Below are 124,476 nucleotides of genomic sequence, written 5' to 3' on the forward strand. Positions count from 1 at the left end.
AGCTTATCTTACAGTTCTCCATTGCTTCTGATAGCACTTGTTGGCTACATTAGAAAGACTTTGGCGTAAAATACACTGCTCTAAAGTGTTAAAATGAAATGCCTAAAATATTAGTCTAGAAAGAGGGTATTAGACAAATGGATGAGGCATTTTCAAGATGAAAATTACACTATTAAAAAAGCATTGTGCTACATCATTATTTAAACAAAGCTGCTTTGCTCCCCACAAGACCTTGAAACGGAACGCATATACCTTCTCAAAATTCTGCCAAGCTTTAATATGGTGGGTTCTTTAATATTAAAAACTTTATATTATACTAATAAAAACATTTATAAAGAAACATTTTTGAAGGACAATTGTTCTATGCTAGAAACAATCCTGCCCATTCTGTTAGCCAGACAAACGTGCCCATTTACATGGCGGCAGATACGCCATTCCCTCCGAGTTCCGCCCGCCCAACCTCCCCTGTGCTCTAATCAGAAAGGCAAACGGAGTCGTTTGAGTGCCTTTGCCCTGTGCGGTCATATCCGTTTAGTGAGCAGATGTTCCTCTTGCCTAGGTACTAAGTGCCTACCCATGAAAATACTGGGGGAGAATATTTAAAACCCGGCCACTCAAATTTGTTCCTAAAATAAAGCTACTTTTACAAACCAGTAACCAGATAATGATCCAGTGCTTTTTAAAATCATTGCTTCTTGTCTCTTCCTGCTCTGGTTCTTACCCAACAACTAAACCAACAAAAACTGTCTTTAGTTCGGTCTCCCTTTCGAGCTATCGGAAGCCAAATACCCATTTTATGTTTTCTTTTTCCTTTTTTTCTTTTTGAAGCATTTATTGTTTAGTATGTGCTAGGCACCGTGCTAGTGCTCAGTCCTGGGCCCTGCCCCTTGGGTCTCCGGTTCTATCACCGGGGAAAAGACAGACTGTGGAGCAAGAGAGCCGTGATCTTTTCAGACCAACACTAGGGCTTGCAGCTGGTCACGGCTCCAGCCAATGGGCTGTGGTGGGAGAGAATCAGAAACAATCCCTGCAAGATCTGGTCTTGGCGAGACACGAAAGGGGGCCCCCTAGGTATTGAGCCGGGCTGTTTCTCCCAGGACACAGCTCACCACGAGTGCGGTAGGATCTGGGTGTGCCCCTTTCGTACTAGGGTTAAATCCGTCTGGTACAGCCAAGTCGTCCACACCCATTTGTAAATGGAGGGCCTGAAGCGTTTTGTTCTGAAATCCTATGGCTAAAGCCTGTGTTACAATGAAAAATTCCTAGTTGAATCTTTACTCTTAAAAATTATTGTTCTTTTAGCAGAGGGGAAAGGAAAGGATGAATAACTCAAAATAATTGCAGGCGAGAGCCCTTGCTACTCAAGAGACTATTAGTACTAGAAATATCTTGTGAAAAAGAAATCGCTTGGGTCCAAGCATGCTCAAGTTGAAAGAACTGTTTTATTAGTAAACTATATTACCTACTGTCAACTTCTGGCTTGGTGGCTTTGTGATAGTTTCAAAGTCTTAGAAACGCTTGATAAAAGAAAAAATGGCTATTCCCATTGAATTTGTGGATAACAATGAATAGCCCCAGGAATATCCCGGAAATTTGAAAGGCAAACAAGTAACATTAGCATGGTAATAATACTCGGGGTGAGGTGGGGGGTAGCAAATGATCCTTTCCACCTATCAGGGCATTCTGTTGCTTCCATAACACTTATGACAATATCATCATTAGGTATTTGTGTGATTCCTTGTTCAGTCTGTACACCTCGTGACACTTTTAGCTTTATGTCAGGGGACATAATTAATTTTTTCACCTTTTCATATTTTCTGCCTAGCGCAGTAGCTGACATATTGCATGGAGTTCCAAGATATTTTTTAACATGTTAGTGTACTGTACTCCTATCCATGTATATACACAGACGATGAACACAGCAAAAAGCTTGTCAGGATTTGAAGAGATTTATGGGAAATAATTTAAGTTGTCCTAGTTGCAGTCAGTGAGTTGATGCTCCACAGCAGTGTAGGCTGCTTATGCCATCTCATCCCACTCCCTCAGTTATAGAGACGCTGGCATATCCCGACCTGCGACGGAGAGTGAAGACAGATAGGAAAACACTCAGGCAATAATCCTGTGTAACTCCACTGTCATTTGAAAAGTGAGAATGCATTTTAATTACATAGGCACACAGAAACATAAATGCCAATCATATGCACAAACGGTGAGGACATAGGTTCGGTTCTCCAAATTACCTGCGCAAGGAGCTAGAATGCATACACACGCACAATGCTACAATGCCACGGCATCCCGAGGACATGCTGCGTGTGTCACTTTGGGCGAGTTATATAAAGGTCCCTGAGTTTTAGTTCCCTTATCTGTGAAATGATATCTACCTCTTTGAGTTAAAATAAGAATTAAAGCTGACATCTTATTTATGTTTTGTCTCTTCTTTGTTCCTTGTTTACAGCCTTGTTTGGATTATTACCCTATTTTATCTTCACTGTTGGCTCACTAGCTGCGCCTCTTGGTGTGTGCACACGTGTGTTTTACTGGTTGCTCTGTGATTTACGACACACATCTTCGACTTATCACGCTCTGCCTTAAAATAAAGTCATACCACTTGGTGAATCGTGTAAGGATCATACAACAGTACCCCTCCATTTCTCTCTTCCTGTCCTTGTTGCTACTGCTGTCATATATTTTAATTCTACATTTTATGAGTTTTTAATTTGATCCCATTTTGGCCAAAGAACATATTTTGTAAGATATAAATTCTTATTGACATGTGTTTTATGGCCAAGCATATGATCTTTATTGGTAAATATCCCAAGTGCCCTTCCAAAGAAGAATGTGCATTTCTGTTTTAGGGTGGAATGTTCTATAAATGTTGAATAGGTCAAGTTAGTTGATAGTGTTGTTCACATCTTCTATATACTTACTAGCTTTTTGGCCTCCTTCTATTGATTACTGTGAGAAGGGTGCTATGTGGGTTTATCTGTTTCTCCTTTCAGTTCTATCAATTTTTGCTTCATGTATTTTGAAACTCTGTTTTTAGATACATAAATGCTTGGATTATTTTGACCTCTTGAAGAATTAACCACTTTATCATTATGAAATAACTTCCATTATAACTGGTAATACTTTTTATCCTAATATCTACTTTGTCTGATATTAATATGCCTATTCCAACTTTCTTTTGATTGGTGTTAATGTGTATAACTCATTCCATCCTATTACGCGTATAGGTGTATATGAATCTTGATAATTACAGTGGATTTCTTATAGGCATCATAGCGTTGGGTCTTACTTTTTTCTCTTATCACACAATCTCTGCCTTTAACTGAAGTGTTTAGTTCATTTTATACTTACTGTGATTATTGATACAGTTCTGTTTAAATCTACCATTTTCTATTGATTTTTCTGTCTCATCCCTTGGTTTTTTGTTCCTTTTTTCTGCCCTGTTTTGTGTATCTTTCATGATTCCATTTTATGTCTTTTGTAAGCTCATATTAGCTGTACCTCTTTGTTTTCTTTTTTAAAGTTTGCTTTACAGATTAGAGTGTATATCTTCAATTTATCACAATCTGCCTTCAAGTACTGTAACACCTCTGCAGGTATAAGAACCTCCTAACAGTACACTATTTCTTCTCTGCTAGTATCTATGCTATTGCTGTGATATATCTTAGTTCTACATTTGACATATATATGCCCTATAATACAATATATACTTATTTTTGCTTTAAACCATCAACTATCCATTCATTTTAAAAATAAGAAAACATTTTTACTATTTACTCACTTATTTCAGTGTTTTTCATTCTATCCAGATTTCCATCTGTTTTCATTTTCCTTCTGCCTGTAGGATTTGCTTTAACTTTTCTTGTAGTGGAGGCCTGCTGTTTGAAGAATTCTTACAGCTTTGTGTGTCTGAAAAGTTCTTTATTTCACCTCCACTTCTGTAAGAGATCTTCCCCGAGTACAGAATTCTAGATTGAGAGGTTTTGTTTCTGTTAGCATTTTAAAGATGTCCATCTGTTTTCTTCTGGCTTGCAAAAAAGTTCCTTTTTTTTTTTCTTGTCTTTTCTTTCTCTTTCTCTCTTTCTCTCTTTCTTTCTTTCTTTCTTTCTTTCTTTCTTTCTTTCTTTCTTTCTTTCTTTCTTTCTTTCTTTCTTTCTTTCTTTCTTTGTTTTTGAAAGAGAGCACCTGAGCAAGGGGGAGGAGCAGAGGGAGATTGAGAGTGACAGCATGTAGCCGGATGTGCAGCTCAATCCCATGACACTGGGATCATGAACTGAGCTGAAATCAAGAGTCCCAGCACTCAACCAAGTGAGCACCCAGGGGCCTCTGATGTGAATTTTCCTATATTTCTAATCTAAGAATCTTTGGACATATGTGTCCTCTGCTTTTAAGATTTTTACCAATGTTTTTTCAAGTTTGATGATGATATGCCTTGGTCTGGTTTTCTTTATATTTATTCTACTTGGGGTTTGTTCAATTTCTTGAACCTATGGGTTTATATTTTTCATCATATTTGGAAAATTTTTCTGTAATTTCTTCAAACATATTTTCTGTCCTCCCTTCTTTCTCCTCTCCTTCTGGCACTCCAATTACAAGTTGTAGAAGGCAAAATAATGGCTCCCTAAAGAGGCCTACATCCCAGCCCCCAGCATCTGCGAATGTGTTAGGTTACATGGCAAAGGAGACCTTAAAAAGGGAGATGATCCTGTCTTATCTTGGCGGGCCCACTGTAATCACAAAGGTCCTTAAAAGTGGAAAAGGGAGCATGAGAGAAAGAGCAGTGCGATGTGAGGCTCTGACTCACTGTTGCTGGTTTGGGGATGGAGGAAGGAGACCATGAGCCAGCAACTAGAAGCTGGGAAAGGCCAAGAAAAGGATTCTTCTCCAGAGCCTCCAAAAAGAAATGCAGCTCTGTCAACACCAGTGAGACCCTCATTGGACCTCTAACCTACAGGACTGTAAAATAATAAATTTGTGTTGCTTTAAGCTACTGAGTTTGTGGTGGTTTGTTACAGCAGCCATAGCAAACTAATACAAACATATAGCAGACTGATATTGTCCCACAGGGACCATGCACTCTATTTTCTTCAGTATGTGCTGTATCTGGGATAGCGCATATTACTTCAAATTCACTCGTCTTTTGCAGTGCCAAATGTTATGAATTCCATCCAGTGTATTTTTCTTTTCAGATACAGTATTTTTTTATTTCTTGAAGAATATATATATACACACACACACACATAGTTTATTTCTTGGATATATCTATTCATTCGCATCTGCCCTCGTATGTTCACGTTTTCATTTATACTCTTCAGCAAGTCTGTATTTACATAATTGTCCTTAGGTCCTTGTCTGCCAATTTCTTCATCTCTGTCATTTCCAGGGCTATTTCTATTGATTGATTTTTTTCCTTAGTTATGGGTCATCTCCTCCTACTAGGAATTATTGATTGGACGCCAACCATTGTGAATTTTATGTTTACTGCTGGATCTTGTATTCTTTTATAAAGTGTTGAATTCTGTTCTAGCATGCAATTCAGTTATTTGCAGATCAGTTTGATTCTTCTGAGGCTTTTTTGGGCTTTGCTAGGGTAGGTCCAGAGAAGCCTTTACTCTAGGGTTAATTTAACCTCATAAAGATGTGACCCTTCCAAGGCCTCTGTGAAATATCCTGTATATGATAAGGTTTCTCCCTCCTGACTGACAGAAGAATGAACTATTCTAGCTTTGTGCAAACCCTGGGAATTGTAGGTCTACTGATTTCCGATTATTGTTTCCCTTGTTTTAAGGAGTTTTACCACATGCATGCAGAGGTAATTACTAAACCAAAGACTTGAAAGAATCTCATTACAGATGTGCCTAGCTTTCTCTCTGTACCTCCATCCTCTATTATAATATGCATGACAGACTCTCTCTTCTTTGAACTCCAGTTTTATCTCAACTCCCCAAGATCTTCGGGCTCTGTTTGGCCTATCCATTTCTGCGCTGCAGCCTAGAAAGTGCCTGAGGCAGTAAGCTGGGGCAGTAGTCAAGACCATGTCTTTCTTTCTCTTTTCTAAGGAATCCTGCTCGGCCTCCTGTCCCGTGTCTTCAAACAGTGCTTGCCCCACATATTGTGTCTGGTTTTCTAGTCGTTTTCAGCAGAAGAGAATTTCCATAGCAGTTAATGCTTCGGGGAGAGAAATGAACGTGTATTAAAAGAATTAAATAATACAGAAAAATGCCTAGCGAGAAGGCGTTCAATGAGTGATTATATTAATCAATGAATTATTTGAAATATTTTCAATAATAATAGTAATAATATCAGCTAAGTTTAATTATACTCTTGCCAGGCATGAAACAATATAGCATTTTACATCTGATATCTTATTTAATCCCTATGCAGTTGGATAATGCTGTTGGCACCATTTAATAGGTAAGAAAACCGAAGCAAAGGGAGTGAAGCAACTTGCCTGAGGCCACACAGTGAGTAGCAGAGTCAGAATCTGAACCGTAATATACCTCCAAAGCATCAGCTCGATGACCTCAAGTATAGTGCCTGTTAGCTTGCGGAAGAATACGTAGAGTGAGTCAAGCTGGTAAAATAACACGACTGACTTCTGGAACCAACAAACCAGAATTTATATCTTCAGGTGAGGATTATTTTCCAAATTATTATCTTGAAAGGACACAAACTTATATTAACAATGTTCATAACACAGGGCCTCCCACTCAAAATGAACTAATAAGCCACAAACACAACATAAATTTTTAACCCAAATAGTGTTCCTTGCTCTTAACGGAAAATAATAACCAGCTTATCCATCCACCCATATATATACCCATATATTCACCAGTCTTGTATCCAACTAGTTTTGACTGCTTCCAAAATAATCAAAGTTATCCTCAAAAGGTGAAGATATCCATCATTTCATCAACCCTATTTTTAAAAATGGGTCACAAATTCTCTAGTTAACTCCAAGCCAAGTGTTGCAAACATGTCCTAAAGATGGCAGCATTGTTAGAATAATAATATAGCCTCACAAGGAATTTTTTTCAAGGAACACTTAGTTGATCTTTAATATTTATTTAAACTACTATTGACATTATTTTATGATCATACTTTTTTTATTTGTTTAATATTTTTAAATTCTAGTTAATTAATATATAGCGTTATATTTGTTTCAGGAGTAGAATTTAGTGATTCATCACTTACATTTAACACCCAGTGCTCATCACAAGTGCCCTCCTTAATGCCCATCACCCACTTAGCCCGTCTCTCCACCCACCTTCCAATGGCCATACTTTGGATACAATTCCAGATTTACTCCAAGAAATCAACTAGGTAGGAAATGCATTCCTTTATAAGAGAATTCATAATGATTTTTCTTTAAAAATCATTTCAATTTTACAACCACAATAACTACCTGTATTTATTTCTCTGGAGATACATCTATTATAAAAGATCAGATATTCCTGTGCCAGTAGGCTGCATATCCAAATATTGGAAAATAATCTTAGTCCTTGATATTCAAAGTGTGGTCCACGAGCCAGCACCTTTAGAATTACAGTAAAACCTTGGTTTGTGAGCATAATTCATTCCGGAAACATTCTAGTAATCCAAAGCATTCGTATATCAAAGCAAATTTCAAGGACCATTGGCTCAGTTGTGATCACGTAACATTCGGTATCACATACTACTCATACTGCAACACATCGCTCATTTATCAAGTTAAAATTTATTAGAAATGTTTGCTTATCTTGTGGAAGACTCGCAGAATAAGTTACTCGCAGTCTAAGGTTTTACTGTAATTACCTATAAGTTCCCTAGGAACAGAGAATCTCAGCCCCACTCCAAACCTCCTGAATTAGAAAATCTGCATTAACAAGATTTCCAGGTGATTTGTATGCAGGCTAAAATTTAAGAAACAGCTCCAGCTGATCCTGTGAAGGGACAACATAAGTTATAATGCCAGTGAAACACTAATGAAGATAAGGAAATGTTTATCGGATGGAATAGTCAGTGATGACTATCTTTATTAAGGAGAAAGTTAATTCTACAGTTAAGTTTTAGGAATGTAAATCTTCAAGAGAACTTCAGCCAAATTCAGTTAGCCAGAGATGATGTCAAAAAATTAAACCATAAAACTCCTAGAAGAAAACATGAGTACTAAGCTCCTTGACTTCAAATGTGGTGATAAGTTTTTGGATCAAACTCCAAAAGCAGAGGCACCAAAGCAAAAATGAACAAGCGAGATGACAAACCTTCTGCACATCAGCGGAAACCATCAACGAAATGAAAAGGCAACCTACTGAATAGAAGAAAATATTTGCAAATCACATATCTAAAGGGCTAATATCCAAAATATATGAAGAAGTCATAAAAATAGCAAAAACAAAAAACAAAAAACCACCCACAGTTAAAAATGAACAGGGGATCTGAACAGACATTTTTCCAAAGAAGACATATAAATTGCCAACAGGGACATAAAAAGGTGCTCAACATCACTCCTTGTTGGGGAAATGGAATCAGAATCACGAGATGCCACCTCACACCTGTTAGAATGGCTATTATAATCCAATTAAAAAATTGGATTATATTAAACATGAATATTAATTAAAACATGAATAGACATTTTTCCTAAAAAAGACGTACAGAAGGGGCCAACAGGCACGTGAAAAGGCGCTCATCATCATTTATCATCTGGGAGATGCAAATCAAAACTACAATGAGATACCTCACTTGTCAGAATGGCTAAAATCAACACAGGAAACAACAGATGTTGGCAAGGATGTGGAGAAAGGGGAACCCTCATGCACTGTGGGAATGCAAACTGGTGCAGCCACTATGGAAGACAGTATAACTGCTTTTTGAGGTTCCTCAAAAAGTTAAAAATAGAACTACCCTATGATCCAGCAATTGCACTACTAGGTATTTACCCAAAAAAAATACAAAAATACTGATTCAAAGGAATACGCGCAATCCAATGTTTATAGCAGCATTATTTGTAATAAGTTATGGAGACAGCCCAAGTATCCATTGAATGATGAATGGATAAAGAAGATGTGGTATGTATGTATACACACACACACACACACACACACACACAATGGAATATTATTTATCCATAAGAAGAATGAAATCTTGTCACTTGCAATGACATGGATAGAGCTAGAGAGTATTATGCTAAGCGAATTAAGTCAGAGAAAGACAAATATCATGATTTCATTCATATGTGGAATTTAAGGAGGGAAAATGAGCAAAGGGAAGAGAGAGAGAGAGAGGAGCAAACCAAGGAACAGACTCTTAATTGTTATGATGATTACCAGAAGGGAGATGGGGGGAGGGAGGGGCAATGGATTAAACAGGTGATGGGAATTGAGAAGTGTGTTGTGGTAAGTACCGGGTGCTGTATGGAAGTGTTGAATCACTATATTCTACACCTGAAACTAATATTACACAGTATGTTAACTAACTTTAAGGAATTTAAATTAAAAAAAAAAAAAAAAGAGATTATGTAAGGGGCACCTGGGTGGATCAGTTAAGCATCTGACTTCAGCTCAGGTCATGATCTCATGGTTCATGGGTTCTAGCCCTGAGTTGGGCTCTGTGCTGACAGCTCGGAGCCTGGAGCCTACTTCAGATTCTGTGTATCCCACTCTCTCTGCCCCTTCCTCTCTTGCATTGTCTCTCTCTCAAAAAAAATAAACATTAAAAAAAAATTTTTTAAGATTATATGAGAAATGTCTATCAAAAAGACAAGAAATAGTAAGTGTTGTTGGATGTGAAGAGAAGGGAACTCTTGTGCACTGTTAGTGGGAATGCAAACTGGTGCAGCCAGTATGGAAAACAGTATGGAGGTTCCTCAAAAAATTAAAAATAGAACTTCCCTACGACCCAGCAATTGCACTTCCAGGTATTTGTTCAAAGAAAACAGAAATATTAACTCAAAAAGATATCTGCATCCCCATGTTCATTGAAGCATTATTTATAATGAAGATAACAACCTAAATGTCTACTGATGGATGAATGGATAAAGAAAATGTGGTATATATATACAAATGGAATATTGTTCAGCCATAAAAAGAAGGAAATCTTACCATTTGTGACAACGTGGATGGACCTTGAGGGCATTATGTGATGTGAAATAAGTCAGAGAAAGACAAATACCATTATGATTTCACTTATATCTCAAATCTTAAAACACAAAAGAAAACTGGGGTGCCTGGGTGGCTCAGTCGGTTAAGCAGCCAACTTCAGCTCACGTCATGATCTCATGGTTTGTTGGTTCACGAGCCCCGTGTTGGGCTCTCTGCTCTCAGTGAAGAGCCCACTTCAGATCCTCTGTCCCCCACTCTCTCTGCCCTTCCCTTGCGTGTGCTCTCTCTCTCTCAAAAATGAACATTAAAACAAAAGAAAACAAAACAAAACAAGAAAACAAAAGAGCTCATAGATGGAACAGATTGGTGATGGCCAGAGGCAGGAGTAGGCGTAGGAGAAATGAGTGAAGTAGGTCGAAAGGTACAGACTTCCAATTATGAAATAAGTTATGGGGAAGTAATGTATAGCATAGTGACTATAGTTAATAATACTGTATTGCATATTTGCAAGTTGCTAAGAGATCAGATCTCAAAAGTTCTCATCACAAGAAAAAAATTTCGTCTGTAAGTATGTAAGGTGATGAATATTAAGTAGACATTATGGTGATCATTTTGCAATGTATACAAACATCAGGTCCTTATCCTATACACCTGAAACTAATATAATGTTATATACCAATTATACCTCAGTAAAGTAAAAATATTAAGTAACTTGTAAAACAAATTGAATCCTTCTCGTCTGAAAACACTGCTAAGTTTTAAGGGGTAGTCCTATTGCAAAACCAGGCCTGTCTTCGGGACACAGAAAGGCCCTGGGCCTCAGGGAAGTGAAAACAGCCCAGAGACCCCAGGAGAAACCTTACAGAATAGGAGGCCATGGAGCAAATGAGGTGGAAAACAGCTGTGACATCTATTTCTTTCCTTCTAGAGTTCCCAACTTTCCCATTTGGAATAAACTGAGAAATTCTGCGTCAGATAGAACTTCCTGTAAAAATTTTAAATTGCTTCAATCTGAGTTTAACAGCCACCCCGCTTTCATGTCTTACTAAATCATCTTAAGGTTACATCTGGAGTTCACTAAGAAAAAGTACAATAAAAATGGGTTTTAGAGGTTTCTCAGATTTATTTAATATTTCGACCGAGAGCAGATAAATCACAACTCAGAACTCCAGCAAGAAACAATACCTTGAAGCTACACTCACGAGGAAGCAAGTTAAATATACTGAACGACCAGAGACATGACACATACCATTTCAAAACAGGCATGAGACTCTTACCTATTACGATTCTCCAGATCCAGCAGAAATGCAGCCAAGTAGTATTCACTCAACATTGAAGGCTGGAGACCATCCGCACTAGCATTCGAGAAAAGGGTTCTCAGGAATGAAAATGCACTCTGTTACTGTTTGAGTAAGATGTGTTAGCCTAATTAGACACAGCTATCAACTGAAGACAACAGCCATGTTTTTGTACCCATTCTAGCCCTCTTACTTAGAACATTCTGCAGTGGGCTCTTTCGGTGCCTGGCCTTAAAGGGCACTGCCTCAAGGAGGCTTTCCTATCCCCACGACCTGGGTAGTTATGAGGTAGTACGGTGCCTACTGACACAGGGCACCCAAAAAATATTTGTTGAAACACACACACACACACACACACACACACACACACACACACAAAACAAGCCAAGCTCATAAATACAGAATTTATGGTGGTTGCCAGCAGTGGGGATGGGGTGGGGGGTGGGAGAAATGAGTGAAGGGGTCAAAAGGTACAAACTTTCAGTTATAAAATTGATAAGTTATGGTGAAGTAATTACAGCATGGAGACTACAGTTGACAATATTTGCAAGTTGCTCAGAGAACAGCTCTTAAAAGTTACCACAGGAAAAAACTTTCTTTGGCAACTATGTAACGTGATAGGCTTGTGCAAGGTATACAAATGTCAAATCATCATGTACACTCGAAACTATTATACAGTCGACCCTCCAACAACAGGAGTTTGAACTGTGCAGGTCCACTTAAAATGCAGATTTTTTTAGACCACAGTACTGTAAACGTATTCTCTCTTCTTTGTGATTTTCTCAGTGCTTTTTTTTTTTCCTCTAGCTTACATTGCGAGAATACAGTACGTAATACATATAAGATACAAAATTTGTGTCAATCAACTGTTCATGTTCTCAGTAAGGTTTCCAGTCAACAGTAGGCTATTGGTAGTTAAGTTCTGGGGAGTCAAAAGATACAATTATATGAGTTTTCGACTGTGTGGGGATTGGTGCTCCCAATCCCTGCGTTGGGCAAGGGTCAACTGTTATACCCCCAAGGAAAAAAGTATTTGTTGAGTGTATACAGTAATCGAAAACTCAGTTTTTAGCATTTCTTTTTCAGGTTTCCAACAGAACAATTGCCCTCGTCTTCTCTGACAAACACACCATTTCCACCGTTACCCACAGTGAGATCTGAGAGTATTTCAGGTACATAAACCGAGAGTTCAGCACACCACCATACTGATTTACAACAGTATACGCCCCTATTACTGGAGGTGGAAATCCCAGTGGGAAACTTCTGAAGTCTAATGGTATTAAACCCAAGTTCAAACATAGAAATGAGCCTAAGACTTTTCCCTTTAAAACTGTGGGTTCTCACCTCTTTTTAAAAGGAAATATTAAAATTAAAATTCTTTTTAAATTTTTAAATGTTTAGTTTTGAGAGAGAGCAGGGGAGGGGCAGAGAGAGAGGGGGCAGAGGATCTGAGGCAGACTCCGGGCTGACAGCAGAGAACTCAATGCGGGGCTGGAACCCAGGAACCACGAGATCATGAGCTGAGCTGAAGTCAGACGCTTAACTGACTGAGCCACCCAGGCGCCCCTAAAATTAAAATTCTAACTCAAGGATTCTCACATCTTAGTTTTTTAAATTGTTATTATTAAGGTATAATAAACATACAGTGTTTTATTAGTTTCAGGTGTACAATATGATTCAACCATTCTAGCTATACATTACTCAGTGCTCATCAAGATAAGTGTACCCTTAATCCTTTTCACAGATTTCACCCCTTCCCCCACCAACCTCCCCTCTGGCAACCACCAGTTTGTTCTCTGTATATAACAGTATGTTTTTGGCCTCTTGTTTATTAATTTGTTTTGTTTCTTAAATTTCACAGATGAGTGAAATCGTATGGTGTTTGTCTTTCTCTGACTTATTTCACTTATCATAATACCCTCTAGGTCCATCCATGTGGTTGCAAAGGGCAAGATTTCATTCTTTTTCTATTTTATATATATATATATATATATATATATATATATATATATATATGAGAGACTTGAACATCCGTTATCTCAAGAAGATTAAAAAATTGTGCTTTTAGGGGCACCTGGGTGGCGCAGTCGGTTAAGCGTCCGACTTCAGCCAGGTCACGATCTCGCGGTCCGTGAGTTGGAGCCCCGCGTCGGGCTCTGGGCTGATGGCTCGGAGCCTGGAGCCTGTTTCCGATTCTGTGTCTCCCTCTCTCTCTGCCCCTCCCCCGTTCATGCTCTGTCTCTCTCTGTCCCAAAAATAAATAAAAAACGTTGAAAAAAAAATTAAAAAAAAATTGTGCTTTTAAATTATCTTTTTATTATAAAAGACAGGCTCCTTGTAGGAAATCTGTAAATGACAAAAACAGAAAAGGAAAAATCACCTATGTATGAACACTGTTAGTATTTAGTGTATTTCCTTTCAGTCCTTTTTCTATGTACCCAAAATTGGAACTGTCCTAAATATAGTCATGTATCCTGTTTTTATTTTTTCACTAAAAAATGAGTCCTTAGCACTTCCTAAAATTTACAAAATACTTGCTCATAAAAATATTTTTAGTGTGCACAATAAAAAGTAAAGAACTCCCACCCCATCCCAAACCTTAGCTGTAACAACTTGGAAGTGCTAGGTGCGTGTGTCCTTACGTTTTTCTCTATAGTAAGCATTTTGCCATATTATTAAATGTTCTGCAAAAAATGCTCCCAAAGATTGCATTATATTCTACCTTATAAATATGCAATATTTGAACCATTTTCCTAAATTAAACAATTTTTGTATGAAAGCAACTGCATTTCCTTAGATTGTATTTCTAGAAGTGGAATGACAAGGTCAGAACGTACGAACATTTTCCAGACTCTTGGTCCTACAAACAGGTGGTCCCAGTTCACACTCCCCTCAGCAGCATATCAGCGTGCCTACCTTACAAACGTAGTTTTGATGAAGATTAGTATCAATCCACTTAAATGATGTTTGACAGACACATTATGACACTGTATTACAATCATTTGTAAGGGCTGCTTGTCAGTGTAACTAGACCGTGAGCCAGAAGACCAAGTTTATGTCTTTTTTACTTTTATACTTCTACAGAACAGCATCATACACAAAACCACCTGAATGTCTGCTATGTGTCAGATCTCATTCTATACCTGGAGATACAGCTCTAATGGATGTTACATTCTAGTGGAGATACACAAGAAAATAAACAGGGATAACTTATAGTACGCCAGGGAACAAATACTTTGGTCAAAACCAAATCGGGGTTGGGGCACTTGAGTGGCTCAGTTGGTTAAGCGTCTGACTCCTGATTTCGGCTCAGGTCACCATCCCACGTTTCGTGAGTTCAAGCCCCACACAGAGCTCTGTGCTGGCAGTGCAGAGCCTTCTTGGGATTCTCTCTCTCTTTCGCCCTCCCTGCCCCTCTCCCGCTCACACTGTCTCTGTCTCTCTGAAACTAAACAAATAAACTTTAAAAAAAAATCGGAGAAAAATTAGGAAACTGGAGGCAAAAATGGAGAGAGGATTTGCCCTATTTTATTATATAGGGCAGTGAGAAAAGGCCTCATTTGAGAAGGTGGCATTTAAGCACATATTTGAAGAAAGAAGCATGCTGTGTGGGTATGTGGTGGGAAGAGTATTTCAGGCAGTGCAAAGGCCCAGAGAGCATCCTTAGGATGTATGAAAAGCAGAAAGGCCAGTCTGGCTGGAACAGTGACGGAGAGAATAGTAGAAAATGGGGTCAGAGAGATAGTGCGGAAATGCATCATGGAGAATTTGTAAGCCTTGTCAGATTTTGTCTGTTACTCTATATGAGATGGGAAGCTATTAGGAAGGCTTTGAGAAATTACATGATTGGATATATTTTCAAAAAAATCACAAGCTACTGTGTTGAAATAGACTGTGGACTAGGATTATGGGGGAAACCAGTTAAGAAGCTACTTTGGAAAAGCAATTGATATAATGATGGCTGACATTAAAATAATAGTTGAGTTGAATGGATTCTAAATATATTTTGAAAGTAGAGTCAGAGGATCTTGCTAAGGTATTGAATTGTCCATTGTATGAGAAATGCAGAGGAACCAGATTTGAGCCAACTGAAAAAATGAAGGTGCCACTTACTGAAAATATTACAAGAGACTTTCTGAAGGCAAGGTGAAGAAATTGGGAATTTTGATTCTAAGTTCTCTTCTCTAAGGCCTTTAGATGATGCAAGTTTCATACCAATTTAGCCATTTGCATGGCCACCATGTTAAACTAAAATTAATCCTCAGAATCACATAATTTATCAACCTGGGTAAGACTTTTTGATGACTCAAGAACATTTTTAAGGGTTGACTTGTTCTCTAATGTTCAGAATGTTGATTGTAGATTTGAGAGATGAAGTCCAGTTCAAATTATTTTTAAAATGAGAAATTTACATATTCAAGGTAACACTAACTAGTTATAGCCTCAAGTTATAGCTCAAGACCTAATTATACATGAATGCATTTTTTTAAGAACTAAGCTAGAATTTCTTTCCCTCTCCTCCAACAACAAAAACCAGGCACCATAGATGCTCCCTGACTTATGACGGTTCAACTTACAATGTTTGGACTTTACGATGGTGCAAAAGAAATACACATTCAGTAGAAACCATACTTCAAAATTTGAACTTTGGTATTTTCTCCAAGCTAGCGATCTGTGGTAGGCAACACTCTTGTACTGCTTAGGCAGTAGCAGTGAGCAGCAGCTCCTATTAGATGCAAACACAAAAGTAAACGAATATACTTAAACCACTCTGTACCCGATAAAACCATTCTGTTTTTCACTCTCGGTACAGCAGTCGATAACATACATGGGACATTCAACACTTATTATAAATCGTCTTTGTATTAAATGATTTTGCCCAACCGTAGGATAATGTAAGTGTTCTGAGCATGTTAAAGGTAGATCAGGCTAAGCTGTGATGTTCGGTAGGTTAGGTATAGTACATGTGTTTTCAACTTATGTATTTTCAACTCACAATGGGTTTACTGGGACATAAATCATCACAAGTTGAGGAAGATCTTATTTTGTTGTACATTACAAAGATACTTTGAAATATTAAAGAAATTAGAATTACTTTATCATGTTAGCACTGTCCAAAAAGAACTGTGAAATGGAAATGTTTTATATCTACACTGTATTACATGATAGCCACTAGCCACATGTTAGCTACTGAGCACACGAAAAGGTGGCTAATGCAACTGAGGAACTGAGTTTTCAATTTAATTAACTTACGTGTAAATAGCCCCATGTCACAAGTGGCTACCATATGGTAAAGCACAGCACTATACTGTTATATCCTCTTGATGTAATTTTTAGTGAACACAAAACTCTGGAAATTGGCTGTGTACTTTTTAAATTATAAGAAGATTCCTTAACGTAGGAGTATTCTCCCATCTGTGTAGAACAGAGGAAATATATGCTATAAACTTGTATGTATATATGTATGTTTGTGTCCATATACACACCAAATATCTGTAAGAATACATCATAAGTTTGTAGTATTAGTTGCCTCTGGGAAAGGAAAATGGGTAAGTAGGGGTCACAGTTGGAAGCGAGAATGTTCCCTGTATATGTTTGAACATCCTTAATTTTAAACACTTTTAAAGTTTAAGAGAGAAAGAGAGCGCACAGGCATGTGAGTGGGCGAGGGGTACAGAGAGGGAGAGAATCCCAAGCAGTGCAGAGCCCATGCAGGGCTCCATCTCACAAACCGGGAGATCATGACTTGAAATCAAGAGTTGGACACTTAACTGATTGAGCCACCCAGGTGCCCCTGAACCTTCTTAAATTTTGTATCATATAAATGGTTTATCTATTCAAATACAATTTTAGGGTATTTTTAAAATTTTTGATTAATGCTAATCTACATACCTTTCCCTAAATATCTTTCCTGTATGGTTCCAATCGATGACTGACAGTTGAACTAAATATTATTACCTTCTGGGTAGGTCTCTAAGATGGCCTATAAGTAATATTTGAAAATATATCCCCTTAAGGGGCTTAAGATTGTCTCTCTCTCTCTCTCTCTCCCTCTGTCCCTTTCCCCCCTCCTCTCCCATGTGCACTCTCTCTAAAAAATAAAATTAATTTTTTAAATATTTTTGAGAGAGAGAGAGAGGCAGAGAGAGAGGGACACACAGAAGCAGGCTCCAGGCTCCGAGCTGTCAGCACAGAGACCTACGTGGGGCTCGAACCCACAGACAGTGAGATCATGACCTGAGCCGAAGTCGGACGCCTAACCAACCAAGACATCCAGATGCCCCTCTAAGAAATAAAATAAAGGGGCGCCTGGGTGGCTCAGTCAGTGAGGCGTCCAACTTTGGCTCCATGATCTTGTGGTTTGTGAGTTCAAGCCCCGTGTCAGCTCTGTGCTGACAGGTCAGAGCCTGGAGCCTGCTTCGGATTCTGTCTCCTCTTTCTGCCCCTCCCATGCTCATGCTCTGTCTCTCAATAATAAATAAACGTTAAATAAAAAAATAAGTAAGTAATCTCAGCAGTGACAGCCAATTCTTCAGCTTCTGTAAAATGTCAATGTTCCACCCCAATCCCACCTCACTGATCCCCCTGTTCCAAGCAGTCCAAATTAGATGTGGCTTGTTCTGACTCCTATTACCTCATTGGCTTATTTTATAATAAAATGATTGTTTTGCTTCTGCTTTCTATACAGTGCTACTCCTCTTGGGCTCATCTGCTCACCAGTGACTTGTAGAGAGCCAAATTTTGAGTTCAAATTCGACCTCTGACCTTTACCAGCTGCATACCCTCAGACATTACAGATCTAACTGGATCTCAGTTTCCTCATCTGCAGCTCTACTTCACTGGCTCTTTGTAACGATTAGATGGCTTAATACATGTATAATGGTACCTGATATTAAAGAACTCAAAGTGTCCTTTGATAGCTATCATAATACCAACAGACATGTTTTAAGTCTATTTTAAAGCCTCTACAAGCCCTTAAAGATACAGATACAATTCTTCATTTTGCTATGCAAATTCTGAATTATTGTGTTTCTATTTTTAATAAATTTTGATTTTGGGGAGGGACATATGCCCTTCAAAATACATTACTTTCAGTATTACTTTGGTTTAGTTTCTTGTGAAAAAGAAAATAGTCCGAATTCCTACATTAGGATTAGCATAGAATTCAACATGGACCCCAGTGCGGGCTGGCTCTAGGCTGCAGCTTTTGGTGTTTTTGTGTTTTGTATTTTTTCCTCTATATGTTATATAGACACTTCTCAAAAGAAAGAACCTATGGGGCACCTGGGTGGCGCAGTCAGTTAAGCGTCCGACTTCAGCCAGGTCACGATCTCGCGGTCCGTGAGTTCGAGCCCCGCATCAGGCTCTGGGCTGATGGCTCGGAGCCTGGAGCCTGTTTCCGATTCTGTGTCTCCCTCTCTCTCTGCCCCTCCCCCGTTCATGCTCTGTCTCTCTCTGTCCCAAAAATAAATAAAAAACGTTGAAAAAAAAAAAATTAAAAAAAAAAAAGAAAGAACCTAGTTAACATGTTTCCATAATCTAGTTTTGTCAAAATGGAATGATACTATGTACCAATAAGGGATAGAACTTTTTGGGTTTGTGCTTTATCAAACACATAATATCCTAACAGTATATTAACAGCAGTTCTCTTCGAGGCACCTGGGGGGTTCCATTGGTTAAGCATCTGACTTCAGCTCAGGTTATGATCTCACGGTTTGTGAGTTTGAATCCCGCATCAGTCTCTGCACAAGTGCAGAGCCTGCTTGGGATTCTCTCTCCCCAGCCCCCCTCTTTTTCTGCTCTTCCCCCACTTATGCACGCTCTCTTTCTAAATAAATAAACTTATAAAACTAAGTTTTCTTCACACTGAAAAATGATTATAAAATGATTTAAGAGTTGTTACACTTTAGTTTTGTAAAACCAGGAAATTTACAAACTAACAAGCATACTCAATGATTAATAAATTGTTCAAAAATGCAGGCATTTAAAAAATTTATTTTTGAGAGAGAGTCACCCAGGCACCAATATGCAGGCATTTTTAAGGTAAAATATATCAGTCTACACTTTACAATTTAGTTCTTACTACATGAGGTAAAAAAGGATTTATGTTGACAAAAACATTTATTTATCAGGAGAAAAAAATCCCAAACTAGTAAGTGAACTGCTCTTACTTGCCATGTGACATTTGTTAAGGAAAAAGCATCCTGAGGGACCAGGACCATCTTAATCTGCCAGCAAAATCAGACAGATGAAATACAATAGAAACAAAAATTTTCTTTTCCATAAAACCAAGTCTAGGGATGCTAGTAAACTTAGTGCAAATATAAAGGCTGCCAGAACCATCTTCCATATAAATGCCTTCCAAATTTCCATTTCAGACACAGGGATGAGGGATTTAGGGGAGACAATCTTTGAATCAACATTTTACCTTCAATTCTTTGCTTCACTGACTTCTGACAGTTTGGCAAATTAGGGGTCATCACATTTAGAAGAGATGCCAAAGCCTGACAAATGCAATCTAAGAAAGACAGTATAAATTCTAAATGCCTGTGTAATTTTCTGTAGTTCCCAGCATTCTACCTCAAAAAGTCATCAGATTTAAAACTTAAGTCATTTCCTTTAGATGGTACAATTTTAGCAAAAAGCTTTTTTCAAATTATGGGATAATTAAGGTAACACTAAAATTCATATACCCAAAATTCAAGTCTTACGCCATTTTGTTATTCTGGGTTACTTGGTGTGTGAGTAGGAAGATGTATGGCAGAGATTAACTTTGTTTTTGAAAAAAATTTGAAAAATTTCCAATCTAATCCTATCTCAGTTTCTTCAGTACATGTTCAGAAATCTCCGTCCTTGGAATTAGGTATTATTATTGGCCACCAAGATGGCCACTTAAAAATAAGTTTCCATCCCTCATGCTCCCACTGCCCTGGTCTAAAAAATGTGCCCTGGTCTAAAAAACCTTACCTAGTTTGGTGCCTGCTATTTACAGGTGATTAGAGATCCACTCTCAGCCGGAGCTGAAAACAAGCAATCTTCACCTTTGAGTTCCTAAATGCAGCTTAATACAAGTAGGAGTCCCAGGTCCATGACTGCCCTCTTCACTGTCCAATGTTACTTTTGCAATTATTCTACCACAGAAGCTATTTCCCTTGCATATACTGAGATTTACATGCTTAAATATTCAAATGGTATGCATCAGGTCAGGACTCAAAAGTATTAATTTGGAAAACACAGAAACAAGAAACCTGAACTTGATATTCTATTTATTTATTTAATTTATTTATGAGAGGAAGAGAAACAGAGCACGAACAGGGGAGGGGCAGAGAGAGTAGGAGACGCAGAAACCGAAGCAGGCTCCAGGCTCTGAGCTGTCAGCACAGAGCCAGACGCAGGGCTCGAACTCAGAACTGCGAGATCATGACCTGAACTGAAGTCAGACGCTTAACTGAGCCACCCAGGCGCCCCTATTTATAAGTTTGTTTTTATTTATTTTGAGAGGAGATACAGAGCAAGTGGGGGAGGGGCAGGGGGAGAGGGAGACAGAATCTCAAGCAGGCTCTGCACCATCACGCAGAGCCCAAGGGGGTCAAGCTCAGGAACCAGGAGATATGACCTGAGCCGAGGTCAAGAGTCCATGCTTAACCGACTGAGCCACCCAGGTGCCCCTTCTCTTATTTTTAAAGGCCCAGGGGCTCCTAGCTGGCTCAGTTAAGTGTCTGACTTTGGCTTAGGTCATGAGCTCACAGTTTGTGAGTTTGAGTCCCACACTGGGCTCACTGCTGTCAGTACAGAGCCCACTTCAGATCCTCAGTCTCCCTATCTCTCTGCCCTTCCCCACTCTCTCTCATGCACTCCCTTTCAAAAAAAATAGAAAAGAAAAAGAAAAAGGTCCAAATTCCCTGGTTTTAAAATTCAAATTTGACTCTAGTTTAAAAGGAAAAAAAAAAAAAAAAGCAGTGATAGCATACATTTCCTGATTCCATAGAAATACTCAAATTCATAGATAATGCTGTACTTCTTTATGTCAAATTTTGTTAAACAAACTTTACAAGATCAGTGCAGAACAGAGCTGGAAAGAAATGACAGAAACAGAAGCCTTCAATTATTATTTAAGAATAGGTATGATCTCAGTCAAAATCAGATTAGAAAACTCAAGGAAATATCCGGCATTGGCTTCTTTTAGGGAATCCTTAAAAAACCTACCATTTGGAATAACTTCTGTATCCCAACTTTGACATTCTTTCCTAAATGAATTCATTATTCCTATTTTTGCTATGTGGAATTTTTCAGAGTAATTTTCCTAGGAGGAAATTGGATATAATCACGTACCTTCCCATATGGCAGTGACATGGGACTAACAAATGGCAAGTGGGAAGGGGAGAGAAGATATAAACAGTATAGAGTGAAGTATAAGGAGTAAAACACAGTTAAAAAAAAAAAAGTGAAGAATTTGCGACCATAAGAACCAGAATCAAATTGTGTGTGTGTGTATAACAATTTTATATCTTCAAAAATAAAACTGGAATGTTATTTCACTTAAAATGTACAATACGCAAAATGCTCTGCAAAGGTAAAAAAAAATGTACACCAACATAAATTTTCATGATTTTCTAATACATGACACTTTTGGATCAAAAAACTACCATTACAAACCCTTTAATCAAATGTTTATTTTTTGTTTCCAGCATTACAATCTGCTGTGATTCATAAACTTCCATCTAAGTTAAGTTTTTAGCCACTGACCTCATACAAGTAGTTAGGTTCTTACATCAACCACCCACTTATCCAGCAAAGAATCACCCAGCTACAACTCTTGCATGGACAATGCTCACTACCACTCTGAACAACTTAAAGTGCATGAGTTATTCTGATGAATGGAGACACAGCTGTAGTTTTGCACTAAATTTTTCATTACTGAATTGTATGTTTTTTCACCTTGGTACCTTATCACTAGAAAGCTACTTACTTACATAATGTTTTAACCATATATTATGATAAATGCCCATTTATAACTGTAAGAAACTCATGTTACAGACACACTATTGACTATGATATTATACAAAATCATGGCCACAAGTTTCCGCATAAGAGATTTACTTCTCTTTCTCTTAAAGCAAGAAATATCTCACAGTTCAGATTTACATGAGTAGTGCCTTTTAAAATAAATTAAAAATAAAATGCTGTCCCGTCTGTAAAATTATAAATATTTCTAGTCCATTTTACAGAATTTTAAAATGCTTATAAATGCATTACCGCCTAGTAAATACACATTATGGCACTGAAGCCAGTTAAAAAACAAAAAAAAAACCCCAGCCATCAAACTGGCCTATGAAAACATCCCGGGTTATTCTGTATCTCCTACACTGGAAAAATTAAACTAAATAAAGAAAAAAGTAAAGGAGAGATAAGAAATTTACAAAATGGCAACTACTACAACCTAAAAGGTGGACTGAAATGTCCTCCTTCGATTCAGTAACTAAGCCGTTTCTGGAATGAACATTATGGACAACTAGGATAGGAGAGGGTTCCTCTTAATGCTCAGGGCAGAATCATGTAGAAATAATTTCCACATTCTGTAAGGAAAAAACAGAGTGACTATTTAAAAACTAAATTTAACCAGAACGTTCAAGATTGGCAGGTTCTGATGGAGTGACATCTTCAAAGGTAACAAAATTAAAACTCATAATCCTATGGATGATGCTTATTTTTACAAATGTGAAGAAAGGAAACATGATCGCAAGATACAATATACCCTGACAGAGTAAAATGAAAAATTATGAACAATTTAAGTAACTAAAATGTTCTCTATTGAAACATAAAAACATGATTTCCAAATTGATTCAACTTGTAATAGGTCCCTTACAAGGATGAAGTAGTCATTCTGTAGATGCTGAACTGCCCTTCACATTAAATACTTCCTCCATCTTCAAAAAAACAGCTTCTGAATGGCCCTGACGCCTTCAGTACAGGAGAGCAGGCTTGCGGACTTGTTTCCAAGGCTTTCCTCCAAAGAGATTCATTCAATAAAATCTATAATATCTCCAAATCTACATGTCGAACTTCAGGATTTCGTTTCTGGAAGGAAAAATCACCACCACATTATTCATAGCAAAACTGAATTTTGTTTCCTTTTATTCCATTAGATCACTAAAGCCACTGACAACATTTGGTCAAAGGACTTCAGTGTAGCATATTAGCAAGATAAAAATCAATAGATGAATACTACACACTATAAACAATATGGTAAGTAGCCCCATCTCCCTGAGTTTGTCCAAATGTTCGTTAATACATTAATGGATGAAGAACCTAGTATGTGCCAAGCATTGCAAAGCACTGTAAATACACTCGTTTGTGGTGAAAAGAAAATCACTGTAAAACAGTAACAATCCGAAGAAATAAACTGACATTCACTTATTTTATATATTTTAGCAACACCCCATATAGTCTTGTGGCAGACACTGTGCTAAATAGTGGAGCTGGAACTATGATTATTAGTAAGTCTGTTCTTGACCTTGAGGGACTCAGTTTAGCCAGCAAGACCAGTGTATCAGTAACCATCTACAAGTGAAAGCATTGCGGCTAATAAAAATAGCAGTTAACATTTAATAAGCAGTCACCCTTATGTCAAGTACCATGCTAAGTAAGGGGCTTCACGTGCATGTGTGTTTTAAAATCCTCATAACTCAATTATTTCCATTTTATATATGGGAAAATTGAAGTTTGAAGAAATTAACTAACCTACCTACGTTATGAGCTACTAAGTGACGAAGCCAGGATACATTCTGGACCTCAAGCTCCTAACTATTACAATGAATGCACTGAAACGCTAGCTAACTCAGGGAACAAAACCGCCAGATCTATTACTTTAACTCACGAGATTAAGACTTCACTGAGAGTATCTAAACAAGGCCTGAAAGTAGTGAGTTTTCCAGATAGATGATGACAAGGATCATCATCTAGACAGAGGAAACAATACAAGCAAAGTCAGCCGGAGAAGGGTGTACTGGCCATATGGTATAGTTAGCCACAGGGGTTGCAAAAAGGGCAGGATCAGTAATGAGGCTGGAAAGGCAGGCAGAAACCAGGTTGTGAAAAATTTTAAATGCCGGCTTAAGGAACTTCAGCAACAGAAAGTATCTTTATTACATTCCTATTCTATGCCAGGCACTGAAGTATACAACAATGAACAGGAAACAAAACAGTACTTGTCTTCAACGAACGTCTGTCCAGTGAGGAAATACAGGTTAAGTAAGCAGCACTTAGAGTAGTCTGCTACTTAAAGAGCAAGGTAAAGGTCTTGGGGTTGTATCTTTATGGGTACAAAAAGGAAGGACACCTAAATCTGGGAGTGGGGGGAGGGATTAAAAGTGTAATAAAATGTAATATAATGACATTATGAGAATGGAGGACAGAGAGAACATATAAAACTATATAACTAACTTACATCTATCAAAGAGGAGATAAATAACGTGGAAGCAGTTTAAGATCTTCCTATAGAAATATGGCAGTAAATCTAAAAGAAATACTAAAAATGGTTGCTTCTAAGCATGACTGAGGATGGTGAGGAAGGTGACACTTCTGTTTATAAGCTTTTCAGTTCTGTTTGACTTTATAAATTCTGTATATTATTTTTTTGATATTATTTGATAAAAATTATAAAAATAGGGGCGCCTGACTGGCTCAGTTGGAAGAGCATGCGACTCTTGATCTTGGGGTCATGAGTTCGGGCCGATGCTGGGTGTAGAGATTATTAAGTAAATATTAAACCAATCAACCAACATGGGGAAAAGCTCTTCTAAGTGATTCTGATAATCAGTCAGGATTAGGAACATTTGCATATTACTCAAAGGAATTCAATTATAAAGGCAAGAATCTGATATAACACTAGAGTTTAGCTCCAACTAGAACATTTTTTTAAATTTTTATTTATTTATTTATTTAAAAAAAAATTTTTTTTTCCAACGTTTTTTTTTTTTTTTTTTTTCAACGTTTATTTATTTTTGGGACAGAGAGAGACAGAGCATGAACGGGGGAGGGACAGAGAGAGAGGGAGACACAGAATCGGAAACAGGCTCCAGGCTCTGAGCCATCAGCCCAGAGCCTGACGCGGGGCTCGAACTCACGGACCGTGAGATCGTGACCTGGCTGAAGTCGGACGCTTAACCGACTGCGCCACCCAGGCGCCCCTTTTCCAACGTTTTTTAATTTATTTTTGGGACAGAGAGAGACAGAGCATGAACGGGGGAGGGGCAGAGAGAGAGGGAGACACAGAATCGGAAACAGGCTCCAGGCTCCGAGCCATCAGCCCAGAGCCTGACGCGGGGCTCGAACTCACGGACCGCGAGATCGTGACCTGGCTGAAGTCGGACGCTTAACCGACTGCGCCACCCAGGCGCCCCCCAACTAGAGCATTTTATTGAGTGTGCACTGGCATTCTTCTTACGACTAGTTTTGTTCCGGTATACCTGGGGGTACTCTCCTCTTGGATACTAATATGAGAGTGGCCAGGGGCCCCCCAAACATGGGGGTACACTTTTGTTCTCAATTTTCTCTTTACCTTAAACTATTTGCTCTTTTCTAGAATTCCTTAAATTCAATACAGAATAAAAAAATATTTCCTCTAACAGAAACGAAACTGAATTTTATTTTCTCTTTCCAATCCACCCTAACCCATCCCAATATGACTTTAAAAAGTTTAGGTATTAATGGAAAATTTGAAATTATTCTGCCTAAAAAAAACCACTATATGTAAAATGTGTACCAAAAAAAAAAAATCTCATCTCAAGAAAAAGAAACTGAGGCACCTGGGTGGCTCAGTCAGTTAAGTGACCGACTTCAGCTCATGATCTCATGGTTTGTGAGTTCGAGCCCTACATCAGCTGTCAGCTCAGAGCCTAGAGACTGTGTCTACCTTTCTCTCTATGCCTCCCCAGCTTGTGCCCTGTCTTTCAAAAATAAATAAACTTTAAGAAAAAAGAAAAAGAAAGTAAAAATTTGATGTACTCTGTTTTAAAATCAAGTTTTTTGAGAGAAAATTATCAAATTCCTAACATGAAATGTGCCAAATACGAAGACAGGCACAATATGAATAAAAAAAATAGGATTAATATCCTTAGATTTTAATGTTTAGTGCCTAATAAGATATCATGTGTATATAGCAGAAACTGAATAAACAGAGCTGAAAATCAATAATTGGTGCTCAATTTGTAATTTTCATTCATTTGTTCTACAGATACTTATTGATTTATTATGTTCCAGGCACTATTCAACTTGAATTAGAACATTTTACATGGCACAAATTTATTTCAACACTCATACTTTAGAGAGATAAGAAGCAACTAGTGTAATTTTATAATGTTGCAGACTGAAAAAAATGCTACAGGAGGATGCAATTCAAGAAGCAAAAGACAGAGTAAAGGGCACAGCATTTAACCGGAATACTACTTATTAGGAATTTGCAAATACTATGGCATCATCCCACTGAATTAATTTCCCATAGAATTACTGCTTCCCAAACATAAAAAACTTCATAGAAGAAGACTGAAATATAGAGGTAAAGCAAAAAAATTTTACTTAACAGTTCAAAGAACTTCATATATATTTCACATTTATACTACGTGATTAGCTTCTATAATATACATTAGCTTCTATTATTTTTAATGTTTTTACATAGAACTATGCAAAGTTGTAAGGGCGCCTGGGTGGCTTAATCAGCTGAGAATCTGACTCTTGATTTTGACTCAGGTCATGATCCCAGTGTCATAGGATTGAACCCCGTGTCATTCTCCACACTGAATGTAGAGCCTGCTTAGGATTTTTTTCTCTCTCTTTCCCTCTGCCCCTCTCCCCTGCTGTGCACTCTCTCTCATTAAAATTTGAAGAAGAAAAAAAAAAAGGAACTATGCAGGTTATAGATTTTAGCCAAAAATAGTATCTATTCTAATAATTATCAGATAAATGGCATCACTCAATAGAGATGGCTAGACCGAATTTTATTATTGAGTGTGACTTTCCAAAGTGATTCAATAATTATTCAAATTTAAATTGAGAAGACAACCATGCTTACATACTAAAAAAGGGAATATGCCAAAGTTTTAGTTTTCAAAAGATGACCAGCTTATTTTCAAAACAAGATAAAAGAATTACATTTATGCCCTCTCCTGGTTTAGTTCCTCAATTATGAAGAACTTTTCTTTAACATTAATTATGCCTTATTACCTTAGAGAGGATTCTAACCTGAAAGTATGGGTTAAACTTTGCTTCCTGGTTTGAAAGTCTTATATAATTCAGAAACACATGAGTTAGTTCAGTGCGTTAAAGATTTAATAGCTTCTAATTAAAGCACAAAGCTAAACAAAACCAATAAATTTATCTGATTGTGATAAGAGTAAATATAGTTAAGAATGACCAATTTGTTAATTATTCTCATATCTGGCTTCTGACTTATTGTTTCTATTATAGAGTAAAGCTAAAATAAAGATTTAGTCTAAAAGCTCATTATTTTATCCTTTCCAGGGAAATTTTTTAAAAAAGATAGAATGGAAAAGCAAAGTTTATTCATTCTTGTGTCACCCTGCACAAAAAGAATCGTCTTGCGTTATATTTGGAAAAGTGACTTTCAAAGTGTGGTCCAAAGGTTCTGACACCTTTTCAAGGGAGACTCCAAGGTCAAAGCTATTTTCATAACGCTGATGTTATTTGCCTTTACTATGCTGGTATTTCCTCTGACGACATAAAAGCAATGGTAGATAAAATTGATGGCATCTTTGCACAATTCAAGGCAACTGCCACCCAACTCATATTATATGGAGTCATTGTGTTCCTTTACTGGCAGACACATTAAAAAAAAAAAAAGCCAGTTTCACTTTAAAAAGTCCTTCATGAAGTAGTAAAAACATTGGTTTATTAAGCCTCAACGCCTGAGTACACTTTTTAAAATATTCTGTGATGAAATGGGGAGTATTCTTAGACCTTCCTGCTTCACACTGAGGTCTGAGGTCACAAAGAGAAGCACTCTGGGACGAGCTGGAGTTATGAGCTAAATCAGACGCTTGTTTACATAACACCATGTAGGAGCGCCTGGCTGGCTCCGTTGGTAGAGCATGCAAGTCTTGAGCTCAGGGTTGTGGGTCGTGAGTTCAAGCCCTACCTTGAGGGTGGAGCCTTCTTAACAACAACAACAAAAAAAAGTGAGCTTATCTAAGTAAACCCCATTTTTACTTGAAAGAAAAATGAACAAACTACGGTTATTCAAATTGGGTATTTGGCAGGGATCTTCTTAAAAAATGAACAAAATGAAAAAAAAATGAACAAAATGAATCTGTTACTTCAAGGAAAACAACAGTATTTGTTGCTAATGGTAAAATGCAAGCTTTCAAATGAATATTAGAATGCTGAAAAACTTGTATCTACCACCATGACCCTGACAGCTTCCAAATACTTAGAAATGTGTCACCATTTGAAAGATGTACATAAATTCAGTGAGTTAGTATTTCCCAAATGGCCAATTCATAACATTCTGGAATCATGCATGGGTTAAGAGATCCATCCAGAGTACAAAGACAGACCAACAAATTTTAATAGTGTATAGTAGATAATTAACCATACCCCAAGAGAGGTCTGGCCTTTGCCCTTGGCTACTGGGAGGTGATTGTTAGGCCCTTGGAATGTCCTGGCTGAAAATTTTGTCTTTGTTTATCTTTGGCCACACAATATCCGCTATATATCCAAATGGGACTAGAGACTAAAAGTGTCAGCTATTCCTTGGAGTGGCTAGAGATGAAAGGTTGACCACTTAGCAGTCAACTGTGGAGCCCCAGTAAGATCTCTGGACACCAACGCTCAGTTAAGGTTCCCTGATTAATACTCTGCAAACTGCCACACATCATTGTCAGGAAAGTAACAGTGTCCATGACTCCACAGCGGAGAGGACAACTGAAACTGTGTTTAGAACTCTCTCCTGTGCACTTCTTCCCTTGGCTAGTTTTAAGCCTTCCTTTCACTGTAATAAACCATAACCAGGAGTATAAAAGCAACCAGTGAGTTCTGTGAGTCCTTTTTGTGAATTATCAAACCTAGGATGATAGGAGGAATCCCTTGAACTTTGTAACTGGTGCCAGAAAGGAGGGTGATCTTGTGAACTGCGTCCCTTAACTTCACAAACAGTTATGTGGAAAGTTCTTTGATATGGTTTCAGATTCCACACTGCAACTAAGCTTTAAGAGGCTACCAGGTGTCAGGTATGGGTTTAACATCACATAAGAATACCACAATTATCTGAAAAGGCTTTAAGAATACTTACAAAGACTACTCCCTTTTCTTTATATCCTTCAACTGAAACAATGTATGTCAACAGAATAAATGCAGAAGCAGATATGGGAATCCAGCGGTCTTAGATTTTTGCAAAAATGTGAAACAATATCACTCTTCTATTTTTTTCATTTTAGAAACTATAGTTATTTTTCATTAAAATATTACTTATATTAACATGAAATGAATAAATATTTTTCAAATTCTCAGTTTTAATTTATGATTTGGTAAATATCAATAAAGTATTATAATTTGAATAAATAAAAGCTGTTTGGGTCCTCAATGATTTTTAAGAATGTAAAGAATCTGAAGACCAAAATAATTGAGAATTGCTCCTCTAAAACTTGAAAATCATGTTGTAAACTATAATATTAACATAAACAAAATTGTATTATTTAATGTCCTATTAATCTGATCAGATATCTAGAGTCTAAAAGAAAAGATAGTAAGTAGTGATAGAAATTCTTCCCTTCAATATTTTTCTTTTTAAGACAGAGAGAGAGAGAGAGAGAGAGAGCGAGCAAGCGAGAGCACATGTACATACTTAAGCAGGCGCCATGCCCAGTGAAATGCCACACATGGGGCTCTATCTCATGACCCTAGATCATGACTTGAGCCAAAATCAAGAGTCGGATGCTTAACTGACTGAGCCGCCCATGCACCCCTATTTCCCTTCAGTTTTTAACAAAAGAACGGTCAACATCAAGAAAGATGTGTTCCCTTCAACAAGCTATGTATGTCAAAGATCTTTTATAAGTTTTATTTATTGCAAAAACTTGAACTCAAGAGCCAATGAAAGACAATCTGAAAACACTGAGACATGTTTAAAGATAGTCTAATCAGGGGGGTGCCTCGGTGCCTCAGTCGGTTAAGTGTCTGACTTCGGCTCAGGTCATGATCTCACAGTTCGTGGGTTCAAGCCCCACACCGGGTTCTGTGCTGACAACTCAGAGCCTGGAGCCTGCTTCAGATTCTGTCTCCCTCTCTCTGCCCTCCCTCCCTTGCTCGTGCTGTCTCTCAAAAATAAACATTTAAAAAAAAAAAAAAAGATACTCTTATCAGGTAATACTTCAGTAAAAAACCAATAGATTGTAATGATCTCCAACTGAACAGAAGCAAAAAGGAAATATAAAATGACAGATGGAGTAAAAGGAAGATTGATGCGTATGCTTAAGGACACATTCTATTTTTTCAAACTTTTGAACAAAATCTGGAGTTTCCCTTTTATCTTTCTCTAGAAACTTACAAAATACTTTTTATTTCAAAACAAAAAATCTTTGACTATTTCGGAAAACTAAGCAAGCAGTATAGAATAGTGGTTGAAGGTACAGATTTTGGAATTGAACGACAAAGGTTCAAATCCCAATTCCTTACCTTCCTTGAGTAAATTACCCAACTTCTCTAACCCAGTAATTTTTCTGGTTCACAACTACCAGTCATACACCATGGGGTTACTAAGAAGGTAAATGCATACACGGGATGCAATCAGCAGTGTCTGACACAGCATATGTACTCAAAAACAGGTGGCATTATTACTATTACGAAGACATCTTACTTTCAGTTCCTTCTCAAGTCTGTCTACTTCAGCTCCTAAAGTATCAATAATATTTTCTCCATGTTTAAGCATAAAGGTTTCTAGTTCTTCAGGAGTTTTCACTTCTTGAATTTCCTATAAAGAAAATGAAAGCAGAAAAACAAAATAACTTAAAAAAAATCATAGTAGTACACTGATGATTTCTTTAAAAAATTGTAACGCCATTAAGTTTGATGAAAATGAAAAACTTTCACACAATAGGCGATGGATGACCTAGTTCTGAAACAATTTAATTCAACAAAAAATTGAGTATAATACTTCACAGAGGTAGCTTACCAAAATCAGTGGGAACAGAACAGACTATTCAATAAATAGTGCCGGGGCAATTATTTTTCTATAGGAAAAAAGTATTAAATCCCTACCACAAATCATTAAAAAAACAATAATTCTAAGTGAATTAAAAAACTATGAGTAGAAAACAAACCACAATATTTTTAGAGAAAAAGGAGAATATTTTTATGATACTGGGAAAAGGAAGGATTTCTTGAACAAGATAATAAAAAGCCTAGAGAAAAAGATTACAAATTTAACATAAAGTTTAAAAATGCATTAAGCCTTCTGTACAACAAAGTGAAACAGTAAATCACAAACTAGTATACACAACTGAGGAAGGATTCGTGTCGAGCGTATTACAAATAAAATGTTTATAAATCTGTCAGAAGAACAGAAATTAACTAAATAAACAAGCAAGTAGAGGAAATCCCAATGGTTAATAAATTTCAGTGCTTACTAACCTCGTTACTACTACCAGGGGGAATATAAATTATAATTAAATATAAATTGTAATTCTCATATTTATCATAATGACAACAATTTAAAAACTGTCAATATAATACCACCTACTAAGAATGTAAAACAACAGAAACTCTGATACACTAATGATGGAAGTTAAACTGACACACTTTACACAATTTGCCAAGACCTAGGGAAGCTGAGGGTAAGTTTACTCAATAGCCCATCTATTTTAAATCTAGCTGTGCACTACTCTAAAGAAATTCTTGCATAGGTGAACAAGGGAATGTATGAGAATGACACTGTGGACAGAAATGCCCAAGTGGAGACTGGATAAATAAATTACAACAGATTCATTAGAGAATACTAGATAGCAATTAAAATAAATTAACTAGAGGTATACGTATATATTAATATGGGAGAATCTCACAACCATGCTGTTAAACAAACTGTAGAGGAAATCAGACAGTATACCATTTATATCAATTTTTAAATATCCAACATGCTGCCATATACTACTATGTTAAGAAAAATATGCTGAAAAGTATAAAAACTGAATGGAAATGACAGTACTAAATTCAAAACAATTTTTAGTTCTAGGGATGGAGGAAGGAGAATGGGATCTAAAAGGAGAAAACCAAAGCTTCACCCATTTTTATAACAATTCCTTGTTTTTAATTCTAAGTAAATACAGTACAATAAGATGTTAGGATTTGACAAAGGCAAGTGGTAACCTGTGCACTGTTCATTATATTATCCTCTGTAAATTCTCTTTTAAATTTAATTCTAATTTTAAAAAGCATGGGTTTTGGAGTCAGAGATCTAAATTCATATCTGACTCCATACTGTGGCTCTGCAATTTTAGGCAAGTTAATTAATCTTTCTGTGTCTCAATGTGCCTATGTATAAAATTGAAAATATTATTTCTTTACATCACAGCGCTGTTGAGAGTAAATCAGACAACATACATAAAATGCCTGGCATGTAACAAGCACTGGAATAGTAGGTTTGCTCTTCTGCTGTCTCTGACCCAATGTACAGTAAATAAAAGGGTTTTGTCTGATTTTGGAACCCTAAGAAGTTGAAGGCTGAAGTGATTTTAAGACCTGTAACGGTTTTATTTTATTTACTTAAAAATCTAATTTTTGTAACCCTTGGCTATATAAGAAAACAATAAATACATAAACTTACCTGCATCATTTGGTCAAAATCTTGTTTTTCTAAATATGATCTTGTAACAACTCGTCCATCAAAATCTACTTCTGCCTTAAATCTTACTTTCCCTAATCCCAGATCTGTGGCTTTAACATCATGAATTGCCCTGTAATCAATAACAACGCATACAAATTTATATACACGCACATATATATTTTAATAGCGCAAAGTGCAGATTTCTTGTTTTTTCCCATCAGTGATAAAAATGGACCAAGATGGCTTTCAGAGTGTTCACCATCAAGTGCCATATATCAATATCCAAAAAAATGAGCATTTAGCTATTTTTTCATAATGCATACAAAGATGCAAACTTTATAAATATTATAGTTTTATAAATGTTGTGAATTATATAGTTGGTGGATTAAAAACAATCAACTCTAAATTGCTTTTCTACCATGTTATTTCATCTCATAATCCTTTTTTCTTTTTCCCAAAAGCTTCTTTACAAGTCTTGATACCACTGTAAAAGTACTATCAGAATGAGGTTAATAATAACTACCTCATGGGATTGATATGGGGAGTAATGAACCAACACATACATAAAATTTTAATACTGTAGCAACTACATGTAAGGCATTTAATGAATGAAATTTAGTTTACAGACTATACAACACTCCCAGAGGGACCTAAGTGACTTGCCTAAGGTAATTCAGCTAGTCAACAGCAGAGGCAGGATTTCCCCTCCAGATCTTCAGAAAGAGAAACAGATGTTCAAGTGTCATAACTGCTTTTCATCCCTTCTGCCTGCCCTAACCCTAATCAATCTTCCTTAGGAAACTAATGAGAAAGTCTTTTCTTTCTATGGTAACCACTATTAACATCTTTTCTTTACAGGGTATATAAAACAATAGAAAACAGTTAATCCTGGGGATAGACAGAGCTACTGGGAAAACAAATTTAAATGAGACTCCAAATACTCTTAAAACATTTGACTCTAATTTCTGAGTGATCCTGAGCAAGTTACTAAATATTGAGTCTAAAATTCTTTAGCCATAGAAATAAAGAAGTATATTTATCAACTAGGATGAAAATAACATTTAATATTTATAAAATTATATATGCCCAAAATGAAACAAAACTTGTCCAGAAAGGCAAGAAACTATATAATTTACTCTTTTTAAAAAAGTATGCCTACCTCAGTCTTAACAACACGTTTAAAAATTTCATTATTTGACTAATACTAAATTGCAGCTAATGAAAATATGCAGCTATACCTTTTCCTTATGTACTTGTACAGAACTAACTGGATAGAAAAGTGTTTGTGATCAGCAGTGTGTCTACTATGGCTCCCGATAAGCCCCACCTCCTGTACTCAAGTCCTTGTGCAATCCTCTCTCCTTCAATGTGGGCTAGACTTGTCCTAAACAAGGGAACATGGCAAAGTGAGGAGCTATCATTTCCAAGATTAGATGACGATCTGTGACTTCATCTTGTCCACACTCAGTATCTATTGCCTTCTCATCTTGCATACTATGATGAAGCAAGAGGCCAGGTGGGAGACACCCATGTAGTAAGGAACTAAATTCTCTCAACAATTACATGAGCGGGCTTAGAAGAAGATCCTTCCCCAGGAGATGACTCCAGTCCCAGCCAACGCCTTTTGACTGCATTGTTTTTTGTTTTTTTTTTTTAAATATGAAATTTACTGTCAAATCGGTTTCCATACAACACCCAGTCCTCATCCCAACAGGTGCCCTCCTCAATACTCATCACCCACCCTCCCCTCCCTCCCATCCCTCATCAACCCTCAGATTGTTCTCAGTTTTTAAGAGTTTCCTATGGTTTGGCTCCCTCCCTAATTTTTTTTTCCTTCCCCTCCCCCATGGTCTTCTGTTAAGTTTCTCAGGATTCACATAAGAGTTAAAACATATGGTTATCTGTCTTTCTCTGTGTGACTTATTTCACTTAGCATCACATTCTCCAGTTCCATCCACGTTGCTATGAAAGGCCATATTTCATTCTTTCTCATTGCCATGTAGTATTCCATTGTGTATATAAACCACAATTTTGACTGCAGTTTATAAGAAACCTAAGTTCAGGACCCACGTAAACCATACCTGACCCACACCAACTGTGAGGTAACAAATGTTGTTTTAAACCACTAAGTTTTGAAGTAATTTGCACACAGTGATAGATAACTGAAAAAACTGCATGAACTTTCTGGATTACTAACATTTATTTTTTCTACCAATTTAATCTACAGATTTCACTCTTCCAGAAAATTTCAAATCTGCCACAGTGCATCTTTTTTACTTATAGCTCTTTTTTAGGTTTTATAAACATATGCAAAATTATAAATACACATGTACCTGACAACAGGACACTGAAATATGTGAAGCAAAAACTGACAAATTTCATAACGCGTTTTTGTAAACCTTATTAGCAGCATCACTGGAATAAGCTGACCTTACTGATGGGTCGTTCTCCAGGAGTTCAGTCAGCCGCTGTACTTGCTCTGGCTGGATGGATCGCCCTAAGAGGGCTTCTGTGTTAGTGTAGATGAGGAATGCAGAGACTATGCCTAGTAACGTGCCCACACCCAAAGAACCTAGGCTGTCATACAGGGGATTACCTAAATAAAGTACATAAGAAGTCAGTAAATTAACATTTTCTTTTTTTCTTTTTATTTTTTTCAACATATGAAATTTATTGTCAAATTGGTTTCCATACAACACCCAGTGCTCATCCCAAAAGGTGCCCTCCTCAATACCCATCACCACCCTCACCTCCCTCCCACCCCCCATCAACCCTCAAGTAAATTAACATTTTCTATTATTTCAATCAGCTTTAGTGAGTAAAGAACCAGAATTAGTAAATCAAGGGACCCAAAATTCATTCTGAATTCCTTTAATGACTGTCCCAACAGGTTTACTATACTACAAAATGGGGATGCTACAATGTGCTTCACACTACATATAGGAGTATCAGGCTGTTTAATTATTTAAGATCTGTTTTCTTGCATCTGGTCATTACATGAGTGAGGGTCCAGAGCATTTTAGAGATATCATATACATATTAATAATATACTAGAGCCCATTTCTTTTTGATATATGAATAGCACTTTTCCTGTCCCATGTTGACAAAATAATTGGGAGATCAAAAGCTGAAAAACAAAACAAAACAAAACATTTTTTGTCTCTTTTTCTTATCAAGGTTCTGTGAGAAAATTAAGCCATACAAAAAATGATATGGATCACTCTTCTCATTCACTCAAGGATGATGCATAGCTAGTATCATTCTAGATACAAAGGAGAAAAGTTAACTCACTGCATGCTATAGGTACCTTAGAGCAGTGGTTCTCAAAGTACGGTTCCTTAATCAGCAGCAGCAGCATCACTTGAGAACTTGGTAAAAATGCAAGTCCTTAGGCCTCACCTAAGACTCTGAATTGGAAACTCTGGAGTTGGGACCGGCATTCATTGTCTTCTCAAGCCCTCCAGGTGATTCTGATTCTAAAGTTTGCCTTAGTTTGTTAGGACTTAATTCTCTCCCAGAACCAATGAGAAGAGCTGATTATCAGACATCAATAAATATATTTAAAATTTTCCTAATAAACTTAACATACAAGGCTTTTATGATTAAACATTTTTTATTCCAAAGATCAAATATCAATATTAAATTTAATATTGAATTAATATGCTTGGTAAACATTCATTTTACTAAAAAAAATGTCAATTTACACACTAGCTTTACTAACATTTAGTCAAAATATAACACTAAAAAGTAAAATGACTAATCTGTACTACAGTGCTGGAAATGACCCACTTGTAAAACATAATCCACTAGGAAGCTTGTAATTACAGAGTTCAAAATCAAACACTGCTCTTTAAAAATACAAATTTACATCATTATTTTTATTTAAAAATATACCTATATAAATAATCCTTCAGAAAACACAGAAATATTAGTTGGAAAATGTTTTATTGATTTCTTGGCATGTTATTTAATTTAAATGAATTAACCTAGCTAATTAAAACAACGTGAAACTCTAAAAACTAAAATTTGTATAAGTTTGATCCGACTGGTTTTTATTATTTGTAAAAGAAAATCTATTAACAGTTGACTTATTCATCAAGTCTCACTTTCCTTAAGCCTAAAATTTTGCTAAGTAATAATTTGTCTAAGAAATGTCTAAAATGGGAAGGTCAATTGGAAGAACAATGCAAATATTCTGGATCACAGTGAACATTAGAGAATGCTGGTCTAGTCTTAAAATGTACATTCAAAGTAAGAAAGATCCATTCATATTTCCGACTATTTTAAGAAACACTGCAGAAGCATGGAAGCTTACCACCTACAATTATTTCAAGTATGCAAGGGCAAATGGGTAAAAATGGAAGCAGTTCCATTCTGAGAGAACTGTAACCTCAGAAATTTAGTTTTTTTATACTAAATGGTTGTTTTAGAAGTTAAAAATGATTTTTCTGTCTTCTTATTTATCTGTACTGGTCTTCCAAACACTTAACTAGTTACCAAAATGAGGATAAATGCAACTAGAGAGTCCAGGAAACAGGAAAGCAACAGCAGTTGTTATTGGCACTAACAATGGAAGACAAATGAACAAGAGCCACGATACATATTTATTTGAACTTTAGGGTTTATTAAAGTTCTCTCCCATATATCATCTTAATAAACCTACAAGGTCACTAGGCCAAATATCAATAGGAAGCTCAGAGTACTTGCATAATTTATTAAGGCACATCTAGGAAGGTTAAGCACATTATAGAAATGCTCTATTAACAGCCTTTCTGTATTTCAAACAAAGAAAATTTCTAGAGAGACATCTGAAGACTTTTGCTATCTTAATTGTCTTATACAAATAAATGGTTAGTATGGAATTAGTATTTAACAATCTCTATTGGTTTAAATTATTCAGTGATATAAAAGAAAATACCCACATATTAGACAATTACTTAAGTACTACAAATAAATCACCTGTAATTTATGAAATACTTACCTGTTATAGAAGTAAGGCCCATACACGTGGCTGCTATTATTACTCCCAAGACTGCTGCGGTATCCTCCAGTAATATAACATTTGTACTAGGATCACGACTTTCCATTACTTAATCGGTTGGGGTACAGACAAGAAAAGAAATTTTCTGAAATCCTAATTTGATACTATCAGGTAACATTTTAATAAGTATCCATTCAAAATTAAGATATAAATTAAGACAAAAATGTATGAGATCCTGATTTTAAACATCCTGTTCAATGTAAACATGACTTCATGGTTTAAATGTTGACAGTAACAAATTTAAAGTCAAATTACTTTCTTTTTTTTTTACTTTCTCTAATAATATAAGTACATACAGAAATATCATAGTTCACTTAAGTTAAAATACAAAGTATTCACGTTCATATCACACTACATTTCTCTTTTTAAAAGAGACCGTATATATTGTAAGAGTCACACAGGAAGACACTGAGATATATTTTATACACATCTATAAGGAAAAAAGAAACAGCACTAGGCAATTTTAAAAAATAAAGGAGGTGAATGAAATAGGACACCTAAAATACATACCATATTTATAAAATGGCATTCCTTTGGCCCGAGCACTCCTACGAAGTTCATTTACAGCAACGAGAAGTGTTGCTGAAAGAAAAGCATTCATATCAGCAAGGAAAAAGCTTCATGCCTCCCAGCTTTAAAGATGGCATCTCAAACTAAAGAGGCACAACACTTTTAATGCCAGGGTTGTCAATAAAGAAAAGTCCTCTATTAACTAGTCATTATCAAGACTCCGAAAATCATCACATCACAATGAATTTCTAGTATTCCCCATATTTCTAAACCGTAATAATTTTAATTTCCTGACTACAACCTAATGACAATTTATTGGACAGCAACTGGTTGGCAGGCAGCATGCTAAGCACATTTACGTTTGACCCTCCCAACCTTTTGAGGCAGGTAGTGTTATCATCATTTTACAGACTGTGAAGGGAACACTATGCATAGCAAATGACAACGTTTTGGAAGTAAGCACACTATGAATTCAGCAATGAGTCAGGCAGTTTCCCACATGATGTCAGTACTTCTCTGTCATAGAACTGCTACAGATGAAATTTGCAGAAACTTTGAAATATTTTATTGCAAAGAGTGACCTTTCTGTGACTAACACTACTAAAACCCGACTTTTAAAAACTCAATATGTAGTTATGTTTTTATACTTCGCTCCAAATGTTCTGAGTATTACGATAAAATACTCAAAAACAAAAAAGGTTTTCCCTTGCCCCCACCCATTATAGGAATAACCATATTATACAAAGAATTTACTTCCTCAAAGTAGATTCCTATTTCTAGTTTTTCTTTAATCAATGGAATTTAGCAATTTATAAGAGTGGACTGCTGAATATATATTACTAAATTAAGAATAAAGAGATACTGTGACAGTACATACCTCCTTCAGATACTAATGATCCTGCTAAAATACAATATGCCTAGAAAACAAGTATTAAAGCATAAGTTAATATTTCATTAAAGAATCACAATGATTCAGGGGCGCCTGGGTGGCGCAGTCGGTTAAGCGTCCGACTTCAGCCAGGTCACGATCTCGCGGTCCGTGAGTTCGAGCCCCGCGTCAGGCTCTGGGCTGATGGCTCGGAGCCTGGAGCCTGTTTCCGATTCTGTGTCTCCCTCTCTCTCTGCCCCTCCCCCGTTCATGCTCTGTCTCTCTCTGTCCCAAAAATAAATAAAAAATGTTGAAAAAAAAATTTAAAAAAAAAGAATCACAATGATTCATGCATAAAATTTATAATGTTTAAAACGGAAACATAAATTGAAATCCTAGCCAGATCAGGATCTTGATGGGAAACAGCTCAAACGAGGACAATGAGATAGATGGTGTATCTTCATAAAAGGAAAAAAAAGTTAAAAATCTGATGGCCATCTCATTTTTTAAACTTATCTTCTCTGTAGAATGTGATACCGTGACCTAAGTTAAATTCTTGATATAAAATATGAAAAAATTACTTAATTGGTATGAAAATTTTTCTGAAGTTGAAAATGAACACAAACATTTGAAATCTGGGGTGTGGATATCAGGATACAGTAAGATCCACATCCATACCCATGTAACTTCTGGATTTTGTTTGGATACCTCGTACCAATCCTGATTCAGAAAGATAACCAGTTATAAACAGTAATCAATTTGGGGGAGGCAGGTAACACCATCTACCTTGCAGTTCCAGGATACTCTTGGATTAATGAAAGATTTCAAAAAACTTTAATCCAAGGTGTATATAAACAGTTAACCTAGCAACACAAATTTAAACAATTTTAAATGTACTCCAAACCAAACACATGTAGAATTTTCAACATTTCCTTCTTGGAACCCTAGGCTTCCCTGAAACAGAAGTTTGGAAAATTCTGATTCCAGTCCAACACTCTCATAATTCTACTAAGGAAACTGAGATGTCCCAAGGCTATGTGATTTGCCTGAGTACACAAAAATGATACCAGGGTAAAAACTTAAATATGGGTTTTCCAGTTTTAATTCTAGGCTATTCCCACTGAATCCTACTGCCAACCTAAAACATAATTAAAAGAGTAGCTAAATGTCTAAGTAATTTTTTTAATCCTTCTATCTCTTTCCTGAAAGGATTTAAGATACACTTGTCACCCAAAAAAGGGAAACAGTATGTATCAGCCAGTGATTCCAAAATCTAATAAACATAAACTGGTCTATGGTATGTTAACCATTATATATTAACCAAGAGTCATAGTATGAAGGAACCTCATTTAGTTACAATAAGACAGAAAGAAGAGCTTCTAGAAACTTTAAAACTTATACACAATCAAAAATTTAACTAATTTTCACTGACCACTTAGCCTCTATGAAGTAATACTGTATAAATCAGACAAACGAGGTTATCTATAAAGTGGCCAAACTTTTCAGAATGGAGAAAATATACCTGCTCATTTCAATCATATGCTAAGAAATCAGTCAATAAAAATGGTAGGAAAAGCCTAGTTTAATAGGCTTGTTATTGTGTCGGTACATAGGTGTAATAAGATGTTAAATGAAACTCACTGCAGTTGAGAACAAATTAGGTTATAAGTTCTCCCACATTCCAAAATGAGGTGCTGTTCCGTCTCTTCAGGCCAGGACAGAGGATGCCCTAGGCTGGTTCTGCAACTCCTAGCTCCACACCCACTAGCCCATGAAGAAAAGCTAAGGTTATGAGCAAAAGTGAAGATTTCTTTGGAGAAAGCTGTTAACTGTTAAGATTGCTCAGAAAGCTGGACGTGCACCCTTACTGTTTAGAGTTTACAGTGAACTATGTCTAATGCACATATAAAAATAAATTTATTGGCAAGTCTACTGATATTGTGTCAACAGAGTAAATAATTATGTTTGAAAAAAAAAAATACACCCTCACTGAGAGGGTATTAAAGATGTCTGTTTTAACACACAGAGTCCAAACACGGAATTCTAAGTACGAGTCTTTTGAAAAGAGATCAGCTGCCCAAAGAGCCTTCTTGAAAATGCAAGGCAACCTCAGCAGAAACAATCTGGAACTACACAAGATGCAGAAGCTGACAGCGGCTGGCACGTGACCAATCTGTTTATCAAGAGAGCTAGAGTCAGAGTGGCCACGCAGGGTAATCTCCAAGAAGTTTCCATGAGAGAAAAAGGCAGCTTTAAGAATCTACAAAGACCAGAGGAAACCACTGCAAAATGATGCTGCTGTCAGTAAAGTCTTACTTTTCTGTCCCCTATCCCTACCTTTGATGCTGCCAGAGCAATCTAGGGAGTAGAAGAGAAGGGTAGAAGTCCTAAGTAGGATTATACAGAAGGTGACCATGCTCCCATCCTACCATTAACCCAGTATAGGCTTCCTATCTACACACGTGAAAGAAAAAGATCTTTAAATAAAATTCCAACTTACAACTGTGTGGGACTGTCTATTTTAATTACTGATAGATTATTCTTGGGACTAAAAATGAATAGAGATGTTCTTGTTCTTTAACAGTAACTGGAGAAATGAATGGAACTACCCAAGATTTTAACCAAGGAGTCAGTGCTTAATGATTGTACCTACAGAGATACTCTTGGTTCAACATCACTGAATCATATGGACTTAGAGGTCATGTCTAGTCATGTTTGAAAAAACACAACTACAGATACATAACCAAGTATTATAGTCAAAAAGGTATGTGTTAGTCCCTTTAACAATGTGACAAAGCATTCTACTGTACTTAATCACTATTTCATATTACTTGAAAACTGAGGGGGGAAAAAAAAAAGATTACCCATAGAAGGGATTCCATTGGCTGTGGATTAAGCAATCCCATGATTCCATGATACCAAGATAATCCGGCACCCATCATGAAAATACCAACTCCACTAATGAGTGAAGCAATATAGCGCATATTCGAAAATCCATACCTGAAAAATAAAAAAGATAATACGGTTTACAAGAAATACAAATTGTTTTAAAACATGTTTCATGAGTCAGTGAAAAAGAAAACCAAAACTCACAATATCGAGATGTCATGGCTTTATGTTTAAGTAAAATGTAAGTACCAAACTTAAGTCAGAAAATCAATATATGAAACGAAAAAAACTGGAAGGTCTTTGAAAAAATATAAAAACAGAGTTAATATGGTTAAATTCAGGTATTTTCTAATCCCTTTTCCATATAGTCTGTTTTGATCAAGTAGAGGCACTTTTACTATTATGTATCCCAAATACTGATTAAACTAATCTATTTAAAAATGCATTAAGATATTTAATTAAAAGGGTAACATTTAAATTTCCTGGTAATGCAGCCTCTAACTAAATATTATGGTCTTCTGGCACAGCCAATCACTGATTTATACTACCTATAATTTGATGCTGGACACTTGTTGCTGGTTCTGAAGTTCAGTACACAGCAACTAACTACTATTAGCAGGACTATGAGCTTCAGTTTCTGGGTGTGTTCATGATGTTTAAAAATTTTTTTTTCATTTGTTTTCTAAGAATCTTTGGTCTGTATGTGCATTATTTTGTATTACTGTATGTGTTAATAAAATACGGAGTATTAAAAAGTTCAAAAACATATGAGGTAAAGAACCACTCATTAACAAAAATATTTCCTGGGAAATTTACTTCCAAAGTCAAACTCTATGGCACCCTTCTGGCAGATGCAAATTTAAACAATAGGTCTCAATTAAAATTGCTTTTTAATTATTTTTGTAAATATGTAGTAATCTTGCCACAGGGAATTCTCAGTTTATAGATGTGACAATGTTCTACCAGCATGATTTAGAAAAACTTACTTTCTCTGAAATTTACCCCCCAAATTAGGGATACACATATTTATTTAAGTTAATTAAGATCTAAATTAAATGCTATTATTTTCATTTTATGTGTTTTCAAAAATCTTGTAGTTTCTTACTGAAATTTTTAACTATGTAGATCTGCACTGTCCAATATTAGTCATCAGCCACATAAAGCTATTTAAATTTAAATTAATTAAAACTAAATAAAAATTTAAATGTAGTTCTTCAGTTGCACTAGCCACATTTCAAATGCTCAACAGCCACATGTAGCTACAGCTAGGGACTATCATACCGGACAGATACAAAATATTTCTACTACTTAGAATACTCAATACTCTATTGGGCAGTAGATTGTTGAAAAATACCTTAAGAAGAAATCTTCACAACCCAAAATTTTAAAATTTTATCCTGTTTTAAAATTTTTGGTACATAAAACTGGTCAGGAAAATAATTTTTTGACATAGTAAAATATTGTAATAATGTGTAATTAGCAGATTAGAAAGCTAGTTGTTCTTTGTAATAGCTTTATTGACAGTTTTAGGATATTCAAAATATGTCATTATTTATAAGAAAACAGTAGCATCTTGCTTTTGAGTAAAAAAGGGCACTTATATAAAGCATATATGTAGACTCCTTTACAGAAATAAAATAGCTTTTTTTTTTTGCCTTTAAGATAGATCAAATTCTATTACTGAAGCTTGTTAAATGATACATGTGGAATTCAAAGTATTATGTTAGTTGTGTTAGTAAAAAGAATATCAAATAACTGATGTGACTCAAAATAATATATTCTAAAAAGAATACTCATTTTACAAATAAATTTTGAAATGTTAGCAGAAATACAATTTCAAAATCAAAATGTAAGTATTAAAATACATTAAATAGAGATTTAATAAAAGTTATTGGGGTCCCTGGGTGGCTCAGTCAGTTAATTGTCTGACTTGATTTTAGCCCAGGTCATGATCTCACGGTTCATGAGACTGGGTCCCATGTTGGGCTTTCTACCCCTCCCCTCACACCCAAGAACATACATGTGGCTCTCTCTCTCAAAATAAATAAACTTAAAAAAAATTACCACCAAAATTTTAGATTGAGTGCCTATTAGTCTAAATGTGGAATGTTTCCTTTAACCAAATAAAATAGAACTCTAAGATCAAAATATGTGCTTTGTTATTATCAAATACAAAGAGAACAAGATCTCTATGCTGTTACAAAGCATAAAGGTAATTTAAACTTCATTTTCAAATTAGATCTTGAATTTATTTTGACACAGCAGTGAGTCATGCATTCAGTTGTTTTTATTTCAATGACTTGCTGCCCCCCAAAAAACCAAAATAAAGACAATGTCCTTACGGATGAGTAGGATCTGGTGTTTGAACAGACTTACTGATGCCCACTGCTAGCAAACCCTACGGAGAAGTAAAAAGGGTAAATAATTGTTAGCAAGATGGAGAGAATAGTGTGGAAAAACCAATCTGGAGTGTACAATATGACAGTGGCAAAGAAACACTTAACATGGACATACACAACAGCCTATCAGTTCTGGTTCCCAGTACTTACCTTACAGAAATAAAGATGACCCCAATGGGGTTCAAAACACCATTGCTTATAAGGACGAAAAATGTGAAAGCCAACCTAAAAATCCATCAATAAGGAATGGCAAAATAAATGATGGTATTGCCAAACTGTAAATTACTTCTACAACAGTTTAAAAAATGGAGTGGAGAGACAGCTTTCTGTACTGACATACCATTAGACATACCATTAAAGTGGAAGAAAAAAAACAAGTTTAGGAATAGCGTATTAAGTACAAAAAAAACTGTGTAATTTTTCTAGACTATATATAATGTAAAGCATGGGAAAAGGTCTAGAAGAACACACATTTAACTGTTGACACCTCGGAGATAGAAGAAGGATTAGGGTAGTCTGTCACATCTGATTTTTCACAGGAAAAGTAACTTGTATAGCCGTACAAATATAAACATTTTAAACAGTACGCATTGCATATTGACACATACATTTCTTTTAAAACTTCAAAACCATGTACCAGGAGTTACGTATCAATATACACAGAGCAGTGATTTCTGGGGTGTGGAAGAAGGGAATAAAGATGGAGGACTAGTTACAACTAAGATTTAATTTCTTTAAAAAAACAAAAATGTAAAACACATATGGCAAAAATATGACATGTCTTTAATCCTGGTTATCACCTTTCTCTTTTCCTTCCTTTCTCCCCTGACCTTATCTTTTCTTGCTTTCATTTCTATTTATTTGTTTTTTTTTCTTACATCTTTTGTTAAAAAGAATTATCCACTGGAAACTCCTGATATTAGTATGTTTGCCCTCAGTAAGTCCTTTCTATTCTAATTTGATGTGAATTTAGAAATCTAAAAAAGATTACCTCATTAAAATTATTTACTTAATAACAATACAAAGCCTCTGAGTGAATACCCTATGTGGTATTATCTGCATAATCTGGGGTTTTTCCTTTTATTTTTTTTTCAGCACAGTATCCAATATCAGATAGATAAAGCTTCAAGATAGCCAAATTCTTCATGGATGAGGTTTCCCTGTCAGTTACAAGATACCTAATACAAACATTCTCTCTAGTAAAATATATAGAGATTACACCACCTTGAAAATGGCTAAAACAAATATATACTGAACTTTTAAGTTTTAATACTGGAAATCCTACCCTAAATACACAGAATATTACCAATTTTTTTTCTACTGGATTCCAAAGAAAAAGAGGGTTAAAACTACCTAACACATAGAAGATGACTTTTCAGTGAACCAAACCAAGAAAATGAGAGTAAATTAAGATAGAACATATACTTCTTTAAAACCTATACATTAAAATTAAAATATGAATTCATGTTGTGTGTGTGTGTGTGTGTGTGTGTGTATACACACACATGATTTATAATGTTTACAAAACAGCCATTGGGTATTCAATTATTTTTAAAATCCTTACTATTCAGGTTGGCCATGCAATGAAATGTGGAATATCAAGTTTTTTATAAATTGAATATAGATTATTACTTACCATTATTTATTAGTTTTTTCTACAAAAATAAGATATCATAGATCATCCCTAATCCTGTCCATCCCCACTCCCAGAAGCAGGGAAGCATGAGTTAGGTTTGATATGTGTCCTTTCAGACCTTTTTCTGCACAATTGTATGCGTGTATAACACACAAATAAATATACACAAATATATCAGTTTTGTAAATATGACCTACATCTGTTTGGTTTGCAACATAATGAAGTATTAACAGCTAGTGGCTAAGAAGCAATGCTTCCCCTTCCATGATCATCCTTCCCTTTTTGGTTTTCCTTCAGCATCATACTATCATTCAAGTGCTTAAATGTCATCTTGGAATATCTTTCTAGTTGTCTGAAGTGTATGACCTCCTTACAAAAGACAGAGCAAGGACTGTCTTCTTCTAAACACTACATTGTAAACTAGATGCTCAATAAATTCATACAAATTAATATTAATGATGCATTATATATTATTTAGGAGAAAAGTTTTAAAAAATGAACTGTCAGAGAAATTGTAAACCTAGATACCACCAGAGGTACAGATCTAATTTAAAAGTTAAGGTGTTTTAGTCTCCCAAGGGGTAAAGAAAAAAATATTATAGTTATAAAAATACTATAAAAATTTACTCTTTAATAACTGGAATTTTTATCTTTTGACCACCTTCATCCATTTTTGCCCACTGCCGCCCCCCCCCCGCCCCGCCACTCCCCTTACTCCATCTTGGCAACCACCAATTTTTTGGTATCTAGGAGTTTGGGATATTTTTGTTTTACTCCATGTATAAGTGAGATTACACAGTATCTACCTCCAACTTTATTTCCCTTAGCATAATGACCTCAAGGTCCATCCATGTTGCCATAAATGGCAGGATTTTTCTTTTTTCTTTTTTTATGGCTGAATATTTGTGTGCATGCATGTGTGGGTGCATGCACAACACATTCACACACACCCACACATCTTCTTTATCTTTTCATCTAGTGACGGTGTGGACCCAGGTTGTTTCCATGTCTTGGTTATCGTAAATAATGCTGCACTGAACACCAGGGTGCAGATATCTTTTCCATAGTATTTTGTTTCCTTGAGATAAGAATTCCAGAAGTGTGAGGTGATAGCTCACTGTGATCTTGACAGCATTTCCTTGATTAGTAACGTTGAGTACTTGAGTACCCTTCATGTACTTGTTGGCCATTTGTATGTCTTCTTTGGAAAAATATCTATTCAGATTTTTCCCCATTTTTTGATTGGATAGGTTTTTTTTTTTCCCCATTGAGTTGTAGGAGTTCCTTAGAATTTTTAAAAATATTATTATGTCTATGGGGCGCCTGGGTGGCTCAGTCGGTTGAGCGCTGACTTCGGCTCAGGTCACGATCTCACGATCCGTGAGTTCGAGCCCCGCATCGGGTCCCTGTGCTGACAGCTCAGAGCAAGGAGCCTGTTTCAATTCTGTGTCTCCCTCTCTCTGACCCTCCCCCATTCATGCTCTGTCTCTCTCTGTCTCAAAAATAAATAAACGTTAAAAAAAAAAAAATTAAAAAAAAATATTATTATGTCTAAAAAGCTTTCAAAAGAGATACATTGAGTTGTATCAGTTCTTTATATATTTTGGATACTAATCCTTTATCAAATATGTCATTTGCAAATATCTTCTCCCATTTAGCTGGTTGCCTTTTAGTTGACTGTTTCCTTCACTGTGCAGAAGCTATTTATTTTGATATAGTCCCAGTACTTAATTTTTGCTTTTATTTCCCTTGCCTTAGGAGACGTACCTAGAAAAATGTTGGTACGGTTGATGTCAAAGAAATTATTGCCTATACTCTCTTCTTGATTTTTATGATTTCAGGTCTCACATTTAGGTCTTTAATGCATTTTGAGTTTATTTTTCCATACAGTGTAAAAAAGTACTCCAGTTTCATTCTTTTACATGTAGCTGTCCAGTTTTCCCAGCACCATTTATTGAAGAGACTATCTTTTTCTCTTTGGACATTCTTTCCTACTTTGTCAAAGACTGACTGACTATATATAATTGTGGGTTTATTGCCAGGTTTTCTATTCTATTCCATTGATCAATGCATCTAGTTTTCTGCCAGTTCCATACTGTTTTGATTACTACAGGTTTGTAACACAACTTGAAGTCCAGAATTGCGATACTTCCAGCTTTGCTTTTCTTTTTTAAGACTGCTTTGGCTATTTTTGCAGGGGTCTTTTGTGGGTCCATAAAAATTTTAGGTTTGTTCTAATTCTGTGAAAAATATTGTTGGTACTTTGATAGGGATTGTGTTAAATCTGTAGATTGCTTTGGGTAATATAGACATTTTAACAATATTTGTTCTTCCAATCCATGAGCATGGAATGTCTTTCCATTTCTCTGTGCTATTTTCAATTTCCTTCATCAACATTTTATAGTTTTCAGAATACAGGTCTTTTACGTCTTTGGTTGTTTATTCCTAGGTACTTTATTATTTTTAGTACAACTGTAAATGGGATTATTAATTTCTCTTTCTGTTGCTTATTAGTATATAACAGTGTAACAGATTCCTGTACACTGATTTTGTGTCCTGAGACTTTACTGAATTCACTTATCAGCTTTACTAGTTTTTTTGGTGTAATCTTCAGGGTTCTTTATAGTATCATGTCATCTGCAAAGAGTGGAACTTTTACTTCTTCCTTATTGTTGTCTGACTGCTCTGGATACAACTTCCAATACTATGTTGAATAAAAGTAGTAAGAGTGGACATGCTTATCTTGTTCCTGACCTTAGGGTCAGTTTTCAGTTTTTCCCCATTGAGTGTGATGTCCACTGTGGGTTTTTCATATAACACCTTTATTATGTTGAAGTATGTTTCCTCTAAACCTACTTTGTTGAGGATTTTTATTATGAATGGATGTTGTACTTTGTCAAATGCTTTTTCTGCATCTATTAAAATGATCATATGTTTTTATCCTTTCTCTTATTGATAGACCACATTGATTGATTTCGGAATATTGAACCACCCTGGCAACTCAGGAATAAACCCTACTTAATTGTGGTGAATGATTTTTTTAATGTATTGTTGGACTCAGTATGCTAGTATTCTGTCAACGATTTTTGCATCTATGTTCATCAGAGATTTGGCCCAGAGTTCTCTTTTTTGGTGGTGTCCTTACCTGGTTTTGGTATCAGGGTAATGCTGGCCTCATCAATTGGATTTGGAACTTTTCCCTCCTTTTCCATTTTTTGGAGAAATATTTAAGAAGAATAAATGTTTGGTAGAATTCACCTGTGAAGCCATCTGGTCCTGCACTTTTGTTTGCTGGAAGTTTGTTTCTTTGTTTTACTGACTCAATTTCCTTGCTAGGAATAAGTCTGTTCAAATTTTCTATTTATTCCTGCTTGTTTTAGTAGGTTAATTTATACATGTCTTCTAGGTTGTCCATTTTGTTGGCATATAGTTTTTGAAAATATTCTTATAATTTTTTGTATTTCTGTGGTGTTGTTTATCCTCTCTCATTTGTATTGAGTCCTCCTTTTTTCTTGATAAGTCTAAACTAGAGGTTTATCAATTTTGATTTTTTCAAGTAATTAAATCCTGGTTTCATTGATCTGTTTTTTTCAGTTTCTATATCATTTATTTCTACTCTAATCTTTAATACTTCCTTCCTTCTCTGTTGATTTGGGGTTTTGTTTTGTTTTTTTTCTAGCTCTTTCGGTATAAGTTAGGCTGTTCATCTGAGGTTTTTCTTGCTTTTTAAGGTAGGCTTATATTACTACAAACTCCTTTCACAACAGCTTTTGCGGCATCCCAAAGATTTTGTTTTCTATTTTTCTTAAATGTTTATTTATTTTTGAGACAGACAAGTACAAGCAAGGAGGGGCAGAGAGATGGGGAGACACAGAATCTGAAGCAGGTTCCAGACTCTGAGCTGTCAGCACAGAGCCCAACACGGGGCTCAAACTCATGAACTACGAAATCATGACCTGAGCTGAAGTCGGACATTTAACCGACTGAGCCACCCAGGCGCCCCTGTTGTGTTTTCATTTTCATTTGTTTCCATGTAATTTTTAATTTCATCTTTGATTTCTTGGTTGACTCATTCATTGTCTAGTAGCCTGTTATTTAACCTCCATGTATAAGTGAACGTGTTTGCAGGTTTTTTCTTGTGGTTGATTTCTAATTTCATAGCATCGTGGTCAAAAAAGATACATATGACTTTCATCTTTCTGACTTCGTTGAAACTTGTCCTGTGGCCTGATATGTGATCTATTCTAGAGAATGTTCCATGTTTACATGAAAAGAGTATGTATTCTGCTGTTTGAGGATGGAATGTTCTGAATATAGCTGTTAAATCCACCCAGCCCAGTGTGTCATTCAAAGCCATTATTTCCTTATTGATTTTCTGTTTGGATGATCTGTCCATTGATGTGAGTGGGGTGTTAAAGCCCCTTACTATTAATATATTAATACCAATTAATTCTTTCAAGTTTGTTATTAACCTTTTTAGGTGTTTGAGTTCTCTCATATGGATGCATAAATATTTATAATTGTTGTATCTTCTTGTTGGATTGTCCCCTTTATTATTATACAGTGTCCTTATCTCTTGTTACATACACTCTTTAAAAAAAAAATTTTTTTTTTAATGTTTATTTATTTTTGAGAGAGAGAGAGAGAGAGAGAGAGAGAGAGAGATTGAGAGAGAGGGAGAACATTAGCAGGGGAAGGCAGAGAGAGGGAGAGAAAGAATCCAAAGCAGGCTCCAGGCTCTGAGCTGTCAGCACAGAGCCCAACGCGGGGCTCAAACCTACAAACTGCGAGATCACGTCCTGAGCTGAAATCGGATGCTTAACGACTGAGCCATCTAGGTGCTCTTCTTGTTATACTGTTTAAGTCTATTTTGTCCAATAGAAGAATTGCTATGCTGGATTTCTTTTGACATTCATATGCATGACACATCTTTCTTCACCCCCTCACTTTCAATCTGCAAGTGTCTTTCAGTCTGAAATGATTTTCTTGTAGGCAGCAGATAGACTGGTCTTGATTTTTAATCCCCTTGTCACCCTCTGTCTTTTGATTGGAGTGTTTAGTCCATTTATATTCAAAGTAATTATTGATAGATATGCATTTATTTGTCATTTTGTTACTGGTTTTGTACTTGTTTCTATAATTTTTCTCTGGTCCTCTCCTCTCTTGCTGTCTTTCACAGTTTGCAGCAGTTAGACTGGGTCTGAGTCAAATTTCTGATTCTTGGTTGTCTGATAATTTTATTAGATGGAACATTATGAATGTTAGATTAAGTGTCTGGATTTTGTTGTCTTCTTACAGAGTGTGGGGCTTTGTTGTAGCATGTCATTAAGTTACCTGCAAATCAGCTTGAGCCTTCAGAACTTTTTTAGGGAGGTTCTAAAATAGCTTTTATACCAAAGATCACTTAGCCTTACTAGTAAGATATGACCCTTCTATTTGCCTGGGTAATCAATGAGGACTGTATTCAGATGGTCAGAACTTGAATGTATCTGATCGCTGTGTAAGCTCTACTCTAGGAATTAGCCTAATGTTCCCTGGTGTTTCTTTGCCCAGACTCATGTAAAGATTTACCCTACACCCTTTGCTTAAAATTCAGCAAAGACACAACGAAAGAAAGAAAGAAAGAAAGAAGGAAGGAAGGAAGGAAGGAAGGAAGGAAGGAAGGAAGGAAGGAAGGAAGGAAAGAAAGAAAGAAAGAAAGAAAGAAAGAAAGAAAGAAAGAAAGAAAGAAAGAAAGAAAGAAAGAAGAAAGAAAAGAAAGAAAGAAAGAAAGGAAAGAAAGAAAGAAAGGAAAGAAAGAAAGAAAGGAAAGAAAGAAAGAAAGAAAGAAAGAAAGAAAGAAAGAAAGAAAGAAAGAAAGAAAGAAAGAAAGAAAAGCAAGCAAGCCCGTATATAGACTTCTGCTACTTTTTATCTGCAGTTCCCTCCTCTGTGGAACTCTGCCTTGTAATTTCTAGCTACCTCAGCCTCAGTGAACTCTAGTTTCTGCCTTCTCAACCCAATGAGACTATTATCTCCCACCTTCCTCCCACTATTCCAAATGTGTCTTCAAGCAAAAAAATGAGAGAGATCATACAGCTCAACTCATTTGCTTCCCTTCTCTCAGGGATCATCCTATTGCAGTCCTTTGTCCAAAGTTTGAAAACACTGTTTCATAAATTTGGTCCAGAGTTTTAGTTGTTTACAGCAAAAGACTAAGTACAGTCCCCATTAGTCCCTCATGACTGGAACCTGAAGTTCCTTATGAAATGTTTTACAACTGGAATTTTTTACTCAAATTATACTAGCTATTATTCCAGGTCTATCCACAGATAATCTACCAGTCTTTTAAACCCCTGAATATACTGCAGACTAGGGACACTTCAGGGGCAGCCGGGTGGCTCAGCTGGTTAAGCATCCGAGTTTGGCTCAGGTCATCATCTCACACAGTTCATGGGTTTGAGCCCCGCGTCGGGCTCTGTGCTGACAGCTTGGAGCCTGGAGCCTGCTTCAGATTGTGTCTCCCTCTCTCTCTGCCCCTCCCCTGTTTGTACTGTCTCTCTCTCAAAAAAATAAATAACAATTTAAAAATAAAAAAAAATATTTTTTGAATCCTAGATAAAAAAAAAATGATCTTCAATTTTTTAAATAACAACTAATACTGAAACTAATACTCTGTACATACCCTCTTGCCCTATGTACCAATATTTTTATATTTCATTATTTTTATGTTCAGATAGGCGTTCAACATTAGATACTGTGTTATGTATCTCTCCCCATTCTCTCCCCCAACTCCATACCACAACTGAGTGGAAAAATATTTTAAAGATAGTAGCTATTAAGTGTCTCATGAGACTGAAATTTAATTCAAGGGAAAGACTGCTAGTACTAATAGTAAATGTCTTCTTTCCTTGCTTTTACAAAGGGTGTTAATTCACTTGACAGTGATGAGTTCTCAGGTTCAATTTTTAACTCAGATCGCTCTCCCTGCTCTCTACCATTTTATTATTACTTTTAACTTTGTCTAAAATATTGTTATTATACCTGTGTCTCTTACCATAAATTCTCCCAAATCTGTTCCTACAAAACAGGAGTATAAACGAATAAATGCTAACAAGGTATTCTCTTAATACACCACATTCTTTAAAATGTGAAAAGCAACATAAGTAGAAATGTTTACGATGTTCTTAAAAAAGACTTAGGTTTGTAGTAGTCAAAATCCTGAAAGTCGAAGGGGATTTAAAAAGGTATTCTAATTTTATAAAAATCTTTCTTCATTTACAAATTCAAAGAAAGGAATTTAAAATACCAGTCTAATGTAAAATGGTTTTAATTCATCAATCACATGTGAATCTTTTATATCTTTATTCAAAAAACGTAAATTGGCTCTTATCATCATAAGAACTCATATTCAGAGACCAAATTTCTACCTAATGGTAAGAAGCTCTTGTACAAAAGCCTCTGCTCAAACACTTAGTGACCGATAATCTTATACGTCATATTCCATTGTTGTAAGTTCTTAAAGCAGAACAACCTGCTTTAAAATACCGTGACCATTTTTCTATGTATTTCATCGTTCCAAAGTAAAAAAATTTTCATTTTATTCCTCATGCCAACTATAGGAATCATTCTATCTTTAAATAAGTCAGCTTTTAGACAAAAGGCTTAAAAATTACTTTAAAACTAGTAAGGAAAAAGCTTTTACCCCTCACCTGATTACAAGTATCAGATAAAGAATGTATAGCTTCAGAGAACATACTTGCGGAACCCGTATAAATCCAGGCAAGAAATTTAAAGAAGCAATTTAATCCATTGCTAGAAGAGAAAGACAAAACAATTTAGCATAGGTTTTGATACAAATTTCCACCAAAAATTTATGTAATTGACTATACATACCTCTATACTAGATTCTGTTCAAAGTAAATTAAAAAGAATCTCTAGTCTTCAAAGAACTTCTTATATTTTAGGTAACAAGAGTGCAAATTTGAAAAACACAGGTTACGGTATTACTCAAATGAAGAAACAGGATACGTGTAAAACAAATTACTTAAGTGTATTTTGAGAACTGATGAGAGTGTTTTATATTTTGACAAAATAAAGTTACAAAGGAAATTAAGTGTCTTCGGCGGGTTAAAGAAGATATGCACTTGATATTGTCTGGCAGACCAGTGTCAAAACCAAGACTTTGATGAAAGTCTGTTTTATCAAGCAGGCAGATAACAGAGACGAAGACGAATCTAAACCAAGCAGTCTCAAGGTCATACCAGAAGATAACAGATGCTAAAAATAATCATGGTTAGCTCTGAGGAAGCTGGCTGGTCAGATTCCAACAATAATGACTGGGACGGCTTATCTCGGGCACTATACTAGTCACTATGTTTCATTATAACGCTATTATTATATAAATATTAACATCTTCATTCTATAAATAACAAACTATAGGTCCCCTTCCAGCTACCCTTTCCCCTCTTCCACTTCAGATAATTTCTTAAAAGAGTTATATGTGCTACTGCTGTCTCAGTTTTCTATACTTTGCATTAAATCTTCAAGCCATTTAAAGATGGCTTATGTCTCGGATACCTCATTAGATTATTCTTATCAACACCACAACTGTTTCTTATTATTAAATCTCTGAAAACATTTTAGTATTTTCCTTAATCTCACAGAAGCGTATGGCACTACTTTCTTAAAATGCTGTCTTCCCTTGGCTTCCATGGTATGCTGGTTTCTTCCTAGTTCCTGGTTTGCTTTCCTTTCTCTTCCTCAGACTCCTCTGCAGGCTCTTTTCCTCCACCCATTTCACAGATGTTAGCATTCTTCAAGGTTTCCTCCTAAGAGGTTTTTCTTCCACATTCTCCAAGTGATCTTAACTACTCCTATGGCATTAATTATTATTTCTATATTACTAACTCTCTAAATCCCTAATCCAGCTCTCCTCTGTGACCTTCAGGCCAATATATATTAACAATAATTATTAAATACCTATTAGGTACCAGGTATTATGCTAAGCAGTTTATATACATTACATACATTCTTCTGAGGAAGAAAGACTTCATTGCTAACCCTGCTTTACTAATGAAAAGAATTAATGCTACTGCACTTAGTGCATCACCATCTCTTCTCTATATGATTGTAAATGACTTCCTCCAGTCCAGCTCCTCTCCAATCCTTAAAGATGAGAATTATGTATTGTATCTTTGAATTTCAAGACCCTACCACAATTCCTGAGATCACATATATATATATATATATATATATATATATATATATATATGTGTGTGTGTGTGTGTATATATGTGTGTATATATATGTATATATATTAGAAATAAAATAACAAATGAAGTATGGAATTAAACTTTTTAAACATCCTAAGATTAATCAGCAAAAGAAAAAAAAATAACAATAGGAATCAATTAGAAAGAAAAAGAAGAGGCACAAATATCAATTATGTTCTTCTGAGGTAAGTGAAAAAACAAGAGTGCAGATATTCTTCTGTAGTTACAACCCATGCTGGTTTAGTTATTCAAAAAATGATCTTGGCCAATTCACCATTTTTTCTTCCAGAGACACAGAGAGCGAGCGAGCGAGCACGAGAAGGGGAGAGGCGCAGGAGAAAGAGAATCTCAAGCAGGCTCCAAGCTCAGTACAGAGCTGACTCAGGGTTGATCTCACAACCCCGAGATCATGACCTGAGCTGAAATCAAAAGTCCCATGTTCAACTAACTGAGCCACCCCAGGTGCACATAATTCACCTTAAAAAAAAAAAAAATTCTATCAACCCCAATGAAAATAAGAGAATTTTCAATGTTTTTATTTATTTTTGAGAGACAGAGAAAACATGCAGAAGCAGAAAAGGGGCAGAGAGAGAGGGAGACAAAGGATCCAAAGTGGGCTCTGCTCTGACATTAGACAGCCCGATGCAGAACTCAAACTCATAAACCGTGAGATCATGACCCGAGCTAAAGTTGGAGGATTAACCGACTGAGCCACCCAGGAGCCCCCAAAATAAGAGGATTTTCAGAGAGCAACTGTTCTTAGATCTTAATCACATCAAAAATAGACACAGTACAAGCACAGGTATCTATGTGGACTCTTCCTTCATCACTTTACTGACAATAATTAACAAAGACTCATTCAACTTCCTTCTAGAACAATATAAACTTTTGGGATGCTTGGGTGGCTCAGTCGGTTAAGCATCGGACTCTTGGTTTTGGCTCAGGTCATGATCTCACGGTTTGTGAATTCGAGCCCCACATCGGGCTCTGAGCTGATAGCACGGAGCCTGCTTGGGATTCTGTCTCCCTCTCTCTCGGCCCCTCTCCAGCTCTCTCTCTGTCTCTCTCAAAATAAATAAACTTAAAAAACAAAAGTATTAAAATGATATAAACTTCTAACTACCTAGATATTAAGTAATAAATGTTTATATTCATGGGTATACACATTAAAAATAACATGTTTCTATTTCAAATGGCTTATTTTTCAGTACTTACATGCAAATGGCAACCATCACCACTTTTCCTGGCCCTTTAAAAAAAACTGATGTCGTTCTGGACCGTGGCTATAAAAAAGAACCAAACAAATAAATCTCTAAAATTTCCCAGGGAAGCAGTTTAATGCTTATAAGTGACTCTGACACACCAGAAAAACATCTGTTCTTTCAAAACCTCTAAACAACTAGATTGATTGATTGATTGATCTCCAGAATTTCCTCTTCGAAAAGTAAGAAGATGGAAATTGAGAATGCCTATGGTCTTTTTCCAAAACCGTAAATGTTTATTTTGCTTCCTTGTAAGTAATTTCCTATCGCCAGAAAAGATCTGAGTTGGTTACACAGAAACTAGGGATAAAGTGATAAAAATGTACTGAACTAAAACTGATACACTCTAAAATTTTCCCATTTCCCAATTTCCCATTTTCCATTTTCCCATTTCTTAACTTTTAAACAAGGAACAGCCAAAGCCAAGTTTCCTTCTCTAATTTAACTCCTTACTGCTCTCTAAACACCAAAGACCTCGAGTGATAATAAGTTTAATTCCTAAACAGACCAAAACAAAAGAAATAAACCAAGTAAAGAAAAATATTTTTCTTGAGTTAAATGTAGTTTTACTCTTCCTTCAATGTATACTTTCTGTGTTTTTTCTCTTGCTCTTTCCTCTCCCTGGAATGTTATCATCATCTTCCAACACAATCTGTCCAGGTTTTACTCATCCTCTTCCATGTTACGCCAGGTGGCACTTTTCTACGTAAAGCCTTCCTTGGGTCAGTCACAGAGAATAAATATTCATTCTGCTGCACATTTATTATTAAAATTCAATTCAATTTAATTTCTATTAAAGTACTGCATATATTCCGCCTTATGGCATTTATTCAAGAAATTTTTATCGTGCAACTACTACATGCCTGGCACAATTCTGATGCTGGGACCTGACAGTAAACAAAACAAGAGTCCCTGCTTTCACTGATCTCCCAGTCTAGTCCAGAAAGATAGAGAATAAATCCATAAACAAATATATACCAGAAAATAATGAATAAAATAAGGAAGATAAAACAGAATGGAGAGGAACACGTATGGGAGGGGGAGGGTATATGTGGGAAGATTTATTTTAACTAGAGTAGGAAAGAGGTTCAAGGATGATAAGGAAGCAACCATGAAAAAATGTGGAAGAACAGTTTCAGACAGAGTATACAGCATATTTAAAGGCTGGAAGAGAAGCACAAAATAAGGTTGGTGTGGCTAAGAACATAGAGAGCAAGGAAAATGGTAGGGGTTGAGGACAGAGAAGGAAGCAGGGGCCATATCCCATCGGATTTTGGAGAATATGGTAAGGAGTATAAATTTTATTCTAATGGCAAAAAGAAGGCACTGTATGATTTTATACAGATACTTGACATAGTCTCATTTATGTTTTACAAAGATAGAGTTTATAATGTAGAGACTAAATTATGGAGACAAAAGCATAGTGGAGAGAACAATTAGGAGGATACTCCAGGTAAAAGATAGTGATAGTTTAGACTAAGGTTTCAATAAGAGACATGGGGAGAAGCAGTTATACTAGGTGTCTATTTTGAAGAAAATGCCAGTCAGATCTGCTGATGGGATTTAAGTATAAAAGGGTCTATAATAAATGTCTAACATTTGGAGATTGAGTAAAAAAGCAGTTTTGTTGCAGAAGAGATAAAGAGGAGGTATTCATGAAATTAGAAGGAAAACCAGGTGAAAGACTGTCTTGGGCTCCTAGAAAACAAGGTGTTCCAAGGAAACAGAATACTGCTGGTGGTGGTAGGCACTTGAATACTTCTCCTCTGATTTCCATGAGGACAGATACTCACACCCCCGCTGATACTGTGGCCTCTTGCATTTAGCCAGTCCGTCCCCGCTCCCCAGTGGCCCTCTGGAGGTTGACTAAGTTTAGCGAGGTAAGTTTGGGAGAGAATGCTGGGCATGCTTATTAACTCCCTCCTTTATTTTGGGATGTGGTACACATTCTCTTCTGTTCTTTCATGGCTACGTATCTGGGTAAGATGGGTAGAACTGTCTACAATTTACTGGGTAAGTCTAAATAAGAAGAGTCTCTAAGATCTCATACACTGGCTCAGAACTCTGAGAAACAGCTGAGGAAAACAAATGAGTAAAATTTTAGGTTGTTACTGGGATCATGCCACGTGAGAGTCAGTTCTTGGTAAGTCACCACAGCTTATGGCAGTTTTGTCCCCTAGCAGCAGACTACAATGGTTTTGCAATTAGAAACAGCCCTCACTGAAGGTGCAGGTCCTGTAAGACAGGGTGCTGCAGCTTAAATGTGACTTCTATAGAGGCACCTTGGCTTGGTATTGCCATTTCAGGCATGAGGGGAGAAAAATGCCTTTTTTAACTTGTTCATACTCTTACAGTGTTTTGCAGTCAGGTCTGCAGACCAGGATTTTACACAGCACCTCCTAAGTTTCCTATGGACCACAGAACACAAGAGGGAGCTTCTAGATTTAAAGTGTTAGGGTCAGGTCTTGACAATGTGCAATTAGATGCCCCAAATTTTGTTTTGAACTGCCTGCAGGACTAAGATAAGGAACTAGGCAGGGAGAAACCCTATTCACACGACTTCAACTTGAACTTAGATATGCAAACTATAAATTCTGACCATGGCTCTAGATTTCCGAGTTCTATCACTTACTGATAAATAGAAACCACAGTATGTCTGTCTTATTACAATGAGAATGTGCCGCACGCATCCTTTGGCTGAAGAGAGAGAGAAAAAAAAAACCTCCATGAAATTATTTTAGGAATAGTAAAAATGTATAGAAATAAATGCAAAGATGCTGCTTAAGATGGTGGAAGATGAGAAATATTTCTTTGGAAGAAAGGTTTAAGGACTTTGGGGATAAATAAGATAAAGAAAGAAAATGATATCTTTAAAATCAGAATAGAATATTAAAGAATAACAGATTCACTGAGCTCAAACTGTTCTGATAAAAAAGACTGTAGAAAAGATGATTATGTGTTAGTTGTCACTAGATCAGAAATAGTGACGAAGTCCAAGGAAAAGCAAGAGATCCACAAGGAGCCAAGATTCACAAGCCACTTGGGAAGTATCCTGTTAAAGTTACCAATAAATTCCATAATGAAAGCAATGGGAGAACCATCCCTAGAAATCAGAATGGCCACCATGCTGGGAACTACTGAAACTGGAAGATGGGTACATCAAATATCTATTTTTTTCTACTTTTGCATATATTTGAAAATTTTCATTACAAACAATTGTTTTTAAAAATATTGGAACAGAACCAAAATTTGGCAATATTTCAAAAAAAGACTACCAACAAAATCAGCAAAAAATACTCAAAGCACTACTGATGTATTTCAAGGTTATAATGGCAAGAGGAGATAAAGGTACTTCTGATGGTCTAAAGGACTATAAGAAGAAATTCACAGAATTAGAATTCTAAGGGAAGGCACAAGAAAGTAGAAACATATTAAAGGAGAAATATATTAAAGTAACAATGAGAGGGGCACCTGGGTAGCTCAGATGGTTAAGCGTCTGACTCTTGGTTTTGGTTCAGTCATCATCTCACAGATTTGTCAGTTCAAGCCCCACGTCGAGCTCCATGCTGACAGCACAGAACCCACCAGGGATTCTCTCTTTCCCTTCTCTCCACCTCTCCTCAGCTTGTGCTCTCTCTCTCTCGAAATAAATAAAAAAAATTTTTTAATGTTTATTTTTGAGACAGAGACAGAGCACGAGCAGGTGAGGGGCAGAGACATAGACACAGAATCTGACGCAGGCTCCAGGCTCTGAGCGGTCAGCACAGAGCCCAATACAGGGCTCAAACTCACGAGCCTTGAGATCATGACCTTAACCAACTGAGCTACCAAGGCGTCCCTAAATAAGACTTTTAGATAGATAGATAGATAGATAGATAGATAGATAGATAGATAGATAAAAACTTTTTTAAAAATAAAGGGATAACGACAAATTAGATATCAGATAGATAGTGTTCTGAGGAGAGAATGCTTTTGGCAGACTCAGAAGATAGTAAGTTCATATATATCAATCACTACTGGAATTTCCTAAGACAAAGAAAAATACCATAGAAAAACAAGTGTCTTGATCTGGGGAGAAAAAAAAAACAAGTAAAAGTAAAGAAGGTATTTAATTCCAGCAAATAGGACTAGCCCCATATATTTCGGAGAAGGAAAGCAGCCATCTTCAGTAGGAGAGTGAATGTTCCTTACAGGAATATGGAACAGTAAAGGGAAATTAAATACTAAGGTGTTATCCTATTACTACAAAAAGGGGTGTAACAGAAAGAAATTCTATTCAAATCCTGGAACATTTCAGGGTTGACGACTATTAATCTTCAAAGGCCTCTAGTGACACAGATTTCAGAAGTCAATAGCTACTATTCAAAAATCTGGTGACAATGACCCTCCATGTGAAACAGATACAACAGTAGGAACAGACCTTCCCAGGGAGCAGGTCTCACCAGCCTCACAGGAATGGGCAGTGGCAGCAGCTACCAAGCACGGAAGTGAAAAGGCTGGCTCATAAGGCATACCAAGGCTCTATCTATCACTGGGATGCCAGAAGGACAAAACTCAAAGGGGAAATGGAAATTAAAGAGTTTTGGATATAATGAATGGAAAAGAAAAGAATATCAAGTAAAATATGACTAGAGTCCTCATCACTGCCAACTTAAATTTTGCCAAAAGGGAGCAATGTCTCAAATGTAACTCAGAAGAAAGGAGACAATTTACATGGCGGGTCTTTTCTCCAGATAGGACACTGACTTCTTCACGGGAGATACCTCCCATTTAGGTTTAAATGCAAAGCTGACTCTGGACATGACTACCTGGTATTTCGGAGGTTGTGGGGACTTTGCTAAGAGCCATTTCAGTGGAGTGGTGGGAATCAAAGCCCAAATGAAGAGAATTCAGAAGAGAATAAGAGGTAGGATAATAAAGGTAAACTTTCTATACTGGTCCCAATAGTAATCCTTCTAGTAGGAAGTATTCTGGCACACAAGTAGGTAAGTCAGTAAATCTGGTGATGGAAAGTGAGGTACTTTTATCCGATTACATCCTTTTTTTTTTTTTTTTAATTTTTTAAAATGTTTTTATTTATTTTTGAGACAGAGAGAGACAGAGCATGAGCAGGGGAGGGGCAGAGAGAGAGGGAGACAGAATCGGAAGCAGGCTCCAGGCTCTGAGCTGTCAGCACAGAGCCCAACACGGGGCTCGAACTCACAGAGTGTGAGATCATGACCTGAGCTGAAGTCGGACGCTCAACCGACTGAGCCACCCAGGCGCCCCACATCTATTTTTTTCAATGAAATATGAAGCAAGGACATCAGCTGAAGAGTAAGGCTATAGGAAGTTTGGGAAGAGAGGAAAAGTATGGAATAGCTATCTCACAGAGTAAAGACAATGAATGTCCTCTGCAAGTTTAGTAAAACTGTCAATATATCCACTGATTTTATTTTTATTAATTAAAAAAAAATTTTTTTTTAACATTTATTTATTTTTGAGACAGAGAGAGCATGAAACAGGGGAGGGTCAGAGAAAGAGGGAGACACAGAATCTGAAACAGGCTCCAGGCTCTGAGCTGTCAGCACAGAGCCCAACACGGGGCTCGAACCCACGGACCGCGAGATCATGACCTGAGCCGAAGTCGTACGCTTAACCAACTGAGCCACCCAGGTGCCCCCACTGATTTTATATATACATATAATAAGAAAGAACAATCAGTGGCTGTGAAATGTTCTCCTCCAAGGGCTGAACATTTTGGGTACAAGCAGAGAAGTGGCAGTTTGAATATTTAATCAGGGTTAGGAGTAAGAGAGAGGATAAAGAAAATTAAAGGTGTACGTGAGAGTTAAACTTTGCTAAAAACTGAAGAAAACAGTCTTCTCCGTCACCTACAATCTATATACACTTATGGTTTATAACACTATTATGAATTTAAAAAGAACATATGTCCCAAGTTTTTAAATTTTTTTTAATGTTTATTTTTGATAGAGAGCACGTGAGAGAGGGGGAGGGGCAGAGAGACAGAGGGAGACACAGAATCTGAGGCAGGCTCCAGGCTTTGAGCTGTCAGCACAGAACCCGCAGCAGGACTTGAACTCATAAACCCGAGATAATGACTGGAGCCGATGTCAGACACTTAACTGACTGAGCCACCTAGGCGCCCCCCTCCCAGTTTTTTTAATTTAAAAAAAACCACACAGAAGCAAACAGACTATTTCAGTAAGTTACAATGTGCTCAGGAAAATCTTGAATTATGATCAGATATGCTAGATTTTCACAAAAGACTGACACTAACACTTCACCGTGCAAAATATATACACATAATAGCAGAAAGATAACCTTACCTTAGTGTTTCCCAGGAAGTCTCTATATTCTCTTAATATTTTTTGGTTTCTAAATAGCCCTTTAAAAGAAAAGAATCACAAAATACATTTAGCTCATACATATTCTTATCAGTCATATTTTAGGTTAGCACAATTATTCTCTTTAAGACTATGTTAAATATATTCCACAGGCTAACGGCCAAATACAAAATGGGCAGAGGACTCTTCTTTCTCCAAAGAAGATATACAAATGGCCAACAAGCACATTAAATGGCCAACATATCACACTAATTATCAGAAAAATGCAAATTAAGACCACAATGAGGTATCACCTCACAGCCATCAGAATGGCCATTATCCAAAAGCAAAATGAAACAAAACCCAAAAACAAGTGTTGGCGAGGATATGGAGAAACTGAAAACCTTGTGCATGCTGGTAGGACTGTAATATGGTGTAACCACCATGGAAAACAATATGGAGGGTTCCTCAAAAAAATTAAAAACTACCATATGATCTAGCAATCCCACTTCTGGGTATACACCCAAAAAATAAATAAAAAAGCAGGTCTCAAAGAGATATTTACATACCCATATTCAGAGCATCACTACTCAGAATAGCCAAGAAGTGAAAGCAACCAAAATGTCAATGGACAGATGAATGGATAAACAAAAGGTGGCATATACATACAATGAAATATTATTCACGCTTAAAAAGGAAGGACATCCTGTCACATGGACGAACACTGAGACAGTATGCTAAGTGAAATAATTCAGTCAAAAATACAAACATTGTGGGGCGCCTGGGTGGCGCAGTTGGTTAAGCATCCGACTTCAGCCAGGTCACGATCTCACGGTCCGTGAGTTCGAGCCCCGCGTCAGGCTCCGGGCTGATGGCTCGGAGCCTGGAGCCTGTTTCCGATTCTGTGTCTCCCTCTCTCTCTGCCCCTCCCCCGTTCATGCTCTGTCTCTCTCTGTCCCAAAAATAAATTAAAAAACGTTGAAAAAAAAAAAAAATTTAAAAAATACAAACATTGTATGATTCTATTTACCTGAGATATCTACAGTAGTCAAATTCATAGAACCACAAAGTAGAATAGTGGTTACCAAGGGCTACAGGTACGAAGAAAGGGCCATTGCTTAACAGGTATAGTTCTAGTTTTACATGATGAAAAAGTTCTGGGAAATAATTTCTAGAGATTTGTTTCAGAACAATGCAAAGATACTTAACACTCTGTTAAAATGATAAATTTTGTTGTGTTTTTTGTGGGAAGAAATCTGGCTTTACAATGAGAGAAAGGCACTTTGATATTAAGATTCTGTTCTCGGGGCGCCTGGGTGGCTTGGTCGGTTAAGCGTCCGACTTCAGCTCAGGTCACGATCTCGCGGTCCGTGAGTTCGAGCCCCGCGTCAGGCTCTGTGCTGACAGCTCAGAGCCTGGAGTCTGTTTCAGATTCTGTGTCTCCCTCTCTCTCTGCCCCTCCCCTGTTCATGCTCTGTCTCTCTCTGTCTCAAAAATAAACGTTAAAAAAAAAAAATTTAAAAAAAAAAAAGATTCTGTTCTCAATATTACCTGAAAATATGAGTTACTTAAGCTTGACAGAAGAACCAATTCCTCATTTCTTAGCCCAACGTTTAAAAATACAAGAACAAACTTCTATTACTATCTTTTCTCAAATTGTGAACTTTATATATTTCCTTTAATGTATGTACAAGCTACTTATGGTATCATTATTTTAAAAGCAAAAGACTAAAAATGACCTATGGGGAAATAACTGAATAAACTATGGTATACCCCCCAAAATGGGAGTATTATAAAAGGAATGAAAAAAATGTCTCTATTTACTACTATAAAATGGTCCTTAGGACATAGTGTCAAACAAAAAAGCCAAGAACAGAAAATATACCTTATTTAGCAAAAGGGGTCTGAGGGGGTAATACCAGTGTATATGCTATTTCTATTTCTCTTTTAATAGTATTGTACTATTTGTGTTTTAGAACTTTTTTTTATTTAAGTTCATCTATTTATTTTGAGGGAGACAGTGTATATGAGGGGCAGAGAGAGAGAGAGAGAGAGAGAGAGAGAGAGAGGGAGGGAGAGGGAGAGGGAGAGAGAGAGAGAGAGAGAGAGAGAGAGAGAGAGAGACAGACAATTCCAAGCAGGCTCCACAGGGCTCAATCTCATAAGCCATGAGATCACGCATGGCCTGAACCAAAATCAAGAGTTGGACACTTGGGGTGCTTGGATGACTCAGTTGGTTGAGCATCCGACATCAGCCCAGGTCACGATCTCATAGTTCGTGAGTTTCAGCCCTGTGTCGGGCTCTGTGCTGACAGCTCAGGGCCTGGAGCCTGCTTCAGATTCTGTGTCTCCTTCTCTTTCTGCTCCTCCCCTGCTCACTCACACTCTGTCTCTCTCTCAAAAATAAATAAAGATTAAAAAAAAATTTAAAAAAAGGGTTGGGCACTTAACCGACTGAGGCACTCAGGCGCCCCTATATGCTATTTCATAATATATTTTTTTAATGGAATAAATAACCTCAAAACTAATTTTTTAAATGGTTACTGATACAAGAGGGAGAACAGGGTGGAGAGGATAGGAGTAGAAGCTAAGTTTCTCTGAAGTATTTTTATCTGGTAGATGTGATTCTAGATAATCATGTAAATGTTTTACAAAATTATAAAATAAAAATAAATCAAAATTACTTCTAAAACTCATAAGCAAAATGAAACAAATGAACCTAATTTTACATCTATTTTGTGGTTTATCCATACAGACAGAAATTTCAAGTGAATTTAAAACACAGAAATATAACTATATATCCCTAGTGGGATATATACTAAAGAGCAAAAAAAAAAAAAAAAAAAAGTAAAACTTAAATCATCCTGATGGCAATAATATTGGTATTATTATTAGAAACTACACTATATTCTTTCTATATGTGTAAATAAAAAATGTAATTAATTATATCAACGGACTAAAAAATAAAATTTTCAGTGTAAAAGAGATACAAAACACAACAAAGAAAAAGAAACATCCAGTTTTTCAAAACAGCCTACATATCTTCTCTCTTAAGGAAAAAAAAGCATTTCCTACCTCTGTCCATGGCAAGACCTTAAACATATGATAACCTACTACAAATGAATATCCCTGATGCCCAAAGTAGACTCTCTCAATTTTATTTCCTACTAGAAAGAAATGTAGTTCCTTCCAGAGATGCGTAATGCCCAGTCCGGGGCAGGAAATATAGAAGATAAACCTGAAACATCTTACTGTACCTAAAAGCAAGGAGGCTACAACATTAGGGTTATGACAAAAAGACTTTGGAACCAACTTGAGGTGCTTCCACTGGCCAAAAATGGGACAATTTGAGTACCACTATTTTGCCCTACTTGGTTTTTCCTTCCTTGCATATCTTCCTTCAGCTGGTTTCACTTCTCCTTGATCTCCTTCCTATCTCACTGCTCCCCCTCTTTATACTGAACTCCCACACTCTCAAGAAGCTCTCTCTATCCCTTTTCTATCTATATTACTGACCATATTTCCATTTAGAAATTTCACCAACTCATCAGGGGAGGTAATATTGTCACCTTTAAGCTTTGGTCCTGTACAGAATTTAGAAATACAGTTGAAGAATTCAGATTCTCCTAAATAAAGCCTGTCAAAGAAAAGTTAAGTGTATATTTTTCTCAGATACTAGCACCTCTATCTATATTTTAATCCTGCCACATTCTATCAGTTCCCCAAAGTAATAGAACAGATCTGTAACTGCAGGGCCAGCATCTAATTCCCCAATGCAATCTGCCCTACTGGAACGACATTTGATCATATCCAGTATTAGCATCTGTATTACTGAAAAGATACCCAATGTAAGTCTTTGAATAGTGATACCAAAATTCTGAGGTTCCCTGATCCCAGTATATATTTGTTTTACTGAAATATTTCACCCCTGTGGATTTAGGTGCAGCTCTCTTTAGCATATCTGTGAATATACAGTCAACAAATGTTTGCTTCTTCTAAGAGGCAAAAACTGCACAGATCCTAGGATTCACTGATTCTCCTTATTACTTTTCAAAATGCTGAACTATGATTTAAAGGACTTGGATTGTGCAAAACAATCTACACTTGCTCAACATACAGATATCTGAATGTCATATATTCCAGGCCTACAAGAACCTCAAATATAGTCCTTATTCCTCCTGACTAGATTAGCTGGAAAGAGACAAAATGTTTTTTCAACTTTGTCAAGAAAAGAAATAATCAGCAGGTCACTCATTTTCTTTGCCAAAATTAAAACTATACAAAAACATCCTAGATCTTCAACTAAAGGGCAACTGAGAGGATATTAAGACCTACTGACAGATTATTGAGGGCAGTGGTTAGTGAGCTTTTCTAAAGCAGTTTAACCATCACCATCATATGAACTAACTAAAACAACTACCTGTTTTTTAGAGACATATACTGAAATATTTATAGATGGAATAATAGAATAGCTGGGACTGGTTTCAAAATAATTCAGCAGAGTGAATTACTAACCCTCAGTAGAGTGAGGGTTAGTAAAGGAAATACAGATAAAACAAGGTTGGCCACATGTTGATAACTGTAAAGCTGAGTGATGGGATTCTCGAGGAGTTGTTACACCTTTCTCTGTACTCCTATGTCTGAAATCTCCCACTAACGGGGGGTGGATAAAACAAAATATGAAGAAGGAGCAAAAGAAAATATTCAGAACATACAAAATTAAGGGTTAAAAATACACCAAAAACTCATGAAAATCTATTTTAAACGATACACAATCTAGCAGAAGAGTAAAGGATATAAAAATTATCACAGAAAACTAAGAAAAACAAATATATTAAAAGATAACCAACCTCAGTGGTAATCAGAAAAACTCAAAATTAAAGGTACCATCTGTTGTCCACCAAATACATAAGAAAGTTAAAACAATGGTAACATCCAGCACTGTCAAGGATATGAGGAAATAGTCACCCTCATACACTGTAAGTATAAATTGACACAATATGCCTTTGGAGAATAATTATTCAGAACTAATCATTCTATCAAATCTTAAAATGCCCATGTCCTTCAACCCTAAAATTCTACTAACATTTTATACCATGTATTTTTAATAACAGTATATATTATATATTTTAAAATATGACATTCACTAATGGTTCTTTGTAATGGTAAAAAATTGGAGAACATAAAGCTTGTTATGTCCATATAATGGAATACTCTGTAGCTGTTAAAAAAGAATGGGAGTGAGGTAGAGTTCTATAGACATGGAAAGATGTTTACAGTCACACTAGTAAACATAAAGGACAAGACGCCAAACAATATGCATAGTGTCACCCAATTATGTTTAAGTGAAAAAATGTGTACAGAAATTTGAAAATTCATCAGAAATATTCTGGATAGATATACACCAAATTGCCAACAACAGTTATCTATAGTCAGGAAAATGAAATAGTAACTACAGGAAATGAAAGGAGGCTTTTTATTCTTTATATATGTATAAATATATATATATATGAGGTTTTATATATATATATCTATATATATACCTATATATAGACACATGTATATCTATATATAGATATATATACATACACAAATATAATCTTCAAATCAGACTATAAATTATAATATTGACATATCTTATAGAAACAACCATCTAGCTTTGTTACCTCTCATCATCTTTAAAGAGCCATACAGGAGGGAAAAAAAAAAAAGGTACTGTTTTATAAAGTGGAAATTGGTATTTGCTAGAACCAACAGACCCAAAGTCAAGAGACCTGCAACTGCTAGGAAGTAGTTATTCATTAAAGGCCCCAGTTTCACCTACATGTTATGTTTTAATTAACTCCACTTTAAACTGAATATACTTACTTTCTCTGTATTCTATTTCTGCTTCCTTACGCAGTTTTTTCTCTCTGGCAAGAGCTTCAGGGCTTCCCCAAACTTCCAAAGATCTGCACATACACACATGGGCCATTGACAATGGACAATTTTAACGACTTTATTGTAATCATATTTAAATCTAGACGAATTATAACTATATGAGAATCTTACAACAAACCATAAGGTCCTTTAGAAAAAATATAAAACACTGAAGAAGCTTTTCTAAATTAAATCTAAACAGTAAGAGTAACTTCAACAGCAAATTTTCTTATAAATTTTGATATACTTTTAATTAACTAGTATATACTAGTAACTCACAGATAGACAAGTTTGCAAATATGAAAATACTCTTTTTAAATATATCCTTTAAAAACTTCTGGGTCTATTTAAGATGGGTTTTTATTAATCCCAAATTTGGCTTGTACATTTATTCTAAAAGAACTATATTCTTACTTTGCCTCCACATCCGATCTCAAGTATACGGTAAAGGACTCGGTATCTTCATGAGGACTTCGTCGTCTGATTTTTCGAAGTTGTTCCAGATCACTGGAGAAAGAAACATGCTGAATTTATTCAGACAAGGTTCATATAGTTGAGGTACTCAGAAGGATTATTAGGGGCAGATAAAAGCCACTACCTTGATCCTGATCTTTAAAGGCTATACAGATCAGTTAAAGGCTTTAAAGATCAGTTTAAAGAAGGCATTTTTGCATACAAAAATTGCTCTAGAGACAGAGAAAAAAAAATTATTCTTGATGCTCACTATAGATAACACAACATAATATGTAGAGATTCAACTAATTCATCAGTGTTTGTTTTTTATCTGTTATGGACACTCCACTGCAATGTCTGATGTATGAGGAAAAAGTGAAAAGTAGAAAAAACATGGATTAGGATATCATTCTCTGTTTAACAATTTAAATTTAAAACTTATAGTCATACTTGTTTATATCCAGATTAATACTAATTGATGATACTAAGTGGTAATACTATTTATAGGTATCAAGTCATAAAGTGTATATGTCAATTCTGTGTTATTTATTTTCCATTCTCTTAAATTCTGAAGGGTTTATGTATTCATCAAGTCACGGCTAAATAGTCATTCTAAATTTGATTATTGGTCTTTCTAAGGAAATTCTATAAGAGCAATGGAAAGACCTATAAGTAAAAATCTGGTTACTATGGAATATATTAAATCCCAAGAAATTATTTTGGAGTTTAACATAAGTCAACAACCTGGGCACCTGGCTGGCTCAGCCAGTGGAGTGTGCGACTCTTGACCTTGGGGTTGTGGGTTCGAGCCCCAACTTGAGTGTGGAGATTATTTAACATAAAATCTTTAAAAAGAAATAAATAAATACATAAATAAAACAAGTCAACATAACCAACCATCACATATTAGTAAAAAAATGTTTACCTATCAAAGATATGTATCCTAGTTCCCTGATGCTGACTCACTAAGTGAGCCAGGTTGCCACTGACCTCTTTACTATGTTTCTTGGCCTACAATGCGGAGACAGCAACACCTAATCCACTTAATTGACAAAATTTTTGTGAGAACTAAATGAAGTACTCAGTGTGAAACAGAACATTCTTTTACATCACTGTTACAACTGTTTTTACAATGTTACAATGTTGTTTTTAATAGTTAAGTAAGTTACAAAACTGATGACAGGAATTCTTATTTCTTGATACTATAATACAGAGGATGTGACCAGGAGGGAGAGGGGGAAAAAAAGCTAAATCTGATGTCTAAATTGCCAAGAAATCTTCAATGTAATATGGCTTCCTTAGGTAAACACACAAAAGGGGGGGAGGGGGTTTCTAAATTTGTGACAAATATCTCAATAAATATCTAAGATTACAACAAAATTAGTAACAAAAAGATACCAGAAAAATAATTTATGCTCAACAGAAACCATAGCTGGAGTATAAACATAAATGTAACTAAATTACTCAACTCTGCTAGCCAAATAAACCCAAAACTTTAAAAAGTTAAACAAATACACAAATATCTTATTAATAATAAGTTACATATTAACACAATAATAAAACTCCTAAGGTTCTTGTGGGATACAGAGGTTTTGAAGAACCTTTTTTTTTTTTTTTTTTAAAGTTTATTTATTTTGAGAGAGAAAGTACGAGTGGGAGAGTAGCAGAGAGAGAATGGGAGAGAGAATCCCAAGCAGGCTCCATGCTGTCAGTGCTGGAGCCCTACACGGGGCTCAATCCCGTGAACTGTGAGATCATAACATGAGCCAAGATCAAGAGCCAGATACCCCACCAACTGAGCCACCCAGACACCCTAAGAACCTACCTTTTTGAACTTTTTTAAGATATCACAAAAGACTGTGGAGTTGCTCATGTTGAAGCAGAATTCAGTTTAGTAAGCTAACAATCTTAACATTTTTTAACTGAACAAAATAGATCTTCAATTTAGGAAGCTGTCATGGGAAAATTTCCACATGGATGGTAGCAAGTAACATATTCTAAGAAATAAATGGCTATTTATTTTTATTTTTTTTTATTTTTGTAACATTTATTTTTGTTGTAACATTTATTTTTGAGACAGAGAGAGACAGAGCATGAACGGGGGAGGGGCAGAGAGAGAGGGAGACACAGAATCGGAAGCAGGCTCCAGACTCTGAGCCATCAGCCCAGAGCCCGACGCGGGGCTCGAACTCATGGACCGCGAGATCGTGACCTGAGCTGAAGTTGGACGCTTAACCGACTGAGCCTCCCAGGCGCCCCTAAATGGCTATTTAGATTAGATAGAACTATCACATTAAAAAAGAAAAAGAAAAAGAAAAAGCTACTATACCTGGATTTCAGACAGAACTCATTTATTGCTCTGACTCCAGTGATGAAATTATTCTGAGTGTACTTTGGTCCATATTCCCTCTTCTTAAGGACTGCTTTGACTAAAACCAAAAATAATAATTAAAAAAAAATAATAAATATGCAAATTGGAAACGATATTAGAAGATAAACATTTGCTGATGTTTAAGTGCGTTCACTAATGAATTTCATAGAAAATTGATGTTTTTCCTGATGCACTGAATGGCATCAGAAAAGGAAATTCTCCAAGTGCAGAATAGGACAGAATCCCATTTGTTGCCTAAATGTAGATTTTATCTCCATAGCTCAGCTATAACTGATGCCAAAATGCTAATCCTTTGTCTAATGGACATCTTGTATAGGTATTACTGGTCTGTTTAAATTGTACTAATACAATTTAAATTGTCTAGGGTCTAAATGAAAATGAAGTTTCAATAAAAAAACTCCATACTGGTTCAATGTTTTTCAAACATTTTTTATAAAAAATGAAAACAGAAAGTAATCAAAGAGTACTACATACAATGAATAAGTACTCTTTGTGAAAACTTTTGTTTTCATTCATATTTCTTATGTGAGGTGTAGTCAAAAAAGGCCTGAAAGCCACTGGACTATTTCAAATAATGTAAGAAAGCTAAAGTAAACATAAGGAATATTTTTATCAGTTAAAAATTATAGGAAGTTTAACAAAATTATAGAAGGTTTATTATGGGTAATAGGTAAAATACTGTGTTCTACTAAATTATTTCCCCATTACCAAGCATCAAATTGTTCATTAAAAAACCAGAGATCAATAACAAAATACCAATTTGGCATCAATTATAGTCTGTGAATTAAAAATTACACTCAACATAGGTCTATGTTTATAAATCATTGCAAAATGAGACTTCTGGTCACATAACGTAGGTAAATAACATGAGCAAATATCTGAAGAGCAGGACAAAACAACACAAGTCACGTGTTCCGTTTCAAACTGTCACCCAGTTACTTCATATTCTATTCTCAGATCTATTAATGAGTTTTCCATTGTACTTTGAAGTGGAAAGAGTATATTAAGACTAAAATTACCTGTCACTACAGTAGCTAGAAAGGACTCTTAAAATAACACATTAACTATTAAAATCAAATGCACAAATAATATTTAATAACACTTCCAACAAAGTGCAGTATAAAAAATCAAAACTTTATTTGAAAAAAATACATATAAGGTAGTTCAGGTTTCTTTTTGCATGAGTTTCACGTCTCTAAACTGCCTTGCTCTAATAATCCTAAAATTCTAAATCCAGATAAGCTACTCTGGAGCAAAGAGAAGAATTACTTCTTTCTTTTAAAAGATCAGTGTTTTTTTAAAGATTTCTTTAAAGTATACAGAAATCCCTCTTGGCCTGCCCTGGCCCAGACTGTGGATGATGCTGCTGCAATCATATTAATTATTCCTAACTGTAAGTGTATACTATGGACCATCTTCTTCCAGGTTACCCTAGAAAAAAGAAATTGCATTTAGCAAAATCTCATAGGGGTGAAAAATACGGCTCAAGGAAAATGCCCAAGGCTATACAGCTAGTACATGCTGGAGCCACAAACTGAATCCACTTTTGCCTGATGCCAAAGCCGTGGTGCTTCTAATCACAGTTACTGCCCTGTCAAACACGCTGCTTTGGAAATGAGAGCCACAGCTCGTACAAAGAGCAGAGCTGCAAACAAGAATTCCCTTGTCACTCAGTTATTCCCAGAAAACAAAGTCAAAAAAGAATGTCCAAACTCTATCTGGATTTGAACGTGGTGTAACTGAAAGGTTTTGGGTCTCCTGCTTTTTCATCACATTACTTTTCTAAAAATGATAAAGCAATTGATCACTTTTATTTGCCATTACTCCTTTCTTTGGGCTTTGAAAAAACAATTACCACAAAATTTGTGACCAAAATGTGAATTTCGGTAGAAAATTAGTTTATAAAGAGGAGAATAAATCCTTATGGTCAGTATGTTTAAAGAAAAAAAGGGACTGTACACTCAGAATAATGTAATTATAAAGAGCTCTATATAAACTAATTTCGTATATTTAATTCAAAACACCATTACAATAAAAAAAAGAATGAAATATATTTACCTCTTACTTGGAGAGGTTCTTGCTTAATGAGTGGAGCTTTGAGTTCAGCACCTATATTTTCTGCTAGAAAGTTAATTTTAAAAAGTTACATTAAGTAGTTGCTTTCAAACAAAATTAAAAACTTAATGTTAGCTAACAATCTGGCAATATATAAAAAAATATAATATATGATAGGCCAATATCCTAGGAATACAAGAATAGTTGAACATTAGAAAAACTATTAATTCCCCTCATTAACTGACTGAAGAAAAAAAGCTATAGAATCATTTCAAGAGCTAAAGAAAAAGCATTTACTAAAATTCAACACCAACGCAAGTTTCAAACCTTTTTTAAAAATTAGGACAAAAACGAATTTCCTTAGAAAATAAAACAAACCTATAACAAACATATTCAATGACAAAAAATTAGGTGCATTTCTTTATAAGGTACAAAACAAGGACACACACTATAAATTCTTCCACTCAAAATTATTCTAGAGATATTAATGAGGAAAGGATGACTATTGAGTGGTACTGGGAAGAATGTACAACACCCCCCAAAATTCACTAAAAATTAAAAATTAAATATACTTCATCCCATAAACAGCCAATTCCAGGTAAATTAAGAACTTAAGTGTGAAGGCATTTACATGCCTAAGAGACAACAGAGAATATTTTTATGGTAGAGACAGATTTCTTAAACAAGAAAAAATGGACATATTCTACTAAACTAAAATTCAAAACCTCTGTCCATCAAAAGATCCCATTTAAAACAAAACAAAACAAAAGATGGGTGCCTGGTTGGCTCAGTCAGGAAAGCATTTGACTCTTGATCTTGGGGTTGTGAGTTTGAGTCCCATGTTGGGTGTGGAGATTACTTAAAAATAAAACCCAGAAAGAAAAGAAAAGAAAAGAAAAGAAAAGAAAAGAAAAGAAAAGAAAAGAAAAGAAAAGAAAAGAAAAGAAAAGAAAAGAAAAGAAAAGAAAAGAAAAGAAAAGAAAAGAAAAGAAAAGAAAGCCTCAAACTGGGAGAAGATATTTCTAACAAATAGCATCAACAAAGGATAAGTACCAATATTTAGGAATTTCTCCAAATTAACAAGAAAAAGACAGATCATTAGAAAAACAGAGAAGACAAGAACAAGAAGGAAAGGAAATACAAATCACCAATAAACATACAAAGAGATGGCTGCCTCATTATGGACAGAACCCAAAAGAAACCACAAGAATCCATTTTACAACAATCAGATCAGGAAAAATGAAAAAATGTATCAACATCTAATGTTGGCAAGGGCTATGGAGCAATGGGAACTCATACACTGCTGGTGGAAATATAAATGGCACAATTACCTGGCTAAAGAAGTTGGCATTACCTGATATAGCTGCACATAAGCATAACTTATGACCTAGCAAATTCTTCTAGGCCAACATACTTGCCCTAATAGAAACTTGCACAAGGGTACAAGGAAAAAGGTATATGAATGTTCAGAGCAGCACTGTGTTCTGTTGCTTCAAATTGGAAAGAACCCAAATGCCCATAAGAATTGGAATAGCTAAACATACCATGTTACATTCATACCACATTTCATACAGTAGTGAACAATAATAAACATAATAGTGGCTATCTTTCTTTGAGCCTTTACTATGTGCCAAGCACTATTTTAAGTACTTTACATGTATCATTTAATTCACACAACCATCCAAAGTATGTGCTCTAATTATCTCCATGAAAATTAATGAACTAGATACATATAATTTATAAGCTAGACACATATACTGTTAAGATAAATCTTAGCAAAATCTAATGAAAACAGTAAATCACAAGCATACACACAATAAGTTATCACACAATAAAGTGTAAAAACAGCTAAACAATTAAAGATATATACATATAAATGTCTAATTCTATTCCTTTTTTTAAACTGACAGAACTTAATTTTTTTAAGTTTATTTATTTTTGAGAGAGAGAGAGCATGAGCAGGGGAGGGGCAGAGAGAGAAAAAAAAAATCTCACCCTTAAAAAAATGCCCCTTATAAATTTATATCCTCACTCAATAAAATATTTACTAATGACAGAGCTAACATTTACTAAGCATTTAATATGTGCCACATACTGTAGTATGTGTTTTATGTGCATTATTTCATTTGATCTTAACAAAACTGCTGAGGTAAGTACTATTATTATCTTCATCGTAAAGATGAGGAAACTGAGGCACAGAGAAGTTTGCAACTTCCCCCAAAACCACACAGCTGGTATTTTAAACATGAAGGCACAGTCAGGATTGAAACACACATCATTTTGATTAGTCTATGCTCTGAACCAACTTCCTACATTATCTCTACGTGTAAAACAATATTTGATGTATGAGTAGGTATTCGTGTATTTTTCATGGCAGGGAGGAAAAGGACAGATGTAAAAACTGGATTAGCAACATGGAGGTTACTGGTAGCCTGTTGACAATAGCAGTTTCAGCAGGAAGAAAGGGGACAGAAGCAACAGCTTGAAGTGAGAATGGGAAATGAAACAGTAAAAGCAGTATCTGGACTTTCAGCAGGAGCTAGAAAGGAGAATGGAATCAAGGAAAGACTGACTCTGTTTTATATAGAGATGAGAATGATGAGGAAGAAACTGTTGGTTTCATACATCAAGAGGACAGTCTCAAGAGCAAAGAACTTGAGCAGCTGATAGCAGAGGACCCAGAACACATGTCTCTCTAAACATATTAAAAAAATAGAAACTGTTTCCACGTATTTATAGAATGTCAGTTACTGAAATGATACGCAGCACCATGAAATCTGGCTCACTACCTGAGTAGTGGTACATCTGGACTTCTGCCCCCTTACTGTCTGTTTTCATTTTACCATCCTTTTGCTTTGCTCTTATTTTTGTTTTGCCTTTCTTGCCATCTGTTAGATTGATAGAGTTTTCTGTATTTTCTTCCCGCCCCATCCCTTAAGATGGTTTGAAATTTGTAAGGTTACATTTCTTTGTTTAAATGATTCCACTTAAAAATTTAACATACATAGTTTTCTGTGAATCTTTCTAATCATCTGCAAAGTTATTCAGCATCTCAACTTTCCTCTAAACAGGAAAGAAACCTTTAATTACTGAAAACTTCTTTGATCTTATTATGCATTTCTTTTTTAAGTGTATCGATTTATTTTGAGAGAGAGAAAGAGAGAGAGAGAGAGAGAGAGAGAGAGAGTGTGCAGGGGAGGGTCAGAGAGGGAGAGAATCCCGAGGAGGCTCCACACTGTCAGCGCAGAGCCAGACACAGGACTCAAATTCAGGAAATCCTGCGGTCATAACCTTAACCGGAAATCAAGAGCCTGGGTTCAACAGACTAAGCCACCACAATCTTACTACTCTTGACTATGACTTTAGCATTTAAGGGGAATCCCCTTCTGAGGATATTCTCTCAAAATTAATAAACTTAGAAAATAATAAAACAAAATAAAAAAATTAAATTAAATTAAATTTTAGCATTTAGTATTTCAAAAGGTTATTGTTTGTATTATCAATACTTAATTTTCCCAACATGTTTTATCCATTTCTTGCTCTTCACAGTCTCGCCTATATCCCAATGCTTTTTTCCCTCTGAGTCTACTCTTATACAAATATCTTATACAAATATATAATTTAATTAAGTTTCCTTCTTTAATGTGGGTGAGTTAATGGTACATGACATTCATCTTTCTATACGTGAAGTATTTTTATTTTGCTTTCACTCTAGACTGTTTACTTAGACCAGTGTGAAATTCTAGAGTAATATTCATTCACCTTTCCTTTTCCCCTTGCACAGCTATTACTATGAATCACTCACCCCTGTGTCTTCTGCATACTGTGAAAGATAAAAAGTCCACCTCAAAAGAGCAACAACTGGGCTGATACAGCATTTTCACTTTTCTCTTTGGATGCTTTTAAGTTGGGCTATTTCTTGTTTTTGTTTTTAAACCTGTGGATTTCTTTTTACTTATCCTGCTTAGTATTCAAAGGGTACTTTTGATCTGAAGACTCTTGTTTCATCAAAATCTGAAAGATTCTTATAATCTCTTTGCATATTTCACCATTTCTGTCTTCGCTCTGAAATGGCCTATTAAATGTAGGCTACAGCTTCATGCCTCTTAAATGCCTTCTCACTTTTCTTGAAAATCCTTTTGCTTTCCTATGTGCATTGAGGGTGAATTTCAATTTACTAATCCTCTACTTGATGAGGACTATTTAATCTATTAAATTTTTATTTTAGTAACTAACTTTCATTTCTAAGATTTCTAGTTGGCTCTTTTCCAGATTTATTTGTTCTGGTTTTATTCTGACAGTTTGTATTTCAAAATATGTGAATACTTCATTTATTCTTTTGAAGATATTAAACTTCTTTTAAAGCAATTCAGGCCGTTATTTTAATATCATCTAGAGTTAATACACATTTGATTTTGTTGGCTTTCTTACAATTAGGATTTTTCACGTATTTTTATTCTTCATTGATGTAAGAGACATAACATCTCCTAAGTTTAAGGGGTACAATGTGATCTGAAATTTATATATTGCAATATGATCATTCATGTACTTCCAAATTTCAGAATTTACAATCTTATTATAAGTAGGATATATCCCTTCACTCTCCTCATGTTCTAGTGCTCAAACTCAATCTGATCCATCTGTCCTGAACCAGATCTCCTACTGCCAGTTTGAAATTCCTACCACTCAATTCAGTCTCTAAGTCAGCAAACAGTAGGTTCTAGTTTCTGCTCTTCTTGCCTCCCTACCCTACAGCCTCCTACAAGGTATAGCCTCACATAACAAATGGAAGAGCCTAGTTCCGCCTACTTTGGAGAGTGGGTGGGTGAGTTCAAACAGTGAGTCTGACTCCAACACCAGGCTATGCATGTAGCACCTACCGATCCCTTACCACAACCAAACCAAACCAAACCAAACTCCTGGTTGCCAGTGCTTGCTCACACACCCAGAGTAAGTCCACTCCTTGGACATAGCGAATCTTCTTTGAGGGCCGTTGTTTCTTCAGTTTTCTTTTTCCATGTTTTATCTATCACTCCAAGGAGAAGTAAAACAGATACTTCAAAGCATCTATTCACAATGCCGTCTTGGTCAGAATTTCTGCCTAGCTACTAATTTATGTTGTTCAAGGCTTTTAAGGACAGATTAAATGCCAACAGACTAGGTACTCACAAAGGCAGAACCCTCTCTGAAAGAAAGGCAAACATCTTACACATAATTTTTAGTATATTTGTAGAGGTTTTTTTGTTTTTGTTTTTAGTGAAAACCACTGGGCAAATGACTTAACATGGTATATTATGGTTTGATAACTAAACATGTACAAAAAATCCAAAAGGCTTTAGTTTTAACTATTCATCAAATCCTAAGTAGGTTATTAAACATATTGGTAAATTAAAGGTAGGCTTAAAAACCCTCCTATTTAGAGGCGCCTGGCTGGCTCAGTCTGTAGAGCATGGAACAGTTGATCTTGGGGCTGTGAATTCAAGCCCCACATTGGGTGTAAAGATTACTTAAACTTAAAAAAAAAAACCAAAACACTCCTGTATAATTAATAACTATAGGTTGTAACAACTGACACTGGACAGTTAAATAACATGATTTTATTTTTGTCTAAACTATACAGCAAGCAAATTCTGAAGCATCTTTACCCATAAAATCTATTTCTCAATTTCTTAAAATTTTGTTTTGGGGAACAGAGAGTAGGGCAGACAAAAGTGAAAGAAAAGCTTTCAACATTCACCTAGCATCTGAACAACTAAAATCTTTTACTGCCAAAAGTTTCAGAGACAACCCTCTTTTCCACAATGATCAAAGTTGTTCAACAAAATCACTAAGATGAATTGCTCTAAGGGTGATACTTCTGGATATTTTTCTCACTACAAACTGTCTATAGTTACTAATCATATAGTGCTAAGAATCATAAGCAAGAAGTGCTAGTAAATGCCTCAAAGACATGTATGAATACTTACGTTGCACACCAACACCTTAATAAGCTTGTACTGTATCACTGGAGTAGAATCTTTATGATTTCAATAAATAACTAGACATTCTATCCATGAATATTTCTAGATGCCTGTTTAAAGCTCAACCCCTGGCTGTTTGCCACACATCTGCTGCCATTAGCAAAATTAAAACTAATTTTACTAAAATTTAAAACATCTGAATGCTCCTTAAAAACTTAAGGATTCCTTAGCAAGTCTCTGCCTCTTAATGAGCTGTTTCTGACTTTACCACGTGATTTGAATTATTCAAAAGTCAATCTTAAATCCTTAAATATACAAATTATCTTTCAATCAAGCAATTACTTGCTGTCTATCTGATGGCTAACAACGTCTAATTTGGCCTAAGCAAATTCTGAAAAATTGAGCCCAAAATAAAACTATCAATAAACAAATGTATTTCTAATATAAGAAAATAAACTTGTATTTTTATTTGTCAGCAGACGAAAAAGGAAACCTTGTCGTGGATTTCAGTTTCAAACCTTTTGTAGAGCAGAAACATTAAATATCTTTGCCTGAGTCTATGTTCACCTCAGAAGAGTATTATAACATATTTTACTTTTATATTATTTCATCACTTATTTCTTCTCCCATTTCTTTTCTTTTTTTAATGTTTATTTATTTTGAAAGAGAGAAAGAACGCACATGCACACACACGAGCAGGAGAGGGGCAGAGATAAAGAGGGAGAGAGTGAGAATCCCAAGCAGGCTCTGTGCTGAGTGTGGAGCCCTACACGGGGTTCGATCTCACAACCGCCAAGATCAGGACCTGAGCCAACATCAAGAGTAGGCCACTTAACCGAGTGAGCCATGCAGGCATCATTCTTCTTCCATTTCTACGTTCCAATAAATATTCTGGAACTCAGGGACTCATCATAATCTCCATCCCTGCATCTTCTAATATCAAACTCTCAATATTTCTCCCTGCAGTTCTCCATCATCACAAGAAAAAGAAGAAATTGGCTAAAACTGCATAGTAAGCCCAAAAGGAGGATGGGGCTTAGGGAAAAGCATGAAAAACAGGCACTGCAAACATAAGTACAGGTTTCTCAAGGAATCTATAAAATATTCCCATGTGAAAGACACCCAACTAAAGAAAAGATAGTTAAACTCCCTTCCTGTACTGTCTCAAACATAGTCATGACTTCAGTAATCCCTTAGGTAGAGCTAATAACTACTCCTAAGTCTCTCCCCAAGTAGGAACTTGGCATTCATTCATTTACAAATATTTACTAAACAACTACTATGTGCAAACCACTGCTCTAGGCACTGAGTCCTGCTATCATGGGACCTGGAAACAAGTGGGAGAAATAAATATTGTAAATATCAATCAGTATTAAGTGCTGCCCACACAGAGTTAAAATTAGGTTGATATGGCTACTTTAGATGAAGTGATTAAAGAGTGACTTTGTGCAGAGTTGACATTTCAACTAAGATGTAAATGACCAGAAGGGGTCAGCCATGTGTAGAAGGGCACCTTGGAAAGAGAAAGCAACTAGAGCAAAGGCCCTAATCAAGAACAAGGTTTGTATTTCCTAAGAGCCAAAAGGAGACTAGTTGGGCTGAAATATAATGAGCAAGAAAGAGAATGTAAGCACAGAGCCCAGGAAGACTGCTGCAGTAATCCAGTCAAGAGATGATGATGTCTCACAACAGAAAAGTAGTATACCCGGGATGCGTGAGCAGCTCAGTTGGGTAAGTGTACAACTCTTGATTTCAGCTCAGGTCATGATCTCACGGTTGGGTGAGGTTAAGCCCTGAGTTGTGCCCCATGCTGACAGTGCAGAGACTGCTTGGGATTCTCTCTCTCCCTCTCTCTGCCCCTCGCCCACCTGTGCAAGCTCGCGTGCTCTCTCTCAAATAAACTTTTTTGTTTTTAAAAGGCTAGCATAATTCTAAAAAAGAAAAGAAAAACAGTATATACCCAACTGCCCATTAGTCCATCTGTTAAAATGTCATAGAGGCACCTACAATTCAGATGTCCAAAACTAAATCACCACCTTCTTATGAAAATATACTCTAGCTTTGGCATTCCCAATTTTAGAAGTCAATGAAATCATCTACACAATCACCTAATCCAAAATAGGCACTGTGCTTTACTTGACCCTCTCCTCTCTTCCCCAAATTCAACCACCCAATCTTAATTACTTAGCTCCTAAATCTCGAGTTCATCTACTCCTTTAAAAAAAAAAGCATTGCCATTAACCTAATCTGGGCCTTAATTTGTATTACTGCTCTCAGTCACCTTCTTTTGCAATAGGTTTTCCAGTCTTCAGCTAATTATCTTTCTAAAATTTTAAATCTGATCAAGTACTTCTACTTAAAATGCTCTAATAGATTCCCACTGCCTACAAAACCAAGTACAAACTCCTCAACAAAACCTTGATCTCCTGATATTCATCCCTTGTGCTCTCAAAACTACCAACCCCACCATCAGGTCCTCTACTAACTAATCACACTAAGGTAGTTGTAGGTTTATCTTCTTTCTCTACCATTCAGTACACCAATACCTAACTTTCTTTTAGGTCCCTAATTAGATAACATTTCCCCTCATGGAAAACTTTCTCAACCACTCAACACTCAGTTAGGTACCCCTCCCAAGTGCTCCTGCAGTATACACTATTTCCTCTATCATGGTACTTACTCTACAGTATTACATTTGTTTACTTAACTTTGTTTCAGCAATTTTGTTTTAGTAATAAACTCAGTCATTCTCATCTGCTGCCGTATAAAAAGTGTTCAATAAATACTTCTTGAATAAATTAATGGACAAATAAAGGACTTCATTTTTATGCTGCACAGCAAACTAGGTATCCTGAACAAATTGTTTTCAAACACATTACTAAGCTCACAAAAAAATTATCTGAAGAGGGCAAAAACGAAGGAAAAGCAGGACCTCTACAGAATAAGTGAGAACACCAAAGCCAACTTTTCCCCTGAGATTTCTGTTAAAGCTTATAGTCCTTGAGCTTCTACTTCCATATCTGCTAGGGAAGTAAGAAACCAGAGAATAAAAACTACATTCTGTTTAGGATGAGGAGTCTAACAGGAGACACCCAGAAAAAAAGCAACACAACGTGTAACTCTGAACTGAAAAAAAAAAAAATACACACAGAAGGGAACAGCAAGAAAGCATGTCAGCCTTTACTTCGCTGTTAAATAGTGAGGATGAAAAAAAAAACCCTGAAAATCCTAAGGATAAGTCAGCTCTCACTCAAGTTTGCAGTCTAAATTCATGCTACCAAAGTGGTCTAAATAATCTAGGGCAAAGAATTTAATTTAATTTGGTCCCAAGCTATATTCCCAGCCGCTAACAGAGGCAGAAGCAAACTCTATGCAGGAATGCATCTTCAATCCAGAAAGATTTCAGAGTTCCAAAATATAAAACTGCATGGAAAATGAGCAACTCTCAGTTAAAAAACAGATATGGCATCATGAATAAGTGCATGAACAGAGGAAAAAAGATAATATAGTTAGAACCAAAAATTTCAGACAGAAGAATTTTCAGTCACAGAATATAAGACATGTTTAATACGGTACTAAAAGAGAATAAAAGAGAAGTTTGGACTAGTGAAAACATAAGGAACAAGAGACCAAACAAGCAAGATGAAAAATAAACAATTTCTAGAAATGAAAAATATAATCATTGAAATTAAAAACCCAACATACATATCAACCAGCAGATGAGAGGCAACAAACAAGGGAATTAGTAGACCAAGTAGACTTATGAAAATAATCCAGAATTCAGGCCAGAAAAATGAAGAAATACAATATGACAAAGAGGCTTAGAGGCATGGAAAATAAAGAAAGAAAGTCTAACATAATTCTAGTTAGAGTTCCAAAAGGAGTAAAAGAGAACTGAAAGCGAGGTGGCTGGCTGGCTCAGTTGGAGCATGTGACTCGTGATCTCAGGGTTGACAGTTGGGAGTCCCACGTTGGGTAAAGAGATTACTTAAAAATAAATAAGTAAATAAACTTTAAACAAAAAGAGAGACAGAGAATTGAGAAAAGGTAATACTTGAAGGGAGAGTGACAAAACTATAGAGTAAAACCAATTCTCAGATCCTGGAAGCCCAACAAATCTCACACAAAGTAATACATACCTAGTACGCAGTAATATACACAGTAAAACTGCAGTACACATAGTAATACATACCTAGTACGCAGAAATATACACAGTAAAACTGCAGTTTACACCAAAGTAAAGACTTTCAAAACAAAGGTAATCAAATGTAAAAAGCAATAAAATAGAAAAGACATGAGAACAAAAGCATGATATGTGACTTCTCAACAACAGTGGAAGCCAAAAGGCACTGTAATAACATCTTAAATGTGCCTTTACCATAGATAGATCCTCACCTCAAGAAACTTCTATAGGATCCACATCAGACAGAAAGATCAGAGCAATAAGAAAAGGTAGTTAACAAAGATTCTAGAAAAATTTAAACAAATAACAATGTATATTGTATAGAAGGGAAAGAGCAGAACAAACACAAAATACAGCCAATAAATAGCATGTAAGTTGGGAGAAAGTGACCAGAATTAAAGCATTCTAAGTTCTTCATATTTTTCAGAAAAAATGTAAACTTTTCAATTACCTTTAGATGCTGAAGTACATAGAGTATATAACTCCCAAATGAGTACATGTATATGTGTGTGTGTCTGGGAGAGAGGGGACAATGCAATGAGAAAAAAAGAAAAAATTTAAAAGGCGAAAAAGAAATAGAAGATAAAAAACACAAGGAAGCTCATGATACATTGGCAGAAATATATCCTGTAAACATATCAGTAATAACAGTAAATGTAAACAGACTAAATTTCCAATTAAAAGACAAAGATGATCAAATCAGGACAAAAAAAGGTTATAGTCAAAGGATGGGAAAATTTATACTGAGCAAATGCTAATAAAATCTGGTGGAGATGTCACTAAAAAAAAAAGTTGTTACATAAAAATAATGAATGTAATTCATTAGTGTTATATGCTAAATGTCTATGTATCTAGTAACATAGCCTTGAAATATATAAAGCAAAATTTTAGGGAGAACTATTAAAGAAAAAACTGTCAAATCTACCATCAGAGCCATCATGGCTTAAATGCCTACTTTAGAAAAGAAGGAAAGTTCAGAATTAATAATCAAAATAGCTACCTGATAATTTATTTTTATTTTATTTTTTTTAATTTAAAATCTTTTTTTAATGTTTATTTATTTTTGAGAGAAAGAGAGTACAAGTGGGGGAGGGACACAGCCGGGGCGGATAGAGGATCCGATGCGGGCTCTGCGCTGACAGCAGCGAGCCAGATACAGGCTCGAACCCATGAACAGTGAGATCATGACCTGAGATGAAGTTGGACATTCACCCAACTGAGCCACCCAGGCACCCCACTACAAGATAATTTAAAAATGAATGACAGAATAAATACAAAGAAAGCAGGAAGATTTAATTAAGGTAAAAGTAAAAATTAATAAAATAGGAAATAAACATACAATATAAGGATTCAACAAAAAAAAATTATTACTTGGGAACATAATAAAATGGACAGAGTTCTGGCAAGAATAATCAAGAAAATGACAAACACCATTAGGAATGAAAAAAAGGGATATAACTATAAATGCTGCTCAGAATATACAGAGTATATTGAACTTGATCCAATAAATTAAAATTTTAGTTTAATTCAATAAGCTCCCAGAAAAAAATAGAACTTACCAAAACTGAATCAAAAAGAAACAGAAAAACTAAATGAAAGTAAATCAGCAGTCTAATAGCTTTCCACAAAGTAAACACTAATTCAGAAAGTTTTGTACAAAAGTTCTATGGAACATGCAAGGGACAAATAATCTTATTCAAGCTATTTTGGTCTAGACAAAATGATTTTTTTTTTTTTTAACATTTATTCATTTCAGAGAGACAGAGAAAGAGCATGAGTGGGGGAGGAGCAGAGAGAAAGAGAGGGGGAGACACAGAATCTGAAGCAGGCTCCCGGCTCTGAGCTGTCAGCACAGAGCCCGACGTGGGGCTTGAACTCATGGACCACAAGATCATGACCTGAGCTGAAGTCAGATGCTTAACCGATTGAGCCACTCAGGCGTCCTGAAAAAAAATGATTTTAAAAGATTTATACATACCTGTTTCATCAAATGATGGCACTTTTTCCACTCTGAGACTTTGTGATCCCTGTCCTTCTTTCTGAACATTTGTAGAGTACAACTTCACTTGATTCAGTGTACAAATGAATGGGTGACTACAGGGAACCACGTTTGAAAAGCTTCCCAATGTCACTAAATTCTGCCATTCTACAAGAAAAAAAAATTAATTTCAAACTCACAAGGATTTTATACCCAATAAAACATACTTACTAGTATTAGAAGGGTAATTTTACAGAATAACAATAAAACTTTCATTCTGCAAAATATCCAAATGCACAATGCCAACCCACCCTCTCCACAGAGGTGTTTCATTGACCCCTAGGTGTATGGGGACCACATTTTGTAAAGAAAAAATAACAATAATATTCCTATTTTCTCTAATTTGTAAATTTATTCATATGTAAACTTTTAAAATATATAAAATTAGATAAGACATTCTGATTATTGATTATTCACCTGTTCTGAAAGGTCTCTGGAATACTTTTATTTTATATGCTGGTTGCATGCTAAAAAATGTTGGCATAACATACTTTTCACAATAGAGAACTCTAAGGGGGAGGGGGTGGGGGGAGGTCAAGATGGCTTCCTATTCAAAATTATCCTGTGTCCTCCTTTTGCTAGCTAGAGATTTATTCCTCTTTCACTTCACAATCAATAAGTGAATTACACTAATCAGTCATTCAGAGTGTCACTGATTTTTTTTTTAATCAGATAATTAGATCAACATTTGGTAAGATTCCTCAGTATACAGGAATTCTAATTGAGGGAAGAATAGAAGACTAATTACAAAGCACTTCAGCTGCTGCATCTGGGTGACTGTGGGCTTTAGAGGGCTGAAATACAGAAGAAAAATATATTCCACACTTGCACTGAAGTGGTAGAAAACTAAATATGTCTGTCTCTACTCTCATGTGACCCTCTTTCTCTTTTTTACTATGAGTACTCAGACCTTGAAAATCTTGTGAATAATTTACATCTCTTCTAAAGCATCAGATGAAATAATAAAGTTATAGCATTAGAGATAGTCAAGTTTCTCTAGTGGAGAGTTAAACTTTTAAGGGTTGAAACTTTCCTCTTTTTTTTTTTAAAGTAATCTCTATACCCAATGTGGGGCTTGAACTCATAACCATGAAATCAAGAGTCACACGTTCTACCAACTGAGCCAGCCAGACATTCCAAGTACTGAAACTTTTCTAATTGTTTAATAATGTTTTCCAAAAATGGTAATTCATGTATGTGCATGTACAGATGTATACCTTCTGAAATCAGGAAGAATAAACCTTTTCTTTATGGCTCAGAAAATTCATCAGGAACATAAATTTTGTGAATGTTCAAGATAATCTGAAAAGCATGAGAAACATAAAGCAGCATAAGTATCCACCCAAGTATCAGGCTTGGAATTTTTTTTTTTTTTTTTGAAAAATTTCTTGATGTCAACTTAATTGTTCATTTATTTGGTAAAGAATTGTTGAAGGCCCAGTATGATTTTGGTCATTTGGTATTTCTTAAAGGCTGAGTAAAGCAAATATAACGATGTATCTTCTTGCACATTAAAATATATAGCCTACTAGCAGGGAGCTTGGATGGCTCAGTTGGTTCTGACTCTTGATTTCAGCTCAGGTCATGATCCCCAGGTCGTGGCATTGAGCCCCACATCAGACTCCACGCATGGAGCCTGCTTAAGATTCTCTGCCCCTCTCCCCTGTCTTGTGCTCTCACTCTCTAAAATAAAAATCAGGGGCACCTGGATGGCTCAGTCGGTTAAGGTCAGTCTCTTTTGGCCCCAGTCACGATCTCACAGTTTGTGGCATCAAACCCTGCATCAGGCTCTGCGCTGGCAGTATGGAGCCTGCTTGGGATTCTCTCTCTCCCCCTCTCTTTGCCCCTCCCCCTCACACACTCTCAAAATAAATAAACTTAAAATATTTTTTTAGGGACGCCTGGGTGGCTCAGTCGGTTAAGCGTCTGACTTCAGCTCAGGTCACGATCTCACGGTCCATGAGTTCGAGCCCCACGTCGGGCTCTGGGCTGATGGCTCAGAGCCTGGAGCCTGCTTCCGATTCTGTGTCTCCCTCTCTCTCTGCCCCTCCCCCATTCATGCCCTGTCTCTCTCTGTCTCAAAAATAAGTAAACGTTAAAAAAAAAAATTTTTTTTAATTTTTTTAAAGAATACATTTAAAAAAATAAATTTTTTTTTAAAGAAATAAAATTTAAAAATAATTTAAAAATAAAATGTGTAGCCTACTAGCAAAATTAGTGAAGCAAGGGCTAAAGCAAATGCACCTAAGAAACTCACCCTCCAGGAAAGCACTGGTCACTGGTATTCTGACTTCACGGTCTGATTCAAATTATCTTTTGTGATTATTACCTAACAAAGACAATATGCCACAAATACTTTTTTTTTTTCACCCAGTGATCAAATGCTTTTGTAGAGACTGTACTAAAATGTTTAAAAAGGGAATATGCCACAGTCTAAAAATCCTTCCTCAGAAGCTGACAATGTTTCCATGACTGATCCTAGATGTTTTTCAAGGTTCTCCTTAGTTTTTCAAACATTAAAGAAAATTTCAAACACATGCAAAGGTAGAAAAAAAAAAGTACAATAAATGTCCACATATTCATTGCCCACCGTCAGCAATTATCAACTCAGTCAACCTTGTCTTATCTCTACCTGCACCAATATCTCTTCACCTCCATGTTAATTTGATGAAAATCTCAGACAAAATAATTTCATTCATAAGTACTTCTGTATGTATTCTAAGAGACAAGAGCTTTTTAAAAACACAGATAAACCACCATTACAAAAAAATAATAAACAATTGAGGATATCATCAAATATCCTCAATTTCCAACTGTTGAAAGTTTTACAACTTTTGTGTGTGTGAACAGATCCTAATAAGATCCACATACTATGGTTGATGCAGATGTCTTTTAAGCCTCTTTTAAGCTACAAGATGTCTTTTTTTTTTTTTTAACTTTATGTGTTTCTTGAAGCTTATTTATTTTGAGAGACAGAGAACGTGAGCCCAAGCGGCAAAGGGGCAGAGAGAGAGGGAGGAAGGGAGAGAATCCCAAGCAGGCTCTGCACCATCATCATGAAGCCCTACTCAGGGTTCCATCTCACGAACCGTGAGATCATAACCTGAGCCAAAATCAAGAGGCGGCCACACACCTGACTGAGCCACCCAGGCACCCCTAAGAGCAATTTTTAAGGTGAAGAAACCAAGTTTTGTCCTAAATTTCTGTCCTGGTAGTTTTCCAGTCTGAATTTTGCAGACTTAATTCTCATGGTGTTCTTTAACCTGTTCTTCTATATGTTCTACAAATCAAAGGATGTAAAGGCTTTATCTAAATTCTGATTCTTTTTGTTAGGATGCTACCACTTATTATGCAGTGATGAGTTCTTTCATCAGGAGCCACATAAAATTTGGTCGACTATTTGTGTAGTGTCTGCTGTTGTTCAATGCCCATAACCCTTTATCCATTAGGTGGTTACAAATGGAGATATTCAAATGTATCAATTCTTCAATTGTTAGAACACTTCTACAAAAAGAAAATCCTGTTCATTTATTTGGTTATTCACCAGTGTACTTCACATAGGAAAATCAGGCTAAATACTTAATTCTCTCCTTATTTACCAGTTCTCATAATAAAGAGTTCACTACCTACCATCCTGAAGTAGTGACACATTAATTTGTGTATATATTATTATTTCATAGATTAAGAGCTATTTGATATATTTCAATCCATTTCAGTCACTCTGATTAATAGTTAAACTGTCCCATTTCTGACAAGTAGGGGTCTCTTCAAATTGATTCCTGCATCCTTCTGAAACTATTCTAGTAATAATCTTTAATAGCTTTTTTGCTAGCTGTTCTTGAAAAATCCTTAATTTTTAACTTTAGAAGAATTTCAGGTATCAGCAACGTTAAAAGTACACATTTGGCATTAACACAAGATCAAAAGCTGCACAAAATTTGCAGAATACATTACCACCTTTAACATTTTATACTCTAAAAAATATACAGGACCACATTTGATTCAGGAAAAAAAATATTATCTAACACACAGCAATAGCAACACAGCCATTTAAAAATACATAGGGGCACCTGGGTGGCTCAGTCAGTTAAGTGTCCGACTTCAGCTCAGGTCATGATATCACGGTTTGTGAGTTCAAGCCCCACGTCAGGCTCTATGCTGACAACTCAGAGCCTTGAAAGCTGCTTCGGATTCTATATGTCCCTCTCTCTCTGCCCCTCTCCCACTAACCTCTGTCTGTCTTTCTCAAAAATAAATAAACATAAAAAATAAAAATAAACACACCCACTTTTTAATAAATTATTGAATTCATTAATTAATTCTAAGAGGCAGAAAGATAGTAAAAAATATTACCCACCATTAGTACCCTTTCTTAAAGGTGACATCTAAAAAAAGCTGCATACAGAAGATGAATCTTTGAGAGCCTGGTGCTCACTGTTCTATGGATTGGACAAGGACCTTCTCATTGCTGTATAGATAAGAGCTATTTCTTCACCAAAACTGCAAAGCTACCACTATCTTGTCAGTCTAGTCACAACATTCAGTCTTCTCGGCTTTTATTTTACTGTTATTGCCTCTGTAGCTTTTAACAACCACTGCTGATAACCACTAGTCCTCTCTCTCCAATGTGATTTGTCACCCACCACTCACTCTGGCTTTCAGAGGAAATCTGGCTACCTTTTTCAGACTACAACACACAACACAAGAAACTCTATCTCATGCAAACTGACATTTCTGCCTACTGTGTATGTTGCTTCTGCAACAACCATAACTAAACACAAACAAAAAGATTTCTTGCAGTTTGTAATGTTTTCTTACTGGCTAATTTAAGGACTAAGATTTCCAGAGGTCAGTCTCTTAAGAGACTATTTCAGTAGTTTCTCCCCCAAATTCCTAAAGGACTGATGTATCCAAAACTAAGTAATTGTTACACTTTATTCTAAAGAGGTTAGTGTGAACTTAAAATACACAACAGCAGAAGCTTTCTGGGCCCATAAAATACACAATAATACAGACTGTGAAAATGTTCTTCATGGTAATATTTATCATGGCAAAAACTGGAAACTTAAATGTTTTCTAATAGAAAAATAAAAATTATGATATCCCTATATTTTCATTGTGTATACATTAAAAACTATTAATGTGGAAAAATATTGAGAATATTACATAAAAAAGCAAAAGACAAAATAACATAGGATTTCAACTATTAAAAAATGTGACTGGGGTACCGGGGTGGCTCAGTCAGTTAAGCGTCCCTCTCTTGATTTCGGCTCAGGTCAGGATCTCACAGTTCTCAAGTTCAAGCCCCATGTCAGGCTCCAAGCTGAGAGTGCAAAGCCTGCTTGGAATTCTCTCTCTCCCTCTCTCTCTGCCCTTATCCTGCTCTCGCTCACTCTCTCAAAATAAATAAACTTTAAAAAAAAAAATGTGACTAGTAGCGGGCACCTGGGTGTCTCAGTCAGTTAAGTGTCTGACTCTTAATAGCAACTCAGGTTTTGATCTCAGGGTTTTGAGTCCAAGCCCTGTATTGGGATCCACACTGGGCATGAAGCCTACTTTAAAAAAAATAATAAACAAAAATAAAAATGTGATTAGTTGGGGAGGAGTTAAGATGGCAGAGTAGTATAGTAGCAGGACCTTATGTTTGCCTTGTCCCTCGAATACCAATAGATAAATACTAAGTCATTGTGAACATCCAGGAAATCTGAGAACTAAGAACAAACTGCAACTAGAGGGAGAAAAGAAGCCAAATTGTAGAAGGTAGGAGAGGAAGGGATGGGATTTGGGGGAGAAAAGAATCAGCTGTGCTGAGGAGGGGAGGGAGCCCTGATTAGGGAGAGGGAAGAAAGGAGAGAAAGAGATGGGGGGGATGGGGGGGAAAGAGAGGGAGGGAGGGAGGGAGAGAGGGAGGGGGAGGGAGGGAGGGAGAGAGAGAGAGAGAGAGAGAGAGAGAGAGAGAGAGAGAGAGAGGCAGCAAGCACATGTACATGCAAGGGTGCAAAGCAAGCAAGCAGGTGCATGCAAGCAAGCAGGGTGCAAAGCATTGCACAAGAACAACACTTCCCCAAAACCACTGACAGGGAAAATGACAGGGGCTGATAATCTCAAGTTTTTACAAGCAGCGGAGCTCAAAGTCTGAAGGTTTAGAAATCCACACTGTTGCTGGGGTGGGGCCTGGGAGTCACAGAGGTGCTCCTATGCAGAAGGAGAACAGACGTGGGTGCAGATAGCGTGCTCTGAGGATCCCTTGGGTTGCACTGAGAGAGACCGCACCCCTTCTTGCAGTGCATTTGGGAGAGGTGGCACTGGCTCTCCAGGGACAAAAAAGCCAACAGATGCCCTGAGCTGCCCTGTTCATTAGCCTAGGAGCAGAGGCAGCTGCTCAGGGCAGCTACGCTGGACACTGGCTTTCTGCTGCACTTTACCATAAACTCCAAGCCTCTGAGCATTCATGCAACTGCCCTGCTGGGACAAACTGGCACCAGCCACAGCACAGTGAGACCCTTCCCCAGAGGATCAGTGTAGGTCCATGCCCGGCTGGGTCCCTAAAATTTGGAGTTTTGAAACCCAGTCAGCGCACCTGATATAAAAAATAGGAGCACTGCACTGGGTGGGCAGAGAGCCCAGACACAGGGTGAAGGCAGAGATCTGAGGGAAGCCTGGGACACATGAGGGGAGAACGTTCGCTCTTCTGTGAGGGTTTCCTGAACAGCGGAGGGCATGAACTCCCCTCTCTGGGGACTAGAGAGCCAGCTGATGCCATGTTTTCCTGGCCCATCAGCACAGAAGGACTTCAGTGAGCAGCAAAGCACCCAGAGTGGAAGCTTGAGCCACTTTCACTAAGCCCTTCCCTCTGTGCTCTGCAGGTGCTTCTGAACAAGGGCAAGTGTGCCTGAGAGAGCAGCAGTGGGCCACTCCCCCAGAAGACCAGCACAACCTCTCACCACCCACACGCAACAAATCTACTGATCATAGAGTGCTACAAAGCTTCAGTTCTAGGAAAAATAGGATCCAGCCTCTTTTAACAATTAGCCGACCAAAACATACTGAGTTAAAACTTGCCACACGGTGGACAAGGTCAAAACACTCCCCACTGCAGCACAGAGAAACTCTGCAGAGGACTGACCTAAGGGAAGAAACAGCCAAAACACAACAGTCGAGTACACAAAGCATATACTAGAAACAACTCCTGAAGTGGCAGGCCCTAGACAGTATGACTTCTTAATATAGCCAATACTCTCAAGAGCAGGAAACATAACAGGCTTTTATAACACACAGAAGACAGAGCCCTACAGAAAATGCCAAGACGGAGGAATTCATCCTGAAAGAAAGAACAAGAGATCACAGACAGGGATTTAATCAAAACACATATAAGTAATATGACTGAACCAGAATTTAAAACAACAATCATATGGACACTAGCTGGGCATGAGAAAAGCATAGAAGACACCAGGAAGTCCCTTACCACAGAGATAAAAAACCTTAAAGCTAGTCAGGCTGAAATTCAAAAATGCTATAACTGAGATGCAAAAACTGGATGTAACGACAAAGATGAAAGAAGCAAAGGAATAAGTAATACAGAAGATAAAATGATGGAGAATAATGAAGCTGAAAAGAAGAGGGAAAGAAAAATACTGGATCACAGATGTAGATGTAGGGAACACAGCGGCTCCATAAAGCGTAGCATTCATATCATAGGAGTTCCAGAATAAGAAGGAAAAAGGGGCAGGTTTATTTCAGCAAATAATAGCTAAAAACTTCCCTAATCTGGGAAAGGAAACAGACATCCAAATCCAAGAGGCACAGAGAACTCCCATCAAAATCAACAAAAGCAGGCCAACACCAAGATATTATCATAATAAAATTTACAAAATACAAAGATAAGGAAAGAATCCTGAAAGCAGCAAGGGAAAAGATATCCCTGACCTATAAGACAAATAAGGTTAGTAGCAGATCTCCCCACAGAAACTTGGCAGACCAGAAAGGAGTGGCATGGTATGTTCAATATGCAGCCAAGAATACCTTATCCAGCAAGGGTATCATTCAGAATAGGAGAGATAATGAGTTTCTGAGTGAAAACTAAAGGAGTTCGTGACCACTAAACCAGTCCTGCAGGAACTAGTAAGGGGACTCTCTGAGTGGGAAGGACAGATCAAAAGCAACAAAGACTAGAAAGGAGCAGAGAAAATCTCCAGAAAATCTCCTGATGTTACAGGTAATACAATTCATATTGTATTTACAGGCACTAAATTCATATCAATAATCACTCTGAATGTAAATGAGCTAACTGCTCCAATCAAAAGACACAGGGTATCAGAATGGATTAAAAAAAAAAAAAAAAAAAGACCTATCTATATGCTGCCTACAAGAGACTTATTTTAGACCTAAAGACACCTCCAGCTGGAAAGTGAAGGAATGGAGAACCATTTATTATGCTAATGGATGTCAAAAGAAAGCTGGAGTAGCCATACTTTTATATCAGACAAACTAGATTTTAAACCAAAGACTGTAACAAGAGATGAAAAAAGGCACTATATGATAATAAAGAGATCCATCCAACAAGAAATTCTAACAACTGTAAATATTTATGCCCCCAATAATATGTATTTGGGAGTAACCAAATACATAAATCAATTAATGACAAACATAAAGAAACTCATTGATAACAACACAATAATAGTAGGGACTTAAACACACTACTTACAACAATGGACAGATCATCTAAGCAGAAACTCAACAAGAAAACAAAGGCTCTGAATGACACACTGGACCAGATGGACTTAACAGATATATTCAGACCACTGCATCCTAAAGCAGCAGAATACACATTCTTTTCCAGTGCGCATGAGACATTCTCCAGAGTAGATCACATACTGGGTCGCAAATCAGGCTTCAACAAGTATAAAAACTGAGATCATACCAGGCATGTTTTCAGACCACAATGCTATGAAACTTGAAGTCAACCACTATAAAAAAAAAAAATAAAAAAAAAAATAAAAAAAAAAATTGGAAAAGACCACAAATACATGGAGGTTAAGATCATCCTACTAAAAAATGAATGGGTTAACCAGGAAATTAAAGAAATTAAAATATATCTGGAAGCAAATGAAAATGAGAACACAGCAGTCCAAAACATTTGGGATGCAGAAAAATCAGTCCTAAGAAGGAAGCATTCAGTAATACAGGTCTACCTCAAGAAGCAAGAAAAGTCTCAAATATACAACCTAACCTTCACCTGTCAGAGCTAGAAAAGGAACAACAAATAAAGCCTAAAGCCAGCAGAAGAGAAATAATAAAGATTAGTGCAGAAATAAATGATACAGAAACAAACAAAAAACCCAGTAGAGCAGATCAATGAAACTAGAAGCTGGTTCTTTGAAAGAATGAGTAAAACTGGTATACCCTGAGCCAGATTTACCAAAAAGAAAAGAGGAAGGACCCAAATAAAATCACGAATGAAAGAGGAGAGATTACAACCATATCACAGAAATATAATTAAAAGAGATTATTATGTTATTTTCAATTTTTTGAGGAACCTTGATACTGTTTTCCAGAGTCACTGCACCAGTATGCATTCCCACCAACAGTGCAAAAGTGTTCCCCTTTCTCCACATCTTCACCAACATCTGTTGTTTCCTGTGTTAATTTTAACCATTCTGACAGGTGTGAGGTGGTAACTCACTGTGGTTTTGATTTGTGTTTCTCTAATGATGAATGATGTTGAGCATCTTTTCGTGTGTCTATTAGTCATCTGGATGTCTTCTTTGCAAGAATGTCTATTCATGTCTTCTGCTCATTCCTTCACTGGATTATTTGTTTTCTGGGTGTTGAATTTCATAAGTTCTTTATAGATTTTGGATACTAACCCTTTATCCAATATGTCATTTGAAAATATCTTCTCCCATTCCATAGTTTGCCTTTTAGTTTTGTTGATTGTTTCCTTCACTATGCAGAAGACTTTTATCTTGATGAGGTCCCAAAAGTTCATTTTTGCTTTGGGTTCCCTTGCTCTCAGAGACATGTCTAGTAAGAAGGTGCTGTGGCCAAAATCAAAGAAGTTGCTGCCTGTTTCTCCTGTGGGATTTTAATGTACTCCTCTCTCACATTTAGCTGTTTCATCCATTTTGAATTTATTTTGGTGTATGGTGTAAGAAAGTGGTCCAGTTTTGGGGTGTCCGGGTGGCTCAGTTAGTTGTCTTGACTTCAGCTCAGGTCATGATCTCACAGTTCGTGATTTCGAGCCCCGCATTGGACTCTGTGCTGACAGCTCAGGGCCTGAAGCCTGCTTCAGATTCTGTGTCTCCCTCTCTCTCTCTCTGCCCCTCCTCCCTCCCCCCAAAATAAATAAACATTAAAAATAATTTTTAAAAAAAGTGGTCCAGTTTCATTCTTCTGCATGCCACTGTCCAGTTTTCCCAGTACCATTTCCTGAAGAGACAGTCTTTTTTCAATTGGATACTCTTTCTTGCTTTGTCAAAGATTAGTTGGCCATACATCTGAGAGTCCATTTCTGGGTTCTCTATTCTGTTCCACTGATCTATGTGTCTGTTCTTGTGCCAGTACCATACTGTTTTGATGATTACAGCTTTGTAATACAGCTTGAAGTCTGGAATTGTGATGCTTTCAGCTTCACTTTTCTTTTTCAGGATTGTTTTGGCTATTTGGGGTATTTTGTGGTTTTGTACAAATTTTGGGGTTGCTTGTTCTAGCTCTGTGAAGAATGCTGGTGTTATTTTGATAGGGATTGCACTGAATGTGTAGACTGCTTTAGGTAGTATAGACACTTTAACAACATTTTTTCTCCCAACCCACGAACATGGAATGTTTTTCCACTTCTTTGTGTCTTCTTCAATTTCTTACATAAACTTTCTATAGTTTTCAGCATACAGATCATTTATCTCTTTGGTTAGGTTGATTCCTAGGTATCTTATGGTTTTTGGTATAAACCATAAGATAAATGGTTTATATATCATTTATATACCATAAATGGTAACTGTAAATGGGAACAATTCCCTGATTTCTCCTTCTACTGCTTCATTATTGGTGTATAGAAATTCAACTGAGGGGTGCCTGGGTGGCTCAGTTGGTTGAGCGTCTGACTTTGGCTCGGGTCATGATCTCACAGTCCATTGGTTCAGGCACCATGTCAGGCCCTGTGCTGACAGCCCAGAGCCTGGAGCCTGCTTCAGATTCTGTGTCTCCCTTTCTCTCTGCCCCTGTCCCACTCACACTCTGTCTCTGTCAAAAATGATTATACGTTAAAAAATTTTAATTAAAAGCTTTTAATTAAAAAAATGCAACTGATTTCTGTATGCTGATTTTATATCCTGTGACTCTGCTAAATTCACAGATCAGTTCTAGCAGTTTTTTGGTGGATCATTTGGGTTTTCCATGTAGAGTATCATGTCATCTATGCAAAGTGAAAGCTTGACTTCTTCCTTGCCAAATTTGTATGCCTTTTATTTTTGTCTGAAAAAATTAAAAATAGAACTACCCTGAAAAAATTAAAAGTAGACCTACCCTATGACCCAGCAATTGCACTAGGTATTTATCCAAAGGATATAAAAATGTTGATTTGAAGGGCACACACACCTCAATGTTAATAGCAGCATAGTAACAATAGCCCAATTATGGAAAGAGTCCAAATGTCCATCAACTGATGAATGGGTAAAAAAGATGAATGGAATATTACTTGGTGATCAAAAAGAATGAAATCTTGCCATTTGCAACAACATGGATGGAACTAGAGAGCATTGCTAAGCAAAATAAGTCAGAGAAAAAAATGTCATGATTTCATTCATATGTGGAATTTAAGAAACAAAATGATAAACACAGGAGATGGGAAGGATAAAAAAAGAGGGAGGCAAACCATAAGAGACTTTTCAATACAGAAACAAACTGAGGGTCACTGAAGGGGGGGAGGTGGATGGGGGAATGGGCTGAATGGATGATGGTCATTAAAGGAGGGCACTTACTGGGATGAGCATACGGTGTTATATGGAAGTGATGAATCACTGGGTTCCAATCTTGAAACCAATATACTACACTGTATGTGGAATACTTTAAATGAAAATTAATTTTTATTTATTTTTTTTTTCAATGTTTTTTATTTATTTTTGGGACAGAGAGAGACAGAGCATGAACGGGGGAGGGGCAGAGAGAGAGGGAGACACAGAATCGGAAACAGGCTCCAGGCTCCGAGCCATCAGCCCAGAGCCTGACGTGGGGCTCGAACTCACGGACCGCGAGATCGTGACCTGGCTGAAGTCGGACGCTTAACCGACTGCGCGACCCAGGCGCCCCCGAAAATTAATTTTTAAAAAGAGAATATTATGAAAAATTATATGCCAACAAATTGGGCAATGGGGAAGAAATGGATAAATTCCTAGAAACATATAAACGGCCAAAACTGAAAGTCTGAACAGACCCATAACCAACAAAGAAACTGAATCAGTAATTAAAAATCTTTCAACAAACAAAAGTCAAGGGTCAGATGGCATCCTTGGGGAATCCTAGCAAACATTTTTTTTTAATGTTTATTTATTTTTGAGAGAAAGAGAGAGAGAGAGAGAGAGACAGAGCATGAGCAGGGGAGGGGCAGAGAGAGTGAGGGAGACATAGAATCTGGAACAAGCTCCAGGCTCTTAAGGTGCCAGCACAGAGCCCAATGCGTGGCCTGAACTCACGAACCACGAGATCATGACCTGAGTCGAAACTGTACACTTAACCAACTGAACCACTCAGGTGCCCCAGGAATCCTACCTAATATTTAAAGAAGAGTTAATACCTATTCTTCTCAAACTGGTCCAAAAATAGCAGTAGCAGCAAAACTTCCAAACTCATTCTATGAAGCCAGCAATACCTTGATTCCAAAATCAAACTACTATAAAGGAGAATTACAGGCCAATGTCCCTGATGAACATGGATCCAAAATTCTAAAAAAGCTACCAGCAAATCAAATCCAACAGCACATTAAAAGAATTATTCTCCACAATCATCACAATCAAATGGGATACATTCCTGGCCTGCAAGCGTGGTTCAATATTCACAAATCGATGTGATACAGCACATTAATAAAAAAAAGGATAAGAACCATATGAGACTCTCCACAGATGCAGAAAAGGGATTTGACAAAATGCAGCATCAATTTTTGGTAAAAACCCTTAACAAAGTAGGTATAGAGAGACCATACCTGAAAATCACAAAGGCGATATCTGAAAGACCCACAGCTAATATCATCCTCAATGGAGAAAACCTGACAGCTTTTCCTCTACAGTCAGGAACAAGACAGGGATGTCCACTCTCACCGTTATTTAACATAATACAGTACTAGAAGTCCTAGTCTCAGCAATCAGACAAGGAAAAGAAATAAAAGGCATCCAAATCAGCAAGGAAGAAGTCAAATGTTCACAATTCACAGATGATATGATATTCTATGTAGAAAACCCAAAAGACTCCACCAAAAAATTGCTAGAACTGATACTCAAATTCAGCAAAGTCACAGGATACAAAATCAATGTACAGAAATCCGTTGCATTTCTTTACACCAATAATGAAGCAGCAGAAAAAGAACTCAAGGAATCAATCCCATTTACAGTTACACCAAAAACCGTAAGATAACCTAGGAATCACCCTAACCAAAGAGGTAAAAGATCTATACTCTGAAAACTACAGAACACTTGTGAAAGAAATTGGAGAGGACACAAAGATATGGAAAAACATTCCATGTTCATGGAATGGAAGAACAAATATTGTTAAAATTTCTATATTACCCAAAGCAATCTACACATCTAATGCTATTCCTATCAAAATGCCACCAGTATTTTTCAAAGAGCTAGAACAAAAAACCCAAAAATTTATATGGAACCAAAAAAGACTCCAAATAAGCCAAAGCAATACTGAAAAAGAAAAGCAAAGCAGGAAGTATCACCATTCCAGACTTCAAGCTATATCACAAAGTTGTAGTCATCAAGACACTATGGCACTGGCACAAAAGCAGACACGTACATCAATGAAATGGAATAGAAAACCCAGATATGGACCCATAACTGTATGATCAACTCATCTTTGACAATGCAGAAAAGAATGAATTTCCAATGGAAAAAAGTCTTTTCAAATGGTGTTGGGAAAACTGGACAGCGACAGACAGAAGAATGAAACTGGACCACTTTCTTACACCATACACAAAAATAAATTCAAAGTGGATGACAGGAAAACATCAAAATGCCATGGGAGAAAACAGGCAGCAACCTCTCTAACACTGGTCGGAGCAACTTCTTACTAGACACGTCTCTGGAGGCAAGGGAAATAAAAGCAAAAATGAACTTTTGGAACTTCATCAAGATAAAAAGCTTCTGCACACTGAAGGACACAATCAATAAAACTAAAAGGCAAACTATGGAATGGGAGAAGATATTTGCAAATGACATATTGGATAAAGGGTTAGTATCCAAAATCTACAAAGAACTTACCAAACTTAACACCCAAAAAACAAATAATCCAGTGAAGAAATGAGCAGAAGACATGAATAGAAATTCTTCCAAAGAAGACATACAGATGGTTAATAGACACATGAAAAGATGCTCAACATTACTCATCATCAGGGAAATACAAATCAAAACTATAATGAGATATCACCTTACACATGCCGGAATAGCTATGATTAACAACACAGGAAACAACAGATGTTGGCAAGGATGTGGAAAAAGGGGACCCTCTTATACTGTTGATGGGAATGCAAACTCGTGCTGTGACTCTGGAAAGCAGTGTGGAGACTCCTCAAAAAGTTAAAAATAGAACTATCCTACAACCCAGCAATTGCACTATTGGGAATTTACCCAAAGGATACAAAAATACTCATTTGAAGGGACATGTGCACCACAGGGTTTATAGCAGCATTATCAGCAATAGCCAAATTATGCAAAGAGCCCAAATGTCCACCAACTGATGAGTGGATAGGGAAGATGTGGTATATACATATACAATGGAATATTACTCAGCCATCAAAAAGAATGAAATCTTACCATTTGCAACGATGTGGATGGAGCTATGGTATATTATGCTAAGGAAAACAAGTTAATCAGAGAAAGACAAATACCACATGATTTCACTCACATGTGGAATTTAAGAAACAAAACAGATGAACATAGGGGAAGGAGAAAAAAAAAGAAAGGCAAATCACACGAGACTCTTAACGATAGAGAACGAAGTGAAGGTTGCTGGAGGGAAAGTGGGTGAGGGGATGGGCTAGATGGGTGACGGATATTAAAGAGGGCACTTGTTGTGATGAGCACTGGAGGTCATATGTAAGTGATGGATCACTAAATTCTACTCCTAAAACCAGTATTACACTACATGTTAACTAACTACAATATAAATAAAAACTTGAACAACAACAACAACAAAAGTGACTTGTGGGGGCACATGACTGGCTCAGTCAGTAAAGCATGTGACCCTTGATCTTGTGGTTTTGAGTTCAAGCCCCACACTGAGTGTAGAGCCTACTTAAGAAAAAAAAATGTGACTGGTGAAATATCTAGATTATGTATAGTTTTTACTTCATAAGTTGTAATTCTCTGTATTTTCCCAAAAAAATGCCGAAAATTTAAAAAACTAAGAAATACATTCATTGCCAAATTACTTCTAATATTATTACTACTAATACTGACACTATCTAGTTTACTCTTACACTTTCAGCTAGCCAGAAACACAGGAAAACCTTTTGTGACTAATCATCTGGCAAGCAAAAGTGTGACCCAGATCAGGTAGCTCAGCCTAGAGAACGATAACGGATGTGATTTCTCTCCAAAACACAGTAAGCAACAGGGAAGAATACTGTTTTTTTAAGTAAATATGAGATGCTGGCAACTTCCTACACTGCCTATTGGTATATATCTCTACTGCCCTTAATTCTTGTTAATATATGCTTAGAAAAGTAAAAACAACAGTATCTAATATATTTAGGGTTTACCAAGCGCCATTGTCTTAAATGCTTTCCCTGCATCATCATATTTTCTAATTTATATTCCAAAACATACCTCAAAGTCATCTATTTCTCTCCATCTCCACTGCTAACCACCATGGCCTAGCCACAGCCTTGCCTGCCTAGATAACTATCATAGTTCCCAAATGATGTCCTTATTCACTCTCCCCTTTTCAATCCATTCTCCACACAGTAGTCTGACTGATATTTTGTAAATATTGCCCTTTTTTAAAACCTAAAAGCCTAAAAGGCACTGATGCTTCTCAAACTTCATTTCATACTCTATCCCCACTTCCCCGAGCCACAGCAGTTTTCTTCTCTGCTCCTGAATGCTACCATATGGTCTTTAGGGTTCCTATTTGCTCTACCCGGACTGCTCTTCACCCTAGATCTTCATGTGGCTAGTTCCTTTTCATTTTTCATGCCATGACTCAGTCACCACCTCCTTAGCAGATCTAAATGAAATGGCCTCTGCTAGCTACTTTTTAGCCCATCATCTTTTGCAGCACTTAGACATGTTTTCTCATTCTTAGTGTCTGCCCAATGAAGGTCTGTCTTGTTCAGCACTAACTACAATGCCTGGCACCCTTTGCTGAACTGAACCTCAACTCACAAAAACCTATGAGGCACACAGTATGGTTAGCATCATCTTTCAGTTAACACATCCTATCATAAATTTGAACTATATAGAACTATGCTGTCAGCCTGCCAAAATGGTCCTTTATAGCTGGCAATGTTCCTATAACTTATTCAAAGTGGGGTGGGGGGAGGAGGCACAACAAAAGTGAAAACTTCCACTCTATTTTCCTTAGGGTAATAAATACTACCAGATTAGAGACAGGAATAAAATACAAAAATTTAGTTTCTTATTTAAAACTACACTTCTGTTAAACCTCAGATTTAAGCAAAAGCACGTATCTGTTAATTTGATATGCAGTACTTACAGGAGCATCCTCCCATCTCAAATTTTTGTCAAATGAGGTGAGGCATAAATATATGAAAAAATAAAATAAGTGCCCCATGCAAAGTCAGAGGAACTTTTTTTAAAAAGGAAATATTAACTACAGAAACTAAGTCACATTTTTATTCTTTAAAAGGATTATGTTCGGGGTGCCCAGGTGGTTCAGCTGGTTGAGCGTTCAACTCTTGATTTCAGGGTTGAAACCCGTGGCTCAGGCCACGATCTCATGGTTCGTGAGATGAAGCCCCATATGGAGCCCAGTGAAGAGCACAGGGCCTGCTTGAGATTCTATTTGTCTCTGCCATTCTCCTGTCCCCACTTACAGCAGTGGCATATATTCTTACTGTACATTTTTTCTAATTTTCCCTAATAGTACAATAGCATTTTCTCATGTCACTAAATATTGTTCTAAATTGATTTTTTTTAATGTTGTATACATCACCAGTGCATAATAAAGGCACCATAATATATTTCAGTTTCCAACTCTCCATAACTAAAAATGTTATCAATTTATTATAATGAATAATGAACATGTGCACACATTGTAATACCTCTCTGCTTATTTCTTTAAAGTAAATTATTTTAAATAGAATCATTGGGTCAGAAAGTATAAACTTTTAAAGTTTTGGTTTTTTTTTTTAATGTTTATTTTGAGAGACAGCACAAGCAGAGGAGTGGCAGAGAGAGGGAGAGAGAGAATCCCAAGACATGGGGCTGGATCTCACGAAGCCTAAGATCATGACCTCAACCAACTGAGCCACCCAAGCACCTCTAAAATTCTTTTTGTCCTTTAATGTTCATTTATTTTTGAGAGACAGAGCGTGAGCAGGGGAGGGGCAGAGAGGGAGACACAGAATCTGAAGCAGGCTCCAGGCTCCAAGCTGTCAGCACAGAGCCCAACGAGGGGCTCGAACTCAGGAAGTGCGAGATCATGACCTAGGCTGAAGTTGGACACTTACTGGACTGAGCCACACAGGTGCCCCTAGTTCTTTTTTTTTCTTTCTTTCTTTTTTAGTGTTTATTTTTGAGAGAGAGAATGAGCAGGGGAAAGGCAGAGAGAGAGGGAGACAGAGGATCTGAAGTGGACTCTGTGCTGACACTAGAGAACCTGATGTGGAGCTAGAACTCATGAACCATGAGATCATGACCTAAGACCTTTCGGATGCTTAAACAACTGAGCCACCCAGGTGACCCCTTTGTATTCTTTTTATATAAAGAATAACTGACCTCCAAAACACTGTTCAACTGTATGTCCCAATGAATAGTAAGAAAGTTCCTGCTTTCCTGTACCCTCCGTATGAGGCATCATTATGGAAAACTTAGCCAATATGCTAAGGCAATGAGTAGCAAATCCTTAAACTAATATTTCCATGCCTACTGGCACATATGGTAGATTTTTTGCATTTTTATTGGCCACTTGAACTCCTTTAATGAACTCTTCATTTATTTATTTTGCCCATTTTTTTACTGCAAGATACACTGGTTGGTAAAAATTCTTTATAAATTAGGGATACTAACTTTATAATTGCACTGTTCAATACAGTAGTCACTGTCCATTGAGCACCTGAAATGTGGCTATTCTGAATTAAGATGTGCTAAACATAAAATGGACACTGGACTTCAAAGATTTAGTACAAAAAATAATGTAAAATATCTCAATTTTTATCTTGATTGCATATTGAAATATTTTGAAAATACTGGATAAAATATATTAAAATTGGGGCACCTGAGTAGCTCAGCTGGCTAAGCGTCCGACTTCAGCTCAAGTCATGATCTCGTAGTTTGTGGTTTGAGCCCCGCATCGGGTTCTCTATTATCAGAGGCCACTTCAGATCCTCTGTTCCCCTCTCTGCCCTTCCCCCACTAGCGCATGTTCTCTCTCAAAAATAAATATTAAAAAAAAACCCCAAGAACTAAAATATATTAAAATTAACACTATCCGTTTTTTACTGTTTCACATTTGGCCATCAGACAACTCAAGATTACATACATGGCTCAATTATCTTTCTTTTGGACAGTGCTGCTCTACAATGTTGTTTTCCTTATCCCCTTGAAACTGAGCTTTCAGTGTACAGGCATTTCTCATTTCTAAGTATGCAAATAAGGCAAATGTTTCCCTTAAGGCTTCCTTCTCTCCTTATTCTTTGTAAGTTTTTCCTCCACCACACAGGAATTTAGAAGCATAAACTTTTTCTTGACAAAGAAAAATATGTTTTTGGAATTTTTCCCCAAAAGTTCTTCAAATATCCTTTTCTTCTTACATGCATCCAACTTAAATAGTACCCTTTTTCTAAATGCTTTTTAAATTTTTACCATAACTGTTGTCCTTTTAAAAATTGTTTCGGTATTTCTGGAACTAAATTTTCACAAAGAAGGCTATTTTTAAAACCTACTACATGTTTTTTTAAGTGTGAAAACACATTTCAATTTCCTGGTGATAAACATTCCAAAGAACTTTGCAAAGTCATTCTAACTGATGAAATAGGTATTATTATCTGTGGTTCACAGATGGATGAGACAAAGAGTACATAATTTTAGACACGATGACAGTTACAGAGACTAGGGAGTACAAATTACACTATTTCAAATCCTTTCAACTAACACTTAAAGGGCAGTTTAGACTAAATTCAACAGCCAATATACCTAATTTAAGTGTAAAATGCCAAAATTGCTTGGCAATAAGAATCAAGTCTGCTAGAAGGTTTACTTGGGGATTTTGGAGTATGGTATAATCAGATGATTCATTTTGTTCATTAGGGAACAATGAACAATTGTTCATTGGGAACAATTTTCTATATTGCCAATATATAGAAAAACTCAACTTTTCTATCACCACCAAAAAGCCCCAAGAACAGTGGCGTTAAAATTAACTCCTCTAAAATGTTAAGAGCCAGTTTATACATTCATTGCAAATAAAAGACACTGATGTATTCCAATTTTATCTGCACAGCTTAGGCATTACTTTAATTTATATTACTTATCAACTTGAATGACGTGACTACAAGTTCTAACTTCTACTCTGAGGTCACAAACATGCTACAAAGTTTTTCAAACATGAACTTTTGGGAAATGTTTCTGTAAATACTCTGCATACTCAAGAATCTGAGGAGTTAGACTAGAGGTGGATACGGTTCTGTTTTTCCCTCTTCGCTCCTATCAGTTCTGGAGAATCAAGCTACAGCATGTCAAGCCATGGCAAAAACAGACACAAGCCTTACTAAAACTGAAAAGTTCCTTGCTATCTTGGAAACTGTGGGACAACTTAAATTTGAGTCAGAAAAGAATGCTGAAGGAGAGGGATAAAAATTCGCGTCAACCACATTTTTCTGAGTGACAGTTCCAGTACACACGTTTTCACCAATAAGATTGTTCAACGGAACCGAAGAGTTCTCTTGCTTTTCAGTCCCAAACTGGGTACATTCAATGACTGTGGCACGGTCATACGCTCATACTCAAGAATGATTCATAAATAATAAGTACTCCCCCCCACAATCCTCCCTACTTTCGGGAAATTTAAGACAAAAGTTGGAGATATGGGAAAAGGGGCAGGGCAAGAAAACTTGCTCGGCCAAAAGCGCTCAAAGAAAGGGAACTGGTGAGCTCGAAACACCCAGGCACTCTGGGGAGTCAGCAATTTCTCACTGTCCGAAAGGAAAGAGATTGTCACCGGGGACACTGCGATGCAAACGTGGCGTTTCATTTGGTACAAAGTGGTTGGCTTCATGCATGCGACCAGGCCCGAGAGCTACCCGCAAGTTTCCGCGGGGGTCGTTTTAGGGCCAGAGGCGAAACCAGAGTCTGGGAGACCTCTGCATAAACCCCGCGGGCTGGGCGGGCCGAACTGCAAAGGCGGAGACCCGGAAGGAAGGTTAGGGGGTTGGGGAAGGGCAAGCGGGCGAACTCCCCGAAGCGAAGCGCCGAGACCGGCCTGGTCCTCCAGGTCACCTGCCGCGGAGTCAGCGGCCGGGCCGATACACTCACCCTGGCGCTCGCTGGAGCCGTGGGCCGCCGCCCTGCAGCGCAGACGGAGCCGGCACAGGGAGGACCAGCTACATCTGTGGGCCGCAGCGGCGGCGGCCAAGCCCGGTAACATCCTGGCGGGGCAAAGGCCCCTATTCGGACACCACCTCCTGCCTCCGCGACGCCGCCGGCAACAACTGACTCCATAGACCGGACACCTGCTAATACTCACGCCTGCGCCGCCACAGGCGGCCTGGATGACCCGGAAATAGTAACAACATTTAGCGCCGCAGAGCGCGCAGGCAGCGGAAGTGACGTCGTCTCGGAGCACGAATCGAGAGGCCTTGCTTCCGCAGACCGTGACGCCACGGCGTGCGCAGGGCGGGGATGCTGCTGGGTTTTGGTGTCCTCTTCACTTTTTCTGCGTCTGTACCTTTTCAAGTTAGTTGGAAGTCATCGCCTGAGTGGTTTGCATCCTAACAGCTAGGAAAACCGTGGGAGAAGTGACAGGGCCTTTTCGGGCCTCTGCCTGCTTCTATTTCTGAGCTCGAAACGTGGGCCATGCTGTTGGAAATGGGAAGAGAGGTGGGAAGGAAGGATGGTGGCCTACTTAACCTCTCTCTCCGGAGCCTTCTTGGATGAGCCCAAGCAGCGGCTAACGTGCCGAACTCAGTACTCTCCAAACCCTGCCCCAGTACGTCGTTCTCCTCTAACACACCAGTGTGTAGCCAGAGTACGTGAAGGCAGGTACTTGCCTTATTTACCTCTGAACCTCGGATTCCCGTGTGTAATGTAATAAAGTAAGACTTTAATGTGTTCGAGGTGGGTTAAGCGGAGATGTGCAGACATCGGAACAGGAGTCAGTCTGGTTCTAGAAAGATCGGAACAATACTTACCACGGTGTTGACCTCTGACATGCTCATTCAAATCTTAGCTCAAACTCAAGAGACGCTTTCCTTGACTACGCTGGCTGGAGAAGGGCTGGTTAGTCTCTACCCGGTTGCCTTGTATACTTTTCTTGAAAACGCTTATCGCTATTTGAAAGTATCTATGTAGGGTTTTTTTGGGGTTTTTTTTTGTGTGTTTTTTTTTGCTCAGAATAGAAAATAAGCATCACGGAATCTTGGGTTTTGTACATTGCTGTTTCCGAGGGGGTAAAACAACCGCCAGCACAGTAAATACAGTGGAATGCATTGTCGTTTCATTTCTTGAAATCAATCTGAGTAGCTTAACTATGTACCTACAGAATAGCTCTTTCAAAGGGAAGTAAATTAGTTTGTTGTTCCTAATTTTGAATCTACAGCCTTTTATGTAAGATAAGTATAACCAGCTTAGTGGGGTCACAGTGAATAAATTATCACAAGAATGGTAAGCAAATTTAACTTCTATGACAAACATAGTTTAATACATTAAGGTTAAATATTCATAACCTCAAGATTATAAAAAATCAGAATATTACTAGAAAGTTCTTGTCTCTTCTTTGTAGATAGATTTTAACAGAAATTCAACTCCATGATATAAAATACATAAAGGCTTAACTCTAACTTTATAGTCATTGTATGTAAATACCCATTAATCTTTGCCATAATGCTAACCTGCTTTGGATTTCTTAAAGTAGCCCCTGGTTTCTTATAGTGGATACTGTATTAATTTAGATAAACCTCTAGAAGCCTTGACTTGCCAAATAAGTTTGAAGAATAAAGCAGATCTTGCTGTGTTACCTTGTTTAAACCCTCACAATGCTGGATCACATAATAAGGTCTTCATGGACTTAGATTAAAATACTTACCCAGGGGTCCCTGAGGGGCTCAGTCAGTTGGGCGTCCAGTTCTTGATTTCCACTCGATTCATGAAATTGAGCACTCAGTTTATGAGATCAAGGGGGGCACTTTGCTGACAGCTTGGGCTGCCCCTCCCTGCTCAAGCATGTCCGCGTACCCTCTCACTCGCTCTCTCGCTCTCTCAAAGTAAATAAACTTAACAAATAAAATACTTCTGCAGCTGTCTTGGTGTTTACACCTTGATGTTAGATACAATGATGTGTTTTCATAACATACTTGTCCTGCTGGGCGGTCTTCAAAATTTCCCCAAGTGCTGAAAATTAAGGAAATGTCAGTTTTAGAGTTCCTTAGTAGAATTTCCCTTGGCCCTAAATTCTTTGAGAAATCCCATCCTTTGCAGACTTTGCAGCAGTAAAGCAAAGTACCAAGGTCTACCAAGAGACTTTGCCTTACTGCTGCACCTCAGACACATTCAGCAGCTGCCTATATGTACTAAACAGATAAGAATCCAACATCATGGAGTTTCTTTTTCTATGTGAGGAGACAAACTTTTTAAATAGACATATAATTTCAAATAGTGGTATTAGAGATGCCTGACTGACTGGCTGAGTTGGTACAGCATGTGACTCATGATCTTGGGGTTGAGTTCAAACCTCACGTTGGGTTTATTTTTTAAAAATTAGTAGCGGTAAAATATCAATCATATGGTAATTGCCACACCCTCTGTGTGCATTCTTATTCATAACACCTAAGTAAGTTATAGATGAGGAAACTAAGGCAGAGATCTTGCTGTTAACCACCACACTTTACTTTCTAAGTCAAACGGTTTTATCCTTTGGAAGAAAATGTAGGGTCTTTCAAGATTTGAATGACAACAGGGGTGCCTGGGTGGCTCAGTCAGTTAAGCGTCTGACTTTGGCCTAGGTCATGATCTCACAGTTTGTGAGTTCAAGCCCAGCGTCAGGCTCTGTGCTGGCAGCCTGGAGCCTGCTTCGCATTCTGTCTCCCTCTCTCTCTGCACCTCCCCAGCTCATGCTCGCACTCTGTCTCTGTCAAAAATAAATAAACTTAGGGGTGTCTGGGTGGCTCAGTCAGTTAAGCGTCTGACTTTGGCTCAGGAGGTCATGATCTCATGGCTTGTGAGTTCGAGCCTCGCATCGGGATCTGGGCTGTTTCGGATTCTGTGTCTCCCTCTCTCTGCCCCTCCCCTGTTCACACTCTGTCTCTGTCTCTCTCAAAAATAAATAAATATTAAAAAAAATTTTTTTTTAAACTTAAAAAAAAGATTTGAATGATATCTTGTTTTCTGAAATATAGGTCAAGAGAGCATTTCCCCATATTTTTTTATGTATGATCAACATGATATTAAGTTTCAAAAAAATAAACTGAATTTTGGGGCGCCTGGGTAGGTAGCTCAGTCGGTTGAGTGTCCAACTTCAGCTCAGGTCGCAAGATCTCATGGCTTGTGAGTTTGAGCCCTGCATCAGGCTTTCTGCTGTCAGCACAGATCCCACTTCAGATCCTCTGTCTCCCTCTCTCTCTGCCCCTCCCTCACTCACACTCTCTCAAAAATAAACATTTTTTTTTTAAAAATTGGTTTCATGAGGATCTGAGATATAAATAGATGCCTAAATTTGGTAACTATTAAGTCAGATGGATGGAAATAGATGTAGGAAAGAAGTGTCATTTGATTATTACCATACACAACACCTGCAAAGTTTTCCATTAATTCTGAAGGCGTTCCCACATCTTTCAGAAATTGGCTGTAATTAAGCTGACTGTTCCTTGGTTTCATCTTGTCTATAGCTTTGGGAAAACAGTGATTCGAAACAAACTTGACCGTTTATGTGGAAAATTGACTTAGACAATCCATTAGAAGATAAAGTGAGTGGTTCTATCATGAGGCATACTAAGAACACAAATTTAATTTTGAATATATATATGTGTTGGCATCGTGTTGCTTTTGGCCTGCAGGATTGAAGGAGGAGGGAGCTTGCCCACCTAAACACTTGAAAAAGAAAATGTTTTACATGTGGATAAAAGGAAGACTGGCCACACCCAAAGGTATCATTCCCTGCTGTACAAGCATGGTCAGAAGCAATGTGGGTCTGCACATATTTTGCATGTATAGCAAACGTCTGCATAAGTAGAGAAAGTGAAATGTGAAGTTGATATGTTTCTGACCAGGCTGCTAATCCCCCTCTCCATTTTTCAGAGGTGTTGAGTGATTTTCCCAAGATCACTCAGCGAGGATGAGCTAGAACATGGAATCAGACTCCAGTCCTCTAACTACAAATCCGTACGTGTGTGACCATAGGGTGCAGTGGGGAGAGGCAGAGGTTGGTTGTTCTGATAGGTTTTCTCCCCTACGTTATTCTGTGAATTAACTTGTTTTTTAATCGCAATTATTATGTGAAATAACCATATAGTACTCCACTTGAACTCAGTAGGTTCACCCTTTACCACTTCCATCCAGGAATAAGAAGAATTTCTCCAATGTTGACCATATTCCTGGGTCCTCTTACCTTCTTAGCTCTTATCTTTCTCCATACACTCCTGGCTCCTTTCCTCAGAGGTTAGTGATCAGGGGATTACAGGTATTCTAGCTGGGAAAATCAAATTACTAAATACTCCTGGGGACAGAGGAGACTGAAATGTTTGATAATCTTTATCCTTGAGAAAAATAAGCTGGGGACTGAGAGCATGTAGATTTGGTACTTTGGGGGAGGGCAGCATTGGTGGAGAGAGTTAAACTTCTTCCCCAAAGCCACAGGTGGGGGCACCAAAAGAAATTCTCGTTACGCTCTTAAAATTTTAACTTTTTATTTAAGTATAATACACGGAAGAAAGCACAAATCCTATGGGCACGGCTCTAAGGATTTTAACTAGGGAACAAAACTGTGTTATCAGCACACAGCATTACCCGCTTCCCAGAAGCTTCTCTTCTAGTCACTACCCTCCCACCCCTGAAGGTAGTACGAATCCTAACAACAGAGATTAATTTCCCGTTTGAGACTTTCTATGTTGTACACTATGTGTTCTTTCATACTACATATGAAAGAGTCTAGTTTCTTTACCTCAAACATTATGTTTGTGGGATTCATATTGCTATGTTCATTCTCACTGCTATATAGGATTGTATTGTGTGAATATCCCACAATGTACCCATTTTACTGCAGATTAGCATTTGGGTAGTTTTAGTTCAAGACTATTACAAATTATCAATGACCTGTGTATGCATTTCTGATGGACATATTCCTGGGACTAAAATTACTGGGCAGTATGGTATGGTATGCAGACTTCCAGCTTTAGCAGTTGCTAACAGTTTGCAAAAGTAGTTGTACCGATTACCAATAGACACCCCCAATAACAGTATGGGGAAGTTCTGTTTGCTCATGACTGTACCACCATTTGTTACTATCCTTTTTTTTTTTTTTTTTTCTTTTTTAACCTCATGGGAGGTATGGCGTGATATAACATTGTAGTTTTAATTTGCATTTCCTTGATGATAAATGAAGCTGGATACAATTTCAAATGTATATTGGCTGGTTAGATATCCTTTTCATATCCTAGTCAAGATGATTATTGCCCACCTTTATTTTAGGTTGTCTGTGTTTTTCTTATTGATTTGTATGAGCTCTTGATATTTATATTCTTGAAACAAGTCCCTTGTTGGATATGTGTATTACAGATACCATCTTCCACTCTGTGAGTTGTCTTATCATTTTTTAGTGGTGTCTCTAGAGAAAGGAAGGTCTTCATGTTAAATTATCAATTTTTATCAATTTATTTCACTAATAGTTAATATCTTTTGTGTTCTATTTTAGAAATTTTTACTTATGCTGTGGTACTTGTAGTAAAGTTTTGTAGTGTCTTCAAGACAAAGAAAGGGATATCTCCATCCCCATTTGGATGTTTGCTTAAGCACCAAGCTTGGTGATCTATCCCAGTGCTATAAATTTGGAGGTAATTTTGAGCACAGGGTGGGGGTGGGGGCAGATGGTATATGGAGCAGAGAGAATTCCAATATATAGACTTGGATCCCATCTGATCCTATAGACCTCAAGTTGGGATCACAGACAGTAAATGAGATTGACACCTGTAGACTTGTCATAGAACACGGGGCAACAGATAGGTGTACATCAGATGAATGTACTTCACCACTGCTGGCCACGAGTCAGCTGATGGATACAGCAAGTCTTATAAAGAGCTATCAAAACATAGGGAGCTGTTTGGGATTGAATTTCTCCTCAGTGGGGCCTGTTGGGAATCCCCATGTGCACTCACTGACAAGGAACTAGATAAGCCACAGGGACCTACAGAAAGGGGACAGCAACCTTACCACACTCATGCACTTAAGACATTACCTGTTTTCCTTGTTGAGCTCCTGACCACACCACCAGAGGAGGAAGCACAGGAAGAGGTGTGTGTAAAGAGAGCTGGAACGACAGGTCTAGTCTACCCTGGAGGGGCGTGAGTATTTTTAAATTATGAGATTGATGTTTTAAATGAGTAGGACTAAATCTCAGTACCTGGAATTAAGAGTCTAATAAACAGGAAGGCTGCTATCCCAAAACAATGAAGTTCAGCAAAGTACCAAGAATAGAAAATATGAAACTTTCAGGGACATGCCTCTTGAGTTGAGATTCTCAAACTGGTTATACAGTTTTGTCTCCCCTAGTATCTTTAGACAGGGATTGTTTCTTACTCACCTTTCAAGCTTTGGTGTCTAGTGTACAATATAGTGCATGGGACATATAATGTCTGTGGGTAAGTGAGTGAATGCATCCAAACTGTAAGAACTACGTAACTTCATTCTCCTTTAGTCCACAGGCTCCTTCAGAGAGATTAGGAATTAAGGTTATTTCTGTAAAATCTCTACAATTTCCACCCCAAAGAGAGAACTTTCAGTCCACTTTTACTTCTTTTTCTAATCAGCTCTCCTTCTCTCTCAATAAACATATACATAATTCCTCTAGGAAAAGTACGTTTTTCCCCTTAAATGTTATGTGACTTTGATCTACATTACCGAAAGGCTCTCACAGGCTCTAGAGACCCTTCCCTTTCTTTTAGGAACCTACACGTTCTGTCCCCAGCACTCCACTCCATTTCCTCTGCCACCATCCCCTCCCATTTCTCCATAAATACCCTCCTAACTCTGGCCTTACCATGTACCAGCTCTGTCCATGTCTGAAGCCACCTTCCCACTTCAGCATCACTTTGGGGAATCAGGGAGAGAGGAATGGGAGACAATATTTCCTATCTCTTGCCTCAAATATCTATACAAGTGGGGACACAAAGGTGAAAAGATAAACAGGGCCAGAATCTTGTTCTTTTTTATTCTTAGCCTCTTGTGAAACCATCTTCCACCAAACATCTCCGTAGCATAGACATGCTTCATTACAGCTTCTTTGTTCTCCCCAGCAATCCTACACTTTCTCCTGATACCTCCAACATTTCTTTTCTTGTCTTTGGATAGCTTGCCAAAAGTACTTTTGTCTGACATCAATCTGTGTGTGTGTGTGTGTGTGTGTGTATCAGATTTGTATGAAATTTTATATTATTTGTCCTTTCTAAAAATCCAGATCTTTACCTTTTTTTAGCCATTAAATTTAGTCAAATTTAGTCAAAATTAGTCAAATTGACTCAATTTAGTCAAATTGAGTCAATTCTGGTATTTTGGCTATGCCATATCAGGGCATAAGCAGCTACAGAGAAACTGAAAAAGGAAGAAAAGAATCTGGTCCCTGCCCTGTTTTCTGGTTAGGGAGGAGCAGACTTTGGAGAAGGGCAGCCAAAGCATGCTTTGTAACAAGCCAAAAATATGCCCTTGAAAGCTGAGGCCTAAACTGTGCCCATAAGATGGTAAACAAGCTTGACTGTGGCTTTGGCTTCTTCACAGTAAGGAATAATTCTTCCACATTCTTCTACATACTTAAACAGAAATAGATCATAAAGAGCCAGGAGACATTCTAAAGAATTGAAGCAAATGGAAGAATTTAATAAATAGAAAATAACTAAACAAATGAAGTAAAAAATAAGCAGCAAAAATATTTTTTTTTAAAGCTAAAAACATTTTAGAAAGTGTCAAAGAAATAATTACCAAGCCCCAGGTGGCTGGGACAAATGACTTGCAATCAGAGGCCAGAATACAAAACATAATACAAAACATAATTATTCATTAACTCGCAGGGTAGCCTCTGCTACATGTTACTTCACCAACTGAAGTGTGTGCTAAGGACAGTGAATTCTACACTTAAATATCTAATAATTCGAGAGAGTCATTCCTGTCCTATTGCAAAAAAAAAAAAAAAAAAAAGTGGTGTGAGGAAAAGTGGTTAAATGGAATCAAGACGAGTCCTAGAATCTAATATATTTGAACTGGGCTGGGCAGCAGGCCACTCACTGACCTCGTGGCTGAGTACAGTAGTTCTGGTGACAGAGGAAAAGCTCTGAGGCAGCCCGGGATTTTATGCCCTCACTGCTTTTTCTGATGATGGGCTCACACCATTCCTTTTCCATAAGTAAAGCATCACATTGTTTACTCACTCCACCCTCTGGCCAAGAAGTACAAGTTCATGAAGGGAACCATACTCCAGGCAAGGGGTTTTGGCTGTTACTTATCAGGATGTGAAATGAGAAAGAAAATATGCAACTGATAAAGCTTAGAGACAGAATCAGGAAGGAAGAAAAATAAATTTGAAAACAGATCGTTTAGCAGTTGCTGTTAGAAACAAATTCCAGCCACCCCAAAGCCATTGGCTGAGTACCCCCACCCCCAGGATTCCTCATGCCCACTGGCCTGCTCTGCCCACAGGACCCTGGGCTGGCTGTGGAGGGGCTGCCAACAGTGGCCCTGACCTTCCTTGCTAGAGCGCACCTCTTTGCGGGGTTGCTCCTTCCAAGCATATGCGTGTGTTTGTATGGAACAGTTACTTGCCATGTTGGGGCAGTTTTAGGAATTGCTTCTAATTAAAAAAAAAAAAAAAAAAGAAAAGAAAAGAAAAAAAATTCTAGATTAAAAATAAAGTTTCTATCTAAATTCAGTTCTCTTGACATGGAATTTTTTTTATTAAATTCTTTTGCAATTTTTTTAAGGTTTTTGTTTGTTTGTTTGTTTTTAAGTAATCTCTACACCCACTGTGAGGCTCAAACCCATGACCCCAAGATCAAGAGTCATAAACTCTCTTCAGACAGCCAGGTGCCCCTGGAACTTTTTAATGGTAGGTAGAGTTCAGTACCAGTAAAGGACATTTATTGTGCTTTCTGTCTACCCAGCATATCTTTGATGTAATTCCAGTATCTGGGGGAATTTCCCACCTTGTGGGTCCACCTCCCCAGGATAGAAAGCTGGAACTTGCTTTTCCAGGCCCCCTTGCAGCTAGGGCCCACAGATGTGACAGAGACATCCATTTGAAAAAAGTGATGGGAAAAGCAAGGCATCTCATGGAATACATTTTGTGCAAGGGAAGAGGTGTGAGGCCAAGATATATGCAGCTTTCACAGGTAGTGGGGACAGAAGTTCTGGCGCGTAACCCCACAATAGTGATGACTGTCTCCGATGGAAACTACATCATTCCTGGTTCTATAGCTTCCAAGCTTGATTCTCCACTTCCAGATTTTTTCCTTTGAAAAAGGATCCTTTTCTGTTCAACTAGGGTGGATTTTGTTTCAAACATTCACCGTGTATTTACTGAGTGCAATCTATGTTCTAGGAACTGGCTTTTAGCAATGCAATAAAACAGGAACAGATTCTTATCCTAATAAAACTCACACTCTGGTAGGGGAGACAGATGATAAAATAAATATATGATAATGCTATATACCATATGATAAGCATCACCAAGACAAGAAGTGCCATAGAGAAAAGTAAAGCAGGTAAGGAGGAGAAATGCCAGGGGTGAGGTGTAGCACATTTAAATAGGGCAGTCAGGAAAGCTCTGACCAAGATGACATTTGAATAAAGATCTGAAGGATGTAAAGGAAGGAATCAAATGCGTATCTAGGTCCGCATTCTAAGTAGAAGGGACACAAAGAGTACTTGTGCCCGTGAGCAGGAGTGTACTTGGCAGGTTCCAGGAAGAGCAAGGAAACCAGTGTGGCTGGAACACTGAACACGGGGAAAACCTGTAGCAGCTGAGGACCAAGAGGAGAGTGATCCAATAGGTGCTGGCAGGTTACTGCAGGGGCTTTTGAGAGTGGGAACGTTGAAGGTTTTCAGCAGAGGAGACACATAAGATTGTCTGCTGCATTGAAAACAGACATATGAGAAGGAAACAGGTAAAAGCAGAAAACGAGAAAAATGAGGAACCTACTGTCACAAACGAGGTGACAGACGAAGATGGTTTGGTCCATGGTGGTAACGGAGGCGGGTGAAGAGAAACAGTCCGATTCTGGATATATTTTGAAGGTATAACTGACACCATTTATTGACAGGTTGGTTTGCGGACATTCTGATGACTTAATGCTTCTGACATATAGAATTAGCATATATAACGTAATGTGTTTTCTAAGAATCAAAAGGCAGAAATATATGTATTCTCAACAGTGGTGGTAGTAGAAACCCTCTTGCATTAATACAGAGCTTTAGCATTAACACTATCTGACAGATGTAATGATGTATGTCATCATTACTGTGTTGAAGTCATTTAAACCATGTTTTCAGTAGGGGCACCTGGCTGATTCAGTCGGGTAGAGAAAGCGATTCTTGATCTCAGGGTTGCAAGTTCGAGGCCCACGTTGGGTGTAGAGATTACTTAAAAACCTTAAAAAAATTTTTTTCAGTACTTACTATGTGTAGGACATGGTAATTTGATAATATCACCAAAAATTCACATAGCACTAGAGTTTACAAAGCACTCTAACAACGATTATTTAAACTCACAACCACTTCAAGAGAACGGTAATTCCCTGTTTTACAGATATGGAAACTGAAATCTAGAAACATAAGTGACTTGCCTCGGGTCAGCTCCTGGAGAGCCAGCCTTGAACATGGCCCCAGATCCTTTAACTCACAGATGAAAGTGCTGTACCACAGCTACACTACAAGGTGGCATTCTACCATCTCCCAGGTTTCACTTTTATTTCTTAGTCGTGAAATATTATCTACATCTGTATCTTAAACGCTAAGTCCATATGCTGTGGACAGAATTGTTTCCCCCCGCCCCCTCACTCCACAAATTCTTATGTTGCAGTCCTAACCCCCAATGTGACTGTATTAGGAGGTAATTAAGGTTAAATCATAAAGGCAAGCCCTAAGCCCATAGGACCGGTGGGCTTATAAGAGGAAGACAAAGATATTTCATTTTCTACACGTACACACACCTGAACATACAGTGAGATGGTGGCTATCTACAAGCCAAGAGAAAAGGCCTCAGAATGAAATCTACCTTGCTGGCACCTTGACCTTGGCCTTCCCAGCCTGAGAAATCTGAGAAATTGTGTTGTTTAAGCCATCCAGTCAATGGTATTTTGTTTTGGCAGCCTGAGTAGATTAATACACCCTATTATGGAAAAGAAGGGTGGTTTAATCTAGAACAGTCTTAATGTTGGCCAATTTAACATACACACAAAACCCCAAAGAACGTTCAATCCCAACTTCACTTTCAGGCCATGTAATCTAAACCACACAAAGTCCACAAACCAGCAGAGATTAGTCGTTTTATACCCTATTCAGGCCCCTCAACTCCATTCACAGCCATGGAGTCATACTCCTAGACTCTGGGGGAGCAACATGTGCCAATGCCACGTTCACCAGTGGATCTCTTACAATCTCCTTCATACCTTCAATACCTGCATTGTCCAATCAAGTAGCCACTAGTCTTATACAGAGAGTAAGTATTTGATATATGGCTACTCTGAATTGAGATGTGCTATAAGAATAAAAAATACACTGGATTTCAAAGACTTAATATGAAAAAAAGAATGTAAAATATATTAATAATTATTAACAGCTGACTATTATTTTGGATATGGGGGTTAAATAAAACATTACAAAAATTAATTTCACATTTCTTTTTACTGTTTTTAATGTGCTGCTAGATAATTTAAAATTACATACATGGCTTGCATTTGTACTTTGCATTGTCTTTCTATTGCTTCTCCATACAGTCCCTTAGTCTTTTTTTTTTTTTAAAGAAGGCACCACACCCAGCATGGAGCCCAATACAGGGCTTGAACTCATTACCCTGAGATTAAGACCTGAGCTGAGATCAAGAGCCGCTTAACTGGATGGACCACCCAGGCGTCCCTCCTAGTTTTTTTGATATACTCACTCTTTCCTTAGAATCTCAGCTCGTTTTTCTTGGGTCTTGCCTCCAAAGGATGCTGTCTTTTTCTGCTCCAACTACTTCTATTATTGTTGTGGGCAGATTCCAGAACTTGAGTATGCATGAAGAAGGGGCGAGACCTTATGGGAGTTTAACTCCCAGATAAAATATTGAATGCAATTAGATCTTTCCTCAATACATTGTTACTTTTTCTCCTTCACTATGTTAGGTAACATTATTTTTAAAACACCCTTCTAATAATGTAGCCTTAAAATACAACATTCTAGGGGCGACTGGGTGGATCAGTCAGTTAGGCGTCCAACTTTGGCTCAGGTCATGATCTCTCAGTTCATGGGTTCCAGCCCCGCATCGGGCTCTGTGCTGACAGCTCAGAGCCTGGAACCTGTGTCTCCTTCTCTCTGTGCCTCTCATGGGTCACACTGTCTCTCTCAAAAACAAACATTTAAAAAATTAAAATAAACATTCTAGAAAATGGGAGGGAGTGGCAGAGAAGAAAACTCTGTCCCATTGTACATAATGATTTTGATCCTGTATTACTACCTACTTTTCAAAAGAGAAAAGATGTGAAGCGTGGTTAAATACATTACCCAAGGTCACAGATCTGTATGAAGTAGTTACTACTGAAATCTGATTCTGTGCTCTTACTATTATGTCACAATTCATGTAACCTCTTGACAACTGAAAATTTTATAGAACCTGGGTAGGGGAGAAAATGGGAGGTGGCCACTGATACAAACATCAATGATTACTAAACACTACCTGGAAAGTAATAATAGCTATTTTCTGCTTGGGATATAGTTAAATGGGAATTATGTTAACTACTCAAGTTATTCAATAAAGCACTCCACAGAACTCTTCTAAATTCTAGATGATGATGATCACAACGGCAAAAATGTTTTAAGCCCTTGTGTGTGAAGCACTGTGCTAAACACTGCTGGAGCTCATTTTATCGTCTCGCAATGCATGGGGTCTTAGTAACCCCATTAAAAAAATTTTTTTTTTAACGTTTATTTTTAAGAGAGAGAGAGAGAGAGAGAGAGTATGAGGGGAGAAGGGGCAGAGAGAGAGAGGGAAACACAGAATCAGAAGCAAGCTCCAGATTCTGAGCTGTCAGCACAGGGCCCAACATGGGGCTCAAACCCATGGACTGTGAGATCAATACCTGAGCCAAAGTCAGACACTCAACTGACTGAGCCACCCAGGCGCCCCAGTAACCCCATTTTATAGGAGAAACCAATCACAGGGCTGAGAATTGACTGCAACCCGGTCTGTCAGGCTTCCAGAGGCCCAGAGCTTGGCCATGCTCTACTGCCTTTTCCAATGATAACGGTCTCATCTCCACAACTTCGAGGTGTCACCTTTGGGATAAATGAAGTCACTCCCAATTTCTGGCAGATTCCCTAAAGAAGAAAGAATTGTAATTCTGGGCCTCATTCTCCACATGTTACAGATAAACTTAGTTTTGAGCATTTCTTAGGCTATTTTTGCATCCTTCTCATGCATTCATTTGGGATAGTTTACAAGGAGCATGTTTTAGAGAGAACTTTTAATCATTTACTGATTTTGAAGATGTACTTGTGGAGAGAGCTCTCACAATTCCAGAAGCTGATCTGATTTGCTATGGTCATAGCATTTTTACTTTCTGTCCCTTGCATGAATCTTTATATCCCTGGAATTGTGAGAATAAAAAAAAAAAAAAAAAAAAAATCTAAATGTCAACATAAGACTTTGTATTTTAATGGGGTGGAGGATTCTCTTAACAAGTCCACTTTCTTTTTTGCCCAGAAAGGTGTTGACTTAAAAAAACAGGATAAGGCAAGATTTAACTGAACACTGACTGGAAGGAAGTTTTTTAAATTCCAAGAGTCCCAGAATCTCCTAAAGTAAAATGAGAAGCATATACAACGTAGCTATTTGCCCAAACTGCTACAGTGTACAAATATGCTCACTTCAACCCTTGCAATAATTCTCTATTGGCCACATTCTACAAATGGGGAAATTGAGGCCCCGGGAAACTAAGAGAATATCTCAAGACTGTAACTACCATTTGTGGATTTTCTGACCTTATGCCTGATGTATATATTTGCACATGCTTGATCATGCTTTAACACTGTGCTGGTAAGTTGGTTGAATCCATCAACCAAAAAGAAAACTGGAGAGATTTTGAAAAGAGCTAAGAGGATATGGCACAGCATTTATTTATTTTTCCCATGGCATCTCTTATCAGACCGTTATCAGAGTCCACCTTGGATAGACAGCAGTCCCATTTCTAAGGCTCCTCACCTCTCCACCATCTCCTTCTCTCTAACCATCCCTTCTCCCCGATCTTTTCCTGCCCCCTGCATCCCATTAGTTTCCCATCTCTTTTTTTTTTTTTTAATTTATTTATTTTGAGAGAAGGGAATAAGAGTTTAAAAGATGTAACAGTATACGTGGAAAGGCAAAATAGAGAATGCTATGAGAGAGAAGTGGGGGAGGGGTTACTTTTGGAGGTTGAGGTTTTGCAGGGTAAATGTAATGGAACAATGGAGCAAGTACTAAGGACACTACCAAAAGAAAGGTTCATGAGATGTCCCAAGGTACTTAGAGAAAAAGGGAAATAAAGACTAAGTTCAGAATAAAGGAAAATATAGAGGCATCTGTGGAATGATGGTTTATCCATACGCCTTCCAAAGGTGCTGGGGGATTTTCACGTAAGCTGAGCTCTAGGCCTCAGAGAGAAGTTCCTTCTCCTGGTTTGTCTTTCTGTACCTCAGACAAATGGGGAAAGGAACTAAGCCTTAGGCCACAGGGGCCTGAGGTTCTCCCCCTACTTGAGAGATGCCCAGTCTCCTTTCCCTTCCTATCTCTGGTCAAAATTGAAAATTGTTGGCAAGGGAGTATGAATAAGATTGAAGACTTGCATGGCTCAAACTTCAGTATTTTCTCTACCAAAAGGGATGTGGGTCAGGGACAAGGTCTATAACAAGGATGGAGCACAGGGAAAGAGATGGGAAAGGATCTCAGCAAAAGAAATGAGTTCTTGGCATTAATGTAATCTGGCCCTATTTCCCAAGGCAGGAAGTCAACGAAGGTTTAGGACAGAGTCTTTCACTATTAAAGTATGTACTGGCCAGGAAGACCACAGGCTGAACTGGGCCCACAGTGTGAGACTGGGAGTGTTAAATTTTTTTAATTTGAACGCCTTGAGAGGCGTTCATGTGCCTTCCTGCTCAGTTTAGTCTTCCCATTGCTCCCAGCAGTCCTTCATTGACTTCATCTACTCTTGTCAGAACTCCTATGTATGTTGGCACGCGTCGCATTATCCTTTCAGTTTATTTTCTGTGGGTAATAGTAAACACTTCGATGAAAACCTGGGATCCTGAACATTTGTTTCTTTTTAAGAGCCTTGTTCAACATTCAGGAAAAAAAATCTTCAAAACATTCTATGTGACTTTGCACCATAATTTATAATCAGATTTACTAAGTGGTTAATTACAACCCAAACTTGCTTTTGTATTTTCAAAGGGCTTTTTGTAAATTCCACATAATGGTGAGTGATAACAGAATGTGACAATACAGGGGATGGGCTAAACAATCTTATCAATAAGATTATACAAAAAATGACAGTAAAATACTTAACCAGTGCTAAGTTCTACTGATGTCAAATGGGAGGAGATCCATTTGTAAGAGCATCATTACTGAAAAACAAAAAAAATGTTCATTCACTAGGAGTATATCTCCTGTTATCCTTGCTCAAAACTTTGAAGACATGTGACAAGTGTCTACAATGACCTTCTGAGGTGGGGCAAATAGCAAATGCATGGAAGTATCTCCTAAGAATTGAATGGTTTATTCCACAAACTTTGAAAAACAGAACATTATGAATACCCCAATTATAATGGTATCACAAAGAACAGCCATGGGCTGTGTTTCCTTAGACTATACACTTAGACTATAAAAATGTACATTCAGAGAGCGTGGTCTCAAATGAGGTTGTATTCTAATGATTTCCTTCACAAATTACCAGTGAGGAATAAACTACCAGTTTAGTTTCTCAGTCTTAAAACAGAGACAAACAGTAGTGTCTCTACTGTCTCATAAATACAGTGAAAAAATTCATTAGCTCACTTAGACATCTTGAAATAGTAATTATTAACCAATGATACTGGTCCACAAACTCTTTATAGGATTGAAAGGTTAAAATCATGAGTAAGAATCTCTTTGTAACCTTAAATAGTGTTTAATGTAAAAACCAACTGGAAATAAAATCAGGAGTCAAGCTACGCCTCCCCCCACCATGATTTTTATTACATGCAAAATGAGAGCCATTACAGTTTTTCAGAAAATTTGCCACTAGGGGGCAGTTTGCGTGTAATCAAAATAAAATTCTAATGTTTTAAAATTTGAGAATCTGGTAACTCCCAGTATATAGATGACAGAATAAAAATGATTTTATTAACCTGCTTCAAAGTTACTTGAGCATTTTAATGTCAAAGGGTTAAAAAATACTGATGTTATTGAAAGTATATTAGTGCTATATAAATATATCTATATCTAAGTATAGCCACAAAACCATTTAAGAGCAACCACAATGAACCTAAAAACCCAAATAGTAGTAAGGCTTACAGATCCTTTGACTTTACAATATTAAAGGGCATAAACAAACAAACCCTCCGGTAGGTTCTAATTATTACAGTAAATGTTTAATTACTCCCCAAAAATATTTTATTCCCAGCAATATACCCATATAAAATTAAAATATTTTTCTAAAAGCTGTCCCCAATTTTTCTAAAAACTTTACTTTTTTAAAAAATAATCTCTGTACCCAATGTGGGGCTCAAACATGCAACCCCAAGATCAAGAGTCACACTCTCTACCAAATGAGCCAGCCAGGCACCCTGTTCCAATACTGATTAAGAAATGTTCTTCTGCTTTTTTAAATTGAGGACTGTCCTTGGGAAAGAGGAATATGAAATTCACATACGAAATATTAATTCAAAATAAGCCCAAAGTACTATAAGCCCCAAAAGGAAAGTTAGCTTTTTAGATAAGGGAATAAAAAAGGATAATTTCTACACACTTCAGAAGATGAACTATATGCTTTTGGATATTACTAAAGTGAAC

General features: G+C 37.0%; 1 protein-coding gene across 2 annotated transcripts; it reads right to left on the reverse strand.

Annotated features, from left to right (window-relative positions):
- Positions 1-22,036: 22,036 nt before the first annotated feature.
- SLC30A9 (solute carrier family 30 member 9) lies at positions 22,037-108,291 on the reverse strand. 2 transcript variants are annotated; one of them, XM_058722734.1, is made up of 19 exons: positions 107,322-108,291; positions 86,338-86,505; positions 74,220-74,279; positions 72,099-72,198; positions 69,731-69,823; positions 69,266-69,348; positions 63,401-63,459; positions 57,025-57,092; positions 54,247-54,349; positions 45,070-45,144; positions 44,863-44,918; positions 42,496-42,631; positions 39,641-39,680; positions 38,764-38,835; positions 38,194-38,301; positions 35,643-35,808; positions 33,213-33,342; positions 31,251-31,364; positions 22,037-23,461 (listed from the first exon to the last, which is right to left on the reverse strand). In XM_058722734.1, the coding sequence occupies exons 1-19, from the start codon at positions 107,431-107,433 to the stop codon at positions 23,417-23,419; spliced, it is 1,788 nt and encodes a 595-aa protein (XP_058578717.1). In that variant the 5' UTR covers positions 107,434-108,291; the 3' UTR covers positions 22,037-23,416. The 2 variants fall into 2 exon arrangements, with proteins under 2 accessions (XP_058578717.1, XP_058578718.1); XM_058722735.1 differs by lacking the exon at positions 45,070-45,144 and having other exon boundaries at positions 74,220-74,282; positions 107,322-107,586.
- Positions 108,292-124,476: the final 16,185 nt, after the last annotated feature.

Source organism: Neofelis nebulosa, chromosome 3 (genome assembly GCF_028018385.1).
Source record: "Neofelis nebulosa isolate mNeoNeb1 chromosome 3, mNeoNeb1.pri, whole genome shotgun sequence".
Classification (NCBI taxonomy): domain Eukaryota; kingdom Metazoa; phylum Chordata; class Mammalia; order Carnivora; family Felidae; genus Neofelis; species Neofelis nebulosa.

Bases quoted from the DNA above. Each gene is read 5' to 3' on its own strand.
- SLC30A9 (XM_058722734.1), bottom strand. From the start codon at position 107,433: ATGTTACCGGGCTTGGCCGCCGCCGCTGCGGCCCACAGATGTAGCTGG. The intron at 57,093-63,400 runs GTAAGGTTATCT...TCTTTTTTATAG, and splicing joins ACTTCCTGGGAAACACTAAG to CCACGGTCCAGAACGACATC. The intron at 33,343-35,642 runs GTCAGCTTATTC...TATTGATTACAG, and splicing joins GAGAACGACCCATCAGTAAG to GGCAATTCATGATGTTAAAG.